This window comes from Coffea arabica, chromosome 10e, assembly GCF_036785885.1.
Source record: "Coffea arabica cultivar ET-39 chromosome 10e, Coffea Arabica ET-39 HiFi, whole genome shotgun sequence".
In the NCBI taxonomy this organism is placed as follows: domain Eukaryota; kingdom Viridiplantae; phylum Streptophyta; class Magnoliopsida; order Gentianales; family Rubiaceae; genus Coffea; species Coffea arabica.
The window spans coordinates 18,746,025-18,890,203 of NC_092328.1; the positions used below are offsets into that span (position 1 = coordinate 18,746,025).

The following is a 144,179-nucleotide window of genomic DNA, read 5'->3' on the forward strand; positions in this document are numbered from 1 at the left end:
GCCCTATTTTGATAGTATTGGAAATTGGTTTATGACTTGTAATTGAGTCTTATTGTGCTTATTTGAATATGTTAGGACGTGACGGTGGTGCAAGACGCTCTTAGGCGAAAGTGCATGAAATATCATTTGCTTGATTGGTGAGTGTACTACTCACTTGTTGTTTACAATGTGGCTTTGGTATATGTTAACTTGATGTCTTGAAGGCTTATTTGCTCCGTTGAAATTGATTAAGTGAGGGTGTACTTGATCGCCCTCACCCATTTGGTATCTCATATGACTGTCTACTGTTTTACTGTAATGATTGAATGATACACGAAATACTGAATTTGGTTCATGAATTTGGTGTCGCTTGGACGAGTATCCAACGACCATTACTGATACTATTGAGCTCAACCCCATTGGTAGTCGATTGAATCGAGCCGACGAGGGTTTGGTCGTGAAAATTGACGAGCCATGGGAACTGTTATATGGAATCTTGTAGTAGTGAGACTCTTGATTCCGGTATACTCGAGTATTACCAAATTTCTAATGTTTGGAGTTCGGGCCCGGTAGGGGTATGTTGGGTGGAAGGAATGGAAGTAAAGTGGTGCCTACGGTTGGTTACTCTTAGTTACTCTTAAACATTGACGGAGGATCAATGAGGTCCGATCAAGAATGCAAACGAGGAAAAGGGCTCTTGAGAGCCGTCCGTATCCTTTTACCCGTTTTGTTAATGTGTGATCTGGGTTTACTTCTTTATTGAACGTTTTATGCCTATATGAAATCGGTTGCTTGAGTGATAGTAACTCACTGGGCGTAAGCTCACTCTATTCCTTTTGTTTTCCTTACAGGAAATTGAGTACTTTTGGAAAGTCCATGAATGTTGGTTGCCGAGTTGTGCTTATGTAAATGAAATTTTGAATAGCTCCTTTTGAGCAAACTCTAAGTGCATTTTGGATCCAACCAAAACTGTTAAGTTGTAATTTACAAACCGTACTTGTATAAACTTGTTGGACAACTTGGGTATGTCCTTTTTGGTATGTAAATGCTAAATTTCAAGATGTATATGTTTGATTGATGTTTGGTCGGATTTTGACGTGTCGGTTACTATTCATGGCCGACCCCGTTTACGGTTTTTTTTTATTTGGTAATTTTGTCTTGTCTAAGCGCGCTTGTATGTTCTGAACGTTTTAGATCGCTTCAAATTGTCCCGTTAGTCCTGGCGAGAGCTGGGCAGGCAGTCCGCTAACCCCTTTGGTTCGCCCTAGGGGAAGGTGGGGCTGTCACAGGTGGTATCAGAGCCTAGGTTTGAATTTGCCTGGGTGTGTTAGAAAGGCTCGACTTGGGGATTATTTTGATTATGTTCCTTAAGGTTATTTACATTGATTTACTCTTTTGGTGTAGGATGGACGGACGGGGTGAGCCTAGTGATAGCCCTCCGGGCGAGCGACCTCGTGGAGCGCTCCCAGTGATCCCATACCAGATTCGGCCAAGAGGGGCCGTTGTGCGTTGGAGCCCGGCTAACCGCCTCCGACGTTGCGAGTGTCGACACACGTACGCCTACCCTAATGCCTTAGTGTTGGCCGTGGCTGAGGAGCGTAAGGAGTTGGCCGCAGATAATTCTAGGCTTGAGACTGAGGTGAGGCAGCTGAGGGCGGATAATGAGAAACAAGCCAAGCAAATCAAGGATTTAGAGTACGATGTGCTTGAGGTTGAGGATCGGGTGGATGACTTGTGCACTCAACTTAGGGAGACACGCGAGCGCGAGTCTAAGCGAGCTCGAAAGATGAAGGTTCGAGCCGCATCAATCCTAAACCTCTGTGCCGTCGTGGTCGAGGGAGTGAGCGACGAGGCGTCGTGCACCGGGTCCGGGGCGTCGGGTGAATCCACCCCATCGGGTGGGTCCACTAGCCCGACGACGGACTAGGTTGTGACTCCTAGGATCTTTTGGACTAGTTTTGTTTCTGTATATAGGACGGATGGGGAAAGAGCCTTAGCTAGCCGTTTTGTATGTCGGATTAGTTACATGTATATTCTTTTGATAAGGCCATTCCCTGGTGGATGTTCTATGTTTAGACTTGACTTGACTGTACTTGATTGACTGTACTTGGCTTGGCTGGTTGTTGATATGTGTGTTGTTTGACTTTGTTTGGAATGTATATATATGTTATTGTAAAAGCTTTTAGGATTTTATTTACATGCATTGTTATTTTATTGTTCTAGTACGTTTGTCTAGATCAAATAGATTTTATGGAAGGCACACGTAGTGGACGGGGGCGTGGGCGCGGGAATAGGCAACCTACGCCAGACCGGGGTGCTGGGAAAACCTTTTCTGGACCTAATCCTGAACCGAGGGCTGACCCCAACGTGTAGATTGCTGCCGCTATGCAGCAAATTACCAACTTGCTGGCACAAGTGGTGCAGCAATAAGGCCAAAACCCAAACCCTAATCCTGGAAACCCGGGCAACCACGTCGAAAGCGACGATAGGGCACTTGAGAGATTCCAGAAGTTCGCACCACCGAAATTTATTGGGGGACCCGACCCGGATGTGGCCGAAAGATGGCTTGAGAAAATGATAGACATTTTCGCTGCCCTGCACTATACCGAAGAACGGCAGGTGACTTTTGCCGTTTTCCAACTGGAAGGGGCGGCCCGTTCCTGGTGGAATGTCATTCGGCAAAAATGGGAACGGGAACAAACTCCCAGGACTTGGGTGAATTTTATGAGAGAGTTTAACGCCAAATTCTTCCCTCCTCTAGTTCAGGAGAGGAAGAAAGATGAGTTTATTCGACTCCGCCAAGGGGCTCAGTCTGTAGCGGAGTACGAAAGCCAGTTCACGCGCTTATCCAAGTTTGCCCCTGAGTTGATTATGACGGAGCAACGGCGGATCAAGCGTTTTATCCAGGGCCTGAACGTGGAGATTCAAAAGGAACTCGCGGTGGCCCAGATTAACGCTTTTAGCGAGGCCGTTGAGAAGGCCCAACAAGTAGAGAGTGCCAGGGTACAAGTACGGAACTTCCAGGCGAAGAAGCGGGGTTTTCCTGGAAGCAGCTCCGGGCAAGGGGATAAAGGTACCCCCTCCAAGTTCGGACGAGGAACTGGAGGTGGACGACAGACGGGTTCCGGCAGAGGGGTTCAGTCCAGGAGTGGCCCAACTGGGAGAGGCCAAGGCGGAAACTTCCACAAGAGTTCTGGTTCGGCGTCCCGCGGGCCTTGTGGGTATTGCGGAAAGCCGAATCACTCCGAAGATAATTGCTGGAAGAAAGAGGGCAAATGTCTGCGTTGCGGAAGCGCAGACCACCAGCTTGCTACCTGTCCAATTTTAAAGCAAGACGGAAAGGGAGCTCAACCCGTGCCAAAGACCAATACGGGACTGGTTAAGGGAGATGGGACGAAACCTAAGGTGCCAGCTCGAGTATATTCATTAGAACCCCAACAGGTCCCATATTCCTCAGAGGTCGTGGAAGGTACGATCCCTATTTTCCACCATTTTGCCAAAGTTTTAATTGATTCTGGTGCCACTTATTCCTTTGTTAACCCTGATTTCATGTGTGGCATCGATATATAAACCTGCTAGTTTACCATACGACCTAGAAGTTAGTACTCCTACGGGGAATTAACGTTTGGTTACTAGTATGGTTTATAGGGATTGTGAAGTGTGGGTAGGAGAGAAGAGATTGTTAGGGGACTTGATAAGCTTGGTCATTAAGGGGTTTGATGTGATTTTGGGTATGGACTGGCTAGCCAAGTATAATGTCCAACTGGATTGTAAAACGAAAGTGGTAGAATTCCGCATTCCGGGTGAGGCAACCTTAATGTTAGATATAAGGGGTAGGTTAGCCTCATCTGCTTGGATTTCGGGCATTCGGGTTAGGAAACTGCTAAGTAGAGGGGCGCAAGGATTTTTAGCCTTTCTGATTAACACCCTCACGGATAAGTTAAAAGTGGAGGACGTGGCCATAGTAAAGGAATTTCCGAATGTATTTCCTGATGAGTTAGTAGCCCTACCTCCGGAAAGAGAGATAGAATTCAAGATAGACCTGCTACCTGGAACCTCACCTATCTCAAAAACCCCATACCGAATGGCCCCTGCAGAGCTCAAGGAGCTAAAATTGCAATTACAAGACTCCTGGAGCGGGGATTCATTCAAGAGAGTGGGTCTCCTTGGGGAGCCCATGTACTGTTTATGAAGAAAAAGGACGATGGTTTAAGGATGTGTATCGATTATCGGGGCCTGAATAATATTACGGTTAAAAATAAGTATCCACTGCCCCACATAGATGAGTTGTTTGACCAGTTGCAGGGAGCGGGATCTCCACCAAGGGTATTACCAGTTATTAATTAGGAAGGAGGATATTCCGAAAACCGCTTTCAATTCAAGATATGGGCATTACGAATTCACAGTTATGCCATTCGGACTAACCAATGCTCCTGCCGCCTTCATGGATTTAATGCATAGGATTTTTAAGCCCTACCTGGATCGATTTGTCGTAGTCTTCATCGACGACATTCTGGTCTATTCCAAGACACGAGAAGAGCATGAGCAGCACTTGAGGGTTGTCTTACAAACCCTAAGAGACCATCAACTGTACGCCAAGTTCAGCAAGTACGAATTTTGGTTGGAGACAATTTCTTTTCTGGGACACGTAATTTCTCAAGAGGGTATTTCAGTTGACCCGGCGAAAGTGGAGGCTGTGTCTAATTGAAAAAGGCCAAAAAATCCCACCGAGGTCCGCAGCTTTCTAGGGCTGGCTGGATATTACCGACGTTTCATCAAGGATTTTTCCAAACTGGCCGGTCCCCTAACCGACTTGACGAAGAAACATGGTCGGTTCATTTGGAATGCCCGAAGTGAGACAAGTTTTCAAGAGCTAAAGAAAAGATTGACCATGGCTCCAGTTCTAGTCTTACCTAACGGAGGTGACGGGTTTGTCGTTTATACCGATGTGTCACGGGAAGGTCTAGGGTGTGTACTGATGCAGAACCGAAATGTGATATCTTTTGTCTCGAGAAAGTTAAAACCTCACGAGCAGAACTACCCAACCCACGATCTGGAGTTAGCCGCAGTTGTTTTTGCTCTGAAGAAATGGAGACACTACCTATATGGGGTTACCTTTGAGATTTACTCGGACCACAAGAGTCTTAGGTACCTCTTCTCACAAAAGGAATTGAACATGAGGCAACGACGGTGGATGGAATTTCTGGAGGATTACGACTATACCATCAACTACCATCCAGGAAAGGCGAACGTAGTGGCCGATGCTTTGAGTCGCAAGGCGCAAGTAGCAGGGTTAATGATTAAAGAGTGGAATTTGCTCGAGTCGGTTTGCGAGTGGAAACCCTACCTTGGGAATCATAAAGTGATTTTTGGTAACATTAAGGTAACCTCCACCCTCTTGGAGAGGATTAAAGAAGCTCAAAAGGAAGATTCACTGGTGTGAAAATGGGGAGAGAAAGTGGGAAAAGGAGAAACAACTGATTTCAATTTTAGTCCTGAGGGTATTTTAAAATACCGAAACCAAATAGTGGTACCGAAGGATGACACGTTGAAAACGGAGATTCTAGAGGAAGCCCATCGGTCCAAGTATACAATCCATTCGGGTAGTAGCAAGATGTATCAGGACTTGAAAGGAACCTATTGGTGGGATAATATGAAGAAGGAAATCGCTTTGTACGTGCAAAAATGCCTCATTTGCCAACAGGTTAAAGCGGAACATAAAAAATCATCGGGTTTGTTACAACCCTTGGAGATACCCGAGTGGAAGTGGGAAAACATTACAATGGACTTCATTTCAGATTTGCCGCGAACGCAGCGAGGACACGATGCCGTTTGGGTGATCGTCGATCGATTAACCAAGTCGGCCCATTTCTTGCCGGTAAACATGAAGTATTCCATGGATAAGTTGGCTCAACTGTACATGGACGAGATTGTAAAGCTGCATGGTGTTCCTGTGAGCATCGTCTCCGATAGGGATCCCCGGTTCGTATCCCGGTTTTGGCAGAAATTCCAAGAAACTCTAGGGACTAAACTCAATCTAAGCACCACCTATCACCCTCAGACGGATGGACAATCGGAGCGGACAATTCAAACTCTCGAGGACATGCTACAGACTTGCATTCTGGATTTTGGAGGCAACTGGGGTCAACACATGACTTTAGTAGAGTTTGCGTACAACAACAGCTACCATTCGTCGATTCAAATGGCTCCATACGAGGCACTATATGGACGAAAATGCCGATCACCGATCTACTGGGATGAAGTTGGCGAGAGAAAGGCATTAGATTCAACCACTATTCCTTGGATGGAGGAGGCGCGAGAAAAGGTCAAATTAAACGACAACGACTCCAAACTGCTCAAAGCTGACAAAAGAGCTACGCAGACAATCGAAGAAAAGACTTGGAGTTCGAGGTTGGAGACCATGTGTTTCTTCAAGTCACACCATTACGGAGCGTTACAGCAGGTAGAGGAAAGAAACTTAAACCGAGGTTCGTCGGACCTTACAAGATTCTCCAAAGAATAGGTACGGTAGCGTATCGGTTAGAACTGCCATCCAGTCTTTCTCGAATTCACAACGTTTTCCACGTTTCGATGCTCAAGAAGTACTATCCCGACCCATCCCATATCTTACAACCAGAGGAGATCGACGTAGACGAATCGCTTGCTTACGAAGAAAAACCTGTCCAAGTGCTTGACCGGAAAGTCAAAGAGCCAAGAAACAAGCAGATTCCGTTGGTTAAGATATTGTGGAGAAACCATGGGGTAGAGGAAGTTACCTGGGAAGTGGAAGAAGAAATACGAAAGAAATACCCTGAACTTTTCATGAGTTAAGGTGAGAAATTTCGAGGGCGAAATTCTTTTAAGGGGGAGAGAGTGTGAGAACCCGTAATTTTTCCCATTTTCTAGGTTTTATTCGGGTTACTGGCATGTTTTCTGCATTTTCTTTATTCAAAAAGTTTCTAGATAATTTTTATGAGTAAATATAGTTTTTAGGTGAGTTTTCTAGTATTGGTTAGTTTTTAAGAAATTAAGAGCGTATACCGAACGTGGGACCCACTAGGGCGAAAAGTTTGAAAAAATTCGGCCAGTTAGGTTAAGTTTTGGATACTGGATTTAATTTATCGGGTGTTAAGAGATAATTAGAGGTTACCAAGTGGATTGGTGTGAGAGGAACAAAGAGATAGAGATGCATTAAATAGGGTGACAAGTGTCACCATAAGACTAAGTCTTAAGTTATGACTACTATTCATTCTTTTACCATTTGACCAAATAAACCAACAAAAAATTACCAAAACTATCTTCAATTTCCAAGCTCTTGAAGCCGGCTCTCTCCAAGGAAGAAAGAAAGAAAAGCTCTCCAAATTCTTGAGTCAATCTTGCTCAAATCCAACAAACCCACCATTTAATCTTGCTTTTGATCCATAGAAACCCTTAAGTGAGTGATTGTGAGGTGTTTAGTGGAGTTGTTCGGAAGGCTAAGGGGATTAGTTGCTCCCTCTCTTGTATTACTAAGGTGAGTAGTGAAGGAACCCCTCTCCTCCATCTAATGATGTTTAATTCATGATTTGTGGTAGCCTAAGAGGGAATTTTGTGGATTATATCTTGATTTTGGTTGAATTTGGTGAGTTTTATAATTATTGATGATTTTTCTATTTTCATAAGATTATCATTGTGTGGCTATGTATGATGATTGGAAATGATATTGAAGGAAGCTAGAAGGTGGAAAGTGTGGTTAATTGCAGAAAATTTCTGTTTTGGAAGGAAATTTTGAAAGTTAGGGTTTCATTTTCTTACATTCTGCCCGGCACTGTACCTCATATTTAGAGGCCGAATTAGCCTTGGGTTAAAACATGAAAGTTGTAGGGAATGATAATTTAGAGATTCCTACAAAATTTCAGGTTAATCGGAGTATCGTAGCTTGTGAAAAGACAGAAATACCCCTGCTACCCTGTTTCTACCCGAATTTGATAATTGCGTCTGTAATTGGTTAATTTGGTTGGGATTGCTTCTGATTTGGTTGTTCATGTCTTCTTATGAATTGTAGCCTTGTATCTTAGCTTTCGGATGGCTTTGGAATCACTTGATTTGGACTTAGGTAACCTGACTTATGATGTTTGAACCAGAATGCGGTTTGTGAACCTATTTTTGCGGTTCTGGTGTAGTATATTGAGATTTTGACCTGGTTACATTCGGAACTGGACAGAGTACCCTTCTACAAAATTGTAACCCTATCTGTTAGCTTCGCAACGGTGTATCTTGTACCTCCATCCGATAATTGTAGTGCCAATGGTACCAAAACCGCAAAATAATGTCAAAAACTATTTTTTTTGGGTTCGAGCTTAATTCCATTTCCGGATTTTCCTGGTTTACTCTAGTGCTTATACATTCTTATGGAGCCCTATTTTGATAGTATTGGGAATTGGTTTATGACTTGTAATTGAGTCTTATTGTTCTTATTTGAATATGTTAGGACGTGACGGTGGTGCAAGACGCTCTTAGGCGGAAGTGCATGAAATATCATTTGCTTGATTGGTGAGTGTACTACTCACTTGTTGTTTACAACGTGGCTTTGGTATATGTGAACTTGATGCCTTGAAGGCTTATTTGCTCCGTTGACATTCATTAAGTGAGGGTGTACTTGATTGCCCTCACCCATTTGGTATCTCATATGACTGTCTACTGTTTTACTGTAATGATTGAATGATACATGAAATACTGAATTTGGTTCATGAATTTGGTGTCGCTTGGATGAGTATCCAACGACCATTACTGATACTACTGAGCTCAACCCCATTGGTAGTCGATTGAATCGAGCCGGCGAGGGCTTGGTCGTGAAAATTGACGAGCTACGGGGACTGTTATATGGAATCTTGTAGTAGTGAGACTCTTGATTCCGGTATACTCGAGTATTACCAAATTTCAACTGTTTGGAGTTCGGGCCCGGTAGGGGTATGTTGGGTGGAAGGAATGGAAGTAAAGTGGTGCCTACGGTTGGTTACTCTTAGTTACTCTTAAACATTGACGGAGGATCAATGAGGTCCGATCAAGAATGCAAACGAGGAAAAGGGCTCTTGAGAGCCGTCCGTATCCTTTTACCCGTTTTGTTAATGTGTGATCTGGGTTTACTTCTTTATTGAACGTTTTATGCCTATATGAAATCAGTTGCTTGAGTGATAGTAACTCACTGGGCGTAAGCTCACTCTATTCCTTTTGTTTTCCTTACAGGAAATTGAGTACTTTTGGAAAGTCCATGAATGTTGGTTGCCGAGTTGTGCTTATGTAAATGAAATTTTGAATAGCTCCTTTTGAGCAAACTCTAAGTGCATTTTGGATCCAACCAAAACTGTTAAGTTGTAATTTGCAAATCGTACTTGTATAAACTTGTTGGACAACTTGGGTATGTCCTTTTTAGTATGTAAATGCTAAATTTCAAGATGTATATGTTTGATTGATGTTTGGTCAGATTTTGACGTGTCAGTTACTATTCATGACCGACCCCGTTTACGGTTTTTTTTTTCTTTGGTAATTTTGTCTTGTCTAAGTGCTCTTGTATGTCCGGAACGTTTTAGATCACTTCAAATTGTCCCGTTAGTCCTGTCGAGAGTTGGGCAGGCAGTCCGCTAACCCCTTTGGTTCGCCCTAGGGAAAGGTGGGGCTGTCACAATGTGAGCGAAGATGCGGCTTCCCACGTTGGAGGCGAGGCAGGAGCTGAACCTGCCCAGGACGGGGGGTCAGCTAGTCCCGCAGCAGATTGGGTCTTCACTTCTAGGTTACGATTGTGGATGATTTTGACCATTGTGCATAGAAAATGATAAGGGATGTGGTGACTTGGTGGTTGTACAGTTCTCTTTTGACTGCGTATACTGGCTTGAGCATGATATGACTTGATGAACTGTGCCTGTACTATTGAGACTCGTACTTGATACTTTTGGTCTTGTTAGCTTGTAAATAACTGTTATGAGCCTTTAAATGTATAATACTTTGACTTTGACTTTTGACTTTGACTTGACTTTATTTCGAATTGGCATTTAACTGTTTTGTGCTTTCCCTTACTTATCGTGATTTGGACTTCATTTTTTTTTCTTTGACTTTCGATTATGAATGAGTATCTGTTATATACCCATACTTGCTTACCCCGTTAGTTATAATACTTGGGCCTAAACCAGTGAGTAATAATAGAGACTAGACAACAACGTGGTTGGGGCCGTGAGCGTGGATCCAGGCAGGTTCAGGACCAAGAGGAGGAACAAGGTTCTGTAGCAAACCAGAACCAGGGACCCAGAGGTGAAGGAGGGGACCAGGTGGATACAACTATCAATCGAATGACTGATTTACTGGCCCGTTTGGTTGACTAGCAAGGTCAAGTACTTGGTAACCAGCAAAGGGACCCCGAAGTAGGTGAAGATAGGGCCCTGTAACGGTTCCAAAAGTTCGTTCCTCCAAAATTTCTTGGGGGACCCGATACCGAAATTGCCGAGAACTGGTTTGAGCGAATGGAGGATATATTCGCTGCGTTACATTACACTGAAGAGAGACAAGTGACCTTCGCAGTTTTCCAGTTGGAAGGCGTAGCCCGTTCCTGGTGGAACGTAGTGAGGGCAAAGTGGGACAGAGAGCAAACCCCACGTACTTAGTTAAACTTTACTAGGGAATTCAATGAGAAGTTCTTTTCGCCCTTAATACAGGAGAAAAAAGAGGATGAATTTATCAAACTGCGCCAGAGTACTTCGAGTGTAGCAGAATATGAGACCCAGTTCACCCGACTTTCCAAATTTGCTCCAGAACTGGTGGTTAATGAACAAAAGCGCATAAGACGGTTTGTACAAGATTTGAATATGGAGATTCAAAAGGACTTAGCTGCAGCACAAATCGATACAGTCAAAGATGCCCTCGAGAAAGCTCAACGAGTGGAACAAGCCCGATTCTAAGTTCGGACCTTTCAAGCCAAGAAACGTGGCGCATCTAGCAGTGCTCCCGAGCGAGGCGATCAATATGTATCGCCTTCTAAGTTTGGGAGGGGTAGGGGATCGCTGGGACACCGAGAGGAACTCCATCTAGAGGGGGGCTCAAAGTGGAAGGGGCAACAAAGGACTGCCTCCCAAGAAGTTCTCGTACCCACTCCTCGCGCAAGCTGTGGATATTGTGGTAAGGCAAATCACACCGAGGACGCTTGCTAGTGAAAAATGAGGAAATATCTCCGTTGCGGAAGTTCTGAACATCAGCTTGCTACTTGTCCTGTTAAGAACCGTGAGGGGAATGAGGGTGTACAGCCAGAGAAATCAAACTCTAAGCAACCTACCGCTAGTGGAAGTAGATCCAAAACCTCTGCTAGGGTTTTTGCTTTGACCACCAGCGAGTTCCTGAATCGTCAGAAGTAGTGGAAGGTACGATCCCCGTATTCCACCGCTTAGCTAAGCTTTTAATTGACCCAGGGGCAGCCCATTCTTTTGTAAATCCTGCCTTTATGTGTGGTATTGATATAAGTCCTGTTAAATTGCCCTATGACTTGGGAGTTAGAACACCTACTAGGGATCAAAGCCTAATTACCAATATGGTCTATAAAAATTGTGAGATTTGGGTAAGAGAATGGAAGTTGGTGGTAGACCTGATAAGTCTAGATCTCAAGGGGTATGACGTGATTATAGGTATGGATTGGTTGGCCCGTTATAATAAGCAGTTGAATTGTAAAACTAAAGTGGTGGAGTTCTCTATATCCGGAAAGGCAACTCCAAGACTGGTTGTGAGAGGTAGATTAGTCTCGTCTGCACTTGTTTCAGGAATTCGAGCCAGGAAATTATTGAGTAAAGGGGCACAGGGTTACTTAGCTTTCTTAATTAATACTCCTGCAGATAAGGTGAAACTAGATGATGTGTTTGTAGTGAATGAATTTTCCGATGTCTTCCCTGACGAGTTGAAGTCGATGCCACCAGAGAGAGAAATAGAATTTAAGATCGATTTGGTGCCTGGAACCGCTCCTATTGCAAAAACACCATCCCGAATGGCCCCTGCCAAACTTATGGAACTAAAACTGCAATTACAGGACTTGTTAGAGCGAGGGTTTATTCGAGAAAGTGAATCACCTTGGGGAGCACCTGTCCTATTTGTTAAAAAGAAGAATGGTAGTTTGAGACTGTATATTAACTATCGTGGATTAAATGATGTTACGGTGAAAAATAAATATCATTTGCCGCACATTGATGAGTTGTTTGATCAGTTGCAAGGAGCGGTGATTTTCTCTAAGTTGGACTTGAGACAAGGTTATTATCAGTTACGAATTAAGCAGGAGGACATACCGAAAACTGCTTTTAATTCTAGATATGGGCATTTTGAGTTTGCAGTGATGCCTTTTGGTTTAACAAATGCCCTTGCCGCATTTATGGATTTGATGCATCGAGTCTTTAAACCCTACTTAGACCAATTTGTCGTGGTGTTCATAGATGATATCTTCGTGTATTCTAAGACTCGAGAGGATCACGAACGGCAGTTGAGGATAGTTTTGCAGACTTTAAGAGAACATCAGTTATATGCCAAGTTTAGCAAGTGTGAGTTTTGGTTGGAGCAAATTTCTTTTCTAGGGCATATAATATCTAAATATGGCATTTCTGTAGATCCAGTGAAAGTAGAAACCGTATCTGAGTGAAAACGGCCAGAAACTCCAACTGAGGTTCATAGTTTCTTAGGTTTAGTTGGGTATTACCGTCGGTTCATCAAACATTTCTCCAAATTGGTAGGACCTTTAACCGACTTGACGAAAAAGCATGATCAATTTGTCTGGAATTCTAAGTGTGAAGCTAGTTCCGAAAATTAAAGAAACGGTTAATGTCGGCACCCGTCTTAGCCTTGCCAAATGGGAAAGATAGTTTCACTGTATATACTGACGCCTCAAGAGAAGGATTGGGATGTGTTCTAATGCAAAATGGGACTGTAATTGCCTATGCATCTAGGAAGTTAAAACCCTATGAGCGAAATTACCCGACTCATGATTTGGAGTTGGCCGCTGTAGTTTTTGCCCTAAAGAAGTGGAGACATTACTTATATGGGGTGACTTTTGAAGTTTATACTAACTATAAGAGTTTGAAATGCCTATTCTCTCAGAAGGAGTTAAATTTGAGACAACGTCGGTTGGTAGAATATCTTGAGAATTATAACTATACAATCAACTACCACCCGGGGAAGGCCAATGTTGTAGCGGATGCTTTAAGTCGAAAAGTGCAAGTAGCTGGATTAATGGTTAAGGAGTGGAATTTGTTGGAAGAAGTGAGTGAATGGAACCCACGATTGGACCGGCATAGAGTGATTTTGGGCAATATTACGGTAAGATCTGATTTGTTGGACCGAATTAAAGAAACTCAGAAGAATGACCAGATGGTGCAAAAATGGGTAGAAAAAGTGCAAAAAGGGGAAATCTCAGACTTTAATGTGAGTTCCAAGGGTATCTTGAAATTTCATGATTGGATAGTGGTACCGCAAGATGAAGTGATAAAAAGGGATATTTTGGAAGAGACACATCGGTCTAAGTATACAGTACATCCTGGAAGCAGTAAGATGTACCAAGATTTGAGGAGATTGTATTGATGGGATAAAATGAAGAAGGAAATTGCTCAGTTCGTCCAAAAATGTTTGGTGTGCCAACAAGTGAAAGCTGAACATCAGAAACCCTCAGATCTTCTCCAGCCTCTTGAAATCCCTGAGTGGAAATGGGAACATATTACGATGGATTTTGTATCAGGGTTACCCCATACCCAAAAAAGTCACGACGCCGTTTGGGTAATAGTAGACAGGTTAACCAAGTCTGCTCATTTCTTACCTATAAATATGAGATACTCTTTGGAGAAATTGGCCCAACTGTACATGGACGAGATAGTGAGATTGCACAGGATCCCAGTGAGCATTGTTTCTGACAGAGATCCGCAGTTTGTGTCTCGTTTCTGGCAACAATTACAAGGAGCCTTGGGAACCAAGTTGAATTTTAGTACCACTTACCATCCCCAAACTGATGGACAGTCGGAGAAAACCATTCAAACACTTGAAGACATGTTGAGGACCTGTATTTTGGATTTTGGTGAAAGTTAGGGACAATACATGGCGTTAGTTGAATTTGCATACAATAATAGCTACCATTCTTCCATACAAATGGCACCGTATGAATCTCTGTGATACCCTGACTTTTAGGATATTACGGTTTCTTTATTTTATTTTTGTTTTAAGACATTGTTTTGTTTTAAAAATTAGAAACCCTACTTGTACTCAAAATCCTAGTTTTACTTGTGACTAACAGGTTTTCTTAAATCTCTCATATTTTAGTCGAAATCCTAATTTTAATCTATGGAATCGTAAAATTCCTTATATTTTTTTAAAATTCCCTTTAATTTGGAATTTATTACTTCACAATAACTTTAATACACATTCACTTCCCCAATAGCTACAAATAATCATAAAAACAAGGGTTTCCTTTTATTTTCATCGTTACGATAAACTAGGGTTTTTACGTCTTTTGTAGTGTGAGTAATCGGTACGGAGTGTGTATTCAATTTGGTGATTAAGAGTGAATTTTAGATGATATTAAATGGATGATTAGAAATAAGAATAATAAATTAGTGAATTATAAGTGAAAACCCTAGTACGTGCGAGTTAAGGAAAAACGGTGTGAACCGACGAGTATCGTTCACTACCGATTGAACACACCATTTGACCACCATTTTATCAAATTAATCTCATTGTTATTAGAGCCTAAATATTAGCTCTAAATCTGATCAAGGTGGCTGAAAATGTTGACTTCAAAAACCAAGAGAAAAGCAAAAAAAAATTAGATGTAAATTGGTGGTGACAAGTGGAAGCAATCCATGCATCTTTGACACAAACTAGGACTAAGCCTTATAACCTTTCTTGGCCTTCATTCCTCTTCATTTTCAGCTATGGTGGCCGAGATATTGAGGGAGAAAAACAAGAGGAGAGAACTTCATTTCATCTTGGGATTTTAGCTTAGTTTTAGTGAAAATCAAGAAACTAAACCGATTAATCCTTTCTTTGAGCACTTGGAAAGCTTGGTGTGCTAAAACTGTACAAGGAGAGGTGGTGGATATCTCTTACAAGCATCTTAGTGAGGTATATTGGCTGTCCATCATCTTTATTTCCTTTAATCTTGCTTAAGTTGCTACACAACTCATATTCTTGGTTAATTGATAGCTATGCAACTAGTTTTGATGATTATGAAGCATTTGTGAGTTAGGGTTTTGAATTGTTCAACTATATTTCTTCTTGTTTAGATAGAACTCTAATCTTTTGATGTATTTGGGATTGTATGGATAGTTGAGATAGAAATGAATGTATTTGTATGTCCCAAACTTGGGAACTGTTATTTCGTTTATTATTGAGGTTGCGCCCTATTTTATTTGATGTAAGTGAGTGAGTCCTGATGAGAGTTGGACAGGCGACTCATAAAACCCTATGGTACGCCCTAGGGGGAGGTGGGGCCGTCACAAACTCTTTATGGAAGGAAATGCCGATCACGAATATTCTGGGATGAAGTAGGGGAAAGAAGAGTTTTAGACCCAGTTACAGTACCATGGATCGAGGATGCGTATGAGAAGGTGAAAGTGATACGTCAGAGGCTTCAGATAGTGCAAAGTCGACAGAAGAGTTACGCCGATAATCGATGAAAGGATTTGGAGTTTGAAGTTGGAGACAAGGTATTTCTAAAGGTTACACCACTTCAAAGTCTCACGGCAGGAAAAGGAAAGAAGCTTCAACCGAGATACGTGAGACCATTCAAAATTCTTCAACGAGTTGGAAATGTGGCATATTGATTGGAGTTACCAACGAGTCTATCCAGGATTCATAACGTATTTCACGTTTCCATGTTGAAGAAGTATCAGCCAGACCCCACTCATGTACTGAAGCCAGAAGAAATTGACATTGACGAATCTCTGACATATGAAGAAATGCCGGTACAGATCTTAGATCGAAAAGTAAAGGAATTAAGGACTAAACTGATACCCTTGGTAAAGGTTTTGTGGAGATATCATGAAATAGAAGAAGCTACTTGGGAAGTGGAAGAGGACATTCGTGCAAAATATCCTGAGTTATTCAGTGATCAAGGTGAGAATTTTGAGGACGAAATTCTTTGAGGGGGAGAGAGTGTGAGAACCCTCACTTTAAAACACAATTTTCCTAAATTACATGCCTTGCCTTAAGATTTAAATCACTTATAACATGTCCTTGTATTGCATTTTACATGCATTATAACATTTCTTTACATTGCACTTTATTATTCTTATTTGGCTTGTAACTTTGCCTTAATTTGGTTTTATTTTATTTCACCACACATACTTTGACCAAGTGTCCTTTTATTAGTGGTAGGGACTTTACATAATAGTTTAGAGGTGTTAAATAGGTATTGGTACATTTGGAAGGGTAGAAACATCATTAGTCAAAGATTAAGGGATGAAGATTGGGCCAAGTGGCAAAACCCTAGCCATCCACCTTGTTTGACCAAAGGATTAGAGGAATTTTAAACCAACTTTTCTTCATTTTTTTCCTCCAAAAATTCGGCCATTTTGAAGCTTTTCAAGGAAGGAAGAAAACTCCATCTTCTTGCTATTCCAACCTTAGTTTGATCTTGAACAAAAATCATAAGACCAAGAGCTTGAGTTAGCGAGTGATTGGCCTTCAACCCTAGAGTGTGTTTTCAAACTTGAAGCTTTTGGTTTAGTGGTTGTTTTGGGTGACTCAAGCTTCTTACAAGAGAGGTATGTGATCCTTAATCTTTGGTTTTATGGTGTTATATCAAGTATTTAAAGCATTGAGGGCAAACTAGAGGTAGCATGGATGTTGTTTGTGGTGAAAACTCTTGAACTAAACAAGTGGTAGTAGGATTAGTTAGTTTGTCTACCATGTGTTTGATGAAATGTTTGAGCTTTGTTCATAGCTTTCCTTGATGTATTAATATGTTTTGGACCCTTTTTGAGTTAGAGATAACACTTGACATGATGTTTAAATTAACTACCATGTAAGGATGAAGGTTGGTGAGATAAAAGAACTAGTGGACTGTTTTGTCTTCCTTGGCTGACCGGCTTTGAAGTGGGAGGTTTTTTCTTGATTTTGTGGTTCTTTTGCACCATATTTAAGCCTAAGAATCTTGGCTAAACATTGGTTCATGGTTGGTGTGAATTAATATGGAATTTAAGCAAGTAAAGTGGTTGTTTGGACCATTAGTGGATTGTTTTGGTTCCTTTTAGTGACTAGACTATTATGGTTCTTTTAATCATTGTTGTGTATTGCATTTTTGAGCTCCAATGGTACTAGATAACTTGGTCCCCTGTATATGAACCATAGGATATTGAATTGGATGAATTTGAGCCAAAACAAGTGAAGTTAGCATCAAGAACTAGTGTAATTTTTCTAGGGTTTTAGGGCTGGGCAGGACTGGAAAATCAGCCAAATTGTTTGAGCTACTAGTACTGATAGAAGAAAAACTAGAGTGTGTATTTGGTACCGTTGGAAATCCCTGTCTGTCTACTTTCCAATGCTACTGACAGCACCTATTTCTGACCTTCCTACAATGAGATATAGTTGTTTTCCCGAGACTGCGCGGGTGCGACTGTTCTACCCGCGAAGAAAACTTTGAACTTGAATAAAACTTTTCTTTTGCTCAACTTTCTTGCACTTGTCAAACTTGTTTTCTCATGAACTTTTACTGCATTTTGGGCCTAACTTGCATGGTGAATTGAGTAGATTTTACCACTCACTTGGTCACCTAATGGGCTCACTCTTGGGTTGGAATTGAACCTAGTTTGTTAACGATTTCACTCGTTGCCCTAGGATTGGGAAACGGTGATGAACGTAACCGAGGGACTTGACGTTTGAACACTTCATTGCTTGACAGGTGAGTGTTCCATTACCTGTTAACTGTCTATATGAAATATCTGTGTACTTGATTGGTGACTGCTTGAGCCAAACATTGTTTTGATAAAAATTGAGGCGAGTGTGTACTTTATCACACTTGACCTCCCTCGATTCCACTGAGGCTCTGTATACTGCTATTATGAGATGTGATTTCTCTATATATGACTATGTTTGAGTTGATTTGGGTGACATCCTATCAACTACCGCCACTGTTTGGGTACCCAACCTCATAGGTGAGTCGGTCGTATCGAGCCAACAAGGACTTGGTCAAGAAGGCCGACAAACCTTAAGGACTGTTTACTGAAACTGGAAAACGGTATACTCGAATATTACCTACTTACTGTTTGAGGAGTTCAGACCCGGTAAGGGGGTTGACTGGTGGACGGGAATTGGAGAAAGTGGAGTTCTACGGACATTGTATTCTTGAAATGTAAACGTTGACGGAGAGTCAACGGATTCTTGTATGATCAAACTCAAGTGGATTTGGCTTTTGGAAGCCACCCATATCCTTGAATTGAACCGTGATTACATTGTTGTAGTACAATACTGTGTTTACTTGTTTACCTTACATCTTTATCTGACTATGTGCGTATCTATTTATTTGGAACCTCACTAAGCTTTAACTCACCCCACTCCCTTTGTTTTCCTTAACAGATGTGGGATGGACATAGGGGCAAGAGCTTTCAAAGCTTTATCTTTTGCTTGAACTTGTACTTCGAGTTGTAACCTTTTGCTTAGTTGACTTTACTTTTGACTCCTGTAAGTTTGAATTCATAAGTTCGACTTATGTTATGTAATTGTAGTGTGGAGTGGTAAGTTTGACTTTTAACTTGACATTCTAAGTTTGGAAAGTTGGCTTGACGATTTTATGCCATTAGGGTTTGTACGCTCATGATTTGAAGTTATTTCTCTGGTTGTCTTGAGTTGCTAGTTCTTTGATCGACCGAGTCCCGGCGAGAGTTGGACAAGCAATCCGTTGATACCCTAAGATTCGCCCTAGGGAGAGGTGAGGCTGTCACACAGGGCATCGCGCGAGGCCTATAAAACTAGAAAACGTAAAAATATAACTACACATAACTCAATACAGTGAAGGAGGAAAGATGGTCTGAGTGCAGGTGTAGACTGAAACAATAAAATTTTTATGGGCAAATTACACTTTATCCCCTGTGATTTAGTATTTTTGTACATAGCCCTCTATGGTTTTAAAAGTTATATATGACCCCCTCATAGTTTGAATTAAAGTATCAACGTGACGAAAATGGTCATCCATAACGGAACCTATGAAAATGTCGAAATTACCCTTGTTTAAAAATTCAAATGGCTGAAGTGATCAAAATATATAAACATAATATGCACGATACTCAAATCCCGTATGATTTCATATTTTACCATATAATCCCCTTATGGTTTAATGCTTTACTATATAACTCCCTTATGGTTTAATGCTTTGCTATATAACTCCCTGTGATTAATAAATAATTTTCAACTTTACATAGGGGTATTTTTGACATTTTAATTGACTCTGTTATGAATTGTAAAATTCCGTTACTTTGATACTTTGATTTAAACCATGAGGGGGTTATGTATAGTTTTTGAAACCATAGAAGCTATGTACAAAAATACTAAACCTTAGGGAGTAAAGTGTAATTTGCCCAATCTTTATTGACAAGTTAAACTAATTATGCTGTAATGATGCAAAGCTCGTTACTATCCTGGGAGATATTTTAATTCTTTAGTGCCCTCTTTGACCTATGCTCCTCAGTCTTGCAGAAATTATCTCATAGATTGTATAGATGTCAGCCTGAATTTGGATAATGATGTTTAAAGGAAGTCTAACTTCGCACTGTAGATGCCATGAGTGCAGGATCAATGGCTTCAAGAATTCCGCATAGATTGTGCAGATGTTTGCCTGGATTTGTCGAGGCCATTAGTAAAGGATCAATGACTTCAAGAATTACCAGCGACAATTGTCAGTCAGGCTTGCGGCCCTGATTGAAGTCACATCAGCTTGTCTTTATTTGAGCTATGCATTTCAAATTTTGATTTAAAAAATCACCTTTTTTTTTTTGTTTTAGAAAATCATGGCCCGAATCTGAGCCTCATCACATTAGGCAATTTAGGCCATTGAACATTTTCCACCATTGCACTAGCAATTAGAGTGAAATCAAAGTCCATTTGTACAAGATGATTACTCAATATCAAGAAACAGAAGTATCTATACATGCTTATTCATCATTCCAAGTTATTAAATTACCATAAGGAGTAACCAATCGCAATTTATTTTTTTAATTTTTTTAATTTTTTATGGGGAGCAAATGATATGAAGGAAATGCATCAAGTAATATCTTAAAGTAATACCACTGGAGTTGAAACTGGTCTACTAGAATCTCTGACAGTGGCCGGTCTATGGTGACTAAGCGGTTCCATAAACAAAACACAGCAATGTAGCACATTTGTACATCCTCATTCCAAAAGGACCATTGCAAACAATTAGTCTGGAAACCATGTCAATCAGTACAAAGTATGAACTTTTACTTACCAAAGAAGCTTAGAAAGAAAAGAAAAACACAAAGTAAACTAGGCAAGATCTTAGCTACCAGTATAGGTGCAATGTATCACGAATCAATTTACTTGGAGAGAGATGCAGTGCAAACTGACAAATTTCATCTAATAAATGTTCCAAATCAACTCAAACAAAAGCTGCAAAAAAAGCTCACTTCAAGATCAACTATATTATGAGGTACTGAAAACAAGATGAAATACAAAAAATGCTACTATATTGTACAAATCTAGCATCTGCATCCCCTGTTCTGCAAAATGGTCTTCCTGTTCGGCTCCTGCCACGCAGGAAAGAAACTGCAGACATTCTGCATGAACATGGTTGTGATTGTATACTTTGGTTGAAATCAGTAAGACCTGAAAATGCAACAGTTTAACCATGCAATTATTGATCTTAATCCAATATGGTAGTAGTCTGCTCTCATGATTCTCATATAATCACAACTTTACTGTTGACATAACTGAAATTTTGTATTGGTTTTGCAGAAAAAGTACTTTAGTGTTACCTCTGGAATACTAACTGCTGAATTGTGGAACCACATCAAGTAGCATTGTCTGCAATTCTTCCGCATCAGGCCTTTCGCGAGGAGAAATGCTTACACAAAGCATAGAGATCTTAAACATTGACCACATTTGTTGATGATTCTCTACAGATGTGCTTCTCACCCTAGGATCAAGAATTTCTTCCAATTGATCATGTTCAACTTTGTCCTTTACCCATTTCACCAACTCTATTCCTTCATTTACAGCTTGTTTGCCAGTTAACAACTCCAGCAAAATGGTTCCGAAGCTAAAGATATTGCCAGATTTGGTAACTCTCATAGTGAATGCATACTCTGCCATGTAGAAATGTAAAATACAGTAAAATAAGACAAAATATAGTAAGAAACTCATATGAGGATTACAAGATTAACATTACACTACGAGAATCTTGTTGGTTTAAATGATTGTGAAATTTGCAATTACTGCATGCTGACTGCCTGAATAACCTTTATTTGTAATCACTCACATTTTTGCATGTTAAGTTGTAGTTTGTTTGTATTCCCATCTGCTTTTACACATGCTTATCCTTCATGTCTTTCTAAGTTTTTAATCTGACATTGAAATATTCGCTTTGTGGTTATAGAAAATGAGATCTTTTCTTGACCTTTTTCCCTCAGGTATACAGTCAAAAATTTCCTTCTTAACAAACCAAATGGGAATAACATTACCTGGAGGGACATAACCCACTGCTCCAGCCACTACTGAAAGAGTCCCCAAGCTCTTTGAAGGATCAATAACTTTAGTGAGCTCAACATCTCCTATTAAGGGCTCTGAAAGTGATCTCATAAAGATACTTCTTGTCGAAAGACAAAGGAGCACAACTGGAGCAGAAGTAGAATCATAAAATCCATGTAGATGAGCGAGGCCTTTGGACACTGAAACAGCTATGTTGTAACGAATTTCCCAAGTTAGAACATTTTCATCACTTCCATGGAGAAGATCAAAGAGAGTTCCATGTTGAGGGCATTCATATATTAGAAGTGCACCTTTAACTGTCAAAGCATAAGCATCAGGAATCATGATGTTTGATTTGCTTAACTGATTGAGTAGCTTTACCTCCTGAGAAAATTTTTCTGGACTAACCAAACTGAGTGTCTTGCTAGTCCAATATAGCTTTTTTATGCAATAGTTCATGCCCCAAGGCATTGATGCCTGATAGTAGGTATAGAACTCGCTCTTCAACAAGATATTGGCCTGTCTGTGAACTTCTTTCATGGCTTTGGAGAAGTGAAAGCTAGGTTTGTGGATGCCATCATTGATGATCCACTCAAATTTAGTTCTATCCCAGGAATAATTGAGAGATGGAATAATCTTTACGATCATGAAGCTGAGAATAAAACCACTGACAAAAGCAACAGCAATCACCATCCCAATAGATAATCCCTTTGAATGTTTAGAACCAGCAGTTGCTGTTGAAACATGAGTTGCTTTGTTTAGACCCTTATTTCCATCTGTCACAACCGTAACATATTGTTTAAACTTCGGAATATCTCCAGAAAGTTGGTTGTTTGAAAGTACAAGTTGCGTTAAGCCTGCCATTTCAGTGAGGAAGTTCGGGATTACGCCTGAAAATTTGTTATTCGAAAGATCCAAAACCTCCAATGCGATCAATCCAGATAGCGACACGGGAATAGGCCCGCCAAAAAAATTGTTGCTGAGATTCAGAGCAATCTGCAATGATGATGGCATTGCTGGAACATCTCCACTGAGTTGGTTATTTCCAAGTTGAAGTTCGAATAGGAGATTCAGAGTGCGAATGGAAATGGGAATTGGACCACTCAGATTATTATGTCGCAAGTCCAAGTTCGTTAGACTTTGCAATTTGGAAATTGAAGCAGGAATTGAGCCACCAATTGAATTTGAACTGAAATTCATTCTCTGCAAACTGTGTAACTGTGTAAACTGATGAGGGATAACTCCAACCAACTTATTCTTCTGAAGGTATAAAACTTGAAGATTGGCAAGATTACCCAATTGTACAGGCAAGACCCCAGTCAGCCCATTCTGGGCTAAATTCAAAAGAGCTAAATTTCGGCATAATCCCAATTCAGGAGGTATTTCGCCTGTTAGACTGTTGTCCTCCAGCTCCAAATAGGTCAGTTTGGTAAGGCTTCCATATGATCGAAATGAGACTGTCCCATTTAATAAATTGCCTCCCAACCTCAACCTGAAGAGGCTCAAAGAGATCTCTGTTGGTATAGGCCCCTCTAACAAATTGGAAGACAAATCTACTGACTGCAAATTGGGTGTGTAAGCACAAATTTTGTTGCCTAAAATGAAAGACAAGAAAACTTGCACAAATATCAAATGTATTAAATTAAATAATAAGTAGGTTACAATCTCTGAAAATTCTTGAATCAAAGAAATTAATCCCCTGATTCTTCTCTTCGAATAGCTTCAATTGAAGGGCCAAACGGCTTGTTCTCCAATCGAAAGGGTGTTTCCTACAGTTTCGGCGTAGAAAACGATTGACTTGATGATGACGTTGAACACTTGGAACTCTCAAGTCTTCAACACCAATGGCAAGAGGATTTGTTTGACTTGATTTGGACTTGAATAGAAGGAAAAGCTCTTGAGAAAATTTGACAGAGTTTCTCCGAACGTTAAGGATTTTTTCTCTATCTCTTTGCCTTGAGAGAAGACCTCTATTTATAGCCAAAATATGTAGGCTAGGTCTTCAAGAAAGATCCTTAGAACCTCCCTGTATTTTGGATCACTTGTCCCTCAAGAAATCCATTTAACCTGGACTTAAATAATGGGCCCATCTAAATAGTCCACTATGAACTAATAAATTAATTAATTCACTCCAATTCAAATGGACTTTATAGATTTGATTTGATTTAATAGCCCATATAATATTGGCCTAACTTGACGGTCCAAAACATAATGGACTTCTATAATTTAATTTAATTTAGTCAAGATCGATTTAATTTAAATAAATCTTGACTAAAATGAATTAAATAAATTTTCTTTGTCTACAAATGCCCCCACTTCAAGGCTCAATTGAAGCTTGCTTGTCAAGGATTGTAATTGAGACTTGAAGTACTTGATTTTATTTTTTTTTATATATAAAAGAAAGCCAATTCATTTGCCAATTTGAGCTTGGATCAATACATGCAATTCAAGATCATATTTATGATCAAAAGTCCCCACGGACCATGTGTCATATGAGGTCTATGGCGAGGTGCAATGCATAGGATCATTCCCTATACCATCACAATGAATTTGTTGCTTCAATTGCAATTAGTCTCGGACATGTACTTGGGAATTGTCAAAACCAATTCCATTGCCCAAAAGATGCCCCATTGAATTTTATATCTCCAAAGGCTGCGTGAAACTGGTCATCAAGTTTATAGAAAATTGCTCAATCAATCATGAATTGCTCTACTTTCCCAAAGTCACACAATTGCTTATGACATTCGGCAATATGTTGAAGCAAGAGATGGAAACATCCAATTGGGGTATCACTGCTTCTGTTGCACTTGAAAATTTTCCTACGACTGGCACCGCTTAAACGTCTACAACAATTAGACATGGCCACCAAATCATTCGGTGGAAACTTCCCATTCAATATTTACTATAAAACTTTCACTTTGAGAACCGAAACTTGGTGCAAGGATTAGGCAATGTCTTCACACTTTTGCGCCCAAAATTATATGCAGCAGACTTACTAAATCGAACTGATAACTTCCAATTTGCCTTTCAAGTAATTGGAAGTTACTCGAAGTTAGCGGCTTCCAAATCCATGACATTGCTATAATCAGCCTTTGCAAATTCCAGCCGGCCATTGGTTTCTTTTTTTTTTTTGCAACCTGGCACCAGCTCAATGTAAAGGAGCAAGACCCATTGAATTTTATACTTCCAAATGCTACGAGAAACTGGTCACAAATATTTGGAACATTCTCAACTTAGGTAACCGCCAGCCAAACCTGCTAATTTTCACCACCTTGCATGAGGTTTCAAACCAGGGAACAAGATCGATGGCTGCCGAATCCTATTCCCAAGCAAATTGGAATTGATTCCTTAAACTTGATTTAAAGAAGTATAACTGCCGAAACTTGTAGCTTCCAAGTTTGCTTTCTAGTCTCACAATGCAGTTGAACACTTGTGAACCAAATTGATTCATGTATAGAATCATAATGCCGTGGCACCTTCAATCATTTCCAAATTGAGCACTGCCGAATTCATTGAGCACTTGTAATGAATTGGTAATTGGGCAAGTGCCTGCCGAATTCATTTGGAATTGAGCAAATTTCATTGAGCACTGCCGAATTCATTGAGCACTTGCAATGAATTGGCTAATTGCCAAAACCAACTATTGGACGGTGTAGAAGGTAGGTGATTTCTTTCCTTCTGACCTTTACTTTCACGTACCAATCAAAATAGGTCCACCGCCCAGAATCAAGCACCATGGGAGCAAATCGACAATTGCTAAAATCAACTTGTAAACCATTGGAAACTATCAACCGAATGACTTTTGGAAACTGAACCCAAGATGCTAAAATTGTAGTTGCATCATCGAAGTGGTTTGGTAATTATCAAACCAATGGTATTGTCTGCAAGATGGCTTCATTGATTTTTAGAATTCCAGATGTCCCAAGAGACTAATCGCGGACCCTTAGGCAACCGAGCTTCTTAGCAATGTGGTACTCTCCAAATTTTGACAGCTTCCTAATTCGAATACTGCCAAAATTTTCCATGCAACTTTATATAAGATATGAATTTCCTTGCTCCTATATGAGGAGACACAACCTGCACGACACAACTTGCAAAGTTTTCCAGCTTGCTTGGAGACCAAAATTTTCCAGCTTTCTTGGGGAATTTACAATTTGCGAAGTCTTCTAGCTTGTGCCGTTTCTAGCTTTCGTTTAGACTGAAATTTTCCAGCTTTCTTGGGGAATTACAATTTGCGAACTTCACCCCCAGGTAACTCGCAGGCTCGCCTAGAAACTTTCTTACTAGGAAATTGAATTTTCTCACATTGGTGCCGCTGCTGACTTTTAAAGTTCTTCTCCCTCTATTTTTTTTTTTTTTTTAACCGGTTGCCATTAAGAATTCAATCTTCTTGCACTAGCTGCTTGTTCAATTGACCCAATGAGACTTAGTGCACATGGGGACTGCCTGGCTTTGATTCATGCTTGACCCCCTGCCTCAAGTCAATTTCAGACTCCATTGTCATTTTGCATGTGAATTGGCATCATATGAAGATACGAAATTTATAAGCACCAATTCCTTTTTTTTTTTTTTTTTTTTTGGACTACTGCCGGGCAGAACCTGGCTCATCATAAACCTGCATATTACACGTTCTTTTGGTCCTTGAAATCCGTATTGCATGATCTTGCATTGAACAAATGGCATAGCCGCCTCAAGACCATTGGATACAGTAACTTGCCAAATGGTTTCTTCGTGCTATTATTCATTAATAATTGGTCCAATGCAAAATCACTCAAACTTCATTTGTTGCTTTGCATGCAAGCCACGGCACTTACGATCGGGCCAAGTCCATAGTTTTTTTTTTTTATGTCAATTTAATTGATAACTGACATGAAGTGTTCACCAACACATGCATTGCAACTTTCTTGGAAATGCGTCCCTCCCATGAGTTTTTTTTTTTTTTTTTTTTTTTTGCAACTTGTATTGACACCCACTGAAGCGAGTTGACGTTCCAATTGTGCTCGGCACTTCACAACTCGTGGAATTCAAAACACTAAGGTAGCTCACATGCCTCATGATTTTCACTTCTTGTCAATGCCGATTTTTTTTTTTTTTTTTTTTTTTTGCTATGAAAGAAGGATCCCCGACACATCCTGTATGGTGGACATTTAATTTGAAGAAGACGCAACCGCAAACTCCCACGAGAGCCATATTATGGCTTGAGGAGTATAAAGGAGATGGCGCAACCAAAATTTGAAGAAGGTGCAACCGCAAACTCCCACGAGAGCCATATTATGGCTTGAGAAGTATATAAAGGAGGTGCAACTCAGATTTGAAGAAGGCGCAACCGCAAACTCCCACGAGAGCCATATTATGGCTTGAGGAGTACAAAGGAGATGGCGCAACCAAAATTTGAAGAAGGTGCAACCGCAAACTCCCACGAGAGCCATATTATGGCTTGAGGAGTACAAAGGAGATGGCGCAACCAAAATTTGATGTCCACCTCAACAAGAGCTTACCAGCGCCCCAGAAATCTCTTTATTTATCCTATGCTAACGACTTAGTACTCCACTTACTATCTTTGATCGCGCCATCGTAACCCCCTTTTTTTTTATGCAGGTTAGCCTTGACGAAATGGCAATATTCAAAGAAGTTACCACTTCAAACGAGAGGTACCTCCTTATTGCCAATAGTCATGACGACTCTGATGACAAAGGAACGAAATTATTGGTGCATTCCCCTATACAAGGATCTTACTCGGGTAAGTGGCCTTCTCACCAGAACCCAGAGTTGAAGAATTGGTCATTCGAGCTTTCTCAAGATGATGGCACGAAAGTTCACTCCTGGAAATCCCTTATTCATGATAAGGAGCCAAGGACAACTCCTTTTCGAACCCTTGGCAGGCGGATCATAGATGGAGATGCACACTGGGGTCCTTCCTTGAGACTCAGTGGTGCATTCAGTTACATCGAGAATTATTGGGAGTGGTTGGAGGATATCCTCGGTAGGAGCAAACAAGTGCTCCGTGAAAATTGCTTGTTTGATGCCTTATATGTTTCGCTTTTCACATATGATAGGAACCTCCATGTACTTAGAGCATTCTGCGAGGCGTGGTGTCCAGACACTAATACCTTGCATACATCTGTTGGAGAACTGTCTATCTCACTTTGGGACTTGCACAAGTTAGGTGGAATTCCAATCATCGGGGGTATCTATGAAGAGGTAATCCCATGCGCGGAGGAGCTAACTGGGGTTAATGAAAAGAAATTAAGGCATATTCCACAAAGTTGTGAGTATCTGTTCGCAGCCTTACATCATCTCCAACGTGGGGAATCCAACAAAACTGGAGTTTCTGCTGACCAATGGATTAATTTCTGGTTTAAAGGCAAAACCAGGTACTCAAAGCCAAAGCAGAGAAGGATAAAGAGGGCATCTCGTGCTCAAGCAACCCAAAATCCGAATGGCGAAATTGGACAACCGCGCAAATTTTCAAGTCAAGACCATGGTGTATTTAATACCATTGGAGTTAAACTTCACTTGCGGGAAGAGAGTTATCTTGCAGCATTTATATCTTGCTGGCTCTGTGTCTTTGTTTTACCAGATGAGGACCTCCATTATATTAGACCATCTACTTTCAAAATGGCTAGTATGATGGTTGCCGGTCGTAAGACTTGCCTTGCTGTTCCTGTCCTGCTAAACATATACCGTGGGCTTGATAAAATTTCAAACTCAGCTACCCCAGGGTGTGCACGTGCGGCTTTTCCGGTGCACTATGTATATGCTTGGTTAGCGAGTTATTTCTCTACCCATTATTCAACTCCAAATACCATGCCTGGACCCACCATGACCAACTATTCTGGAGAGGGTGGCGCACGATACTTTGATGAAAATAGTGCTCGCGACCTCATTCATCAGGGAGATAAAGCGACTTGGGGAATCACTTCTCTTGTGAAAAATCGCAATGAACTCTTTATTGACGATGGCAAACTAGCAAATCTCGAACTAAGTTATTTTGTAAGCGCCTGCTCAAATTACTTAGTTTTGCATGCTGAAGGGGATTTCCTTGTTGAGCCATATAGTCCATATAGATTCGCGCGGCAATTCGGGTTTTATCAAGTTCCTCCACAGGAACTTGGAGCAGATGTGCGTTCCACAAATTATGACTTGAGTCGAATACTCTGGCACACTGCCATTCGCAGTAAAACAGAGTCAAAGATACTTTTTTCTAGCTATCCCTTGAATGCTAGCAAGCACACATCTTCAGGCTTTCAAACATGGTGGTCTACGGTGCATGATGATTACCTCTTCAAAGGGCGTGATACTTTGATTAAGAGTGTCCAATCAAGTGGGGAGCAGAAGAGGTCAAAAGGGAAGGAACTTGCAAACCTGAACAATCTCTCCAAAGTTGATAACAGTCTTGAGATGAAGCAAAAGACTGTGAGAAACGAGAAGGAAATTTTGAAGAGTTCAAACAACAGGGTTGCTACCCTTGAGGACCTTACCCCTAATGAACAATTTTCGAAAGGTACTTCATTTCGTCTTCCCTCAAAAATTGTGAAAGCCATTGATCATGATTCTTGCAATTCACATGAGAAGAAGAGGAGCGAGCCTTTTGATGAGGAGGATGAGCAATCCACTAGCACGGACCAACATTGGAAGCGCAAGAAGTCCAAGGTAATGACTTTCCCTTTGGATGATATTGGTTTAGACCCTAAAGAACGCTTTAAAGACATTCTGGATATATCTGTGCCTGGTATAAGCCGTGCCAATATTGTAAGGACCTTCCTTGCCTTCTTTAATTTAGCATTTAAAATTTGCTTGTTAATTTCATATTCATGATTTGTCTCATAACATTTTTCCTACAGTTGGATGATCAAGACTTGATCTTCATTGATGATGGAGAACCAAGCCAAGCATCAGTTGAAGGACCTACTGCATTTGAACTTTTGGCCAAACAAGTGGTCAGTTCTACCCAACAAAAGGGTGCTAGTGAGAATTCCAAAGAGGCAGTAGAGGATGGAAACGTGATTCAGCAAATCACACCACAGAAGGCGGAACATATGACTCCATCGGCCAAAAAGAAACTCAAAGTTTTCGATCCACCATCGTGGCCAAGGGTACCTCAAGTGTCTGAATTTTGCCCCCAAAGTGTGATCTCAACATGCCGTCGAGACTATATCCAAATGTTGTGGAATAACTTGAGGGTGATGATATCTCAAACAGCCTTGGAATGCATGCCTGCTCTTGAAATGAAAGCAAGCGAAATCATGGAGGAAATGCAAAGCTTCAATGACACGGATATCTCAAATTTGCAAGACCTTTTAAAGGCTTTCTTTGCAAATGCAACTCGTTACATCGCAGTGAAATCTTCCCTCTCAAATAAAATTCCGGTTGAATCATATAATGAGTTGCTTTCTACTGCCACCCAACATCTTAGAGATGCTCAGAGTAAGGAGAAACAACAAGCGAAAAAGATCTCAACGCACATGTTGAAACTTAAGGAGATTGATCGCGAGGAAGTCGAGTTGAGGAAGCGGCTTGAGTTCTTGGATACTCACAGGAAGGAGACACTTTCACGGCTACGAGAAGAGCAAGATGAGCTTACCCGAATGCAAGGCGTGATGGTCGACTTACAAAATGAAGTTCGAAAGATTGAGAATTCCCCGCCCCTACTTTCTGAGGAGAGTCAAACTTTTGACAAGATGCAAGCATTACTTGACAGCAACCGAAAGGAGCTGTCGTCATTTGAATTCTAGGAATAGTTGCAATCTTTTACTTTGTTTCAAATTTCATCTTTTGTTACCTGCTCAAAGTGTGTAGCTATGAGCACAAACATTTCATAATGAAGCTTGATCTCTTTTCTTTCACATTCTTGCAGACGTCCCCGTTTTTTCCTTATTCTTTCAATAGCCACCATTTTAAGCTATTAACTGCAATACAAACAATTCCATCTTTGCATAATTTTGATCACACTTGAAAAGGTAATTATCCAAATAATTTAGTAATCTGAATAATACACTTTCAAGTATATGTCACAAAATAATTCGAACTGTCTTAAAGAGAACCGCTCTTTTTTTTTTTTTTAACAAAAGAATCATCCGGACAAAGGATTTAGTTTTATATGATTGTAACTGAACTTAGAAGTTGCCCTCTAAACTGCCTACGTATCCCAACAGGGAATCAAGTCACACGTAGTTCCTACCATTCACAGTTTAAACTCTTGCGGGTCAGGAGTATCCTTTTGTTTACCACCTTAGATTTGGTGGAGTGTTTCAGCAGTTTAACCACGTGCTACACTATTGGTGGTTGTTGTCCACAGTTTTAGCTCATGCGGGTTTGGAGCAATATGCAGTTTAGACTCATGTGTCATGGAGTATTTTTTTTCTATGGCATGTATAACTTTATGAATTTTTCATTTATAGGACCAACTTTTACGCCATCTTTGTCCACCAGTTTGTACGCGCCATTCGTGTAGACTTCTCGAACAACGTATGGCCCATCCCATTTAGAGACGAATTTATCTTTAATGCGATGAGTCATAACTATTGGCCTTCGAACGGCGAGTACCATGTCCCCGACTTGAAAGGAGCGGGGCCGAACTTTCTTATTAAAAGCTCTAGAGAGACGGGCTTGATAGCATTCGAGATTTTGTTGGGTCTCCAATCTTTTTTCATCTAAAACTTCCAATTCTTCAAGGCGCAGGCGAACATTTTCTTCCTCCGTGAGCCCTTCTTGGATAGCAATTCTTAAAGAAGGAATTTGTTGCTCAAGAGGCAGGACAGCTTCTACACCATAGACTAAGGCATATGGTGTGGCTTGCGTTGGAGTTCGATACGTGGTACGATAAGCCCAAAGAGTTTCGCCTATCCTTTCGTGCCAATCCTTCTTTGATTTAGCCACCACTTTTTTCAACAAGTTACATAAAGTTTTGTTGAATGCCTCGGCAAGACCATTGGCGGGAGCATTATACACGGAGGACTTGCGTTGCTTGAGATGATATTTTTCACACAACTTATCCATCAAACTATTTGAGAAGGATTTTCCATTATCAATGATAATGTACCAGGGAACTCCATAAAGATAAATAATATTCACACGAATAAAATTCACCACATCTTCCTTTCTAACTTGCTTGAGGGGTATGACTTCAGCCCATTTAGAAAAGTAGTCGGTCGCAGCCAATATATATAAATGTTGACCGGACGACTTTGGTAATGGCCCCACAACATCAAGACCCCAAGCATCAAAAGGCCAAGAAGCAACGGTCGGGTGTAATGGCTCAGGTGGTTGATGAATGTAATTTGCATGAAATTGGCAAGCTTGACATCTTTGAGCATATTCTATGCAATCTTTGACCATAGTAGGCCAATAGTAGCCCATCCTTTTAATCCGAAAATGTAACTTGGGACCGGATTGATGAGCTCCACATATTCCAGAATGTGCCTCGTGCATCGCTCGATATGTCTCGTCTTCGCTCAGACAGCGCAACAGTACACCTTCAAATGATTTTCGGTACAGCGTATCCTTGTACAAGATAAAACGAGGGGCACGACGACGGATGTCTGTTCTCCTACGTAGCTCCTCAGGTAATTTTTGATACTTGAGATAATCAACGAGGGGTTGTCTCCAATCTTCTTTGTCAATTTCATAGGTTGAGACCACATGAGCGTCGCCTCCTTCAATATCTTCATCATCAATTAGTGATGGAACTATCCACTTTTGACATACACGAACTTGTATTTCATGATTCGGCATGGTAAGTGAAGAGGCTAGCGCAGCTAATGCATCAGCTTGCTTATTTTCCCTTCTAGGAACATGCTTAACACTTGCACCTCCAAGCCGCCTCATAAGTCGTGTTGCATATTTGTGATACGGAATTAACTCAGACTTTTTGACTTCATAACTTCCCAAGAGTTGGTTAACCACTAATTGAGAGTCACCATAGATTTGAATGTCCAACTGTTCCATGTCAACAGCTATTTCAAGTCCGAGTACGAGAGCTTGGTACTCAGCGACATTGTTTGAACAATGTTGACTTAGAGTAAAAGAGTATAACAATATCCCTCCATCAGGAGTCACAAATACAATCCCCGCTCCAGCCCCATGACGATGAGCCGCACCATCAAAATACATCTTCCATGGTGGGCGAATCTCAACAAGAAGTACATCCTCATCTGGTAGGTCATCACTTAACTCCCATTCAGCAGGTATTGGGTGATCAGCAAGAAAATTTGCCAGAACTTGTCCTTTCACAGCCTTTTGAGACACATAAATAATTTCAAACTGCTGTAGTTGAAGATACCATCTTGCTAGACGGTCGGATAGTACTGGTATGCTCATCACATATTTTATGGGATTCACCCTGGAAATGAGCCTCACGCTATGTGCTTGAAAGTAGTGTTTTAACTTCTGTATTGTAAAAATAAGGGCTAAACACAATTTTTCAATTGGCGAGTAATTTAGTTCGTTGGGGGTCATTATTCTGCTTAAATAATAAAGGGCAACCTCCTTTCCTTCATTATTTTCTTGAGCGAGCAATGCCCCCACCGACTGTTCTTGGGCAGCAATATAAAGGAGTAATGGCTTTCCATGAATAGGTGCAGCCAACACAGGTGTTTTCATAAGATAAGACTTAATGCTATTGAATGCATTACTACATGCCTCATCCCATTGAAATGACACATCTTTCTTCATCAAGAGACTAAATGGCTGACACCTTCCTGCTAAATTTGAGATAAATCTCCGCAGATAAGCTAATCGCCCTTGAAGACTTTTCAATTCATGAATGTCACGAGGTTCAGGCATCCTCAATATAGCATCAATTTTGGCCTGATCAATTTCAATACCTCGATGGCGAACCACAAAATCAAGAAATTTTCCCGACGTGACTCCAAATGCACACTTGAGAGGGTTCATTTTGAGTTGATACCTTCTCAATCGATCAAATACTTGTCTCAAGTCCTCCAAGTGATTACTTCTTTTCTTCGATTTAACAACTAAATCATCCACATAACACTCGATATTTTTATGAAGCATGTCGTCAAAGATACTTTGCATTGCTCTTTGATATGTGGCTCCAGCATTTTTGAGACCAAAGGGCATTACTTTATAACAATAAATACCCTTAGGAGTACGAAATGCAGTGAGCTCCTCATCCTCAGGTGCCAATCAAATTTGATTATATCTAGAAGAGCCATCCATAAACGACAGAACTTCATGCCCAGTAGTTGCATCAATCATGAGCTCAGTGATTGGTAAAGCGAAGTCATCTTTGGGACAAGCATTGTTAACATCCCTGAAATCGACACAGATGCGGATTTGTCCATTCTTCTTTCGCACAGGCACGATACTCGAAATCCATGTGAGATATTTAACTTCACGAATAAACCCGGCTTCAATGAGTTTATTGACTTCAATTTTGATCAACGGAATCAAATCGGGTCTAAATCACCGTTGTGCTTGCTTTACAGGTCGAACTCCCTTTTTAACAGCCAAATGGTGGACGGCCACTTTTGGGTCTAAACCCGGCATTTCTTTATAAGTCCATGCAAAAACATCTTGATACTCCCACAAGAATTCAATATATGCCTTCTCTTCGTCAGGACTCAATGAAGCACTTACATATATTGGACGTAGGTCCTCTGAAGTACCAAGATTGATTTCCTTTAGATCATCCACAATGGCCTTAACACCTTCCTCCAATTCAGGTGGAGCGTCTTCAGCATCTTCTTCTTCTTCAGGCGAGTCACCGTCAATTATGGTTATATGATTGCATGAAGCAACACTCTCTTCATCATCCTCTTTTGGTCTTGTGTACACCACGGTATGCTCCCTGACCCTCAATTCAGTCCCACACTTTATTACAAGGTCTGTGCATCTTCTCATTCTCGAAGGAATGATACTACCAAATTTATGAGGACAATTGGAAGGTTCTTCAAGATTTTGCAATGACTTTGCCATTTTTTCTTTACTCTTATGAGAGTTTTGAGGCTTTTGTCTTCTTTGTGGTCCTAATCTCTTAAAAACAGATACCCGTGGAGTTTCATTCTCCTTTTCATGAAAAGCTTAAAATTTATCAACTATTTGAGAAGACTCATCCTCCACAGCAATATATTGGCTACTAACTCTATTGATCTTGATGCGGATTGGTGTAGGAGAGGAGTAGCCAAGGCCAAATTTGGGATTTTCAACGGCGTATCCCTTTTCCTTCAACATCTTTTGGGTAGAATTCAACCCATGAATCATGTCACTAGTAGATTGACGAGATGGAATATTTAACACCGCAGATTCTTTGAGATCGTATCCAGCCTTAGCGAGAAGCTTATAAGCGATAGGATCAAAACCTTCAACGGTTCTTGACTTTGGTATGGTGTCTTGTTCAACTTCAGATTCTTTGCTTAAAAGGTTAGACCTTTTAAGTTGAGAAGATGACGTCTTTTTTGTATCAAGATGAGCTACCGGAAGAGTCAAATCTTTTAGAGTTTCATGCTGAATTGCAGGTGACTGTCCCTGTTCCATTCTTGATTTGGGAAGGCAACGAAAGACAACTGATTCATTGTTTGGCAATGAAACATCAGTTTCTTCATGAACTTTCTCTTTTGATTTCGAAATCATCACTTTCTCCCCTTTTGCATTTGGAGATTCGGGGTTCTGAATTTTATCCCCAGATAGAGGTTGCTCAGATTTATCCTTCGCAATGTGTTTCTTGACGTAAAATTTGGCATCAGCGATATACGCTTCCGCCTCAGTGAAAGGATTGTCATAGACTTTCACACTTCTTGCCACTCCATTTCGGCAGTATTTGAAACATTGATGAAGGGTTGAAGGTACAACTCCATTTTCATGAATCCAGGGCCTTCCCAACAGTATATTGTATGTTGTTTTAGCATCTATCACATACAACAGTACTCTGGACGTCATGTCATCAATGACTATCTCCAATTTTAGTGATCCAAGAGCTCTTTGCCCTCCTTGATTGAAGCCTTGAATCATCAGTCGGCTATTGGAAAGTTCATCAACCGGGATACCAAGCTCCTTCATAGTTTTTAAAGGGAGAATATTGACTGCGGAACCTCCATCTATCAACATTCTATTAACTTTTTGCTCCTTTGCATAACCAGTCACAAACAAAGGACGGTTATGCGGTGTTGACCCAAGCAACAAGTCTTCACTAGTAAAAGTGATGCTTGTGACGTTCACCTCTTCATTGCTGGTTGGCACACGACCTTCTTCATTGCCGGTGGACGCATGGTCTATCTCACAGAGAGATTCGCGAGTATTATTTTTTTGTTCCTCGATATGATCTACTCGCATTGTGTGACTTGCGACCACATCAACATAAAAGAATTCTTTTGGCAAAAACTCTTTTAAAGTGATAGGAGTTCGTGACTTTTGCTTGAAGATTTGACATTCTTGAAGATTACGACAGTCATTAGTTTTCTTTACGTCCTTCTCTTTTTCCTTCCAGATCACCATACTTCTTGTTAAGATCTTGCTCGCCTTACTAGACGGACAAGACTTTCGCCTCCTTCTTCGCGTGACTAGAGTCCACCCTTCATCATCCACATCAGACTGTCGCGCCTTTTCATCTTCATATACATGTTCCTGAAGAGTTGAAGGGGCACCTTCTTGTTTGATTTCTATAGGGTCAAGTGATCCAAATTGAATTATTGGCAATACAGGTACCATGACCCTTTTATCCTCCATGGACTGTGTCGCGCCCCACTTTTTGGTAAAAAATAAAATAATTGTTTTTTGTGAATTTATTGATTTGGGAAAAATGAATTTTGTTGATAAAAACAAAAATGGGTCTAAATGGGACTTTTGAAAATGCGACGATTTGACCCAAGAAAAATAGTTCAAAAAGGGTTTTTATATGAAAAATGGAGTCGCCACTTGGTATAGAGTTAGGGTGTACCAAGTCACCCAAAAAATGAATTTTTTAAAGAAAAAAGTAAGAAAACCCTTTTTAAACGACTCCTAGTCCACGTAAAACAAAGAAAAAGGTTTGGGAGTCACATTTGACGAAGGGGAAGGCAAGGATAAAAATCCAAGGCACCCCTTCGACCTAACCAAGGCTAGTTGCGCGATTTAACCCTTATTTTCCTATATTTTCTACCCAAAGTATGTATTGCAAATTGGATTTGACTAATGAATGAGAAATGCAATCCTAAATCTAAGAAATGTTTCTTATGAGGCTTTTGGTCCCATTCACACGAGTCGTGACGGCCAATAAGGAAAGTCCTCATAGAAAATCATGAATGATGCAAATGAGGACTCAAATGAGAGTGTAAGTGTGCAAAGTGTAGAAAAAAGTGCATGTGTGCAATTTAAAAGTGTTTGTGTGCAAATGAATAAAAATATAAATGCTCGTGTGCAAGTGAATAAAAATAGTAAATATATAAGTAAAATAGGTGCAATGTGTGAAGTGAAAAGTAAAGAAAGTGAATAAGTGTGTGAATATGACATGTGGATTTAAAATATATAATTAGTGAGGAAAATAGTGAGAAAATGATATGAAAATGCATGAACTTAGAGGAATGCATCAGGTCGGGTACGGGAATGACCTCTAGTTTTTGTGATTTTAATTTTCCCTTTGATTAGAAGGAAAAACTAGCGTGCTAAGGCTATTTTGAAGCCACACTCGCTCGTTTCCCTTACCCAAGGGGGTTTCTCAGGCAAATGGACCCTATAACTAGCATGAAATGCAAAGGCCTAAAATGAAAGGGAAAAGGTTAGAGGGACATGCCAAATGCCATAAAAACTAAAAAAAAATGCATGAAATGTAGTGGAGCATGCGAATGTGAACTAGCGAGGAGGGCCCCTAAGGATCTAGCGTTGGACTAGCCCATATCTAGGAATTCCTACTAGCGTTTGGACTAGAGGAATACGGGACAATGAACCACCACTAGCGTTGGACTAGTGTGGTGACGTACATTCCATTCACCATATTCATTGATAAATATAGAAAGCAAGTAGACATGCAAAATCATTTATAACACGTAGCACATAACACTTAGCATGCTCGACTAGATGCAATGTCCTAATAAAGCAATTAACACATAGCAACAAGAGTAAATAACCAAACTAATGAACCTATTTACATTCACTAACTAAAACAAAAGGGGAAGGGAAAAATGGACAAAATGCCCTATCTATTACAAGCCAAGAGGTGTACACATACCCCACGAATAAATAAAAGAAATACTTAAAATGAAAGGAATTAAAGCAAATTTAAGAAAGCCAAGTAGACATGTAATTCTCAATTAGCACATTTGATCACATAGGGAGAGACAAAATAAAAAGAAAGTTATACCTTCCCCGTTTGTGAAGCTAGTAAAAAGGAAAAGGTCCTAACTTTGGCTAAAACCATCAAACAAAGGATTAATGCACCAATTTAATAGTAAAATATGAACAAAATCAATTTGAATTCACCAAATCCTTCAAAAATAAAATAAAAAAAAAATCAAGGCGCCACAAATGACTATGAAATTTAACCATTAAAACCCTTCAAATAACCAAGCAAGTCCATATTCATCAAATGAAATTCCAGTTTGAAAGGAAAAGGAAACTTGAAGGATCAAATTGATTAATCTTTTCAATTGCTTGGGCCATAGTGCAACCAAAGGAAACTTAAGGGGTCAAAGTGAAATTTTAGAAAGATGATTTCATGCAATCTCATGCAAGCAAACGTAAGAAACTTCATTCTGCAACAATCATTCTTGCCGAAAATTTTCTGCAACTCAAAACACCATTTGCTACTTTCATTTCCGCAAAACACGTGTCAACCTCAACACAAACTTGATCACAAATCTTTCAACCAAACATCAAGAAAAACATTACAAACAACTTCAACATTCAATCAAACCAAAACATAACAGAAAAATCATGCAAATATCATGAAGAAAAATTCTGCAATTATTCTCTTATGCCTTGAAGCTTAACAACCTCGCATGACAGATTTAAAAGAAACTTTCAGACCGAATCCCAAACTCAAGTTCCTACTAACTTATCATGCATGCAAAAAACCAGAATGAAGAAGATTTTCATGCAAATAAGAATGCAAACCAAGCTCTCGGCAATAAAAGGATTCAGCATCTGAGGAAATTTTCTGCAACAAACTAGTTACTAACCTTCACTTTTCAAGCACCATTAAACAGCTTCAAACACATATTTTAACCAAAGTTCTCTTAATCAAACTTCCCAACACTTTAAACCAAACAATCGAAGCATGAACTTGACATTCAAATCAACAAAGATAGAGGAAGAAAACAGGCAAACATGGAAAATACTTCATGCAAGGCTAACGGATGCAATGGATACAACTACAACCACAAAATTTACTACACTCTCCATGTTCAAATGCCGAATTTTAAGCACAACTTGGATTGTACATTCTCCAATCCAAACAACTTCATTTGGACCAAACAACCAGAAAACTTAGCCACTTTATTTAAACAAAACAGAAAAACTTAGCAGGACATCAATGGTTCTATACTTCAGTAAGCAATGCTCTTGAACTTCAGTATTTGCATGGCATATGCATTCAAACATCTCAAATCAAAAAAACCTGTTTCAAAATCCTATCATGCGTACAAAGGGATGACCGAATCAGAAACAACAAGGACCTTCACGCAAGCCAAAAATGAGGACAAGACTCTCAGCCAAAGGGAAAAAAAATGCAGCAACCAAAAGGTCTTTGGCAATTTTAGCAACACCGACAATAAACATTGTTGCAACCATCAAAAAGCTTCAGCCCTGCTACCTCATTTCCAGCCCCAAAAGAAAGCTATGAAAACTAGTTCATTATACAAAAACTTCACCTAAACTCTAAACAAAACCAGAATTATTCTAACGTAGGAAAACAGAAAAAAAAGAAGAAAGGAAGCCTGGTCTATCACGGGTAAAGGAAGGAATGGCTCTTGCCGTGTCTTTCCTTTTGGGCAACGAGGGAAACAACGTATTCATGACATCTTAAACCAGCACCAAGTCATCACAGAACACCAAAAACAGAACACAGTTAATTAATCTCATGCAGGGCTTAATCATCCAGCATTTAGTTAGCTAAACACACAACCCAGTGAGAATCAAACACTTTCCAGCAAATCTCATTCTAAAATACCCATACAACTCCCAAAACAACTCCATCGGCTAAGCTGGAAAAGTGTTTAGCAGTCCAACAACTTCTAATAAAAAAAAATCCAGCCATGCAATCAGATTCCTGGCCATAAGGTTCACATGCAACACCAAATAAAAAGCTATCTACCAGATTGGGTCCAAAACTAAGCTCAGATCGTCACAAATTAACGAATTAAGGCTGCAAATTCCAGCTCAAGCTCACGGCAGTTCCAATTCCTTCTCAAACAGATTTTTCTATGATTTAAGCTATCATCTAACCACACAATCCCACATGCATGCTTATAGTCAGCTTCATCAACCCATAAACAACTCATCTAAGTTCAGAAATTACCTTAGCTTGAAGCCTAAAACACACGACTAGCAGCTGCAAATTCTTCCTTCTCGGTCAGTCCAGAAATTTCAGTCCGCCACTCTCCCTCTTCCTTGCTCAAACTTGCGGCTGGATTGAAGATAATATAGCTCTCGGTTTTCCACCTGCTCACGGCTAGAGTAAAGAGTGAGCAGCAGGTCTCCCTCTCTCTTCTTTTAGCTTACGGCCGAAAGGAAACAATGAGATGCTCCGCTCTCCCTCTCGGTCGTTAATTCCTATGTAGTTGCTCCCTCACAGCTCACGGCAGAATAAGGCAATGGAAATGTGGAACCAATGATCTCAAGGGTTGTGGTGATTAGTAGTTGATATAGTGGTGTGTGGTAGTGGAGAAAGAAACCGGCACTAAGGATAGAAAATACTAGAATGTGAAGTGGAAATGGATTCGGCAGAAATAGAATTGTGATTTTTTTGATTTTTTTTTTTTTTTTGAAATTAATTAAATAAAACTGATAATAAAAATAGATAACAAACAACAAAAACAACCAAAAAATTTAATTAACATTGGATAGAAACTAAATCTAAATAAACTAGAATCCACAAAGCACAATTTTCCATTTTTCATTAATTTCCTCTTTTCTTTTCTTTCTTTTTTCACAAATTTTACGTTAAAACTTAAAACTAAAACTAAAACTAAAACGTGAACAAAATTAATATGACAAATAATTAGCAAATAAAAGACAAATAAAAAGGTAACAACTAAAATGCAGACAATCTAAAACAAAATCATGAATTAGATGCAACATACAAATTATTTAAATATTTGGTGTCTACAGTTTGCCCCTCTTTGCTTGAGTTTTGAAAAAACTTGAGACAAAGAAGTAGACACCAAATACTTACCTGTGTTATTCGGCTGCAAAATGATTTGAACGGACAGGAATTTTAAAAACGGGACTGACCCGAACAAGGAATTTAAAACGGGACTGACCCGAACAAGGATTTAAAACGGGACTGGCCCGAACAGGAATTTAAAACGGGACTGGCCCGAACAGGAATTTAAAACGGGACTGGCCCGAACAGAAATTTAAAACGGGACTGGCCCGAACATGGATTTAAAACGGGACTGGCCCGAACAGAAATTTAAAACGGGACTGGCCCGAACAAGGATTTAAAACGGGACTGGCCCGAACAGGAATTTAAAACGGGACTGGCCCGAACAGAAATTTAAAACGGGACTGGCCCGAACAAGGATTTAAAACGGGACTGGCCCGAACAGGAATTTAAAACGGGACTGGTCCGAACAGAAATTTAAAACGGGACTGGCCCGAACAAGGATTTAAAACGGGACTAACGGGACTGGCCCGAACAAGGATTTAAAACGGGACTGGCCCGAACAAGGATTTAAAACGGGACTGGCCCGAACAGAAATTTAAAACGGGACTGGCCCGAACAAGGATTTAAAACGGGACTGGCCCGAACAGAAATTTAAAACGGGACTGGCCCGAACAAGGACTGACCCGAACAGGAATTTAAAACGGGACTGGCCCGAACAGGAATTTAAAACGGGACTGACCCGAACAAGGATTTAAAACGGGACTGGCCCGAACAAGGATTTAAAACGGGACTGGCCCGAACAGAAATTTAAAACGGGACTGGCCCGAACAAGGATTTAAAACGGGACTGGCCCGAACAGGAATTTAAAACGGGACTGGCCCGAACAGGAATTTAAAACGGGACTGGCCCGAACAGGAATTTAAAACGGGGCTGGCCCGAACAAGGATTTAAAACGGGACTGGCCCGAACAAGGAATTTAAAACGGGACTGACCCGAACAGGAATTTAAAACGAGACTTCACTGGGGAAGTTTAAACAATGAATTGAGTTTTTTTTTTTTTTTTTTTTTTTTTACCTGAGAATAGTTCAACTTTTGTACCAAGAGGGAAATTTGGATTTCTGTGACTGAAACGATAGCTGATGCTGTTTCTTATGATCGAGTCTTGCAAATAACATCGATCCTTGTTTACTGGGAAGCTTTGTCTGACATCGGTTTAGGTGCCAAAAAGAGAGTGGCTGCTTTTGTTTGTAAATGCCACATTCCTGCAAGAAAAAAAAAAAAAAAAAAATAATGGGCTTGCCACCATTATTTGATCCGGTTTGCCTTGAGAATCGTGTAAACATGAGTCTTGTGATGCTTTTATTTCGGCTCGGCGGCGTCTGCCTTAAACCTTTCAATTTCTGAGACTGATAAAATGCAGATTTACCACGTCACCCAATCCAGGTGGTAGCTTTGTTGTATGTTACTCCCTGTAACTGATGATTGAATCTCCTATTTTTGCACAAACCTCAGGGTTTATCATTCATTTGAATTTAATGGTAAAAGAATGATGCATGAAAATTAGTCATATAAAAATCAATGTATATGCAAGATGATTTCCTATGTTAGGCAAAGATGAGCATGCAAAAGAATGTAGACAATCATAAGCATTCATACACAAATAATTTGAGAATAACCAAGAGGTTTATAAAGATACATTTTGCAAATTTAACCAACGAATATCATATTCAAAACTTTGGATATTTTCTCTTCGGAATCCGATATTGGCAGAAGTATCACAAATATGAGGAAAACCCCAAATGAACCAGGTCACCGGCTGTTCCTTCTTGAGCTTGTCTGTTGAGAAAACCTACCTTGGCGCCCTTTCGGGTTTTCACCAAGGTTGCCCCCACCCTTTTTGTTGTTTTTTTTTTCCTTTTCTCTTTTTCTCTTTTTTTTTTTTTTTTTCTTCTTTTTTTTTTTTTTTTTCTTCTTCTTTTTTTTTTTCTTTTTTTTTTTTCGAGGCGCCCTTTCGGGTTTTCACCTAGAGAACCATGAAATATCTCGACCATTATCGACTCAGAAATATGAAATATAAATTGAAGATTTCTGGCATCAGTAGAATGCATTTCCCTTGTGAGATTATGCGAAAGCATTATAGACATCACCTGCCAGTTGATTAACAAATTTTCTAATAGAAATGCAGCAAGTGACGAAAGCCAGGACTTTGGGCTTTGTAATGAGGTCCGGTGGGGTGCTTTGAAAAAGGTTGAAGGTTGAAAGCAGATTTGATACGAGGGGTGAAATAACTTGAGATTGCACTATCCGAAAACAACTCCAAAACTGAGGAAAATTTGCCCCAGTTTGATCAGCTTTTTTCTCTTTTTACATTTTTCATTGCATTTTCCTCACTTTTGCATTTTTCTTTGAAAACTAAATTTGCCCCAGTGTAGGGTTTTTTTTTTTTTTTTTTTTTTTTTTTTTTTTCCGAAACAAATTTGCCCCAGTGTGGGGTTTGCAATTCTCAAGGGTTATCAAACGAAATTTGTCAATTCTGATGGCTCAAAGGGGACAAGTAGAGATAAAATATTTTTTTAGTGTAAAAAAAAAATGGCCTGACTTGCATTTCGCCATTTGCATGAATTTCTAAAGAAAATTTGCATGATCAAATGAAAAACTTTTTGCACATATCTGAGTTGATGGGTTGAGGAAAAACCCGTCCATCCATTTCCGCCAAAATAAGAGCTCCGCCAGGTAATACCTTTTGGATAATGAACGGCCCTTGCCAATTTGGAGCGAACTTGCCTTTAGCTTCATCTTGCATTGACAAAATTCGCTTCAGTACCTTATCACCTTCTTCAAATGCCCGCCGATGGACTTTTTTGTTGTAAGCTCGGGCCACACGTTTTTGATAGCACTGACCATGACAGATAGCATTGAATCGTTTTTCATCTATCAAAGTCAATTGCTCATGACGCTGCTTGATCCAATCGGCCTCCTCTAATTTAGCTTCCGTAAGGATCCGTAGCGACGGAATTTCAACCTCAGCTGGTAACACAGCTTCCATTCCATACATGAGTGAATACGGCGTTGCCCCAGTTGATGTCCGGATAGAAGTCCGATACGCCATTAATGCATAAGGCAACTTTTCATGCCAATCGCGATGCTTTTCTATCATTTTGCGGAGAATTTTCTTCAAATTCTTATTTGCGACTTCTACAGCTCCATTCATCTGAGGCCTATAAATGGCAGAATTGCGGTGTTTGATTTTGAACTGCTCACATAATCCATCTACCATGTCATTGTTCAGATTCTTGGCATTGTCCGTGATAAGTGTTTCGGGTACCCCAAAGCGACAGATGATGTGATCTCTCAAGAAATTGGCTACTACCTTCTTCGTGACATGTTTGAATGACTCCGCTTCAACCCATTTGGTAAAGTACTCAATTGCCACCAATATAAATCGATGTCCATTTGAAGCAGGAGGATCGATTGTACCAATCATGTCCATACCCCACATTGAACAAGGCCACGGGGCGGTCATGCTATGCAACTCAGTGGGTGGAGCGCGTATAATGTCACCGTGCATTTGACATTTTATACATCTCCGGACAAAGTCTATACAATCATGCTCCATAGTAAGCCAAAAGTATCCGGTTCTCATGATTTTCTTTGCTAGCAAATGGCCATTCATGTGAGGTCCACAAACGCCACTATGCACTTCTTTCATCATATATTGAGCTTCATCTTCATCAATGCACCTTAAAAGGTTCAAATCCAAAGTTCTTTTGTACAACACTTCTCCATTTAAGAAAAATTTTGAAGCCATTCTACGCAGAAAATTCTTGTCTTTTGTACCAGCATGCAGAGGGTAAGACCCAGTTTTGAGAAACTCTTTAAGATCATTAAACCAAGGAATAGTATCCGAGGACTCGTCTGCAACCCAGCAGTGGGCAGGCTTGTCTTGAAGTTGAACTTGGATTGGTTCGATCTTCAATTCATCAGGATACTGGATCATAGAAGCTAAGGTAGCCAAAGCATCGGCGAATGCATTCCTGGCTCTCGGGAGATGTCTAAACTCCAAATTTTGAAACTGCTTGGCCAAAGTGAGCAGACTACAATGGTAGGGTAGGATTTTCGAATCTTTGGTTATCCACTGTTTCAAGGTTTGATGCACGAGCAAATCTGAATCACTGAAAGCTATCAATTCTTTGATTTCTATTTCCAACGCCATTTTGAGACCAAAAATGCAAGCTTCATATTCAGCCATGTTATTCGTGCAAGCGAATTGCAATTTGGCAGCGGCAGGGTAGTGCTTCCCTTCGGGTGACACCAAAACAGCTCCAATTCCAGCTCCGAGAGAATTCGAAGCTCCATCGAAGAAAAGCCTCCATTCAGGACTTTGTTCACTTATATCATCTGCAGCGCCTACAAATAGGACCCTCTCGTCAGGGAAATAAGTACGGAGTGGTTGATAATCATCATCCCTTGGATTTTCCGCCAAATGATCAGCTATAGCTTGCCCCTTGACCGCCTTTTGTGAGGTGAAAACAATGTCGAACTCTGATAGAATTATCTGCCATTTGGCCAGGCGTCCGGTTAACATCGGCTTCTCCAAAAGATACTTCAAAGGATCAGATCGGGAAATAAGATAAGTGGTATGGCTCAACAGGTAGTGTCTCAACTTTTGGGCTGCCCAGGCCAATGCACAGCAGCTTTTCTCAATGAATGAATAATTAGCCTCGTACTGCGTGAACTTCTTGCTTAGATAGTAAATGGCTTGTTCTTTCCTTCCGGATTCATCGTGCTGACCTAGAACACACCCTACTGCTCCATCGAGTACAGATAAATACATAATCAAAGGTCGGCCCGGTTTGGGCGGCACTAAGACTGGTGGATGCAACAAATAATCTTTAATCTTGTCGAAAGCCTGTTGACACTCCTCATTCCAATACAACGGCACATTCTTTCTCAATAATTTGAACAACGGCTCACATGTGGCAGTTAGTTGGCCGATGAACCTCCCAATGAAATTGATCTTCCCTAAGAAGCTTTTCACGTCCTTCTGAGTTTTCGGCACTGGCATATCTCGAATTGCTTTGATTTTCGCCGGATCTATTTCTATGCCCTTCTTGCTAACAATGAATCCCAACAGCTTACCCGCAGGTGCTCCGAAGGCGCATTTTGCAGGATTTAGCTTCAAATTGTACTTCCGTAACCTCTCGAATAATTTCTTCAGATCAACCAAGTGGTCCTCTGCCCTTTTGGACTTGATTATAATATCATCCACGTAGACCTCCATCTCCCGGTGGATCATATCATGAAATAGGGTTGTCATGGTCCTCTGATATGTTGCTCCAGCATTCTTTAAACCGAAAGGCATGACTCGGTAGCAAAAGGTACCCCAAGGGGTAATGAAAGCAGTTTTCTCACTATCCTCTTCTGCCATCAAAATTTGGTGGTAGCCAGCAAAACAATCGCAAAAGGATTCAATCTCATGTCCGGCAGTATTGTCTAAGAGAATGTGAATGTTTGGTAGAGGGAAATCATCTTTAGGACTGGCTTTATTAAGGTCTCTATAGTCAACACAAACTCTCACCTCTCCACTCTTTTTTGGAACAGGGACTGGGTTTGAAAGCCAAATTGGGTAATGGGAAACAATGATAATGTTGGTTTTGAGTTGTTTTTCAATTTGCTCTTTTATTTTGAGGCTCATATCTGGTTTGAATTTTCGGGGTTTTTGCTTTACGGGTGGAAAAGAAGGGTCTGTGGGTAACCTATGCACTACCACGTCAGTTGAAATGCCAGTCACATCATCATAGGACCACGCAAATACATCCTGGAACATGGTTAAGAATTCAAGCATCTCATTTTTCTGCCTTTCATTCAAATGAATACTTATTTGCACCTCCTTAACCTCATCCTCAGTGCCAATGTTAACCTTTTCTGTTTCTTCCAGGTTCGGTTTTGGTTTTTCCTCATATTGTTCAAAGTCCTTTGCAAAAGAATCGAATACCTCCTCATTATCACTCTCGCTTTGGAGTTCGGATTCACAGACCTCCAAGTCGTGAGTGATATAGAGATTGCCATTATCGTATTCCAGAACTGTGATATCCAAAGGGTCAAATAATTTTATTTTTGGCCATCTGAAAGAATTAACGAATGTGGGATAATAAGCAAATAAGCATACAACCAACAAATGAACAAGCAATATGAATTTAAACACAACACAACATAACAAGAACAAACTTGTGCATTTTCATAAAGACCTTTGATTTGAAAGCAAATTGAAATGAAAACTTAACAATATTTACATGCGCAAATGTTAGTCAAAAAGTAAAATTGTTTTCATTGGCTATTTACAGATGCAAAAGTATTTTCATGAATTCACATGAATGATAAACCCCTTTCATTTTACCGAAACTCCTTCCGAACGGGCAGGGACTCGGCTGTCCAATTGGGAATTGATCCTTCGGGGATGTCAGGAAATTCAGCTTCGCTCGGAACAATATCTTCAAATGTTGCCCCAACGAACAATTGGACCAAACTTGCTTCAATTTCGTCAACTGGGTTGATTTCTGACATGATCACCTCGGCTGGTCGTGGGAAAGTATATTGCAGGGGTGGAATGTCAAGAGCCCTTTGCCTTCCTTCCTTCTCCGCTTTCTTGCGCTCCTTCATCTCTCTAATGTCCTTAGCAGTTGGTCGGAAACCCAAACCAAACGAATCATTTTTCTCCACAATCTCCACTGGCTTTAAAATTCCTTGCAGATCTCGTCCCAGTCCTTTGTCAAATTCATAGCCTCCACGGATCATCTCCTTAGCCATCATGACACTGGCTCTTGATAGAGCTTGCTCCTCCTTTGTTATCCAACTGACGGAGACAATATCAGATGTGCTATGAGGGGTCACTGTGGAGCTTCGGCTACCCTCTTCTTTGGACTCGGAATCGGTGATTACAAGGCAATCCTCTTCGGCAAATATAGTTATCAGCTTGTCATTTACTACAAATTTCAGCAATTGATGCAATGAAGAAGGCACCGCCCCAGACTTGTGAATCCATGGCCTGCCAAGCAAAACGTTGTAAACACTAGAAAAGTGCATGACTTGGCAGGTTATTTGAAACTGCGCGGGTCCCATCTCAACTACTAAATCAATTTCTCCTATTGGCTCTCTTTGCGCTCCATCAAAACCTCGGACTATGGTCCCTGAAGGCTTCAGCTTGACGTCTTGCAATCCTAGCTTTTCCAAGGTGCTCCAGGGACATATATTAAGAGCGGATCCATTGTCAATTAATACCTTCGGCAGCATTTTTCCGTTGCACCTCACAACTATGTACAGGGCCTTGTTATGTCCAATGCCTTCCGACGGCAATTCCTCGTTGGAGAAAGTAATTTGCTTGGTGAAGAGTACATTCCCAACTACGTGTGAGAAATTATCAACTGAAATGTCTCTAGGAATTTGAGCTTTAGTCAGTACTTCGAGCAATGCATCCCTATGCACATCTGATGAAAAAAGTAGATCCAACATGGATATTTGAGCGGGCGACTTGCTAAGCTTCTCGATCACATTGTATTCGCTTCTTTGGAGCCTTTTAAGGAAATCTAAGGCTTCTCTCTCGGTAATTGTTGGTTTGGCGGGTGGCTCAGAGTTATTTGCTTGAATCGGAATGGTTGCTTCAAACGGGCTTGCAATTTTCCCCGATCTTGTGACCACTGATACTTCCTTCTTTGCAATTAACCTTTCCCCAATCTGTACGTCAGGTTCATCATAGTTCCATGGTACTTGTTGCAGGCTCAAGACAGGCTCCTGCTTCGGGAATTCAATAACCACCGGCTCTAAAGACTCACTCTCAGCTGGCGTGAGATCCAAGATAAAGGGTTTCTCGTCCTCTTCAAATGGCAGTTCTATGACAAAAGGTTGGTCTGTGACCCCAAACACTTCAGCTTCCCTTGCCAATTCTTTGACTGGTTCCACATACTCCGTATCATCCAGAATAACCCCAATGATATTGGCATGTTCCGGTAAAGGGTTCCTATTTACGTTCGGCCCTTGCGCCTCCCTTTTCCGGATTACAATCTCCCCGGCTTCAACCATATCTTGGATTTTATGCTTAAGCGCTTTGCAATCAAAGGTGGCATGTCCGGGGGCCCCAGAATGATAAGCACAGACAGCTTGTGGATTATACCACGCGGGCATGCCATATGGGTAGGTAGGAGGGGGTACTGTACCAATTTTCCCGGCGGCCTTCAACTGGTCATACAATTGGTCCAAAGGCCTGCCTAAATTGGTAAATGTACGGCTAGGGGGTCGGTTGTAAGGTTCAGGAGGTTGAGGATGGTTGTAAACAGGTCTATTTGGTGGAGGAAAACTTGGGTTATATGGAGGGCGAGGTCGGTTTTGGGGTGGATTTGGTTGGGAAATTTGAAAAGGGGCTGAAGGTGGGTTTGGATAGCTTGGGCGAGGTCGAGGGTGGTGGATGTTGGTAGTATATACAGGGTACTGGTTCGAATAGTAATGATAAGGTGGTTGGTAAGTTGGATTGTGTTGATATCGGGGTCTAGGCGAAGGGTTTTGGTTCCAAATAAAGGTTGCGTCCCCCTCCTTCTTTTTGAATGACGGTTTCTTCACATTGCTTCCCTGCCCTTGTAAAGCATCCAACTGAGATTTAAGGGCGGAGACATTGACAATCTTCCCAGTTCTCACAAAGTCATCAAACTCCTCAAGTTTATTTACAATTGCAGCAAACGAACATCCAGTCATACGGAAAATCTCTTCGAAGTACGGCGGATCATGGGCTTTTATGAAAGTACGTATGATTTCATCCTCGGTCATTGGTGGCTCGACCTTTGCAGCTATTTTCCTCCACCTCTTAGCATAAGTCTTGTGATCCTCGGAGGGTTTCCTTTTTGTTCCTTCCAACGTGGTTCTGGTCGGTGCAAGCTCGCAGTTATATTCATATTGTCTGATAAAGGCATTGGACAGATCGAGCCAGGTCTTCACGTCTTCAAGCTTCAGGTTAGAATACCAGTCCAGCGCATCCCCTTCCAGACTCTCAGGGAACAACCTTAAAGGCAAATTCTCATCGTCCACGGGCTTTCCCAATTTATTGGCAAATAGTCGGAGATGTGTCTTGGGATTACCCGTTCCATCATATTTGTTGAATTTAGGGGTTTTGAACCCCTCAGGCAACTGCACGTTCGGAAAAAGGCACAATTCATCATAATCCAGGACTCCCTGCTTATGCAACCCCTGGCTCTTCCTTATAAATTCATCGAAACGATCTAAACGTTTGAGCAACTTCATATCAATTGGAGCAGAAGATTCCCCCATTTCAGGCTTATTTTGGAAAGCGCGCTCCGGTATCACGGGTTCTGCGGTGGTTTGATAAAAAGCTGGTGGGTTCTGATGCATGTTTGGGTCGCTTTGAGGCTGAAATCCTTGACCATAAGGAGGGTAGAAAGGCGGATTTTGAGTAAAAGCATATTGCGGGTTAAAAGTTCCCTCACAGGTGGTTTGAAATGGAGGAATAACAAATGGTAACGTGGTCTGGCTGGGAGGAATAACAAATGGTTCAGATTGTGGTTGTGTGGCGGGCACAGGCTCAGGTTGCACTCCGCTACTAACGAGTTCGTCGATTAACCTCTTTTGAGCGGCCATTTCGGATGCCATTTCCCCAAATTTTGCGAGTAATTCAGTCAACTGAACCCCAGGACTTGCAGCTTCCGGCTGGGTAGTGGCAACGGCCTTATCGGATGATTCAGGTTGAGTACTCATGTCTACACGATTCCTTTGGGCCTTACTTCGGGATCGCGTAATAATGGGACTTTTCCGAAAAGCTATTTTGAAATTTACCTGAGAATGCAAAAGACTTCTTTAAATAAACCAATCGTTACTGAATTTCTGCAATTTATTCAAAAGAGAAAAAGAAAAGGAAAAAGACATGAGTTAGTAACTATTTGAACAATTTGGATGCATGTCCTATTTGGGGAACCCTTTTTGTGCCAAGGGTAGGCCTAGCATGATGCAACACCTTCGAAATGAGACCCGTAATACAAACCTGTTTTTGACAATAATCCAAAATGAAAGCAAAAGAAAAATCCTTTTCATTGATAAACTTGCCAATATTTACATCATATCACGAAGACGATTCCGTACAAGATTTCCAAAACTTCTGAACCTATCTAATACAGAGTCCTTTGTTTCCCTAGCATATGGAATTCTAACACATTCAGTTTGGTCATATAATTCTGCACATTTCCTTTTCAGCTCTTGACGCCTTCCTCGTTCATTTTCATACAATCGCTTGTTTTGCTCGGCCATCCCTTTGTATGCTTCGACAGACTTACTTAACTGCAGAATTTCCTTATCCTTTGCTTCGATAATGGCTTTCAACTTTTTCACCTCCTCAGATGGCTCATCTTGTGTTTCTTGTGCAACGGATCCTCTTACCCAGTCTTCGTATTGCGGAGTGGTCAGTCCCCTTTGTTTGAGTTCCGGAACGTACTTGATGCGTTTGTCGTCAGACAACGTCTCCCAGGCCTCATTAAGAAGGATCTTCATCGGAATTTCTCTCGGACATATCCCTTTGTCGAAAATGATTGTGAATGTAGTCAATTCAACTGCAGATGGCACATCTTGAACTCGCCCTAATTGTCGGAGGAACCTTCTTGGATTGTATGCCATGATACCCTGAGTACCCAATAAAGGAACAAGCTCGGATGCCTTGGTGCGAAGAACTGGCTTGACACAATTGGTCCAATCCAATACCCATCTCACATTTTGATTAGTCACATTTGTCAAAAAGTGCACAAACTCGGATGCATTACATGGCAAACTACTGCTATTGATCCTCTTGTGATGTGTGATTACCCAGTTATATCCGGCCATTGGTAGACTCTCGGGAATAGACGGTCGTCTCATGAAATGCTCCATCCCCCACACATGTAAAATCAAATTTGAACCACAAAAGAACTTTTCCCCTCTCTGACAGGTAGTGCAAGCTATGAAGATGTCGGCCAAAATAGTTGGAACAATGGAACACTGTTTATCTTTTATTCCTAGAAACAAGTCGTACAATATTTTAGTGAACTTGAAGGCTATCTTTTTGTCTTTCCTAGGGAAAAAGTAGGTTCCAGCCATGACTAATCCATATACCCAAACTCTCTTTCGTTCCCATATTTCTTCGGACGTAAACGAAAAATCCCCTCGATGCCTCTCAAAACCATCTCTTAATGCGAATCGATCAAATAAGAACTTCGCCTCTATATTTTGGTCTGCCCCTTGCAGTACTGATTCCTTTAATCCAGTGAAACGGCAAAATTCATCTTTGTTAGATACTAACGGAAATATCACGGCAGTTCCTTGGATCGGCAAATTCAGAAGTCCGGCAACTTCCTCAATCGTTATGGTCATCTCCCTTTTCCCAAGTCTAAAAGCAGAACAAGTGGGGTCCCAGAGATGCACCAAAGCCTCTACCAAATACCCATCGGACTTAATGTCCTTGAAATCCCCAATGCGTCCTAATCGATCGGCTATTTGGTTAATCTCATTGGGTGAAAGTAATGTGGGCCATCTTTGTACCTCCGGCGGCACTACTAACATCTGTTGCACTCGGCGAGGATTATCCATCTAGAAACCAAAACCGGGGTCAGATACCTTACCTACAGGTCCCATTTCTCTGGTTAACAGGAATTTAAACGTGCAAATCCCAAAAAATTGGGTTAAATACCCATGGGATTTAGGTTGGCTTGTCCCTAATGTGGGATTCCCTAAGTGGCATTCCCTTTCTAAGGTTTATGCATGATGTCATTCTTATCAAAGCAGGGAAACATGCAATTTGAGATGAAACGTGACCTAAGGAGCCCTTTGTTCGCCAGGGTGAGCCTAAAATGGCATGACATTATTAATTTATGAACATAATATACCAAAACTTTTAAACGTGCAATATCCTATTTACACGGGTAGGCCCTAAAAGAAGGTCATGCCAGACCTCTTATTTGCTAGGGTTGTGAATGCAAAAACAAGAAACAAGGAAAGTTAGTTCCACATATAATCACATAACACGTTGGACAATTAAATGATAAAAAACAGGAAAAGTAAATAAGGAAAAGGATGGGATCCCTCCCCTCGTGAATGGTGTCCCTAATAGGGTAAGGCAGACTCTACCCTAGATGAACTATATGGATGCATGAGGTTGGGGTTCACTAATGCATCTAACTCGATAAACTCAGGTCCCCAAGCCTTCAGAATTAGGGCCAAGGGTCATCAATTCCATGGCCCTTTGTCGGTGGCTCGAGCGATTCCCCAAACACCGCTACGCACACGTCGTGTCACGGCCGCATGTTTGAGTGAATCTATAAAAAACCTCAACCTTCGACTAAAAACTAAGGATATTAACCCAAAGTTTAAAGCGGAAGAGTGAGTGACCCATTGGATCGTGCTACGCACACATCGTGTCACGATCACACATCCAAGTGGGTCTCCTAATCCTAATAGGGTAGAGTGGCGTGACAAGCCACTAAAAAGAAAAATAAAGGGGGATGAATAGTAAAGCGTATGCGCGTATGATAGTGCACGTTTTGGAGGGGAGGGATCGAGAACCAATGTGTGGCTCTAAGGGTGACACACACCCCCCCCAAAATGCAAATGCAAAGCGCGAGATAAAGCAAGTACAATCATACATCCAATCATCCAATCATACATACGTGAGTGAGGGAGTAGTTTGATATGCGCGTACGTGGCAAAAAGTCCTAGAAAGGGAAAATGCAATCCTAATATCCAAATGCTATACATAAAAAGGGTAGAAAAAAGGAAAAGAATGGCTAAATCAAATGCTTGGACCCACTTAGGAAGTCCCCAGTGGAGTCGCCAACTGTCGCGCCCCACTTTTTGGTAAAAAATAAAATAATTGTTTTTTGTGAATTTATTGATTTGGGAAAAATGAATTTTGTTGATAAAAACAAAAATGGGTCTAAATGGGACTTTTGAAAATGCGACGATTTGACCCAAGAAAAATAGTTCAAAAAGGGTTTTTATATGAAAAATGGAGTCGCCACTTGGTATAGAGTTAGGGTGTACCAAGTCACCCAAAAAATGAATTTTTTAAAGAAAAAAGTAAGAAAACCCTTTTTAAACGACTCCTAGTCCACGTAAAACAAAGAAAAAGGTTTGGGAGTCACATTTGACGAAGGGGAAGGCAAGGATAAAAATCCAAGGCACCCCTTCGACCTAACCAAGGCTAGTTGCGCGATTTAACCCTTATTTTCCTATATTTTCTACCCAAAGTATGTATTGCAAATTGGATTTGACTAATGAATGAGAAATGCAATCCTAAATCTAAGAAATGTTTCTTATGAGGCTTTTGGTCCCATTCACACGAGTCGTGACGGCCAATAAGGAAAGTCCTCATAGAAAATCATGAATGATGCAAATGAGGACTCAAATGAGAGTGTAAGTGTGCAAAGTGTAGAAAAAAGTGCATGTGTGCAATTTAAAAGTGTTTGTGTGCAAATGAATAAAAATATAAATGCTCGTGTGCAAGTGAATAAAAATAGTAAATATATAAGTAAAATAGGTGCAATGTGTGAAGTGAAAAGTAAAGAAAGTGAATAAGTGTGTGAATATGACATGTGGATTTAAAATATATAATTAGTGAGGAAAATAGTGAGAAAATGATATGAAAATGCATGAACTTAGAGGAATGCATCAGGTCGGGTACGGGAATGACCTCTAGTTTTTGTGATTTTAATTTTCCCTTTGATTAGAAGGAAAAACTAGCGTGCTAAGGCTATTTTGAAGCCACACTCGCTCGTTTCCCTTACCCAAGGGGGTTTCTCAGGCAAATGGACCCTATAACTAGCATGAAATGCAAAGGCCTAAAATGAAAGGGAAAAGGTTAGAGGGACATGCCAAATGCCATAAAAACTAAAAAAAAATGCATGAAATGTAGTGGAGCATGCGAATGTGAACTAGCGAGGAGGGCCCCTAAGGATCTAGCGTTGGACTAGCCCATATCTAGGAATTCCTACTAGCGTTTGGACTAGAGGAATACGGGACAATGAACCACCACTAGCGTTGGACTAGTGTGGTGACGTACATTCCATTCACCATATTCATTGATAAATATAGAAAGCAAGTAGACATGCAAAATCATTTATAACACGTAGCACATAACACTTAGCATGCTCGACTAGATGCAATGTCCTAATAAAGCAATTAACACATAGCAACAAGAGTAAATAACCAAACTAATGAACCTATTTACATTCACTAACTAAAACAAAAGGGGAAGGGAAAAATGGACAAAATGCCCTATCTATTACAAGCCAAGAGGTGTACACATACCCCACGAATAAATAAAAGAAATACTTAAAATGAAAGGAATTAAAGCAAATTTAAGAAAGCCAAGTAGACATGTAATTCTCAATTAGCACATTTGATCACATAGGGAGAGACAAAATAAAAAGAAAGTTATACCTTCCCCGTTTGTGAAGCTAGTAAAAAGGAAAAGGTCCTAACTTTGGCTAAAACCATCAAACAAAGGATTAATGCACCAATTTAATAGTAAAATATGAACAAAATCAATTTGAATTCACCAAATCCTTCAAAAATAAAATAAAAAAAAAATCAAGGCGCCACAAATGACTATGAAATTTAACCATTAAAACCCTTCAAATAACCAAGCAAGTCCATATTCATCAAATGAAATTCCAGTTTGAAAGGAAAAGGAAACTTGAAGGATCAAATTGATTAATCTTTTCAATTGCTTGGGCCATAGTGCAACCAAAGGAAACTTAAGGGGTCAAAGTGAAATTTTAGAAAGATGATTTCATGCAATCTCATGCAAGCAAACGTAAGAAACTTCATTCTGCAACAATCATTCTTGCCGAAAATTTTCTGCAACTCAAAACACCATTTGCTACTTTCATTTCCGCAAAACACGTGTCAACCTCAACACAAACTTGATCACAAATCTTTCAACCAAACATCAAGAAAAACATTACAAACAACTTCAACATTCAATCAAACCAAAACATAACAGAAAAATCATGCAAATATCATGAAGAAAAATTCTGCAATTATTCTCTTATGCCTTGAAGCTTAACAACCTCGCATGACAGATTTAAAAGAAACTTTCAGACCGAATCCCAAACTCAAGTTCCTACTAACTTATCATGCATGCAAAAAACCAGAATGAAGAAGATTTTCATGCAAATAAGAATGCAAACCAAGCTCTCGGCAATAAAAGGATTCAGCATCTGAGGAAATTTTCTGCAACAAACTAGTTACTAACCTTCACTTTTCAAGCACCATTAAACAGCTTCAAACACATATTTTAACCAAAGTTCTCTTAATCAAACTTCCCAACACTTTAAACCAAACAATCGAAGCATGAACTTGACATTCAAATCAACAAAGATAGAGGAAGAAAACAGGCAAACATGGAAAATACTTCATGCAAGGCTAACGGATGCAATGGATACAACTACAACCACAAAATTTACTACACTCTCCATGTTCAAATGCCGAATTTTAAGCACAACTTGGATTGTACATTCTCCAATCCAAACAACTTCATTTGGACCAAACAACCAGAAAACTTAGCCACTTTATTTAAACAAAACAGAAAAACTTAGCAGGACATCAATGGTTCTATACTTCAGTAAGCAATGCTCTTGAACTTCAGTATTTGCATGGCATATGCATTCAAACATCTCAAATCAAAAAAACCTGTTTCAAAATCCTATCATGCGTACAAAGGGATGACCGAATCAGAAACAACAAGGACCTTCACGCAAGCCAAAAATGAGGACAAGACTCTCAGCCAAAGGGAAAAAAAATGCAGCAACCAAAAGGTCTTTGGCAATTTTAGCAACACCGACAATAAACATTGTTGCAACCATCAAAAAGCTTCAGCCCTGCTACCTCATTTCCAGCCCCAAAAGAAAGTTATGAAAACTAGTTCATTATACAAAAACTTCACCTAAACTCTAAACAAAACCAGAATTATTCTAACGTAGGAAAACAGAAAAAAAAGAAGAAAGGAAGCCTGGTCTATCACGGGTAAAGGAAGGAATGGCTCTTGCCGTGTCTTTCCTTTTGGGCAACGAGGGAAACAACGTATTCATGACATCTTAAACCAGCACCAAGTCATCACAGAACACCAAAAACAGAACACAGTTAATTAATCTCATGCAGGGCTTAATCATCCAGCATTTAGTTAGCTAAACACACAACCCAGTGAGAATCAAACACTTTCCAGCAAATCTCATTCTAAAATACCCATACAACTCCCAAAACAACTCCATCGGCTAAGCTGGAAAAGTGTTTAGCAGTCCAACAACTTCTAATAAAAAAAAATCCAGCCATGCAATCAGATTCCTGGCCATAAGGTTCACATGCAACACCAAATAAAAAGCTATCTACCAGATTGGGTCCAAAACTAAGCTCAGATCGTCACAAATTAACGAATTAAGGCTGCAAATTCCAGCTCAAGCTCACGGCAGTTCCAATTCCTTCTCAAACAGATTTTTCTATGATTTAAGCTATCATCTAACCACACAATCCCACATGCATGCTTATAGTCAGCTTCATCAACCCATAAACAACTCATCTAAGTTCAGAAATTACCTTAGCTTGAAGCCTAAAACACACGACTAGCAGCTGCAAATTCTTCCTTCTCGGTCAGTCCAGAAATTTCAGTCCGCCACTCTCCCTCTTCCTTGCTCAAACTTGCGGCTGGATTGAAGATAATATAGCTCTCGGTTTTCCACCTGCTCACGGCTAGAGTAAAGAGTGAGCAGCAGGTCTCCCTCTCTCTTCTTTTAGCTTACGGCCGAAAGGAAACAATGAGATGCTCCGCTCTCCCTCTCGGTCGTTAATTCCTATGTAGTTGCTCCCTCACAGCTCACGGCAGAATAAGGCAATGGAAATGTGGAACCAATGATCTCAAGGGTTGTGGTGATTAGTAGTTGATATAGTGGTGTGTGGTAGTGGAGAAAGAAACCGGCACTAAGGATAGAAAATACTAGAATGTGAAGTGGAAATGGATTCGGCAGAAATAGAATTGTGATTTTTTTGATTTTTTTTTTTTTTTTTGAAATTAATTAAATAAAACTGATAATAAAAATAGATAACAAACAACAAAAACAACCAAAAAATTTAATTAACATTGGATAGAAACTAAATCTAAATAAACTAGAATCCACAAAGCACAATTTTCCATTTTTCATTAATTTCCTCTTTTCTTTTCTTTCTTTTTTCACAAATTTTACGTTAAAACTTAAAACTAAAACTAAAACTAAAACGTGAACAAAATTAATATGACAAATAATTAGCAAATAAAAGACAAATAAAAAGGTAACAACTAAAATGCAGACAATCTAAAACAAAATCATGAATTAGATGCAACATACAAATTATTTAAATATTTGGTGTCTACAGACTGCAGGGAATCAATGGACGTTTGATTTACACTCGCCTTGTCTTCTTCAAGGAGAATTTTTCCTTGTCTCGCCAACTCCATTACTTTGTCTTTGAAGAGAAAGTATTTTTGAATGGGATGCCCAACCAATCGATGATACTTACAGTAGTTTGGATCGTCAGTGTTCCTGGCCTCATCAGGTCGCTTCATCTCAGGAAGCGTGATCAAGTTTATATTTAACAGATCATCAAACATACCAGGGACATCAGAATCAAGGAAAGGGTACTCTTTGTCTTGCATCTCCTTGAGAGTCGGCTTCCTCTTTCCTTGCTCTTGATGTGCATTGCTCTTCCTGTCTTCTCTCCTGGCCGTTTTGGAAACGACCTTAAAAGGTGTTATACTTGTAGCCATAGCCTCCTTCTTTTCATTTTTGAATGGTGGCTTGCCCCCTTTCCTCGCTTCTTGTTTCTCTTTAGCCTTGTGAGGGTCAGGGACTGGCGGTTCTTGTCCATCAAGATTAATTTCCAATTTGTGGGCTTTTGTGGACAATTCGTCAAATGTTTCTGGTTGTACACATTGTAAGATGTATCTGAGTCCCCAGTGCATACCTTGAATACACATCTCGATCGCGAAAGATTCAGAAATTCGATCTTTGCAATTTAAGCTTAGATTCCTCCAACGGTCGATGAAATCAATGACAGGTTCATTCTTCCATTGACGTGTATTAGAGAGTTCAGTCATACTGACAGTTCTCTTTGTGCTATAGAAGCGACTAAGAAATTCATGCTCTAACTGCTCCCAACTGTCAATAGTTCCAGACTCTAGATCTGTATACCAATCAAAGGCATTTCCCTTCAACGAGCGAACAAACTGCTTAACGAGCAAGTCACCATCAGTGCCCGCATTGTTGCAAGTTTCCACGAAGTGTGCAATATGTTGCTTTGGGTTGCCCTTGCCATCAAATTGTTGGAATTTTGGAGGTTGATATCCTACAGGCATCTTCAAACCTTCCACTCTAGCAGTGTAAGGTTTAGTATAACCGCTATATGACTTGACACTTCCACCAATCTTGTCCTTGATTGTGCCTTCGATAAATTCCTTCAAATTATCAACATGAATGGTGCCATCAGGGGAGATTGAAAATTCCTTCGCGACTTGTGACTTCGCATCCTCTTTTTCCTTCTCCCTTGATGACGAGTCCCTTTCATCTTGCACTTTGAATTTCTGTTTGGACATATTAAGGCTATTTTCACCTATATTTTCCATCATATCCATTAATTTGACTATCTTGGCATCTTGACTTTGAGCATGCACTACTAGCCCTTCGACAATTTTGGTTAGATTCGAGATCTGGTCTTCCACAGTTGTGGTATTGGTCATCATGACGGGCATCACCACAGAGGCAGCCGAATCACTTGGGCTATCAATGGATTCATCATGGGCTCCTTTCTTGTTGGGAAGCACGTTCTCCTTAGCCCTTTCTGCTAACTTCTTGGCCTTATTTCTTGTCAGAGGTGCAGTATACTGCGTCCCTTGAGTGGTTGAGACATCAGCAACTAAGCCTTCAAGAGAAAAGTTCACCTTCTTGAACTCCATCGAATTTTGAAACTGGTAAGTTGTTGGAAGAAAAGAGATGAGAGGCAAAAATTGTCCCACCGGGCGTGCCAGAAATTTGTAAGCACAAATTTTGTTGCCTAAAATGAAAGACAAGAAAACTTGCACAAATATCAAATGTATTAAATTAAATAATAAGTAGGTTACAATCTCTGAAAATTCTTGAATCAAAGAAATTAATCCCCTGATTCTTCTCTTCGAATAGCTTCAATTGAAGGGCCAAACGGCTTGTTCTCCAATCGAAAGGGTGTTTCCTACAGTTTCGGCGTAGAAAACGATTGACTTGATGATGACGTTGAACACTTGGAACTCTTAAGTCTTCAACACCAATGGCAAGAGGATTTGTTTGACTTGATTTGGACTTGAATAGAAGGAAAAGCTTTTGAGAAAATTTGACAGAGTTTCTCCGAACGTTAAGGATTTTTTCTCTATCTCTTTGCCTTGAGAGAAGACCTCTATTTATAGCCAAAATATGTAGGCTAGGTCTTCAAGAAAGATCCTTAGAACCTCCCTGTATTTTGGATCACTTGTCCCTCAAGAAATCCATTTAACCTGGACTTAAATAATGGGCCCATCTAAATAGTCCACTGTGAACTAATAAATTAATTAATTCACTCCAATTCAAATGGACTTTATAGATTTGATTTGATTTAATAGCCCATATAATATTGGCCCAACTTGACGGTCCAAAACATAATGGACTTCTATAATTTAATTTAATTTAGTCAAGATCGATTTAATTTAAATAAATCTTGACTAAAATGAATTAAATAAATTTTCTTTGTCTACAGGGTGGGGATAAAAGGTCTTGGGGAATGGTTCCACTTAGCCTGTTGAAACTGAGGTCCAAATTCCTGAGATACGTAGTAATCCCAGAAGGAATATTTCCAACAAAATTATTCTGGTTCACAGCAAATCGGAACAGTGTTTGAATATTTACAAGGAGCTTGGGAATTTCACCTCTCAAATTGTTTGCTGAGAGAACCAATATTTGGAGCTTGGAAAGCTCTCCAAATATCTCAGGGATTGATCCTGAAAGTTCATTGTGACTAAGATCAATCAGAGATAAATTACCATATTTCACTAGCCCTACCGGGATTTCACCTTGAAAACCATTAGTAGATAGCTGAAGTTCTTGTAAAAGATTGTTTTTCCCAAGATTGGTTGGTAGAGGACCAGTGAATTTGTTGTAGCTCAGGTTCAAACTCTTCAGAGAATCCAACCCATCGAATTGCAAATTGATGTTCCCCATCAGAAAATTACGAGACAAGTCCAAGACCTCTAACTTTTGAAAACCATTAAAAGTAGGCAAAGAACCACCCAATTCGTTCCTACTAATATTCAGCAGTTTCAAACCACTGATCCCACCACAGGAAGAGATAAACACATCTCGGATTGAGCTCAAATGATTATTAGAGATGTCAAGAGATTCTAAGCTATCAATCTGGCAAATAACAGGCAGAATTTCTGAGCTAGATATTGAAAACAATGGTAAAGAAAGTTCAGTTACAGAGGAGTTGCTTGAACTGCATGAAACTCCCACCCATGAACATGGATTAGAGTCTTTTTTCGCATTCCTCCATCGAAATGATGAATTCCCACTATTATTCTGAAGCATCTCATAAAGATTAGTCATGGTGGCAATTTGCTTTGAAGGTAGCTGAGAGAACACTGAGTAAATGAACAAAAAGAAGAAAAAAATTGTTGAGGAGATGTCAACATACTTACTCATTTTGGGCAGAAATCTTTGGCTAACTTAGACTTAGGTTTTGGAGTATTTCACACCTGAATCTCAAGTATTAATTGTGAATATGCATATATCCAGGTATGTGCATGTACTTGTCATTCCATGTGTGAGGCAAACCAATGTGTGGAAAAATGTTCTTGACATTATGGAAGTTATTTAAGTTGACTGGACTTAGAGATCGGATTGGCCGTGACGCACCGGGCAGCAAACAGCCAGTTCTGGCAAAATTTCTTCAAGTCAAGTCAAAAAATAAGGTAGGCAATTCATATGGTGTCAGAAATTCCATTTCCATAAATTGTGGACCACTTTTTACCTTTTAGGAGCAAGTTTTGAGATAGTTCTGATGTAGGGCTAATAGCTCCAAGAAGTGGAATGAAATGTCTTGAACAAGCAGTAACAGCTAAGATGGATTTTGACAGAGGAGGTGAAAGCTTTTAAATTGTCTTTCCCTATAGTATGTTTAGCAGTTTCAACTAACTGATCTTTTCCAAAGAACATATAGATATAACCATATGATCGTCGCCCTTCAACTATTGCTGAATCCACTTTTTAGGTGGAGCTTAACTGCTCGTACATGAGTGCCAGAGACTTGATTGCTATTGCTAACAGGTTTCTGACAAGAGAAGTAGCTCTCTCAAAGGAATTCTTGTTATCAAGTCCAAGCTTCAAACTGTGTTTGTAAATCAAACATACCCCAAAAAAAAACAAAGTAACGTGCAAACAGAAAGTAAAGAGAAATTGATGAAGCTGCTGAAAATGCTTTTCTTCCTTTCTTTCTCCAAAATTTTCTTAGATTACTGTCACTTGGTCTCAATCTGTCAACAAACGATGCTAATTCAGTTTTACCTGTATCAAAATTCATATGTCCAGCTATAAAGTTGAAGGTTTAAAAAAAAAAAGGTTGAATGTTTATGGCAAAGGAAAACAAATTATCAAATATCACTGAAGCCAAATGGTTGCCTGTGTCTCAACACTTTTGCTGTCATAGACCAATGCAAAGTAATCGTTGCGAGCCGTGGTCGCTACTCGCTAATTAACTAACAGCTGGAGCATTTTTAACGGCTTTTAAAGTATCTAGATGTCTATCGAAGGATTCATCTTATATATAAAGAAGACAAAAAAAAATTGAAGAAAGCAAGACTGCTGGTTGGAAAATTTCAACTTATTTTACTTTAAGTAGGAATAACTCCAGTCTTCACGCTTCCAGTCCCTAATAAATGTGATGTGTAGATTGTAGACCAAGACACCAATGTCATTTCGATTGATCAACCATTAACTTCTATTCTACCACTGTTGGGATTAAATGCCAAAGACTCAAGTCTTCCAAGAATTTTATCACAGGAGACTTAAATGTGAAGAATACACAGATTGTCAGATTTAAAGATGCAAATATATGTAAACATGTAACTATACAAGACTCGTTAAAGCGAAGGAGGAAAGATGATCTAGAGTGGAGCCGAGGAGGTGCAGGCTCAAAACCAAGTCTTTCTTGATAGGTTAAACTCATGGTGCTGAAATGATGCGAAACTCACGCGTTTTTCGCCTTTTTGGCGTTTTTGGAGTGATTTGTAGTTCTTAGTGCCTTCTTTGACCTGTGCTCCTTAGTAATTTGCATAGGGACGGAACCAGAAACTTCACTTTGAGGAACAACTTTCATAGACATGAAAGCGTTACAGTTTAAAAAAAAAAAAAAACTTCAAAAAATTTCCGAAGTTTGAAGGGGAAATAACATAATTTTCAAGAACGTAGGGGCTTAACTAGAGGTGGGCACGGGTCGGGTACCCGTTCCAAACATGATTTGACTGATTCGACCCTAACCTATCGGATCACTATTTTTTTTAACCTAATCCGCTCCGCTTGTTTTCGGATACCCGATCCTCGGGTATTCGAAAAAAAGGGACGGATCATAGGTATCCGCCCTATAATTCATGTTTACTAATATTCATTTTTCAAGCACAACAAATATCACCTTCCAATAAATTACTAAAGCAGAATAAGAAAACATAGAGAATAAGTGACAAATTCAGCTTCGACATAAATAGAAAACAGAAAAGGAAGTGCCAACCACACCAACTTCAGCAACTCTCGGTTCTAGAAACAAATTCCCCCAACCTAACAACTTTCACAGGCCTACTAAAATTCAAGAAATCATAGGCTAAAAGAGATGCTACATGCTGATGCGAATAACTACAGAAGTACACACCAGTAAACTTTGATTATTTAAGAAGCATCAGCAACGTCAATAAGTGCGAGTTCTGCACTTTCCAACTCCACCTTTCTGTCACCTAGCGAAGATGCTATTCCCTCCCCCTCCTTATTTTTCTGATTTAATCCATTAAAAAATCCATATCTCCTATCAAGAATCTGGGCAGTGGGCATCACAGATTCACCGAAATACTAGGGTTCACTTACGAGGTTGAGAGCTTGCATTGAAGGTCCGGCGTTCTGCAGCTTCTGCTTGAGGCTTGCTTTGAGGAGCACCAGCAAATCAGAAATGGGTTGTGATTCTCTCATGATTCCAAGACAATTGTATATTTGTAGCACAAAGTGGTGAAAATTGAAGAGAAATTTGGAATTGTTGTGATGAAAATTGAAGAGAAGAAGAGGAGATATTCGGCTGAAGACTGAAGATAGAGAGAAACTTGGAAAGTGGAAAACTGAATGTCGATAAAATTTCTTTAGGGTAAATGATTTAAGGAAATTATAAAATTGCCCCTATATTTTTTAATAGTTATATAATATACCCCAGTTCGGGTACCTGCGAATTTTTATTTTTATAACCCGTATCCGTATCCGAATTTTACAGGTACCCGACCCTTCTCCGCTAATAGAAATCGGGTCAGTTATCTTAATTTTCGGTGCGAGACGAATCGAATTGCTCGAATTTTCGAGTTGACGGGTTTTTTTGTCCACCCCTAGTTGTGACTGCTCTCTGCCCCTTTTGATTCCGTCCTTGGTCTCATGGAAGTCACCTGATAGATTATGTAGATGTACAGCTAATTATGCCCTGAATTTGGACAATGATATTAAAAGGACAATTAACTTCGCACCGTGGATGGTGGATGCCATTAGTATGGGTTTGTTTAAATTGCAAGATTTTCAAATAAAAATTTCAGATTTTGTTTTGCTTGTATCATACACATAATTTTTAACCACCTTTTAATTTCACATACATTACATCACAAAAAGTGCTACAGTAATTATTTCAAATAAATATTTTAAATAAATTCATATCCAAACAAACCCAATTATTTTAGGAATTGCCAATGTGGATGTATAGCTCCTCGATTTGGACAATAATGTTGAAAGAAAGTTTAATTCGGAATTGTGAATAATCACTCTAGATTGGTTCAATGGTGAGAAGAAAACTTTTAGAATCCTTTAGATTGCTAAATTCAGGGTTTCAATTTTGAATTTGATGGTTGGGGTGAAAAATGTTTGGGGAGGAAATAATAAACCTTTTTTTTTAAAATAATGGCCCAAATTTAGGCCACATCAAGTTGGCCCAATTTGACCAATTGCTTTGGCAATCATATTGAAATTACGTCGATATTCGTTATTCAAATTATTAAATCAATCATAAAGACAAAAATAATTTTTTTTTTGTTGAGCAAATGAATGAACGAAATGCGTTAATATTTTAAATTAATATCATTCAGTTTGCAATATTTAATTTAGCTTATAAACGCATAAGTTAGGTAATTATGAGATCACTAATTTGACTCTCGATCTTTCTACTTTTCCCCCTTTCGCATTACAAGGTTTGAAAGTCTATTTTTGAAGCAAAGAAAGTAATACCACTCAACCTCTTGCAAAGTTTAAAGCAATGTGCATTCTCCCAAGCGATGATAACCCAGATATTCTTTGCTAGAAACCAGATTCAAAAGGGAAATTCCTACCAATGTCAGCATATAAAATCACGTGGAAAGAAAAGGAGCCAAGGCCTGGAGATGCAGGATGGGATACGATTTGGAAAATTAGGGTCCTCAAAGGTGGCAATTCCTGCTATGGACAATTCGGCAACGAAGACATTTGGCAACGGATGACTTGTGCCAGATTTGTAACAAATGCTCGTGCAGTCAGGGATTCCGACTGAATCAGGGCATTGTGGATACTGGTGGTAATTCAGAATAAATGGGAGTACCTTTTCAGTAAATCGTCATTTGAATTGTTTGATTGCAATCTGAACCAGGATGGAATTGGAATTGGGGGTAAACTGAAAGTTACTTTTCCAACAGATTATACATTTTGCATGGAGAGCAAGAAATACAGTGAAGGCGGTAACCGTTGCTACATCCTTGCCTAAGTACTCTATTAGCAATGGCAGATCAAACAAAGAGTGTACTTCTTTAAGGCTCATGTTGAACTCCAACGCAGGAATGTTTTCATCAGATGAAGTCCACCCCCGGAAGGTACACTGTTAAAGACAATGTTGGCAGCGCATCTGGGAGTAATCCAGGAATGGCAGGAATAAGGAGGGCTGATAAGTGATGACAGGGGAAGATGGAAGAGAGGCTCTCAAAGAATATTGGCAAGGGAGCAATTATTGAAGTTGGCATGGGAGTAGGGATTCAGGAAAGTCATCTTACAGAATGATTCCAAGGTGCGGTTAGCTTCGATTGAAAAGGTAGATTTTACTTCACCGCACTATAACTTAGCAAAGCAAATCAAAGAATGTATGAGAAAGAATGGTCGTGCAACCTCCAACAGAGGGAAGACAACTGGAGTGCTTACTGGCAGACTAAGGCAGGAATACAAAACCAATATGATCAAGGTTTATTAAATGAAGGGCCCTTAAAGAAATTTTAGAGGCTGATGTAATCAGGGTAGCCACCCCACGTTTTATTTCTGCTAAGGGGACTAGGTAAGCTGACTCGTTTGTTCCATAAACAAAAGACAGCAATGTAGCTAACTTGAACATCCTCATTCCCAAAGGACCAGTGCAGAAATTAAACTACAAACCATATCAATCAGTAAAAACTCTGAACCTTTTAACTTATACCAGAGAAGCATAACAAGAAAGAGAAACACGAGTAAACTAGGAGAGATGTAAGCTATCATTCATTTTAGGTGCGATATACATCAGGAATCTCCAAACAAAACATATACAAAAAGCTTCAACCAACCCCTACCAACTCCCCCCCCCCCCCCCAAAAAAAAGAAAAGAAGAAGAGAGAGAGAGATAACACCTAGGCGCCATCCTCTATTCTGGAAATCATTTGCTGTGCCAACAGTTTATCGATGATCATTTTAAGTGCAGAGGCACTCACCCGACATTTATCGTCGGAAAAGCACGATCTTCCTTCTTCAGCTGCTTTGCATAGCTGAGGATCCAGTGGAACCTTTCCAAGAAAAGGGATGCCCATCTCACTGCACATTCTACCAGCTCCTCCAGCACTACTATCGAATATTTCAGTGTAAGCGACAACATCCAGCATTTCTGGGGCTTTCTCCTTCATATATGATAGGATCCACTCAGTCATATCCTTTTGTTCACCTGTTTCTGTTGTCCTCATGAATCTGAACACCGACAATGGTTGACACAGACCACTCATGTTTTCAACAACACCAAGAACCTTTAGGCCGACTTTCTTGCAGAAACTCACTTCTTTTCTGACGTCTATTAGAGATACCTGTTGTGGAGTAGTGACTACAATAGCACCATCTATTCCAGTCGCTTGAAGAAATTGAACAATTGAGATGTGCTCATCCGAGGTTCCAGGTGGAGCATCAATCACAAGAAAATCAAGCTCCCCCCAATAAACGTCCTTTAAGAACTGCTTGATTAGGCCATTCTTGCGGGGACCTCTCCATATGACGGCCTCATCTGGGTTGGGAAGCATAAATCCAATTGACATGACCCCAAGGTTAGACTCAACATAAACAGGAGACCATCCAAGATTACTTTGGTGAATCTCTTGTCCTTCAAGGCCAAGCATCTTTGGGATGCTTGGTCCACAAATATCTATATCAAGTAGACCCACTTGAAAATCCATAGCTGCTAGTGAATAAGAAAGTTGAGCTGAGAATGTACTCTTGCCCACACCACCCTTGCCAGATAAAACCAGTATCTTGTGCTTTACAGTAGCCATTCGCTCTACTATGGTAACCAAATCTGCAACAGAAATCAAGAAGAAATAAACCAGTAAATAAATGTTCCTTGCCTCATAAGAGCAATGATCGAGCAGAACTATACAAAAGCTGCAGGAAACTAGGAAAGGCAAGCTTGAAAAATTTTCTGCCATACAGCACTCAGATGAAAAATGATTCATATGAACCTCTAATGAAAATTGAGATCCAGTTAAAAATGAGATCCACATTTTCCAGAAGCTAGTACATGGCAGAAATATCTGTTTTAGATGATGCTTGCATCAGAAGAAAAAATTGGAAGCATGCCAATTTCCTACCAGTAAAACTTGACAGTTTCAATTTATCTCAAGACCACCCAACTCCTGGTTTCTCAAACTTTTCATTAATTGTTGGTACTTCATGCCAACAGAAGAAAATGCATCAAGTCATCAATATTTTCAACCCTCAAAAGCAGTAAAATACACAGACTCATGCAAATATAGTAAAATAAGAGTTCACATTGATCCATTTTGAAAAAGGGGGGGGGGACCCACACTAACTGCGAGCTCAGCACAGCCAAGAATACATCAGCTAATGTTGGAGTTCAACCTTAGACGGAATCATGAACCCAAGAACTTAATTACCAGAACACAAAATAACAAGACAGTAGTTAAAGTACTTTAGAAGAAAATATTCTTTTCTTGACTCCAAATGCCTCAATTTAATAACTATTCATTTCCAGTGACAAACTACAGATAATTTCACTAAAATCTCAATTCCAATGTCCCTAGTTTGATGATTGAATATGTTCCATTCTCATGCAATTCATCATTACTACCACCTAAGGCAAGTTTTCCGCAAGAAGCAGTTGGAATTCAACATGTCAGGTTATAAAAATTTTGCCCTGACATTTTTTCCCATTAGTAGACATGCCCATTTTCACAGGTGGAGAATCAAGTTGAGCATATCACAATCTCACATATTTAAGGATCTAGCTATTTGAAAGCTAGATATCATGCATTCTGAAGGATTAACAAAAAGCATAAATTCATTGGCAATAACAGCAGTTTTATGAAAACACTTAAAAGAATCAAGATGCAATATGAAAGAGAGAGAAGATTCAACACCAATTAGAAGTATTTATAAGAAAAGCAGCTGGAGTGGCGAAAGCTATTGCAAATGAATATGATTAACAAAAGCATGGCACATCCCATTGACTTTGGTTACTGCCTTCTGTTTTATATCAGTTCATTCTTTTGGGGGGAGTGCAGCAAGTAAAATCTTCAACTTAAGCAATACAAGAAAACTTTACAGGAGGTCCAGAATGTGTGAACGCTACGTGTGAGACACACACCACTACCTAATGGCTTCCTTTTTCTCAGAAACAATCGCAACAGATAAATCCGGCATAGTATGTTCAGTTTTGACATATGACAAATTCCTATCTAAAGCGTCTTTCCATCAAGTTAACAACACACAGTCATGAGCTGCAAAACTGTTTATGACATATGAAAACACCATTCAAGTAGCACCAATCAGAACAAGTACAGTACTGAATTGTTTCTTTTTTTTTTAAAAAAAAAAAGCAAATTAAAAACCACAAGATCATGTGGCTAACATCAAGTGATCCAGATTGGGCTTCATCTAGCCTACCTGTAGTATTCGAGAAATTCAAGTTAGTTAAGTTACCTAACAGCATTTAACTCCAATACTATATCTCACTTACTTTGAGAGTGTGATCTTGAATACGTTCTAGGGATGCTTGGCTTAACTGAACACATCAAGCTAATCTTGAATACATTCTAGGGATGCTTGGCTTAACTGAACATATCGAGCTATCAGTCAAGCTCTAGTACAGCGTTGGAGAAATGTTATTAGAACGATTCAATCCCATTTTGCTAAACTTTACCCAACATTTGTCTGCCAATATTAACAGAGGTAGCCGCAAAAACATATTTCAGTAAAAACTACCCGTGTACAAACTACTCAAATTATTCTAAATTGGAAATTTGGCTTTTCAACAACCAAATCCCGTTTAATCCTCTGCTTATTCTCACCATCTTCTGAAATTTAAGAGGTTTAACAGTACATGACATATCAAATAAAAATTTTACATTTTTTATGCCTCCCCTCCTTGCAACCATTCAAAAATCAATAACAATAATTTAATTTGAGTTAAACACCTTCTCCCTCCCCGCCGCGGCCCTTCCCCATCAAAACAAAAACTAAAAAAAATAACAGATATTTTTGCTAAAAAAAAAAAAGGACCTGGGTCGGGGCCTTTAGGAGCAGTAGCACAGGCTTCTTGATTAGGGCATCCTTTACATGCATCAGATTTTCCCGCTGACTCCGATTGGGTCCCTGGACAATCTGAAAACCCAAAACAAAATTTAAACAAAAAAAGAATAATTTATTGGGTAGTCGAAAACAAAATAAAAATCAACTTTACTGGTAAAATTGAAAAGGAAAAAAGTGAATACAGTGTTAAAATTTCTTTACATACGTTCATTTGCATTTTCTGGGACGTCTTTGTAGTCTCCGTTCTCCATTTTTCTTGCCTCCGCCAGGTAAAAGTAGAGAAATCCCCAAGTTTTCTTGCTTCTGACACAATGAAATGCAGTGAGAGACGCTGTTTTAGGCCCTTCGATTAAGCTGCACACAGCAGAATTCGGATTTAAAAGAGACGGTTTCAAGTTTCAAAGCAAAATTAGCCGACCTTCTGAACCGCCAGTAAAGTCAGCTGGGTATTTGAACCGGGCTGGACCGCCAGTAAAATCAACCCGGTATATGATGCAGCCAACCGATATTTAATCTGAGCAAACTACTCAAACCCGGAAATTGTTCCGGGTATCTAAGCAACCGGTTGGTGAACAAAATTCGCATTTATAAATGTTGAATTTGTAAACCAACGCAAATTTAGTGTTTAAAAACCTTTGATGTGAAATTATTTCTTCAAATATTCAACTGCCTTTTGAAACTCCTATAAAATTTGACCGAGTTTCTTTTATAAAAATACATGAACATATAGGATCATTAATATAGCCTTTTTTTAATCAAATATTCACTAATGAGATTATACCACATGCGTTCACATTATTTGAATCCATACAAAAACCGTTGCAATTTGATAGAATAAATTTTTCTAGGATTTAATTTACATGTTTTATGGATGCAGGAATGCTAAATCCTTTAGGAATCCAATGTTCCATAGATATCATTATCTAATGTTCCATAGAAATAAGTTGTGACTACATCACATATATCAAGTTTTTGATACACTACTAAATTTACAAGATATCTCAATATAATTCCATTGATTACTAGTGAATATGTCTCATCATAATCAAGGCCTAATCTTTATGAAAATTCTTGGGTTACAAGTCTTGCATTTTATCTCACAACTTTATTTTTCTCATTTATTTTTTTTCACAAATATCCATTTATATCTCACCGATTTTAAACCTTCAAGTATTTGGACGATAGGTCCAAAAACTTTTCTTTTAACTAATGAATCTAATTCAGATTAAATTGCATCTATTCAATTTTGTCGAACATTTCTACACCGACATTCGTCAACCAATTTAGGTTCATGATCCTCATCTTCTTCCATAATATTAAGTGCTACATTATATTCAAAAATATTATCAACAATTATTTCTTTTTGGTTTCAACTTTTTCTCGTAGTAACAAAATTAATTGAACTTTTTACAATTTCATCATCTTCAAGAGTGACCTCTTCAAGAGGTTGAATTTTATCACTATTAGTATTTTGGAGTGTTTGATCAATTCTTGATTCTTTAATTTTATTATCATTATTCAATCCTTTTTTCTTGCAAGAATTTTTATCATTGGAATCTAGGTGTTTGCCATCCTTCAAGCATGTTTTACACTCATTAGCACTTGTAATTTATACTTTTGGGATATCAATTTAAATTAAAGCATTTTTTACAATAATATATGATTTAATAATTCTTTTGGTGTCACTAATTGCATCAGTAAGTGATTCACAATTGTTTGCAAATATATATGTACACGATTAAAATTTCAAGTCTGCAAAAAACAAGAAATATACATGACAAATATGTAATATATAAATTTGGAATAATTGTGAGTACAATCTCTGGGATTTTTTCAAACTTCTGGAGAGTTTCCCTTGATTCTTGTCCTCAAACGCCGATCCAAGGGCTTCACAGCTTGCTTTGGACCAACCACCGACTCCTTCAAATCTTGATATGGAAGATTTGAAGGACTTGAAAGATATTTGAAAACTCAAGTCTTGATATATGGGAGACTTGGAGAGCTTGAAGACCCCAACCTTCGTAGCTTGGAGTTTCAATACTTGAGCGTATGAGATGCCTCTGAATGTGTCTCTGTGTCCTTGATTTGGTTGAGAGACCCCTATTTATAACTGTAGCAAGAGGTAGAGGTTGAAGACCTGTGTACCACTTTACTTGTCTTGCAAGACGTGCAGTCATATTAGGACTGTGCTAGTCAAATATTATCTCTTCATTTTATATTTATTAATAATGAGATAAGTAATTCCTCGATTGGCCAAACTCGTGGGGACACGTGACGTGGCGCCGTTTGACTAGTCAAGCTATCACAGTATATAAGAAATATATGTGGATTAAACAACTCTAAATATTATCTCTTTAACACGAAATAAATATTTAGATATTTATCCAAAAATTTCGAGTCACGTAGATATAATTTGGTTAGTAGAGACATCCTCGCAATTTCAATTGATTGGAACGTCCCAACTTGACACGTGGCAAAATATAATTGGTCATTTAATAACCAATTTTTCCCAAGTGTACGTGACATATGGCAATATCCGATTGGATAGAAATAAGCCATAAAAATAATTTATAGACCAATGGTAATTTTTAGAATTTAATTAAAATTCCATTGTCTACAAATGCCCCCTCAAAACTTGTTTGTGAAAACGGAGTATTTGAACGAGCAAGTTTTGACATCTTTAATTTAAATACAATCAAAACAATATTGATTTCCAACCAAAGTCCACAGGTGAATTTGCATACGCCTTTAATTAATGGTGCGGAGTGGTGATTGAAAGTATTATCACTTTGAATTCCCGAGACCGGATTGCCCCATATTGAAGCCTTACAAGTCCGTGAATAGACTTTACTTAAAGCTTTGCAATGTCATGGTTTTTGAATTGGTTATAGGATGGCCATGCAAAGGACTTTTCAATTCGTCACTGCTAGACATTAAATGCATGCATAGCTTGGTGGGGCCAATGGTTTAAATTTTCAAGACCAAAACCTTTCCATGCAATATCTATACCATGGCTATATCACAAATCCAATGAAGTAGCTATCCTGCCGTATGCAATAGCTTGATAAGGCCAATGACTCCAATTTCCAATATGATTCTCCCGTGGCCCACGAGTCCTTTCTTATACCAACCACGATTGCTCAATCCCTAAGCCAAATTAGAATTCTTTGCCATAGCAGATTACTTAGCCGGCGTAGTCCACAAGACCTTTGACAAATCGGTTTCGGATCAATAAAGTCGATTCCAAAAAGAACTCAATTTTCTTACAGATTCGTATGGAAGAAACTTTCTTCTTGGCTCAGATTCACACCAAACCTTCCCCTATAAATAGCCACGTCTGGTCACAACTTTTGAACGAGTTTATTTTTTTTTCTTCAGCTATATCATCAAGCGGCCGCTGCTTCAAGGGACAACCATCATCCATTGGTTATACTCCAATAAGTACTTTCTTTTCGTTTGTCAGGTACTTCAAGTTTTTTTTTTACTCGCAACATTTAATTGTTACAAGGAGTTTCGGTCAAGGCTCTTACGTGTTTCATCGTTTGATGCTTTGAACATGATCAGCACTTGGAACTTATTTGTCTACTCAACATGTGCTTTTGACGTGTATCCCCAACACATTACAAGACAGTTTGGCCTTTTGATTTATCTACTAAAATAACGCCAAGCATGATATTTGAGCTATTCCTCATGGCTGAAAATTTAATCTCAATTTTCGTACCAATTTTTTTGCGTCTCAAATATTCCTATCATATATGATTTCGATCTAAATTTTGTCAACTTGCTTCTTCGTAGATAACCAAAGCTATGCTTGACGAGGGGTCCGAAACAATTCCGGAGACTTGAGAAAAGGCAATCAACTTGGTAATTTAATTACCAAAAATTTATAAGGATTTCCCTTCATCATCTAATATTTTCTTTTACAAAATTTCAGCAAGCATGCAAATCAAGGACTACGCCACGCCATTGCCCCATATCTCATTGACGGGTGAACGGGGAGGATCTCAAACGAAAAGTTTGTCATTGTATGTGAACAAGCCAGCGATCGGCAACTTTGCTGAGCCTTTTATGCCCCTTGAATGATGCTTTCATCTCGAAGATTGGACTAGCAAGTGGACTAAGGAAGTGGTGGCACCATCGACTTTCTCCACTACGTCGAGGGAAGAAGAAGTGATTGTATTAAACTCGTCACTCCACAATGGAGATCCAGAAATAGCCAAATTCACGCTTCTGTTCGTAGGATTCAATATTGACAACACTACAGGGAAGATCCCTTCGTCCTTCTTTGGCGAGGCGTGCTTCACCTCTCATTATTGGGAGTGGGTCGAGGACATCCTTGGGAGATATAAAGAGGTGCTCACACGTGCCGGCATATTTGAAGCTGTCTATGCGTCGCGATTCTCTTACGATCGCTGTGAAAATATCTTGCGAGCCTTCTTCAAATAGTGGTGTCCCTCGACAAATACACTCCATACGCCCGTTGGGGAGCTATCCATTACACTTTGGGACCTTTATCTACTTGGTGGCCTTTCGATCGATGGCTCGTTCTTTGATGAAGTTGTTCCTTCAGCACATGAACTTCTCACTCGTGATAAAGAAGGGAAGCCACTTCTCCCCGAGAGCTGCAGGTATCTCTTTTCGGCTTACTACCACCTCTAGACGAATGACCAAGGAGTATGGATGAAAGACTGGATTCGCTTCTGGTTCACAGGAGAAGCTAGGTATAGGGCTCCTCCGAACAGGGCGAATAGAAGAAAGACCGCATCTAAACCAAAGATGACCTATAACCCTTCTGGAAGTGTAGAGACTCATGATCTTGCCGATACCAAGGATTTCGACGTCCCTTTTGATGCATTGAACATCCCAGGGTCTTTGAGAAAGGAAACTTATATTGCGGCATTCATAGCGTGTCGGATTTGCAAGTTCTTTTTGCCAAGCAAAAAGGTCGACCGTATTCGTCCAAGTGTCTTCAAGGTTGCATGCTTAATGGTCATAGGGAAAAGATTTTGCCTTGCAATTCCCGTTCTTGCGAGCATATATCATGGGTTGAGGGAGATCGTCCACGCCCCTAACCTTGGAGAATGTGGGGTAACTTTTCTAATCCATTACGTCTATGCTTGGATTGGCCAATACTTCGATGTATATTATGAAAACAATCAAGTGAGTAGCCACCACGCGCGCATGACAAGATTTAGCGGTGAGAAAATGGCAATATTTTATGGCAAATCAGAAGCTGAGGAAATCTTCAAAGAAGTGAATCCTTTGATGCTTCCCAAATTGTGTTAGACTGAGAATGAAGAAAATGTGTTGATCGACGATGGATCCTTATCATCAAGGCTCACGAGCTACTTTATCAGTCAACGCTCTTACCACTTAACTCTACGCAAGGATAATACCTTTATTATCGAAAAATATAATCCTTGTAGGTTTAGCAGACAATTCGGCTTCTGTCAGGACATTTCCAACAACTTGAAAGAGATCACTCACACTTATACTTTGGATGAGGCTATTCAACTATGAAATTTCTCAGTTCGCACGCAGACGCGATCTCGGATGACTATACCCACGCACAGAAAGCATCTATTGATCACAAAAGACTATGACGCCTGGTAAGGTTACCTCAGCAATCATCGAAGAAGAGTAAGACTACCTCCGCCAATGAGTCAGTGCATTATAATGGAGCTATAGAGATTGTAACGGGTCTTATCTCATCCACCTTGCGGAAGAACAAAATTACTAGCAGTCCCTTGAAAAACATTGTCACAAAAAATAAGTCTTCCAAGAACTCTCGACAGGCCATCAAAGAGGCGCAACCAGTGATTCCAACAAAGAAGACGCCGTCCAAAGTTTCAAAATCCGTATCCGTGACTCACATAGAAGAAGATGTCGAAATTGAAACGGTGGACGATCGTGATTCTATCGAGGCTATAGAAAAGGAAGGGACTCAAGTTCAGGGCATCGGATCTACCCAAGAAGGAACCTATTTGTTGGCGAGCGGTAGTAGTAGTCAAGACCGTCATTGGAACCGATAAAAAAAGAGGACATCTTCTGATTTGCAGAAGGTTTCCTTTACACCATCGTTGGTTGGAGTGTCGCCACTTAAGATAATCATCTCTCCATTTTTTTCTTTTACTTTTTTTTTGTAACCCTTATTTTTAACTCTCGTAATATTCTCCTTTTTTTTTCAGCCCCCCATTTCTTGAATTTCACCAAGAAGATGTTGGTAACAATTCACCACCCGAACTCGAAACTGATGGTATAGTTTCAAACAACAAAAGTGACGAAATAGCTATCAGTACTCCAAAACAATTTGCCCTCAATGGAGGTACCTCATACGTAAGAAGGAGTTAACTAGTTCGTACGAGATCCGAAAGAGACCTAAACCAGCACTGGTTTCAGAATTTCACGGGCAAAAATTGATCCAAGCGCACGAAGGAAATACTTGCAGAGTTTGTGGATGGATTTTCATGGGCAGATTCTTGACACTCCTATTGAGCAGATCTCTTTTTTAAAAGAGTGCGCAGAGAAAATCATTGCGAAAATCACAAGAACGGATCCTACCAATGGTCTCCCTTTAAAGGACTACTTGATAGAATTGTTTGCCAAGATGGAGGCATATGATGTTTTGGCATCTTCATCGTGGGAAAAGATGAGCAAAGAAACACATGCAGAACTCCTTTCCAAAATGACCGCCCAACTCGGGAGAGCTAAGGCGAATGAAGAAGAACTAACTCGTTATCTGTAAAGTCTTGAAGAAAATTTGCAGTCCATTGAAGACAGGAAGAAAGTTCTGCAATAGGAACTTATCAATTTGGAGAAATAAGATCTGGAAATCAGCTCAACTATCGATCAAAAGGATGAAAGAGCACATGATGAGCTCTCTTCTATTGAAAGTACTAGCATCTTGACTGACGACGCAGTGAAGGAACTTGAAGACATGAAATCTGCACTTGAATCATGCAAAATAGCTGTAGTGGATTACAAATTTGATATTTAGATTTTTCACCATGTCTTTTTTCGAATCCCTCTTTTTTTCATTTTTTTCCCATGTAATTAATTTTTTTTATGAATAATAAAATGTTTTTCGCTCTTTATCTCTTATTATTTTTCTTTTTTTGTAAGAGAAAAGAACTTTCGAATTTAGCATTTTATTTTCAAGGGGAAAGAAGAGAGATTTTTTATTTCAAGAGAAAAAAAAGTTTGGTTTAGGAGGTGTAACTAAACTTAGAAGTCACCCTCTAAATTGCCTACGTATCCCAAAAGGGAATCAAGTCACGCGTAATTCCTGCCGTTCACATTTTAATCTCATGTGGGTCAGGAGCATCTATTTGTTTACCACCTTAGACTTGGTGGAGTGTTTCAACAGTTTAACCACATACTACACTATTGGTGGTTGCCATCCACAGTTTTATCTCATGCGGACCAGGAGCATCTATTTGTTTACCACCTTAAACTTGGTGGAGTGTTTCAGCAGTTTAACCACATATTACACTATTGGTGGTTGCCATCCACAGTTTAGTTCATGCGGGTCAGGAGCATCTATTTGTTTACCACCTTAGACTTGGTGGAATGTTTCAACAGTTTAACCACATACTACACTATTGGTGGTTGCCATCCACAGTTTTAGCTCATGCGGGCCAGGAGCATCGCGTGGTTCCGATTACGTATAGTACCTTTTTAGGTATTTGCCATTGATGGGGTCAACTCTTAATCCATCCTCAGCAACCAACTTGTATGAGCCATTTATATACACTTCTCGAACAACATATGGACCATCCATTTAGGAGTAAACTTTCTTTGTCCACAATGAGTGAGAATGATCGGTCTTCGAATAGCGAGTACTAACTCTCCAATTTGGAAAGAGCGTGGCCGGACATGCTTATTGAATGCTCTTGAAAGGCGGGCTTGATAGCACTCAATTCGTTGTTAAGTTTCCAATCTCTTTTCATCGAGTGCTTCTAACTCTTCAAGGCGAAGACGAACATTATCTTTTTCATTGAACCCTTCTTGAATCGCAATTCTTAGCGAAGGTATTTGACACTCAAGTGGAAGAACAGTTTCAACAACGTAAACAAGCGCGTATGGGGTTGCTTGCGTGGGAGTTCAAAAAGTAATTCTGTATGCCCAAAGTGCTTCTCCAATTTGAAGATGCCAATCCCTTTTCGATTTATCCACGATTTTCTTCAACAGATTATACAAGGTCTTGTTGAATGCTTCAGCGAGTCTATTTGCAACAGCATAGTATATGGAAGAATTATATTGTTTAAAATGAAACTTTTCGCAAAGCTTATTCATTACTACATTGCAAAAAGATTTACCATTATTAGTGATAATATAATGTGGGACTCCATACCGATAAATGATGTGCAAAAAAATGAAATCTACTACATTCTCCTTTTTGACCTCTCTTAGAGGAACTGTTTCAACCCACTTTGAGAAGTAATCTGTCGCCGCCAAAATAAACATGTGTCCGCTAGAAGATTTTGGAAGCAGTCCAACTATATCCAAACCCCAAGTATCGAACGGCCAAGAAGCCATAGTTGGGTGCAACGGTTCAGGAGGTTGATGGATGAAATTGCCATGGAATTGACAACTTTGACATCTTCTAGCAAAGTCGATGCAGTCCTTCACCATCGTTGGCCAGTAGTATCCCATTCTTTTAATGCGAAGTGTAACTTCGGGCCAGATCGATGAACACCACATATTCCAGAGTGAGTCTCTTCCATTGCCTGCATGGCCTCATCTTCTCCAAGACATCGTAGAAACACTCCATCAAATGATCTTCGGTAAAGCGTCCCTTTGTAGTAAATGAAGCGTGGCGCTCGACGACATATATCAATCCTTTTCTTGGGATCTTCTGGTAACTTTTCATAATTAAGGTAATCAATGATGAGGTGACGACAATCCTCCCTTTCAATCTCATGGACAAAAATATGATAAATATTTTCTTCCCCACCTTTATCTTCTTCATCGAACATCGGAGGTATGACCCAATTTTGACATATTGAAATTTGATTTCGATGAGAAGATAGAGTGATCATGGACGCTAACTTTGCCAAAAAGTCAGCTTGTTGGTTGAAATTTCTAGGGATATGTTCTATAGTGACATTATCTAAATATCCCATGAGTTGTCTTGCATACTTATAATATGGGATCAATTCAGGTTTCTTGATATCATAAATGCTAAGAAATTGATTTACCACTAATTTTGAATCACCATAAATTTTAAGATGCAATCGTTTCATGTCTATAGCCGTTTCAAAACCGAGAATTAACGCCTGATATTCGGCCATATTATTTGAACACCGACGTGTTAAAGTGAAAGAATACGACAATATATCTGCTTCAGGAGTATAAAAGATAACTCCAGCACCAACTCCATCGCGGTGAGCAGCTCCATCGAAATACATAGACCACGAAAATTCGACCATAAACACTTCTTCATCAGGGAGTTCATCAGTCAACTCCCACTCGGCAAGCATGGGATGATCGGCTAGAAAGTCTGCCAATATTTGTCCTTTTACAGCCTTCGCAGGTACATAAATAATTTCGAATTGTTGAAACTGAAGGTACCATCTCGCAAGCCGGTCAGACAGTACAGGTTTTGCCATGACATACTTAATGGGGTTAGACTTGGATATGAGTCGGACAGTGTGTGCTTGAAAAAAATGTTTCAATTCTGGATGGCAAATATAAGCACCAAACACAACTTCGCGACGGGTGAATAATTCAACTCATTAGATGTTATCATCTGACTCAAATAATACAGCGCATTCTCCTTAATTTCATCATTTTCTTGAGCAAGTAAGGCTCCAACCGACTGTTCTTGAGCAGAAATATAGAGGATCAATGGTTTACCTGAAATTGGTGCAGGTAACACAGGAGGATTCATGAGGTACATTTTAATACTTGTAAAAACATTTCTACAAACTTTATCCCACACGAAGGGTACCCCTTTTTTCATCAGTCGACTAAAAGGTTGGCATCGTCCAACCAAATTAGAGATAAACCTCCGGATGTAAGCCAACTTTCCTTGAAGGTTCTTCAATTCATGGATATTTCGCGGTTCAGACATGTTCACAATGGCATCAATTTTAGATCGATCGACCTCTATTTCTCGCTGATGAATGATGAAAACGAGAAACTTGCCAGAAGTGATTCCGAATGCGCACTTCAAAGGATTCATTTTTAGTTGGTATCTTTGAAAGCGTTGAAAAACTTTTCGAAGGTCTTGAATATGATCTTCTCATTTCTTTGATTTTACCACAAGATCATCAACGTAACACTCCATATTTTTATGGAGCATATCATCAAAAATTCTTTGCATTGCCCTTTAATATGTTGCTCCAGCATTTTTCAAGCCAAACGGCATCACCTTGTAGCAATAAATTCCCTTGGGAGTGCGAAAGGCAGTGACCTCCTCATCTTTGGCTGCTATGCGTATTTGATTGTAGCAAGAAGATCCATCGAGAAAAGATAGTGTTTCATGTCCTGTTGTAGCATCTACTATCAATTCTGTGATGGGGAGTGGAAAATCATTTTTAGGACAAGTTTCATTTAAGTCTCGAAAATCAACACAAATTCGAATTTGCCCATTCTTCTTCCTCACAGGGACAATGCTTGAAATCCATGTTGGATATTTCATTTCCCGTATGAATCCAGTCTCAATCAATCTATTTATCTCATTTTCTATCAGAAGAATCAATTCGAGCGAAAGTGCCTTTGAGTTTACTTGACAGGTTTTGTTCCTCGCTTGACAGACAAATTATGAACGGCGATCCTTGGATCTAAACCGGACATTTCTGAGTAATTCCAGACAAAGACATCCCTGAACTCGAGCAGCAAATCAACATACTCTTTCTCTTCTTCGGGAGTCATACAAGAGCTTATGTAAATTGGGCGAGGATCGTCATTTGTGCCAAGGTTAATCTCCTTTAGCATATCGACTGTATTTTTTACTCCTTGTTCAAGTTCAGGGGGAGCGTCATCCGCATCTTCTTCTTCTTTTTCAGGATCACTGATCGTAATATGATGACAGGAAGCCATACTTTCTTGACCATGTTCTTAAAAAATGGTTTCAATTCTTACATTGAATAAGTCTCCATAGTGCATGAAGAAATTGGAGACTTACTTTCTTAGTCCGTTCTTCTTTATTGGAGTAAGGATTTCTTCCTTGGCAACTTGGTACTCTTGCTTTTTACTGCCTAATCTCTCATAGACGGGAGGTTTCAAATTTTTCGTCTGCCGGCCAAGTCTGTCAAACACAGAAGTACGCTTTGACTTATTTCCCAATCTATCGAACACAAATCTCTTTCGGTTTGTGACCTCCATTTCTTCGTTCATGTAGTTACAACTTGCCCTTTTGATCATTATACCCACAGGAGAGGACGGTTGATAACCAAGACCCATCGATGAATTTTCAACGTTATAGCCTCTTTCTTTCAACATTTTTTGTGTAGGCGTCAATCCGTGAGTCTTCTCGCCAGTCACTTCAGGAGGGAGTTTGCCTAATGCATTTTTCTCATTTGGGTTATAACTTGCCTTAGCAAGAAGTCTATATACATTTGGATCAAAATCTTCTTGAGTCCGATTAGTTGGTAATGAGTAATGTTCCACTGCCGGTTCTTCTTTGGGACGGACAAACCCTTGCAACCTTGCTTTCTCACTTTTAACAGGCTCTATTTTGGTGAGTGGAATATTTAATATGTTATTCCTGATAAAAGAAGACTGCCCTTCTTCTTTCTTTGATCTTGGAATATAACGCAAAATGGGTACTTTGGAATCTTGACCTTCTTCCCTTGCTGACTCTTTTTTTTTTGCTTCTTTTTTAAGATAAAATTTGACGTCAGTAAAGTGAGTCTCGATCTCAGTGAAAGGTTTATCATTGGCAGCAACTTTCTTAACTATACCGTCTCGACAATACTTGAAACATTGATGAAGAGTAGACGATATAATTTCATTCTCATGAATCCAAGGTCTTCCCAAGAGCATGTTATAAGAGGTTTTGGCGTCAATAATATGGAATAACGCACTTGAAGACAACTCACCAATGAGCAATTCAAGCCTTATGAGGCCAATTGCTCTTTGTCTCTCTTGGTTAAATCCTTGGATCATGAGGCGGTTCTGGAAGAGTTTATCGCTTGAGATTCCTAGTTCTTTCATAGCACGTATGGACATGATATTGACAGCAGATCCCTCATCAATGAGTATCCGATTCATCTTCTGTTCTCGGACATATGCACTAACAAACAAAGGTCGATTGTGGATTTTGAATTCAACAGTTATATCGTCATCATAAAAAATGATAGTCGTTGCACAATCCACTGGTGGTTTATCATCGATTTTGAGTTTTTTTCTCAAATTCAGTGCCAACTTATACATAAGTTGTGTAATTTATGGACCTTATGAATGTTTATTTTATTCATAATCTTCTTTGTTACTTCTTCTTAAAGAAAATTATGAATAAAATAAACATTCATAAGGTCCATAAATTACACAACTTATACATAAAATTATATAAAATATGTAAAAATAACTAAAGCATCTTTTGGATTGCTATTATTTATGTTTATTTGGAATAGGAGAAAAAAAAAGGTGTTTGGATAGTTGTGATACAAAACCTATTATTCGACAGATTCCTTTACTTTTGGAATTTGTTGTGGCATGGTCAGACCCGCACATGTCCTAGCATGGTCATTCATATAAAATGTAAGGCGGCACGTGGAAGAGTTGATGGATGATCGAGATTAAATAACCGTTACATAACTCAGAATAGGAGACTCATGAATGTTTAATAAAAAACACACACCCAACCGCCACAAGCCCCCATTTACTCATCTTTCTTCCACTTTCGACAGCAAGCCCTCTTCTTCTTTAAATCTATTGTTTGTTTGAAATAGATCGTGCTTGCTATAGCACGGAGATTACTGAGTTCTAAGTAGGGTATAGATTGATGGTCTTTTTTTACATATTAGAGCACAAATCTCACCTAGAATTCACCTCCGCCATCACAACTGTTTGGATTGAAAACTTTTGGTCATCGATATAGGTATGACCAGTACACCGATAGTTTTACATCAATCAAACTACTTGTGATTGCATGACCCATCTAGATTGAGCTCTCATTCTCATTGAAGAAGAAATTTTGGGCAGTTTTGTTTACTAGGCATACAAAATCAATGGCCTTTGTTTGCTATCCAAAATTAAAGATGGGTCTGGACTTCGTGATTCCCAGGCCAATTAATTTTTCAACGACATTCATATCATCCGAAGCATAAGAAGTGATATGTTCAAAATTGGAATAATTGCACACTCCTCTATTTAAGAGTGTCAAAACACCATGCATAATCCAAAACAGATTTAGATCCATTAGGAAGAATTTAAGCTTGTAGGATGTGGTACACAACCATGCATGAATCCCCATTCTCTCGTATATTTTGTATTTTCATACCCTATAGTTATATTTTGCACATTTTGTTTGTTACTATAAGTTTGGTCTAATTTTTCCCGTTCCAATCATACCAAATGTGATTTGGTTGTAATTCATGCATGGTAGACCTATCAGTTAGCGGTGTCTACCTACTACTTGCATGCTTTAGTGGACCAATAAAGGATGTTCCTGCACTTGGTTAAGGCAGCTTCCTAGTGCTTTCTAGAATGTGAATACTATGGTGAAATATGCTTTTACTAGCATGCTACCTCTAGTTACTGTAGAGATAGGAAACTTAAAGAATACGAATATTTTAAGTTGGAGCTTGTCACTTATGGTAGTACAATGATTTTGATTAATTTTCCCCTTTTAGTTGACATTTACATTCAATCACAATCAAAAAATCTGACATTTTAAGTGTGTTTTATTAATTAGTTTCAGTGTGTTTTATTAGTTGTATAGCTAATGAACTAAGTTTTTAGTGAAAATATGCATTTTATAGTTTAAATGTCATAAATTGCATTTCTATGGATTTTAATGGTGAAAATTTTATGTTTTTGTAGGTTCAATGATTCAATCGTCAAATGGCATGAATTGAGAAGATAATTGGATGATTTAAAGTGATTTAAAAAAGACATGAAGTGCAAAATACTCAAAGGACGAAATGCAAGTTTTTCAGCTTTGACACCTCATGGTATTTCCGCTATATTTTGAGCTACAAGTATTGGATTGAGGTGATTCTTATACCATTTTGAAACTAAGAGATATATCTACATTTGGTATGGAGGCATAAAAGTCCAATTTAGTCGCTTTCATTGTCAAAATGTCAAAAAATAGAAGTGCAATTTTGTTGTCGAAAGGTGAAATAGAGTTTTGACTAGTAGACGGTATTTTGGCCTTTTCTTGGTCCACAGAACTCCAAATTGGATGATCTTGAGGCATTGGAAAGCTAATTCAAAGACTAGAATTTTGATGTTTTGCACAAGAGCTATTTCAGCCTCTATAATCAAGAAAATATCAGTGGAAATTAGTCCAAAAATAGAGTAAGGATGAAATCTGCACAGAATGAGCAAACCTGCAAAAAGAACAAAACGGGGGTACAAAACACAACCTAGGGCGCGTTTTCTTGCCCACATTTTAGTGGATTTCGACTGTAACTTGTGCTTTGTTCACACAACCTTTTTGACCAACTTTTCTGCAAAGATTCCGGCTGGAAGTGAGCAGATCAGCATGGAAACTTTGAGAAGCAACCTTTGAGAGTTTCAAGAGTCAAAAATGCCAACTAGAAACAACTCATCTTGAACTTGAATCTCTCTATAAATAGCAGCCTTGGAGGACATTTTCACAATTTTGGAAGGCTTGAGAAACTCCACAAAAATGTAGTCTTTACTAGAATTTCCTTAGTTCATTAGTTAGGGTAGATTAGTATAATTGTAGAGTTTATCCTTCTTGTATTTTTAGTTAGATTTGGATGAAGATTTGAAGAGCAAAGATGGAGAGGTTGAAGCTCGTGTGACAAGGGTGACCTCTATCCTATCACTTTCTTTTTGGTATTTAAGTTCATATTTAACTATAATACAAGTTTGGATCTTGTTCTTCTTGTTTAGTTAAAGTTTATGCCTAGAGTTATGGATAAACTTTCTAATGTGTGTTATTATTATTTATGAATGACTTGAACTTTCTTGTTTTAATTCTTGTGCAAATGCCATGGTTATGTGAATTATGTGTTGCATGTTTTCTTGGCCTCACTGAGCATCAGGTCACCCCATTAACTTTGTTTTCCTTAACAGGGCTTGGAATGGAAAGAATTTTTGGAGAAGCCGGTTTGATTACTTTTGATTAGTATTTTGGGTGGTATTTGATTAGCTGATTTCTAGTGATTGTACTTTTGGGGAAAGTGATGTACTTTTGAGAACTTGTGTTGTAAGATTTGAATATTTATTTAAGGAAGCGACTTTTCTTCGTTTCGACTTTTATTATTTGGTTGTTATCCTTAAGTTTGAATTGAATTGTATCGAGTCCTGGTGAGAGTTGGGCAGGCGTTTCGCGGATATCCTTGGGTTCGCCCTTGGGAGAAGTGGGGACGTCACAAATGCTGGATAAATAAAAACTTAAGCAAGACACGTAAGGGTCCCAGTAATAGGGCAAAACCTCATTTGAGTAAAAGATGAAGACGTAAGATTACAACTATGATGATTTCATGATTACTTGCCAACAAAATGCAATCCCTTCTTCTTTGTCTTCAAATTTATGTATAGCTAACGAAAAAAAATACTTTATGTTCATTTAAACAACCCATATAAATATGTGTGTACATCGAAAAGGAATTTATATCCATCTTTTTTTTATTTAGTTGTCACTTTAAAATTCTTCTTGATTAGTTTCTTGATTTTGAGCAAAGGGGATGAGGGCACCGCTGAAATATACATATATATTTGTTATGTTAATGCGACAGGTAACAAGTTTTTGGCCTTACAAGATATGTTATCAATCCTGGGTTATCTTAAGAAATGTCATTGAAATTCTTCATTACACACTTGAAATTCTGCCTATGTATTGGCCTGGGGGGATGCAATACTACTGTCTTAAAATCTGCCTAAGACTTAATTTAATTTGCTCTTTAGTTTCAAGCATTGTTTGATTGCCTTTTAATATAAACAACTTCTCATGATGCTTGATTCGTTCTTGCTTTTATCCTTTTTACTTGACTTGTGGGTAGACCAACAAGAACTTTGCTAAATTCAATATGCCCCTTTACTGTGGCCTGTACGAGTGGTTTACCACTATCATGCTAACTGAGAGAACCACAGGAATTCGAGCACAGTCAACTAGCCAGCCAGTTGTTCTCAAATAGCACCCTATTGACCAGGCTACCTCTAGGAGGAGTCAAAAAAGCAATGGCAAAGCCTTATCTTCATCCCAGCGTCCCTCTAGCAACTATCCTTGGGAAGGAGAGGATGTGTACTGTGCCCCACAAATCCCAGGAGCGGTAATTAATAGCCAACTAGCAAGCGGTTTGACGAACTTCGACGAGTGGGAGAGTTCCAAAGGTACCAAATCAACTAGATCCTCTATGGATAGGATCGAAGATGCATTAAGCAAGATTAGCAACCTCTCTGAGATGGTTCTCGTCAACTAATAATGCCAGATGGACAAAGAACAAATGTACAAAGTTGAGCATTGTCAAAATATTGTCCAGGCCATGGAAATCCCAACGATTGGAAGCTAGAAATAAATTCCTATCATGCTAAAGATTTTAACATAGGCCAATGCATTCTCTTCCTTTGGTACGATGAAGCTAAACAGTATGCATATGAGGAAAAATGGCGAGACCTAAATACTAGTGAGCATCAAGCATCATGTGGCCCTTAGACTATTGGGGGTTCAGTTGTCAGGATTTGATGTTACTATTGGCTGGTGTTCTTCTTTTTTTCCTACTGACTATACTTATACTTTATGGGAAATGGGAGGAGCATTTTCCTACTTCTGCTCCTGCCTCACCCAACTATTAATTATTAGCTATTCATTTAAGTATAATGACTTGTTGATGTAATTGTTTAACCACCCCAATTTTGGGGTGTAGGAAGACTGACATGTGAGTTTGCTACTTAGCCCAAGGTGAATGCTATAAGATTGAAATTTGTTTAGTTGGTAAGATTGTTGCATAATATATGTCGCAGTTGGCACTAGATTTTTTGTTCCTTTTTCCCATTTGGTTGAAGACTTTTGGTTTTCCTTTTTTTTTAAAAAAATTTTTTTTGTGTCAGGTGTCCCCTTGATTAGAATAGGTCCTCATACACCTCAATTCTTAGTTTTTTTTCCAACAAATGACAACAGATTTCATTAATATTTACACTTGATAATACAAGTATTAGTTACAAAAAGGGGATACTGCTCTCATTTCTTTCATCCCTAACTCAATCAGCCATATTGGGAAGTCATTTTCCCATTCAATGCAATGCACCAGTTTAACTGCAAAATGAGCTAGTGCATGACTGATTTCATTTGCTGCTCTAGAAATAAACACAAAAGAGCACCTGTCAAAGCCTGTTCTAAGATCCTGTACATCCTCTAGAATAGTTGCAATGCTGTACTCATAGTCACTGCATCTGTTAATTTGCTCAACCACTGATTTGCAGTCTGAATGTACAATAATTTTCTTCCATCCAGCTTGCTTGGCCATCAGTAGAGCATTTCGTACTGCGAGTGCTGCTTCAGTGCTCGCTGTTCCTTTCCTCTGGTGTACAATTCCTTTGGCTCTCATTATCTTTCCTTTCCAATTTCTTGCAATGATCCCTTGTCCAGTCTTGATCCTTTTTGCAGAGATGGCTGCATCCGTATAAAAACATACCACATCTTCCCTTAATTGCTCGTTTCTTGCTTGTTGTCCACTCATATTCTGGGTTGTGCTGCTCTCCTGGTCTGATTCCCTTGCTTGCTCAAACTCCAACCACTCCTTTTGTGCTTTTTATACAGTTCTGTGGGGTTCCTGATTAGCACTATAAAAAATTCTCTTGTTTCTGGCTTTCCAGATGTGCCAGAATATGTTAATGGTGAGATTAACTCTATCCTGACCTTGTTCCATCGAGAGTGATTGCATAGCTTTCTCCCACCATAGCCATAAGTTATGTTGTTCCTCCTTTAGTCCATCCCACCTTACTGGAGCCATACGCCATACCTCTGCTGCATTTTCACAAAAAAAGAGCAAGTGTTCGATTGTTTCCACCTCTTCCCCACAACAACTACACCTTCCCTCTCCTTTCCCCATCATTTTGTACATAATATCGTTTGTAGGTAGGCAGTTTTGTAAGCATTTCTACATAAAATGTTTCAACTTTGCCTTTACATTCAGGTGCCACAATTTCTTCCATATACTATGCTTTCTTATTTCCCAGCTAGACTCTGCATCTTGTCCTTTCTTCCTGCATTGTTTTCCTTCTACCTGTCTAGCTATTGCATACCCCGTCATTGCTGTGTATGTTCCAGACTTGGAGAAACACCATATCAACTTGTCCTGTCTCCTCCCAATACTCGTGGGGATGCTTTTTTCAGCTCAGCATCCTTGTCACAAAACCACTTCTGGAGAAGATTCGTGTTCCATTTCCTCTCTTCTATCAGCTCACTCACCCATTCTAGCTGGCAGTCCTCAGGTTTTGATATGCTCACCTGGCCTTGGTCTGAACAAGAAATTCACTTATCTCTCCATATACTTACTGATTTTCCATCACCAATTCTTTTGCATAGTCCCGTCAGTAGCAATATTTTTGCACTATAAATACTCTTCCAACTCCATGAAGCTGTGTTTGAGGGACTTTGTTCCATCCAATTTGGGTCCTTCATGTATTTTGCCTTCATTACCTTGCTTACTAGCAAATTTGGAGATGTTAGGAATCTCCGAATTTGTTTACCCAGCAAGGCAGTGTTGAATGCCTCTAAGCCTCTAAAACCTATTCCCCCTTTCCCCTTGACTTCTGATAATTTCTTCCAACTTGTCCAGTGTACACATGTCCCTTCCTCTCCTTTTCCCCACCAAAACCTTGCTATTCTTGCTGAGATTTCTCTGCACAAGCCTCTAGGGAGTCTAAAGCATGCCATAACATACGTTGGCATAGCCATAATAATAGATTTGATGAGAACTTCTTTTCCTCCTTGACTTAACAACTTTTGTTTCCAACCTTGCAATTTGTTATTGATCTTACTCTTCACAAAACCAAACACCTGTGTTTTCGATCTTCCAATTGCATTGGTAGCCCCAGGTAAGTACAATTCCTTGCCTCTTTCATATTGTCAAGGCCCTCACTGACCTCTTCCTTCATTTGTTCAATGGTGTTCTTACTATATAAAATAGCTGATTTGTCAAAATTCACCACTTGGCCTGAGGCTTTTCCATAGCTTTCCAGTATGCTTTTCATTTTCCTTACCTCCTGTTTGCTTGCCTTACAACACAGCAACGAGTCATCTGCAAAAAATAAATGTGAAATGGAAGGACTGTCCCTACAAATTTTGATTCCTGTTAGCTCCCTCTCAATTACAGCTTTGTGGAGCAGACAAGACAGTCCTTCTGCACAGATAATGAACAAGTAAGGTGATAATGGATCCCCTTGCCTAATCCCTCTACTTGGTTGTATATGTCCTACTTTTTGTCCATTTAAGTTGAAGGAGTAAGAAACTGTGGACAAACAGATCATGATCCATTTAACAAAAATTGGATAGAACCCCATTTTCATCATAAGTCTACCCACAAATTTTCATTCAACTCTATCGTAAGCTTTGGACATATCCAACTTAACAGCCATGAAACCTATACTTCCCTTTCTCCTATTTTTCAAAAAATGAAGTATTTCATGAGCAACTATGACATTATCAAGAATCTGTCTGCTAGGTATGAATGCAGATTGAGGGTTGCTAATAAGTGATGTAGCACCTTTTTCAATCTATTTGCAATGATTTTGGAAATAATCTTTTACAGGACAGTGCACAAACTTATAGGTCTGTAGTTCACCACTGATACAGGAGACTAAGTTTTTGGGATTAACGAAATGATAGTTTCATTGACCACTTTAAGGAGGTAACCAGTATGGAAAAAGCTGTTAATGGCAGACACTAAATCCTCCTTAATAATAAACCAGTAGTACTGAAAATATAGGGGAGACATACCATCCGTCCCTGGTGCTTTATTAGGATGCATGGAGAACAAAGCTTGTCTGATCTCCTTCTCATCCACTAGTCTAATCAGCTACTCATTCATCTGGCTAGAAATAGTGCTTAGTATCTCTGTTAGTATGTCCTCAAAGTTGTCCGGATGCGTAGTAGAGAAAAGGTCCTTGTAACACTCACTAAGTTCCTCCTCCATCTCTTTTTCATCCTTGCACCAGGTTCCATCATTTCTCTGTAAAGTACTTATTGTGTTCCTTCTCATTTTTGCCATCACAGATGCATGGAAGTAAGCTGTATTTCTGTCACCTTCTTTTAACCATTTACTCCTTGTCTTTTGACTCCAATACAGTTCTTCCTCCTTGTATGCCTTGCTCAGTTGGGATTTTAGCTCTACAATTCGACCACTCTTCCCTACCTCATTCCTAGCTTTCTCTAATTTCAGCTTCTCTTTTAGCTCATGTACTCTTACCTTGGAATTTCCTTCCACTGTTTTCCTCCATTCCAAGATAGTAATTCTACACTCTTTTAATTTCCTGGTTATTTTGAACATTCTGGAACCAGAGATATCTTTACTCCAGGCCTCTTTGATCACATTCTTTGTTTCTGGATCCTTTGTCCATCTTTGGTCAAAGTAGAACCTCCTTCTTCTCTTGGTGTTGTCAGGGTTCGTGTCTATCAACAGCATGAGATGATCCAAAGCTTCGGTTTCTACGTGTGTACACCTTGCCTTTTCATACTTATTCATCCACTCAGTACTACATAGACACCTATCCAATCTCTCCTTAACTTCACCATCCCCCTCCCAACTATTCCTCCATGTCCATGGTACCCCTTGATATCCTAAATCCATCAGATCATTTTCTCTTATAAACCTGTTAAATTCCCTAAAGCTTCCTTCAGCTCTCTCTTGGCCTCCCCACTTTTCCTCATTTGTTCGCAGGTCATTGAAGTCACCCACTATTACCCAAGCCTCTCCCCAGTCCTTTTTCCTTTCCTCTATATATTTCCATTGTTCCTTTCTAGTGTTACCATCAGTGCTTGCGTATACACACACTAGCCACCAGTGCCTTGTAGTTTCTTTGTCTACAATACATGCGCTGATGTACCAGTCAGTGCTACACACTTGCTCTATCAATACCTTATTGTTCCAGAAAAACGCAAGTCCCCTTACTCTTCCTATGGCATTAACGAAATGGCCGTTGTCAAACCTGATCCTCCTTTGTACCTTTCTCATAAACTTTTCCTGATTCTTTGTTTCGCATAAAAAAACCACATTAGGAGAGTGGAAGTTTAATACTTCTTTCAGCTGGGGAATTGTCAAGAGGCCTCCTGCACCTCGACAATTCCACACCACTGCCTTTATTTACCCCTTGGAGGCACATGGGGGTTAGCCTCCAGTTCCCCAGTTATTTTGGCACTTAGAAGATCTAGTTTCATGAATTTTACTTTTGGCAACACTTCATCATCCTCCTCCATAGGTTGTACTCCTTGTAGCAGCTCCTCACCTTTCCGTTTTCCCCCCAGTTCCCTTCTCCCCTTCGTGTTAGTGGTTGTTGTGAGAGATGTCCTACTTGGCCTTCCCCTTCTCTTGAAATGACTTTTTGCTTCTTTTTTCTTTATTGCATCGACCATATTTTCATGTTGTCTCATGTCGATTGCTTCTAAACCTTCACATGTTTCAGACACTATCCTCTTTTGCTCATTTCCTTCCCCATTGCTTTCCACCACCATAATTTCATTTCCCACATGCTGTTCAAGCCTACTTCCATTATGCCTTTCCTCGTGCACCCTTTCCTCATCTCTTGCTTTTTCTGTTGCCCCGAGGGAAAAACATTATCCCCTTTTTTGTTCTCCAGCTCCTCATCCTTCTGGTCCTTTAATATTTCAGCCCACCTCTCCTCGTTTTCCTTCCTCATCTTGCATTCATGATCTCTCTTTTCCTTTCCCTCCAGTATCGCCTCATTTCTTCTAATAGCTATTATGCTATCTTTTTCTCAGTTACCTCGACTGGTTCCTGGATATTTCTGTCCTCATTTCCCATTGTTCTTCCTTCTATCCCCTTCCCTGGTTCCTCTTGTCCTTTTAGAGGTGAGACCATTATATTTCCAGCTCTCATCCATGTCTAGGCCTGTCAACGGTCCGGGTCTAGATCCGGATTCGACCCGGATCCGTCAAATTTTTACGGGTCCGGGTAGGGATATAATTCCGTTACCCAGACCCGAATCCGAATTCGTTTTGTGAAACAAAAAACGGGTCGAATACAGAATACATTATTCCGGTCTGTATTTGACTCATATCCGGATATAAAATAGATATATATATATACCAATAATATATCCCAAATTTATACCCCAAATTTACTTCTATACTCCAAAGGCCCAAACAACTAAATATTATCCACGGATATGCAGAGCCTTTGGCATATACAACACCTGTTGCAAAAGCATGAATTTGAATCTTACAAAAAGTATTTATCAATGCTAAACATTATATCTAGAAGATGTTAATTAACACATGCAATATAGCCCAGCTAAGACTTTAACCAAGTGACAACATTGAAATAATACTTGTTGGACAAAATTAAATTGACCTTTCTTAATAAAAAAAAGTAGTACTTTTTCTAATTTTGTTGTAAAACAGGTTTCAGCTATTTTTTCGGGTAGACCTGGACCCGGATCCAGATTCGAGTAGATCCGTCAGATCCGGGTCCGAAACATAGAGTAAAAGACCCGTCGGGTAAACGGGCCGGATACGTAACCGGTATAGTAGTAACGGATCCGAGTCCGGAATAATGAATTCCGGCTCGGATTCGACCCGTTGACAGGTCTATCCATGTCCCATACTGATCAACTTGCTGCATTGTTCCCTTCCTCCCCTCCACATTGCATGTTTTGTCACTATACCCAATTATTCCACAACTATAGCAAAAGTCAGGACAACGTTCATACCTGAATTCTACCCACACTGCTTGCCCATTGCCTTTTATTTTTGTTTCTCTGATCAGTGGTTGTGTGACATCAACCTCTGCCATTATCTTCACGTGTCTTCCTTCCTTCCCTCCATTGGTAGGGATGATCACCTCCTTAACCGATTTGAAGATCGAACCTAGTTTAAAGCCCACCGCTCTGCTCATCCAATGAACCGGTAGATTCCAAAGTTGCACCCACAGGAATGCATGTTGGAAGAAAGTTTTGCCCTTCTCACATCCCAATTCCCATTCCCTAACCACTAGCACCTGGTTATCCTGTGAGAACCCGTGGATTTTCTTATTTTCTAGACTTTATTTTATTTAATTGCATGCCTTTTCTATATATTTTCTTTATTAGGAAAATTTTCTAGATAATTTTTATGAGTAAATATAGTTCTAAAATTATTTTTCTAGTATTCGTTAGTTTTTGAGAAATTAAGAGCGTATACCGGTTGTAGGACCCACTAGTGCGGTAAGTTTGATAAAATGCGACCAATTAGGTTAAGTTATATAGACAGAGACTATATTACATGGTATTATGAGCCAATTAGAGGATGCATAGAGGGATTAACCTTGGAAGACAAAAGGATAAGCTCAAACACAAAGGGGTAACAAGTGTCACCTTGTGACTTGAGGATGGTTTGACCAACTTTCTTACTTTACCATTTAACCAAAAAATTGACTAAAAGCATCTTCATTTTTTCCTCCCCTTGGCCGAACTTCTTGAGCAAAGAAAGAGAAAAAAAAAATCTCCAACTTCCTTCTTCTTAATCTTGCCCAATCTCACAACTTAACCGTTTATACTCCAAAACTCTCCATAAAATCCCTTTGCTAAGTGGTATTGAAGTAGTTGGTGGAGTGATTTGGCAAGAGGAAGTGCTAAGTTACTATCTTTCTTAAGTTGTAAGATGAGTTGTGAAGAAATCCTCTCTTTGTTCTTAATAGTGGTAAATTAGTGGCATTGGTGGCTAAATAAGATGATTTATGGTGTGTTTATGGTTGGAAGTGAAGCTTTGATGAATTTTATATTTATTCTTGATTTTTCTATTATTATATGTTTTATATTGTGTGGCCATGGATGATGGCTTGGGATAGTCTAGAATGAAACTATAGTGCGTAAATTGTAGCTAAATGCGGAAAATTTTTATGTTGTGCGGAAAATTCCAGATTAGGGTTTCAATTTCCCCTATTCTGCCTGGTACTGTTACCCCTAGTTAGAGGCCGAATTAGCCTTAGTATAAAACATCAAAGTTGTATAGAATGATGTTTTATATTTTCCTAAAAAATTTCAGCCCAATTGGAGCAACGTAGCCTGTGAAAAGACTGAAATACCCCTGCTGCCCTGTTTCTGTCCGAAACTGATAATCTGCTTCTGTAATTGGTTAGTTTGACCAGGAATACTACTGATTTGGTTGTCGATGTCTTCTTAAGAATTATATCCTTGTATATTATCTTTCAAATGGCTTTGGAATTACCTGAATCAGAGTTGTGTGTGCTGAGATATAATTGAATGAATCAGGACTGCTAGTTGAATTTCACTGTGAGCTTCGAACTGGAAAATCTGGGGAAGTTTTGGTAACTTTGACCTAGTTAAGATGAGAACTGGACTAAGTAGTCTTCATCAAAGTTATAGCCCTCTATCTTACCTTCGAAACGGTATAACTTGCACTTTAATCCAATAAGCGTAGTTTCGGTTATGTCCGATACGGTAAATAGCGGTGAATCTGCCTTTTTGGTTCCTTAGCTTAAAGCTTATTTCCGGTCATTTTCCTAGTTAAATCTTGTACTTGGATGACTTTGAGCCTATTGAATGGCTGTTGTGATGAATTTATATTGTGTACGACTTTGGGATTGATTGAGGAAAATAATGAAGCCATAAGTGGCTGGAAAATAGGTAAATACAAAGGGCGTGCTGCCCAAATTTACACTCGAGAATTAGGTAATGATTTGAGAGCAAATACCATATGAACCATCTAGGATATTTGCGTCCTCTTTTATCGAGGTATATAAGGTCGAATCTGGCCGAAACTTGTACACTTGGAAAAAATGAAATTTACGACTAATAGAAATACGTTTTCTTCGTTTCTTCGATTCAAATGGATATTTCAAAGTTTTACGAGCGAGCATGAGTTTTCCAAATATTTCACTCATGTCCTTTGGTTTAAATGTACTCTTTTCACTTCCAAAATCATATGTCCAAAATACTAGTAGTATTTGAATTGTCTTCGATTCACCTAACTTTTGCTGGAGGAACTGTAATATTTTCTCTTGATTAACCTTAGGGTTCATCGGTGATTGAAAGTGTTACCCGGAAAGATATTCTAGACGTTATTTCGCCTTAATAGGTGAGTGTACCACTCCCCTGAATTGTTGTTTGATTGGTTCATCTATACTTGAAATGTGTGACATGGATAACTATGAACTCTGTTATTCTGAATGAGACGAGGGTGTACTTTATCACACTCGTTCTCTTGCCTGAACTGAATGAACTGGAATCTCTTACCTGTACTTGTTATGAACTTGAACTTGTTACTTGTGCTTGTTATGAGATCGTTTGGAAGTGTGTCCAACGATTTTCCTGTTAACTTGAGCTCAACCTCATGGGGAGTTAATTAAATCGAGCCAGCAAGGGCTTGGTCGAGGTAATTGACAATCCATGGATGCCTGTTCCTGGGGAATCTTTGGGTATTAAGACTCTTGATTCCGGTATACTCGAGTATTACCATTCCTGTTCCTGTTTGGCGTTCGGGCCCGGTAAGAGGTATGTTTGGTGAACGGGATTTTGGCGTTAAAGTGGTGTTCTACGGGACTGGTTCCTTCCTTTGAACGTTGACGGAGGGTCAACGAGGCTGGATCAAGTATTGCAACGGGGATTTGGCTCCTGAGAGCCACCTGTATCCTTTACATTGTGGTGTTCTTTCATCTCTTGTATTTGATGTGAATATGTGCCTTAAAAGTGATTTTTCATGAGTTCTACTGTTCCTACCGTTTATACTTTTGGTACCTCATTGAGCTTTTAGTTCACCCCATCCCGTTATCCTTGTTTTCCTTACAAGGAACCATCTTTTGGACCAATGATCATTTTGAAGAATGAATTGAGCTTGTATAAACACCCTTTTGTATAGCTTCGTGGAAGTTGGAAATCCTAAATGTATCTTAATACAATATTTCCTTTTGGTTTGTAAACTTACTACTATGTATATTTTGAAATGTTTCCTCATGTTTATGTGACATATATTTGGGCATGTACATTCTCTCATGTTAAACAAAGTGTACTAGTACTGGGATGGATTGTGTCGGCGCAGCGGCTCTTCCATTTCGTTTTGATTTTCGTGGAAACGCTGTACCAAAGATTGATTGTATCTTTTACTTTGGCTCATTTGGTTCTGAATGTTACCTTTTTGAAGTTCTTTTGAGCGTTTGGAAGGGTTTATGTCTGTTCCGAATCCGTAGTCCCGGCGAGAGTTGGGCAGGCGGTCCGTCAAACCCTTTGGTTCGCCTTAGGGTGAGGTGGGGCTGTCATATATCCATTATCCATGGCCCTCCTGTCACTATCTTTTTCTTATCCTCTGGTTGTTCCAGATGAAATTGAAACAGATTAGGGCCTAAATCAGTTACCTTCATCCTTCTGTGGTAGCCCCAAGCGAGGTGAGTGAAGTTCTTGACCCCTGTGAAGTTGGCTATTTTGTCTCCTATTAGCTTTCCAATCAAACTACCGTGACATCCCAATACTTCTTCTGCAATATCCTCACCACTTAGGTCCACACCCTCTGACTCTAGTTCTGACAGCTCAAACCTTTGGAAAGCTCTTGCTAAATCCTCTGCCATCTCTATGGGTTTAAACCAGTGATACCAACCACTATTTCTTGCACCTAGAAAAACGCAACTGAGAAAAACCAGTGTTAATCACAAAAAGTGAGAAAAACAAACAATATTCTCTGTGACTCCTACTAAGAGACCATGGAAGTAAGTACGTGAGGCACTAAAAGACTAAGAAAAGAAAAAATAAGGAAACGACGATCCAGCTTCCGACACAGATTAATGCTCCATTAATTTGTCTAAATGGATCATGCTTTGTCCGACACAATTACTCCCCCACCCTAGCGGACCACTCAGATTTGTCCCCTCACAGGATTGTTGAATCTGCCCTGATTTCTGGGTTGGTGCCAAAAGCTACAGTATTTGGGAATTGTGTTTGAAAGTTCAAGCTTTTGAAAAAGGTTGAAACTTTGGATGCTTTTTTTTCCTCCCACTCTCCTACACTGAGGAGGGAATCTCTAAAAGTTAGAAATTGGGAGAGGAGACTATAAATTGGGCCAATTTTACCCTTTGTTACACAAATTGGCATCTTTTGATCTGGCAGCCTCAGATACGAGGGATTTAATGTATTAATTTAGTGATCAACTATAGGATATGATTCCATAGTCCAATAGCCAACAAAATTTGGTCCATGGACATACTTCTCTAGTAGCTTGGCATCCTAAAATCCAGGAACACCTAGATAAACGTAAATATATTAGTTTGAAACCTCAATCTTTGTCAACTAGTCTAATGAGACTGGAATGGAGGATTTTGAGTTGGATAAATTTTTCCAATAGCTCCTGAATTTGAATTTTTCTTCGACTTTGTCCCTTGGCTATCCAGTACTGGAATTTTCATTCACTTTGCTTCTCTTAGTCACTTCCGCTCTCTTTGTAGACGCATATCTTTTCTTGAAACCTTCATTTTAAATTCAAGGAAATATATGTGGGGCCTTCATTTTAACTATGGTATCTGGAGCTTTCTATAGTCAGCGACTTTCAAATTCATAGTCCTCAGACCCATTATCTTTTAAAATTATATTTTAACCCTAAAATTTTTCTAATTTAAGCAATTAGAACCTGATAACTTGTTAACTTCTCAATTATGATTATTTTTTATTTAATTGCTAGTTATGCTTCTCAAGAATGCAATTAACTTGTTATTTTCAATGCCTTTAAATTCTTTTGCATGTTTAGTTTGGATTTAATTCATTTTTTATTTTTTAAAAATATTTCAAAGATAATGGTACCTTTTTTGAGTGTTAATTGTTTTTTCAAATATGCTCTTTATTCATAGTGGCAGAATCTTACAACCCATAGCAAGGAGCACTGCTCTCATACATCAATTCATCAGCCCTTGCCAGTCCTAGTTCGAACAGATGGCACACCTAGTCTATCCAACCGGACTGCCCCTCGAGCCACCGAAGGTAGATTGTCTAACGTGTCATAAAGGCGCATGGGCTCCTGAGGATGAGACACCCCCACATTAGCCAAGATGTCTGCCACCTTATTCGATTCCCGATATTAACTCGCCATTTCAAATGGGATGTACTTCATAATCTCTTTAACTCTTAGAATATATGTTCTTATATGCTTCTATATGTTTATATGCTTTACATGTTTCTTGTGCTATTTATTTTATTTAATTTGGTTTATTTATTATTTTTATATTTATTTATTTATTTCAAAATTTCTTATTATTTGGAGGGTGCTTGAATACACAAAATGTATTAAATAGGTTATATTATATGCTCTTTTATTAGAAACAATCATAATTAGGTTTCATTTTCTCTTTAAGTATAATAGATATGTCAGATAGATCTATTTTCTTATCTTTCCCCCTTTAGATTATTGTTAGGGGCCCCAAATAAATAGGGTTTGCATGTCTTGTGTGACTTATGTGCATATGTATTTACTCACTTTCTTGAAACTTTTGTATCTAGATACCATGCTTATGTGTTATGTGCTCTATGTGCCTTTATGTGTTATTTGCTTTAATTCATGGTTTATTGTTGTTATTATTATTATTGTTGTTGTTGTTGTTGTTGTTATTTTTGTTGTTGTTATTATTATTATTATTATTATTATTATTATTATTATTATTATTATTATTATTATTATTATTATTATTATTATTATTATTATTATTATTATTATTATTATTATTATTATTATTATTATTATTATTATTATTATTATTATTATTATTATTATTATTATTATTATTATTATTATTATTATTATTATTATTATTATTATTATTATTATTATTATTATTATTATTATTATTATTATTATTATTATTATTATTATTATTATTATTATTATTATTATTATTATTATTATTATTATTATTATTATTATTATTATTATTATTATTATTATTATTATTATTATTATTATTATTATTATTATTATTATTATTATTATTATTATTATTATTATTATTATTATTATTATTATTATTATTATTATTATTATTATTATTATTATTATTATTATTATTATTATTATTATTATTATTATTATTATTATTATTATTATTATTATTATTATTATTATTATTATTATTATTATTATTATTATTATTATTATTATTATTATTATTATTATTATTATTATTATTATTATTATTATTATTATTATTATTATTATTATTATTATTATTATTATTATTATTATTATTATTATTATTATTATTATTATTATTATTATTATTATTATTATTATTATTATTATTATTATTATTATTATTATTATTATTATTATTATTATTATTATTATTATTATTATTATTATTATTATTATTATTATTATTATTATTATTATTATTATTATTATTATTATTATTATTATTATTATTATTATTATTATTATTATTATTATTATTATTATTATTATTATTATTATTATTATTATTATTATTATTATTATTATTATTATTATTATTATTATTATTATTATTATTATTATTATTATGGCAGCACTACACTAATTCAATGTTAGTTGTGGTCATTTCGCTACTTTTTTACTAGTTCAATACTAGTGAGAACTTGTAAAATTGGGTTAGACCAATGCTAGAGCCTTAGATCCTTTGAATGTTATATTCATACATCATGTGCTATTTACTCCATTTTCATGCATATTTTTCATATTTTTAGCATCTTTTCTCATTTGTTTGTTGTTCTCCCTTATATTATTTCCTTATCTCATATGTGTTTAAACCATTTCATTTAAATTTGTATTTCATGTAGGAATTAAAAAATTAGATAGTTCATTTGCTTATTTATATTAGAGAAGTCATCCTTAAGTATGAAAATGGACAATTATAGTTCTTTAGCCTTAACACCCAATTAATTCTCTACAAAAAGGAAACTTTTGTCACGAGTCCTAGTCCCCCTGATACGACCATTCTATTCCACATGCAATCCGTAGCACACAAGCTCCGGACCTAGAATTCATTAGTATCAAGGTTTGTAAACGGACAGTGGAAACTAAATTCGTGCAGGGACAACTGAAGAACGAATCTAGTTGGGTAGACAATGCCACAACCTAGTGCGATTCTAGGTTGATAAGTTGGTGATCACCTTAGTGAATCCTCTCTAAGATGTTCAAGTTAGCTTTCGTGAGCAAGGGAATTGTTCACTCAAGAAACGATGGAAATTTCTCAAAAGTCGTTCTACCTAGAAACAAATGATGGAACAAGTATACAAAAACTTCCATGAGTCGGGCCAACAACCAATTAATTGCCTAAACTAGCTCGGTCCATAACCAACATGGTAAACTGATTGTAATTAGACTAATATACTCCTAAACATAACTACTTAAGGCCCAAATTATCAAAACAGAACACTTTAAACAAATGATTAAACATCATGGACTTGGACTTGGATCAACATCACGGACCCTTGCACAGCTTCATGGCTGAACCCCTCAATGGGCGAATAGTCTTGCTCTTGATCTTGTATTGCTCGCATCAAGACTTGAAGAGACTCTTTGAACCGTTTAGCCCTAACTCTTGTCACCGGACCCTTAGGCACCTTCACTGGGTCAACGCTTGTAGGCTCTAAGTTTGGATCTGCATCACCCCCATACCTATTATATTGCAATCCCTATTTTTGGTCACTTTTTTTTTTTTTTTTTTTTTAATCAAAACCTTTATTAATGGTAAGAAAATTACAATGGAGAGGAGCTAAAACGCCCTGTCATGAAAAACAGTCCTACATAGTAAACTAAGGCTTCCATTGCCGGCGAATGTAAGGATAGCTAACTCTGTCTAACTGAAGAAGCCCACGAATGTCCCTTGGAAAAGAGGTAGCACAGTAGGATGAGGACGCACGGGACGTGCTGGCTAATTTGGCAAGCGAGTCCGCCACAGCATTGAGCTCTCTGTAGCAATGATGCAAGACCGAGGTGAAGTCCTCAAGTAGATGTCGAATGTGGCAAACCACCCCCCAAATCCTCCACGGACACTTCATCTCACGTCATACTACCTTGAGGAGAGTCAGCGAGTCAATTTCAATCTCAACGTAGGGGAAGCCATGAGATTTGCAAAGCTGTAACCCTTCGAGGAGAGCCATTGCTTCAGCACTCATATTGGTCTGCCAACCATAGAAAGTGGAAAAACCATAGAGTAGCCTCCCCTCGCTATCCCGGATGAGGCCTCCTCCCCCCGCATCTCCCGGGTTCCCAAGAGAAGAACCATCAACATTTAACTTCACGTAGCCCATGGGAGGGACCATCCAACGGATTATACGGAGCCGAGCCCTGGGTGGCTGCTTAAGGAAAGGTACAAGGCCTTGAGTCCAGCAGCGTTTATCTTCAGGAGTAGAACATGTGAAAGGAGTGGCCCTTGCTATGAGCTGGAGCTCCTTAACAATGTGATTGAATATGACATGCACTGGAGTAACAACCCCCTCAAAGTAAGCCAGATTGCGAAATTTCCACAGTGCCCAACAGATGAGTGCAGGTAATAAACGATAGCAATTCGCGACAAAGCCATTGCCAGATGAGTGCATCCACCAGTTCTGAAGTTGCATAAGAATCTCGTCCGCTCTATCCGTTCGAAAGTGCAGCAGGAGCCCCAGGCGATGCCAAACAGCAGTTGCGACTTCACAAGTGAGAAATACATGCTCCAGTGTTTCCACATGATTGCAGAAAACACACTTAGAGGGTAGGTGAAAGCCAAATTTACTGAGAATATCCGGGAGGGGAAGAAGCGCGTTCAGCAAACGCCACATGAATATCGAGATCTTGCGAGGCAGGCGTTGATCCCAAATGAGTGTACGGGAGAGTAAAGAGGCCCCCTGATGGCGCCTTCTCAACACAGCAGATTTGATAGAGAACTCGCCATTCGGGTTAGGCTGCCAAATAAGGAAATCCTTTTCATTAGAGAGAAAAGGAGGGAAGGACCGAATCTGCTGAATCTCCACGCTGGATAACGCACCTTCAATAGGCGCCAAGTCCCAACCCCCTTCGCTGATACACTCTCGGATCGTGAGGGAAGGACTGGGAAGGTTAACCTTTCCGACAGCCAAAGCCCCTGAGCCGAGCCAATTGTCGAACCAGAAAGAACAGGTCCCCCCAGCAATCATCCATTGAGAGTTCTCCTCCACAAAGGCCCGGCAGCGCAACATACGCTTCCAGGTGGCCGACCCATTGGTGGTCTCCTGAATCTGCGTGATGTGCCCTTCACTCTTCCCATATTTCGCTAGCAGAAAACGAGACCAAAGAGTGGAAGATGTACGAAATCTCCACCAGAGTTTGCAAGCAAAACCCGCTGCAATTTCTTCCAGTGACTGAAAACCTAGACCATCCTCCTCAACTGGCTTGCACAGATCCCTCCATCGACGCCAATGTCGCTTCTCTTTCCCAGCTGCTTCGCCCCAGAAAAAGGAAGCCATAAGCTGTTCTATCTGCCTCAACACGCTCTTCGGAAGCTCTAAGACTGCCATGGCATACTTTGGGATAGCTGAAAGGACGTGCTTGATGAGTATAGCCCGGCCACCAGGCGATAAAAGTTTAGTCTTCCATCCAGCTAACTTCAGCCTCAGTTTATCAATCAAGTGCTGAAAATGCCTCCTTGCCGGCCGTCCTTTCGAGATCATACATCCCAGGTATCTGATGGGTAATTTACAATGCTTAAAGCCAAGCCAAGTGGTTATGGATCGCAGCCTTGCTGCTGAACATTTAGAAGAGGTAAGGAAAGAGCTCTTGGATTTATTCACTCGTTGGCCTGTCCCCTCCTGATAGATGGCGAGAAAATCGAGCATTTCTTTAATATCCGACCTGAGCCCCCGCATGAACACTAACACATCATCCGCAAAGCTAAGGTGGGTGATGGAGAAACAGCCTCTTGAGAGAGCGAAAGGGGAGATCTTGGTCGAGGCGAGCAGCTCATTTAGCCCTCGGCTAAGGCTATCAGCAACCAGCAGAAATAAATAAGGAGAAAGGGGGTCTCCTTGTTTAACCCCCCGCCCACTTTGGAAGAATCCATAGGTTCGACCATTAACGAGAACCGAGAACCAAGCTCCTTTTAGGTTATTCATGACCAAGGTAATGAACCAATGACTAAATCCAAACTTCTGCAGCAATTTGGAGAGAAAATGCCAAGAAACACTGTCAAAAGCTTTCATGATATCTAATTTGAGGACCAGGTTATGACCTCGTACTTTCTTGTCAAGGGACTCTAGTATTTCCTTCGCCAGAAGAATATTGTCCGAAATTTCCCTCCCCTTAACAAAGGCCGATTGTTCTGGAGATATCAGACCATCCATAAGGGGCTGCAACCGCTCAGTCAAGATCCGCGTGAAAATTTTGTTCAAGAAGGTACAAAGGCTAATAGGTCTAAATTCTGCAAAGGTTTTCGGTCTATCAGTTTTTGGAATGAGCACAATTAAAGTGCTCCCGATGGCCTTAGAAAGTGGAACACCACAGAAGAATTCCTGCACTGCTTGCAATAGGTCCCGAGCAATAATGTCCCAGCAAGACACATAGAAAAACCCCGAGAAGCCATCGACGCCAGCCGCGCTGTGACTATCCAACCCAAAAACTGCTCTCTTAACTTCTTCCATAGATACCGGACGCGTTAGCTCCTCATTCTGTTGTTGTGTCACTATAGACGGAATCGATGCTAACAGCCGGGTCACGGATGCTTCATTGTTAGCCCCGTCTGATCCGGAGAGGAGCTGCTGGAAAAAACTAGCTGCTCCCTGTCCAATGTCGTCATTTGTCTCAAGCAAATGCCCCTGGCTGTCCTGAATCTGGTGGATGGTTAGCCGCGACCGCTTGTTAAGAAGGGAAGCGTGGAAGAATTTTGTGTTAGCATCCCCCTCCTTTAGCCACCGAACCCGAGCTTTCTGCTTCCAGTAAGTTTCCTCATCCGCAAGACATCGCAGCAGTGCAGCTTGCGCACTGCTCCACTGAGATCTTAGCACATCCGAATCCTCTCCCTCCATTTGGATCTCACATTCCTTGACCTTTGCTTCAGCCTTCTTTAGATTTGCAAATATGTCCCCAAACGTGGTTTTGTTCCACTCCTTAAGCACCTGTTTCAGACGCTTAAGTTTGGAGGAGAAGGCAAACATGCCATAGCCTTGCACCTCCTGCTCCCAGCTAGCTCGGACAACTTCAAGAAAGGTCGGGTGACGCACCCACATCTGTTGAAATTTAAAAGCTGATGGCTGAGGGGTACCCTGATGATTGTTCATGCGCAAGAGCAAGGGCGAATGATCAGAGCCAGTGCGACTTAAATGCTGCACAGAACCACAGGGGTACGCTTGCTGCCAATCAGTGTTTGCCAAAATTCTGTCAAGTCTCTTCCAGACCCGCCTACCCCTCCGGATGCCAGACCATGTGAAGCGGCTCCCAAAGGCAGGCAAGGTATTTAGACCACAGTCCGCAATAGTGTCTGCAAACTCCGAAACTGCTTGTAAATCTTGCTGGGCAGGGCCAAGATATTCATCTAAGGAAACAATAGCATTAAAATCTCCTCCAACTAGCCAAGGCTCACCACCCACTCGACGAGAGATTGAAATTAAGTCTTGCCATAGGGGTCTCCGTTCCACTGTGGTGCATTTTGCGTAGACAAAGGTTCCAAAGACTACACGAGTCCAGGTCTCATGTGTAATGGCTAAATGCAAAAGCTGGTCGGAGCTAACCTGAACATCCACCGCAACCCCTTCTCTCCACAGAATCCAAATCTTATTGGTTGGGTTACATAATCCCAGCTTAAACTTAAATTTTTGAATCAAACTTTGCAATTGTGAAGCATCAATCATTGGTTCGAGGAGAACCAAGAAGGAAATATTGTGAGCATGTACTAAAGAAAATAGCCGTCGACAAGAGGCTCGGCCGGCAACTCCTCGAATGTTCCATATGAGGAAGCTAAACATTTAATGGGTAGAGGGGAAATCCATGATGGCCTTAGAGGCCTGACGAGTGACTATGGTGCGGGGAAGCGAAAGGAACCTCTTTTTCTTTGTATTTTTCCCCTGCGGCAACGCCGAGCCTCCCAGAGAAGGGACTTTAGCATCCATACGCCTTTTGAATTGGTGGAAACTCTCACAGAGTTGAGCTCGGGGCATAGAATCCCGCTGTTGGTCCTCAGAATCCGAGAGCGAAGTCGGCCACTGGATTAAATCTCGTTCTGTTACAAGCTCACAATCATCCAGCAGCCTCGACGCCAGGTTGTTGGCTTCAGGGATGACCACTTGTAGCTGAGTGGCCGGTTCAGGGGGTTTCGGTTCCCTTGTGGCAGAATGACCATGAGATACAACCTGGCTCGGGGTCCCCTCTGAAGGGGCGGGATTAGTCGTGTCCTGATTTTGCACTACCCGTTGTTTGTGCATTTTGTCACAGCCAAGCAGATTAGGGTTCTTTATCAGGGAAATTTCTGGTTTCTGGCGAGGCTCATTGGTTGCCATTGGCTGCTGCATATCAGGGTGGCTCGTCTCAGGGTTCTTGGGTAACCAGACTTGCGCGTGATGATCCGACCCCTGACTAGCAGCAGTCGGCGCCGGGTTGCTGATCTTGCATACGTCTGCAGTATGGCCAAGTTTATGACAGCAGCGGCAATAGTCAGGCACGTTTTCGTATTCAATTTTCTGCCAGAATCCAAAAGATCCGTTAACAATCCAGACGCGATTCGGGAGATCCTTAAGAAGATCTATTTCGACACAAAGTCTTGCTACGTTAGGCCTTGTAATGGCGGCTGTGGAAGCATCAAGCCGAAGAGGCTCTCCCACAAGTCTGCTAATGGAGAAAAGAGGGCCCTTGGCGAAAAAATGGACAGGAAGATTGGGTAGCCGAATCCAAATGGGGACGATGGAAGGTTCTGAGTCTACCGAGAAGGAGGGAGTCCACTTCAGTACTCGCATTCCAAAACCCTGAAAGGACCAAAAACGACGAAGCCAACATCTATGGTAGTCTTCTTCATGTTCAAACCTGATGAGAACGTGGCGTGGATCCAGCAGGCCAAGAGTGAACGTCCCTTTGTAGCCAATGGTTAAAAATTCCTTCCGTAGAGCCTCCATGGAAGGCCGTCCCTTGGAGAACTTACCTACCAGGGCAAAACGGAAAGGGGAAGCCAACGATTGAATTTCATCAATGGTGAAAGTTACCGCAGGTTCTCCACGATACACTTCTCTCGGTTTCAAGAATTGTGAGGATGGCAACGGGTTTGAGGAGGAGGCAAGGATATCGGCAAAGGAACGCTTGGATGGCGTGGGGTGCCCCTCACCCATGGGATGAAGGGCAGCCATGGATGGAGCTAGACTAGGGCTGGCGGCAACCCTAGCAAAAAACCTAAGGATAGAGCGGACGAAAAAAAAGCAAAAAACACCTACTCAAACTTAACCATGTGTATGTGAAACAATCTTGATATGGTACTTTCTTAGAAAACCACCTTCCTAGATAGGCAATTCCATGATGATGGCATTTAATATTATGGATTGGCTTTGGCACACTAGAATAAGAGCCTCCAGTAATTGCTTTTTAGCCATTTTATCAAAGTTGGTAAAATTCCTTACATAAAAATACTAAGTCAATATATTTTCAAGTTATTTCTTAATGTGAGGACTCATGTTTATATCTCTAAAAAGGTTATTTTTATGATTTATCACCCAAGTATTAGTTAGTTATACTATCGTTACGAGAATTTCTTAGAAACTGCACTTTCTCGCGCACAAGTCGGAAGTTCGCGTTTTCGCGCGTGTGACTAATTGAGGGACTTTGGACTTTTATTCTTAGACTATTAAGAGTGTATAATAATAGTGTTAATGGAAGTGCATTAGAGGTTTAGTGCATAAGTGAAACAAACCCGAGAGAAAACGGGCACGAAACGGGCGCGTGCGCGCACTATTGGAGGGTTGACTTTTGGAGTAATTTTGGCCACAAACTCTTAGGCTTCCCAAGGAAGCCTCACCCATCAGCAACGTTTCTTTGCTTTCTCTTCTAGCTGCCGAACCTCCCAAGGAAGAAGAAGACCAAAAAGCTTCATCATTTCACTTCACAATCTTGCACCAAATCACTTCAAATTTCTACCACAAACTCAAAACCACTTAGAGATCATCTTGGACTAGGAAAAGAGCTTCATTCTCACGGTTTTTGTGATACCCCGACTTTTAGGAGAATGTTTTGTTTCGTCTCAAAGAGGATATTATGGTTTCTTTATTTTATTTTTATTTTAAGACATTGTTTTGTTTTAAAGACTAGAAACTTGTACTCAAAACCCTAGTTTTACTTGTGACTAATAGGTTTTCTTAAATCTTTCATATTTTAATCGAAACCCTAATTTTAATCGATGGAGTTGTAAAATCCCTCATATTTTTCTTAAAATTCCCTTTTATTTGGAATCCATTACCTTATAATAGCTATACTACACATTTACATCCCCAATGGTTGGAATAAAGAATAGAATTAAGAGTTTTCCCTTTTCATTCATCGTTAGGGTAAACTAAGATTTTTACGCCTTTTCATAGTATGATTATTCGGTACGGAGTGTGGATTAAATTTAGTGATTAAGAGTGAGTTTTAGATGATATTACGTGTGTGATGAGAAGTGATAATAATAAGTTAGTGAATTATAAGTTAAAACCCTAGTATACGCGATTTAAGAAAAATCGGCTGAGCCAACGGGTATCGTTCACTACTGATTGAACACACCACTTGGCCACCACTTTCCTACCATAAAATATCATTGATATTAGTGCAAAATATCAGCTCCTTACTCAGCTCTTGATGGCCGAAATTATTGACTAGAAAAACAAGGGAAAAAGAAAAAATTTGAAAGTTCATCTTATGGCGACAAGTGGCGATCATCCTAAGGTTGTTGACCAACCAATTTCTTCTATATTTATCACCAAAAATCACTTAAATGGCTATTCATTTCAGCCGTGAGCTTTGAGGGAGAAAACAAGAGAAAGAAAACTCTATTTCCATCTTGAGCTTAGCTTGTTTGAGTGAGAAATCAAGAAATCTAAACCGATTAACTTCTAAATTGGGGCTTAGGAAGCTTGGGGAGCTAAAATTTTTCAAGGAGAGGTGAAGGATATCTCTTGCAAGCATTTTATTGAGGTAGTATGGCTGCTCATCCTATTTCTTTCCCTTAATCTTGCTTAAGTTATGTAGCAACTTGTATTCTTGGCTTGTGATACCTACTTAAGTGATTTTGATGATTGTGGTTGTGGATTTGTGAGTTAGGGTTTTGAATTGTTCACTTATATTTATTGTTGTTTAGATGGTATATGGGGTATATAATCTTGTATAGGAAGTTGTAGTAGTGGTTCAAGCTAGAAATGTGAAGTTTACACTTTGAATTCACTAAATTCCAGGTTTGAGTTTTTAGATTGCCCTGTTCTGACCGGTTCCATTCGGCCATGATGGAGGCCGAATTAGGCTTAGCTCAAAACATGAAAGTTGTAGAAAATGGTGTTATATAGTTTTCTGTAAAATTTCAGCTCAATAGGAGCACTGTACCATGTGAAATGATAGAAATACCCCTGACTGTCAAATGCCCTGTTTTGTGGACAGTTTTCTGTCTTCTTTGAGATTGCACGATTTGACCTTGAAAATGCACGAACTAGTTGTTGATGTCTTCATGAGACTTGTAGTTCTATGTCTTAGCTTCGAAACGGTATAACGTTTACCCCAAACTGATAGGCGTAGCTTTAGTTGTGACCAAAACGTCAAAAGACGTCAAATCTGCCATTTAGCTATTTGCCTTTAAACTTGATTTCCGGTTGCCTTGTTAAGACTTGTGTTGTAATTGGATTATTTTGAGCCTAGTTGAAGGGCTATTGTGGTAACATTACCTATGTATGACATTGGGGCTGATTTGAGGAAAATAATGAGGCCATAAATGGCTGGAAAATAGGTAAACACAAGGGGCATGCCGCCCAAATTTTCACTAGAGGTATAAACCAGCCTTCAGAGTTTTGGTTCTGTAATCTACAAATGTGACCTAGATCCACTAAAAACTGGGTTGAGTTGTCTTCATGAAAGCTGTAACCCTTTTCTTAGCTTCGAGACGCTACCTAGTACACCTTGATCCGATAACCACAACTCTAGTTATGGTCAAAACCGTGTAACCCGTTTTTATACCGTTTTCATTTCCGCGCACGCGCGCATGCACTTCTTTGCCGTTTTCACCGCTTTGATCATTTTAGTCCTTATTTCCATTTGTGATGGTTGATTAACTGATAGTTGAGTATAATCTTCTGTCACAAACAGTGACGAACCGGACGGAGTCGGTGGACCCATATAAAGTGCATTGATTTGCGTGCTAACTATTTTAAGTGAGTAATTGGGTTGGTTTATATGATAAATTGTCAAAGTACCTTGTATATGTTAAATGGGTACTTGGACGAGGGTGTACTTTATCTCACTCGACCTAAGCCCATCCTTTGTTCTTGATTTAATATGTGAGAATACATGCCTTGTGTTGAGTATCACCCTTTTGCTGTGTACTGTTGGGGTGATTACATGATTTAAGTTGAACCTCTTGTGCTGTGTGTTGTTGGGGTGAGTATTTTGTTATATACTTTGTTGAGAGATATCATCTATTGGGAGATTGTATATCTCAGGGCTTGGTTCCAGGCCGGTTCCAAGGGTAGACGGACTATTCGAACCAGCCGGGGTTTGGTCGAAATTAGTTCCATGCTAACCTTGGGATTTCGTTCTTTGTTAAAGCTTTGATTAAAGCTAAGTGATTTTGTTTCGCTCGAGCTGATGTGTGCTGTTGACTGGCCAGCGGGGGTTGATAAAGTGAACGGGGACAGTAAGTGGAGTCTACGGACCATGAGTATTTTGGTTGACGGAGTGTCAACAGCCGTTCAAGCTCGGGGAAATGAACTGGATTTGAAGCCACCCGTATCCTACCATTGTGATATTACATTTCTGTCTACTGATGTGAAATATCTTGGTTTACATGTTTATTTGAATGTGATTTTACATTTTTACCCCTGATTATTCACTAAGCATATAGCTTACCCCATTCCATTTGTTTTCCTTAGTAGGGGCCAACGCGGGGATCTCTCGGGAAGGTGTATAGACTTTTGGTTTAAAGAATAACTGATGTTGCCCTAGTACTTGTTATAAGTGGACTAGTAAGATGTATATATTTGTTGTGGTGGTTATAGTTAGTAACTTTTTTAGAATTTACTTTCTGGTACTAGTAGTATGTATGGCTTGATGTAATAGTTTATATAACTTTTGAAGATGTAATAGTGTATATAGAACTTTCTTTTAGCGTGAAATTTATTTTATCATTTTTTGGAATCGAGTCTTGGCGCGAACTAGGCAGGCGATCCGCTAAACCCTTTGGTATGCCTCTGGGTACGGTGGGGTCGTCATAGTTTTCTTGGATCTCATAGTGACTGAAATTTCTGCTCTAGCAACATCTAGGAGGTAATGATCATTCAACCTTTAAATCTTAGTTCTAGGGAGTTAAATTTCACTTGGAAGCTTGTAGCTTCATGTGGGCAGCTTTGGATGGTTGAAAATCATGTGAGTGGACTCTATGAAATCCCACAATGGACTTGATGATCTGATTTGATGAGTTTGGATGTTATTTGTGTTGATTAAGTGTTAATCTAGTAGAGATAAGTGGAAAAAGTGAAAAGAAGATCAAAGGAAAGTTGAAAACTAGAAGGGCCGCTTCTGCCCTGTTCTTGCCGCACCCCTTGGTGCGATTTTTTGTGGTCAAATTGCCTTGATTTTGATGTAGATATGTTGTATGGGTTGTGTGGAAAGTTTCCACCAAAAAACATTTGATTTGGTTGGCTAAAAGTTGAATTTTCGAAATGCTTTCAAAACTGGAAAATGTGTACAGAGGTGCTCTGGCAGCGAATTTTGAACAATCATAACTCTTTGCTCCGTTGTTGAAATCGAGTGTTGTTTGTGGTATTAGAAACTAGACACTTCCAGTTTTCTAACGGAATAAAATGCATCCCCTGATTCGACTTGAGTGAACCGTACCAGCTCTTCAAAGTTACCTGTCCTGTTTTGTTACTCGGCTAGAGAGTCAATGAGGTGCTGGGACTTGTTGCTTAAATTTGAGCTAGCTATGGACAGAATTTTAAAACGATTTCTTCTGATGAATTGTAGCCCTATGCATGTAGTTTCCAACACCACTAACTATGTTTAATTCCAAGTTTAATTGAGTGAATTATGGCCTAATTACAGACCTGCACCAGAGAAAGAAAACCCTAATTTTGGGCTAGCCAATGGCATATTTCAAATTGGGACTTGTTATTTTGAAACTTTTGGCGTCAATCACCTACCAAATGTATGTTGGATGTTTCTTAGACCTTTTCTTCATAAATGAACCATGTTTGAGAAGATTTGATTGGCCAAACGTTTGAAAACGGGAAACGGAATCTTGAAGACAGATTTATCTTCGGATTCCCTTGAACTTTGATAGTTTAGTTAACTACCTTCCCTTGTGAATTTTCAAGTGAAATTTGGTACAGGGGTAGTCCTCATATGGGAATTGAATTGTACTAACTTTGGTGTCATTCCAAAACTGTTTTGGCGTACGAATAGGTTACCAAAGTTAAACTTCCAAATCTGGAAAATTGCCTAACAGTCTCGATTTTTGGCCAACTTTGATCTGCTATATCTTGGCGCTCAAAACTCCGATTCGTGTGCTGTTTGTTGTGATTTAAAATTTGATTGTGACTCAAATTGAGTTCCAAATTTTATAGGCTAGTTCTGTGACACCCCGAATATTAGGAAGTTGTTTGTAAAGAAGATACTAAAGTGTATTTCTTTGGGTTTGATTTAAAACCTTATTTTGTTTTAAAAGATTAGAAACCCTAATATTTTAATCAAAAACCCTAGTTTACTTGTGACTAACCGGATTTCTTAAATCCCTTATATTTTAATTGAAACCCTAATTTTAATCACTGGAATTGTAAAATTCCTCACGTTTTTCTTAAAAATGCCCTTTATTTGGAAATTATTTATTTATTATAGCCCTACTACCCAGTCATTCCACAATAAGTGTAAATGAACCTAGAAAGTAGGGTTTCACTTTTCGGTTTCAAGATTGGAGCAAATTAGGGTTTTCGCGATTTTTCGCAGGATGATTTTCGGTACGGAGCAAGGATCAAATTTGGTGATTAAAAGTGACTTTTAGGTGAGAAATAATATGTGATTAGGAGTAATGATAAAAAGTTAGTGAATAGGAAGTAAAAACCCTAGTACGTGTAATTTAAGAAAAAACGGTGCGAACCGACGGGTATCGATCACTACCGATTGAACCCACCACTTGACCACCACTTTCTTACTACCACATACCCTTGATATTTTTACAAAATATCCCCCCTCATCCTCAGCCATGTGACCAAAATATGTGGCCCAAAATGCAAGGGAAAGAAAGAGAAATTTGCATGGCTTTGGTGGTGACAAGTGTCACCACCCTATGGCTCTTTGATTAATTTTTTTCCTTGTTCTTTTATCCTTCATTTTAGCTCATTTTCCTTCATTTCTTTCTGTTTTGGTCAAGCTTAAGAGAGAGAGAAAGAGAGATCAAGAGTTTCACCATTTCATCTTGATTTGCACCATCCAAGTGAGGAACCAAAATTCTAAACCGATTAAAGTGTGAGTTGTGACCTTGGGAAGCTAGGGGAAACAAAAATTCCAAGAGGAGGTGAAGTATTACTCTTGCAAGCTTCTTTTGTTGAGGTATAAGGTCTAACCCATAGCTTTGGTTCTTTTATTTTTGATTAAGATGTTATATAATTCATGTTTTGGTTAGATTAGTTGTGATACAAGTTGTTGGGATGATTTTTAAGGTGATATATGTAAGTTAGGGTTTGATGATTTCTGCCTATACTTGCTATATGGATGATATATGTTGTATCTAAACTTATATAGGAGGTTGTGGTGGTGGATTGAGGCAAGAAATGAAGAAAGTTTCATTGAATCCCAAAATTCTCAGATTTCTGGAAAATTTCAGCCTTGTTCTGTCCGGTTTTATTGAACCATGTTAGAGGCCGAATTAGGCTTGACATAAAACATGAAAGTTGTAGAGAATGGTATTTTATAGGGGCATACAAAATTTCAGCTCAATCAGAGTAACGTAGCCTGTGAAAAGACCAAAATACCCTCACTATTTTAGGATGTTTCCAGTGTTCCGTTTTAGTCAGTTCATCCAGTTTATCATGTTTATTCACTAGGATCCGTGCTGATTTAGCCATTTTCCAAAACATGAAAGTTTTAGTACTCTGGCTTAGCTTTTAAACGCCTCAAAGAACACCTTAAACGGACCTTGGTAACCTGAGATATGACCATTCTAGTGCAGTGCGGTTAATTAGCTGTATAGTTGGAAGTTGGCTCTGTAAATTGGGAATTTGACCAGGTTACACTGGAAATTTGACCAAGTGATCTTCATGAAAGTTGTAGGCCTTCGTCTTAGCTTCCAAATGGTATAATTTTCACACCAATCTGATAAGCGTAGCCTCACATGTGTTCTTTCCGCAAAAACCCGTCAAATCTGTCTTTTGTAAACTTCATTTCCGCATTTGTTATTAGTTGATTTAAGTCCTTGTATTGTCTTAAGCCTATTGAATGGCTATTGAACTTGGATTGTTGTGTGTATACCTTTGGGTTGATGAGAAAAATAATGAAGCCATAAATGGCTGGAAATAGGAAAACACAAAGGGCATGCTGCCCAAATTTACGTTCGAGGACTAGAGAAAAATACTTGCAACTTGAGTAAGGACTTGGCTGAATTTATACCCTTGAGAAATAAAATCATGACTGCTCGGAGTACGTTTTCTTTGTCACTTCGACTTAAATGGAGATTTCAAAGTTTTACGAGCAAGCATAAGTTTTACAAATATTTTACTCATAGCCTTTGGTTTAAATGTACTCTTTTCACTTCCAAAACTATACTTATACCTTGTACTAGTAGTTATTCAGATTTTCTTTGGTTCACTTAAACTTTGGAGGGGTTTAATTGTAATATTTTCTCTTGGCTATTATTAGGGTTTCTTGGCGATTGAGAGTGTTATCCGGGAGGATACTTTGGGCATTATTTTGCTTAAATAGGTGAGTGTTCCTTGTTTGCTATATTTTTCTTGACTTCATGACTTGTGTTCTTGTTTGATAATGTGTTAAGTGCTTTCAAGGATTTCCAAAATGAGTTTTCTAGGCGAGCGTGTACTTTACCGCGCTCGACCTAAAATGAAACATGAAATTTTCAATGATTAAATGTTGAAATACTAGTTGCACATGAATGTAAGCCTTTTTGGCTGAATTGGGCCCTTGCCCTTGTTGCCGATCGACTCGAGCCATAAGCGGACTCGGTCGGGCGATTTGGTGACCTGAGTGAATGTTTGGTATACTCGAGTATTACCTTGTAGGTTGGTGGAGCCTGGCCAATTTCCAGGAAGGGGGTGAATGAAACGAAAGAACAAACGAGGGTTTACTTTCAAAAACGCAGTTTCAAAAGAATGGAGGAATAAGGGGAAATGCCAGGAGAACGAACAAACGAACGAATTTATGGCTCCTTGTGAGCCCGTATCCTTTTAATGTATGTGTTAATATCGCTTTCCATGGTAAATGTTTCTTGAATTATTGATGCCCTATGTTTAATGTATTGGATTGATTATTTGATTATGTATTCGGAACCTCACTAAGCTTTTAGCTCATCCCTTTAGTTTTGTTTTCTTTAACAGGGGAAGGCACGCAAGGATGAGAGCTTGGTATAGACTAGCTTGGTCTAGCTCTTTGTTTTTGTAATGGTTCTCGCCCTAGTGCTTGGCACGGGCTGGTTGTATGGTGAAGTGAGAACCTTTGTACATTTGATGGTTGTACTTCCTTCCGAGATAGCAATGTACATATAAGTTTCACTTAAGTTTTGGATCCTTGTTTTGCTCTTTCTTGTGGTTGTATTTCGGATTTGATTAAGGAACGACTGAGTCCCGGCGAGAGTTGGGCAGGCAGTCCGCCGAACCCTTTGGTTCGCCTTAGGGGGAGGTGGGGCTGTCACAAGTTCGCATTCTGTGAATTTTACCGAATTTCCAAAGTTTGTCAAAAACCAACCCCGAATCTGTCCGGGGAGTCCAAATCAGCAACTTGAGGCCGAAATTCGAGTATATTCCATTTTGAATCATGAAAAAGTGTCTTCTAGGAACTTTTAGTACTCTATAAGTAGTTTCCAACAGTACCAAGTTTTCCAATTTTGGACCTGCCGAGAGTGAGATATGATTTTTAAAAGATCGCACCTCAAATCTGAAATTTCTGAACTTAAAGGAAATCGAGTTTTAGAACTCTCCATTTTCCTTCGATATTACTTGATCGTTTTACATTTGATTTTAAAGATGAAAATCAGATTTCCTTGTACTATTAAAATCCAACTTTTGAGTCTCGATTTACGAGTAATTAAGGCTCATTTTCATGACATTCTCTAAGATTGTAAATGAGTGCAATCTTTCTTGATATTTAGGGGTTTTAAATTATAGTGTGTAATGGTTAATTGTTAATTACTCAGGCACTCAAGAGGATCCCACGGTGGACCCCTGAACCCTCAAGTGGGCATTACTTCCTTGTTTTTGATTGGTGAGTGTCAAATGCATGAATAGTTGAAATTATGTGAATTTACCAGTTATGAATAGAATGGCTTTAACTGTTGAGTCGAGTGTGTACTTTATCGCACTCGTTCTCATTTAAATGAACCATGATTGAATTGATTGAAAATGATTGAATCAATTGAAATGAAATGAATGATTGAATGAAATGAAATGGTATGCTATGACTGCATACATCGTTGGAGTGAATCTCCTCGACTCATAAATGTTAAATGGGGAATGCCCAAACCCATAGGCCGACCTTGGGACTCGAGCCGGCATGGGCATGGTCGGGAACCTTGGTGAGCCATGGGAATGAAATGATAAGTTTGATCTATTGGAGAGATCTTGCTTGGCCTACTCGTGCAGTAGCGTCTTTATCGACGTTCGGGCCCGGTGGGGGGTTGTAAGGTGGAAGGACTTGTGAAGTAAAGTGGAGTCTACGGATTGAAAATACTGATCCAGTTAACGGAGAGTCACCACGGGAAGGTATACGATTGTGATCTGGCAAAACAAGTGGAACTTAGCTCCTGAGAGCTACCATATCCTTGAATTGTTAATTACCCGAATATTATTATTTTTCTTGTTAAATGAGATTGTTATTTGGACAACGTGCTTGCATGTTTGTTTCTTGGTCTCACGAGCAATCGCTCACCCCGTAGATTTGTTTTCCTTAATAGGAATGGACATGGAGTGAAACTCGGAGAAAACCTCTGGATGTACTTTTGTATTAGGATTTTAAATGTAATTGACTAGAAATTGTGGCTGTTGTATATTTTGGGAATTGATGTATCTTTTGGTAACCTAATGTAAGAATTGGATAACTGATGTATCTTGAACTCGTGGTGTGAGACTTGGATATTCGATTATGGAAGCGACTTTTCTTTATTAGGCTTGTATTAATTGTCATGTATCGTTAAACTTGAATCGAATTGTCTTAAATCCTGGGGAGAGCTGGACAGGTACCCCACGGATACCCTTTGGTTCGCCTTGGGGAGAAGTGGGGGCGTCACAGTTAGTATCAGAGTTTAGGCTTCAGATCTTTGTAGTGTATCCTAAGCTTAAAAGTTTAGGATGTCGGACTGTGGAACTGGTTAGGAAGTTAAGTGACCGCTTGTGGGGACGAAAATTAGAACTTAGGTTTGAATTAATGGACAATTGGGAGTCTCGACCTTGTAAGAGATATGTGGGATAGTATGAGATGACCAAATCTAGTTCATTCAGTATACTTGGACTCATTTAAGTTTTTAATTTTAATTGTAAGTTATGGAAGGTAACGGTGGTATTGAACCGTCTCGGGGACGCCTTCCGGTGATCCGTTATTGAGAAAGGCCTAGGAAAAATTCATTGGAGATATAATCCAATTTGCTGAACTAGGACCCCATGTGATTGTTAGGGGACTTACTCGTACCCAAATAACAGAGTGTTACGGGGGTCAATGATTGGAGATGGCTATCCGAGGAAACAGGGGTAGTTCGAGAGGATACTCGAGAACTAAGGGTAATTGTGGATGCCTAGATTACTAGAATTCCTGAAGTAGAGACAGAGGTACTTGAGGAGCAAGGAAAAGACAAAGGCTCCTAGTGAGCAGCTTCAAGGAGCTAAGAACCGGCTTGTTAGGGTAGTACACGAAATTAGAGACCGGACGGATAAGTCGGTGGCTGGGTGTATTACCTTGGTTGGACAAGTGAAGAATGACAAGATACTCAATAAGGGACATGAGATTAAAACTCCTAGTGCAGAAAATGAAAATGATCCTACTGAAGTAGCAGAGACTTCTGACTCCACCAATCACTAAGCTAGTGACTTAGTCTACTTTAACGGCTTTGTCAAAGATAGACGGGGTGGTATTCGCATAAAGGGCATTGCAATTTGTATTTTGTTTCACTATGTTTCCTATCTTTTTTAAACAATTAAACGTTACTCATGAGATGCTTGACTTTATTGCTTTATGACTTCAAATCTATGACTTTATTGCTTTATGACTTCATATTTGGTTGGCATGACTAAAGTGTCACTTTTCAAACTTCGTTTATGTGCACTCATTTTATGTCATGCCTTTTTAAATGTTAAATTTATGAGTGGCCAAAAAAGTGGAAAGGGACCGCGGGCGAGGGGTTGAGCAACCCCAAACTCAAAGGAATGGTTAGAGAACGACTGCTGGACCGAACCAAAATCCTAGAAATGAAGGAAAACAATCACGTAGCTACTGCTATTGACCATACGATTGATATCCTAGCACGGTTGGTTGAGCACCAAAGCTCTAGACCAATAAGCCAACCTAAGAATCAAGAGAGGTGTGAAAATGGAATGATTCTCGAAGTTCGTCTATCTAAGTTTCACGAAAAATCTAACGTCGAAATAGTAAGATTGATTTGAAGGTATACAATAAGGCACTAATGAGAGCAAGAGGTTATGATTTCTTCTCGAACAATTTTGTAGATAAGCATTGGAAAGTGAACAAAGACATGAAATTTTTATATTAAGGAATAAGGTCCCCGTATCTTGTTGTGCTTGTAAGTAATGATAGTAATCTCGTGGAGACTTAAGAGCTCGCCCGTATTAAGCATAGAATAGTTAAGATTTATATTCCGGAGTAACCTATAAGCAAAAGAATGAAAGAGTAATATGACTCAAGCTTCCATTATGAATAGCTACTCATTTTGATCATTTGATTTGCCTGGCATGCTAGCATTTGACTTAAGCCAACTAGTAAGATGACAACTTCGGAAAAGATGCGTAAGGAAATGGACATTCTTCGAAATGAGCTAGAATTTCAAAGGAAATTGACTGACTACTGGGAAGGACGGTGGAAACAAGAATATGCAGAGAAAACTGAGTTGCTACGCAAGAACGTAGAACTGGAGAAGAAATACAAAGGAAAACCTCAAATTGGTCAAGCCGTCACTTCTCAGGGAAATTGTGGATACTGTGGCAAGATTAACCACACTGAGACCGAGTGCTGGAAAAAAGCAAGGAAAGTGTTTCAGGTGCGGTAGTATCGAGCATAAGTTTTCGAATTGCCCTAGAGCTCCTAACCAGAGGAAATATTCAGCGGCCAGGTAGATCTGCCACAAAGTAATCGAGTGCCAGGAGGGGGTCTAAGCGCTGGAAGTTTTACGAGTGGGGGTAGTTAACTCCACTCGAGGGATAGAGGTTATAGTTTTACCCTAGACTAGACAGGCACTTCTGGAGACTCAATCTTTTGCATAAGGGAAAGTCTTTTGTTATTTTGTATCTTGGCAACTTGACACGTTTTTGCTATAATCTTGTTGTTTCTCCTTTTCCTTTTGAAATGATTTGATAAACCTCTTCCAACTGGATGTAACATTTATGATCCTTATGACATATAAAAATTTACTTCGCTTCTAATTGATTTTGTGACTTACATGTATATTTAAACTTTGCCCCATATTTTTAGGTTTATAATAAGACACAAACGGTATTGGACATGGTCGAGATTGTACTTGAAAATGGACAACCCCGAGGTCTTAGAGGTGACCAGGGATCGGAACCAAAAATCGAGAGCTTAGGGTTGGAGTTGAGATCCAATGGTTGATCGCCAATTTGAGATATTAAAATTGGGAGATTTGAGTTGGTGAAAGAAAATATTTAATAGATTTAACGAGCCTAATGATTAAGGGACATGATATAATAATTGGGATGGAAGTTTGAGACTATATATATAGACTACCGAGACTTGAACGATGTGACCATTAAGAACGAATATTCTGTTGCCTCACATAAACGAGAATTTTGATCAATGACAATGGTCCGTGGTATTATTCCAGTTGAATTTAAAGTAGAGCTATTACTGGTTGAGGATCCTAGAAACTGATGTGTTTAAGACCACTCCCAATTCCAGATGGGGACACTTTGAATTTTTAGTTACGCTCTTTGGATTGACTAATGCACTAGCAGCAATTATGGCCTTAATACATCGGGGTTTTAAATCGTATTTGGATTAATCTGTGGTGGTATTTATTGATGATATATCGGTACACTGTAAGGTTTGATGAGACCGTGAAAAACACCTGATGATAGTTTTACAAACTCTGAAAGAACGCCAACTTTCGTTAAGTTCAATAAATGTGAGTTCGATTGGAAGAAGTAGCCTTTCTAGGTTATACAATATCTAAGGAAGGAATTGTTATTGATTCAGGTAAAGTGAAAGCTGTTTAAAGAGGAGAAATTTGGAGTTCTTAGAGTTAGTCAAATATTACCTTTGGTTTACCAAGGATTTTTCTAAGAGTGCAAGACTTGGCAAGTTATTTGGGATTCTAAATGTGAGGAAGAATTTTAAAAGTGAAAAGTGTTTAACCGATGCACCTGTGTTAGCCTTACCGAGCGGAGGAGATAGTTTTGTGATTTATACAGATATTTCAAAAGATGATTTAAAATGTATATTAATAATACATGATGAGGTGATTGTATATGCCTCTGGAAAGTTAAAATAGTAAGAGAGAAAGAGGCCAACTCATGATTTGGAGTTAGTGGCTATAATATTTGCATTAAAGAAGTAAAGACATTACCTATATGAGGTAGACATGAAACTGATCAAGTTGCCATATGACTTGGAAGTTAAAATGCCTATTGGGGAAAGTCAAGGTTTGATTGCTAGTGGGATGAATAGAAATTGTGAAGTATGGGTTGGAAAATGTAAGTTAGTGATTGATGTAGTAGGCTTAACCATTAAGGGAATGATATTGTTGTAGATGTGAATTTCGACGGCGAAATTCTTTTTAAGAAGGGGAGGATGTGAGGACCCAAAAATTTTCTTATTTTTATCGAATATTATTGGTTTATTTAAATATTTATTCACTCATTTTCTCCGAATTATTTATTTCAACCATTTTAAATCCATTTATAGGGAACAACGCCTCTTTATGTTTTTAAAGCGTTTTGTTGAAAAATTTACTTTTTGAAAACTCGTTTAGTTAGGAACAATGAGTACACGTGTCTCGAGGCGATATTCTATCCGAGAGTGCAATTACCTTGAGGAATTAATTACCAATAGTAGATTAAGAAAAGTTAATTGAGGATGTAGACACCAAATTTTTTAAATAATTTTTTATCCTATTTTTATTTTTGTTTTAGTAATAATTCTTTTCTATTTTTATTTGTTAATTTCATGATGTTAGTTTTTAGACTTTTAGCATTTGTATAGCAATTTAGATTACTATTATTATCTATCATTTTATTTTTGTATTCGTTTTTGCCCTTTTGGCTGTTTATCTTTATTTTTAAGACTTTTAGCATGAAATTTGTCAAAAGAGAAAATTATTCACAAAAAAAAAATTAATGTTTTATTTCTTTTTTACTGTTTATTAATTGAAAAAAAGAGAGAGGGAAAATCATTAAGCAAACATAGGAAAAATCTCAGCCTTTTGTTTTATCTTTTGGTCCTAGTTTTTGTTCATTTTTATTCAAGTTTTTATTTAAATTGTTATTTTTGGTTATTGGTGTTTAAATGATTCATGAAAAAATGAAAAAAAAGAGTTCATGCACCCGAGCTACACAGGATCCGTGCCCATTTCTTCATATAACATTTCAAGCAGAAAATGAGAAACGGAAAATTATCAGGAAGCCACCGCAACTCCTTGTTCTTTTTTATTCACCATCGGATGATCCACAAAAAACTAATGACTTGGCTTCCATCAGAACCCTTTAGAGGAGGGTTTAGTGTTTTTGTTTGTTATAAAAGGAGGAAGCCGAGAGTTTGGACGAAAGGAGATTAAAAAGACCAGAGAGAGCTAGAAAGGTTGACGGCGGGATAGCTGAGAGAGAAACAGAGAAAAGGGTTGGCGGCTGGAGAGGAAGAAACCGAGGGAGAGCTGAGGGTTTTTCGTGGGGAGAATAGGAAAAAAAACAGAAGAGGACGGGAGAACAAAAAAGAATGAGAGAGGCGGCTAAGCAAAAAACGGAGGAGCTTGGGGAGACTTGAAGAAAGAAAAGACCAGACAGCGATAGGGAAGGGGAGAGAGAGCTGGGGTTTGAGAGAAGAGAAGGAAAATAGAGGAAAGAGGCGGCTAGGGTTTTTGGGGCAAGAAAGCTTTGGGAAAGAAAAGAAAAACGCAGAGCGACAGCAGCATCAGAGGACATCTACCCAAGACCGAAACTTCCGTCGGCTCCAAGTGAAAAGAGAAGATCGCTATGTTGGGGAAGGATGCTAGTGTGACTGTGGAACCCGACTGACCTAGATTTCTTTGCCAAGCTCTGCGAAAAGAGGGGCATCGAGGATCATATCGTCGAAATTGGTTTTGGTGGTGGCGCTGCCGTTTCTGTTTCTGCTTTCCTTCTACGGCCGTTGCACCTGTAGCTGAGGGTACAGGTTTAAGGGCAGTAGAACAGGTAACTTTCCACCCTGTTTTCTTGTTCATTTCTATCGTTAAACGGAACCCAACCTGCTAAGCTGAAACTTGTTTTTTGGTTCATTTGCTTGGTCTCTGCCAAATTAATAGGCACCAACCTTGCGTCTGATTTGGTTAAAACTGGAGCTTCGATTTGGTTGAAGTGTTGGTTTGGTTTGTTGTTTGGGGTTTGTTTGCTTATTGATTGATGAGCTTGCTAATTTTGGTTTTAAAAGTGAAAAACCTATCCGATGTTGAATGCTGTGAAAATGACAATGAATGTGTGCATGTGTTTGACTTGAAATGTTCGGCTCCTCCTCATTTCATAGTTTGGACTTTGATGGATCTGGTTTCATCATTGTCTCATGGCCAAAGGGGAGGATAGGATGTACAAAAATGAATTCTTTTTCCATTTTTCTTCGTTACTTTCTTCTTGCTGCCTTTTCCATTCATTTTCGTTTCTTGCACTTGTTTCTTTAGGACTCGTTTCTTTTTTTTCTCAAAGGAGGGGAAGCATTGTTGTTTAATGTTTTATACCAGGATAAGAATGATTTAACATGGGTTTCGCTCCTTCAAAATGATGTTTTGGTCTCATGGTTCGGCAAACCCATTTTATGATACTTGCTATGCTTGATGCCAGCTCACTTTCGCAGATTGTATGATGTTTGTTGGGGGTCTTGGGATAGATAAATTTTGTCGAAAATTGTTGAGAAAAATGGGATGAAGTTTAGTGGTATTTGGTTGGACGAATTTATGGTTTGTTCTTGTGAGTTCGCAAGTGATTTGATGCTAGAGAGAGTTGCATGTTCCGTTTTCTGTTCTGAAGTTTCTTCCTTTGCTTGCTCGGATGTTGAGGTTGTGTGTTTGGATGCATATATTCCGTGTATTTTGGGCCTAAATTTTGACAAAACATAAGCATGCTCTTGTTGGAGATGAACTCAAGAAGAGTTGCAGAAAGCTTTTCTTTTTGTATCAGTTTGGTTTGCGCTTAAGCTTGCGCATGAAATCTGTTGCAACGAGCTAAGCTCGAAGTTCTTGTGAGGACCCGAAAATTTTACTTATTTTATTTATTTTATTGGCTCAAATAAGTATTTACTCATCCGATTTCTCCGATTATTATTTTCTAACCTTTTTAGGCCTAATTAAATGTATCCATAGCTTAGCTATATTTTTAAAGCGATTCGTTTCGAAATTTAATTTCTGAAGGCTCGTTAGGTGAAAATAGTAAATACGCGACTGGAGTAAATAATCGATTCGAGAAATTACATATATTTTGAATTTATTTTATTTTCTTGAGTTATTAAAACAAAAAAATAATAATAATAAATTATGTGAAAAATAATATAATTGTGCCAAATATTAAATTAATTGGTTTTGTTACACTAAATTAATATTTCTAGAGTTAGATTAATATTATTGCCTTAAAATAAATTCTTTAAATTCCGATAGCTAAGTTTAATCGTTAATAATGTTAAGGGTTAATAGGAACCTTAGTATTAAAATGCAGTCGATAAATTGTAGACAAAATCGTTACAAGAACACTAAGTATACTTATGACGTTAAAATTTCGATAATCGAACTCCTGCGAGATTAGTGTATCATTAGGTGTTTAAACTACATTTGGGGTAAACTTTAGAAGTTGGTTAAAATTAAGGATTTAAGTGGAAAAGTTGGAAGAGACGTGAAAAGACTAAAATAGCCTCCACACTCTCGGAAAACTACCATGCAACCACAAAACCACTCTCGGCCAACCATAAAAGACAACATTTCCATTCCTGCCGAATGCAATTTCTTTCTCCTCTCAACAATCAACCCTTCTCCATCCGCAAATCCTCTCCATTAGCTCACCTCAAACACAACCACTTCACTTCATACCCTTACCTCGTGATCATCGATTGAGAGGGAGAGAGCTGCAGCCTGCAACCGAGAGAAAAGAAAAGAAAGGAAGCGTGCGAGCTGCGAGTTGTGACGGCCCCACCTCCCCCTAAGGCGAACCAGAGGGTTCGGCGGGCCGCCTGCCCAGCTCTCGCCGGGACTCAAAATTTCAAAACAATAAAATTAGATAAACCCACAAGCATACTATTCACAAAATGTCTAACGCCAAAAGAGTTCTATTTACATCTTCAAAAGTATCGAGTCAAACCACTCTAATACATTAAAATAACAACCAGCAGAAGGTAGACCCTATGGAGGGTCCTTATACAAACCACCAAAACTAAAACAAAAATCCTACTTGTCCAACTATTACATGCACATCTAACTATATTAGTGTGTGTGACAAAAGTCCCCGCGTCGGCCCCTGCTAAGGAAAATAAAAGGAATGGGGTAAGCTATATGCTTAGTAAGTAAACAGGGGCAAAAGCGTAAATTTAACGTAACAACAGTTACATAGTAAGAGTAAAGCAAAAGCAGAAAAGTAACATCACATAATAAGGATACAGGTGGCTCCAAAGCCAGATCGTTTGCCATGTGTGACCTCCTGCCGACATTCCGTCGACCTCAAATAATGGTCCGTAGAACTTCACTTGTACCCCCACCGTACACCTTATCACCCTCTCTGGCCAGGCACCTCACAAACTTGCTCGAGCGAACGAAATTGAGCTTGGTTCACAAGCTCGGGTCACAAACTTGGTCCACATAATCGGTGAACCGGATTCACAAACTTGGTGACCTCAAACCAAGTTGGACTAACTTCGACCAAGCCCTAACCGGCTCGAATAGTCCATCTAGGTCATGAGATCGGGCCCCAAACTCACAAACTTCACAAAATTTATGCAAAAGTCACCCCGAGCCACAAGCTCAAGGGGTTTAGTTCCAAAATGATTCATATACATATGTCATGTACAAATATATACGCAAATTAGGGTTTAGGTCGAGTGCGATAAAGTACACTCTCGCCTAGGTACCCTTTTCATACATATTGAAACACATAAGCAACTAACACGTAAGATCGGCCTGAATACTTACACAACGAACAAAAGAGCAAAAGTACGAAATTCGTGCCGCAAGGAGTAGCTAGTAGGCCCCACCGGCTCCACCTAGCTCACCAACGTCTGCAATTGAAGATTGTGTCACAATATATTACAAACGGCTACTAACATATTTAAAACAAGCAAAATGGCAAAATTGGCACATGCAAGTGCGGAAACGGCACACGGAAACGGGAATGGCGGCCTAGCCATTTTGCCGTCAAAACTGTTTTGAGTCTAATTGAAGCTATGAGTGTCGGATCAAGGTACATGAGGTACCGTTGCGAAGCTAAGAGAAAAGTCTATACCTTTCATGAAGACCCCTAACTCCGGATCTGAACAGAGATGGGTCGAAAGTGCAGAAAACCGTTCCAGGAATTCGCACTCCAAAGTAACGGACAGGGTATATTTGCTGGACTATAACCCCCAGCTCACAAATCCAAATCAGGAAATTCAAAAGGCATTAGAAAGCTGAGACATAAGGCTAAAACTTTGATGTTTTGGCCAAGACCTGAATCCACTCAGAACAGAACGAAATTTGAGTGTCAAAGTACCCGTCAGAACTGTCCAGATTCAAAGGCAGTTCTGACGATTGATCTTGTTTGGGTCATAACGGAAGCTACGGAACTCAGATTTCGACACACTTTATACCGTTTCGAAGCCAAAACCAAGATCTACATTTATTATGAAGGAGTCACCACCCAGATCGTATGGTATCAAAACCGGAAAAGTCACGGGCAGAAGCTAAACTAAAAACGCACAGAACCTGATGTTCAAAACAGGCTTGAGTATTTCATCTATAACTCATGATACACTAATCCGTTTGACCTGAAATTTTACAGGCATATTCAGGACTTAAGAGGCTACAATGTTGAAGAAGGCCACTCAGTCCAATTTCGAGTGTAACTACGTCAAAAATGTAACATACTACACCAGAATCGCAAAACAGGTTCACAAACCGTAGTCTAGTACAAACATCATAAAACAGCCTACATAAGTCCAAATCCCGAAATTCCAAGGCCATACGAAAGCTTAGAAACAGGGCTACATTTCATTAGAAGACCAGAACAACCAATTCTGAATCAATTCCAGCCAAAACAACCAATTACAGGCGCAATTCTTACATTCAGGTAAAACCAGAACAGCAATAGTAATTTCGACTTTTCTCACTCTTCACTACTCCGATTGACCTGAAATTTTGGAGAAACCTCTAAAATATTATTCCCTACAACTTTCATGTTTTAAGCCAAGGCCAATTCGGCCTCTATCTAGGACCTAAAAATTCGGACAGAATGCTCCCATAAGAACCCTAGGTTTTTTCAATTTTCTTCCAAAACAGAAATTGGTTGCAATCTTCCACTTTTTCCACCTTCTAGAATCATTATATACCATTTCCAATCATCATACAAGGCCACACCCTCAAATTCATATATAAACAGAAAAATCACCAATAAATGGAAAACTTCACCACTTCATCCAAAATCAAGAAATAAACCACAAAATTCAACATTTTAACTACCACTAAGCACAAATTAAGCTTCATTAGGTGAAGGAGAAGGTTCATTCACTACTCACCTAGTAAAACAAGAGAGGGAGAGTTGCTTGACACCTTAGCTTCCCAAAACACTTCACCAAACAACTCACTAACACCTAATGAAGAGGTTTTATGGAGTAGAAACAAGTTTAAGTGATTGTTTTGGAGAATTTGAGCTAGATGGAAGCCAAAACTTTGAAGAGTTTTCTTTCTTCCTTTGCTAGAGAAGGCCAGCCAAGATGGAGAAGAAAAGAGTGAATTTTTGGTAATTTTTGAGATATTTTAACCAAATGGTAAGACAAGGAATAGTAGTCTTACTTAAGGACTAATCCAAGGGTGACACTTGTCACCTTCATTAATGCAAGTCATCACTTTGTTCCCTCTCACTCTAATCCATAAAGTATCCTCAAATTATCTCTTAACATCCGGTAAATTAAATCCAGTATCCAAAACTTAACCTCGTTGGCCGAATTTTTCCGAACTTTTCGCACTAGTGGGTCCCACGTCCGATATACGCTCTTAATTTCTCAAAACCTATTCGATACTAGAAAAATCATCTAAAAACTATATCTACTCCTTAAAAATATCTAGAAATGTTTCCTACTCACGAAAATGCAGAAAACAAGCCATGAAAAATGCGAAAACCTAGAAAATGCAAATTACGGGTTCTCACACGAGTCTTCTGTTCTGTCCGTGAGCTTGAGGGAAGAGACAGTGCGTGAGCTACTGCTGCACTCTCCACCTTCACTTCAACCAGCTGCAATCCATCTCCAACCGCAACACCACCACACCTGCAACCACCGGCAACCAAGACAGCAGCCAATCATCCATCGCGTGCGTGAGTTAGCCGTGAGGAGAGTAAGACAACTTCAGCTTCTGCCGCGTGAGTAAGCTTCCAGTAGAGGTAATCTCTAGACTGAAACCAAGAGATTATAGGTAGATTAAGCTGTATATGGACTTGCATGTGAGGTTGGATTGTCCGGATGAGGAAATCAAAGAAAAGGAAAATCTGATTTTTGATGAAAATAGTTTTGCCGAGAAGCTGAAACAGAAATGCAGCTTTAATCTTGTTTCTTTGGAGTAATCTGAGCTTTTAAATGTTGTTAACTAACTAAGAACTAGGTGATTAAGTCTTGCATGAAGTTAGTTAGTTCGGATTAAGCTAGAAAAGAAGAGATGAAACAGAATCGGCTTGCCTGCAAGCTCATCCGAGAGTGGCCGAACAACTTGCTGGTTGATTGATGAACTTTTGGTAACAACCGAGCTGAATCTGGACTGGAAATGCTAGCTAATTAGTTCAGTAGTTGTGCATGTGAGATTTAAGTGCCAAATACAAGGTTTTAACCGAAGGAAAATTTTGTTTATGACTGAGTAAATGCTGGAAAATTTACGTGACTTGCCAAGGGAGTGAAACCAGAATTTGCAGTTGTTTCTGGAATTTTTTCATTAGCAAACAATGTTTAGAAATGCATGAAATATATGTGTCTTAAGTCTTGTAAGATATTCAGTTGTAAAGTACTTGATCCGTTGGATGAATTGACCAAAAATGTTGAAACATAGCTGCTGCAATTTTTTCCAGCTTAGCCGATGGTGGCTCTTTTGAGTTTTAATGGAAACTTGGTGAGTGGGCTCTATGAATTCCCACAATGACTTGGATGATCTGATTAGCTAGTCAAGTATTTGCATGTCGGATTTGAGTACTTAATACCATGATCTGACCGAGGAAAAAAATTGGTTCTATGACCAACTAGCTGCTGGAAATTCTGTTTAGCCGAGGACAGATTTATTGTGGTGGAATTATTTGCCAAAATCACATGCTATTTGTTTTATTTCATGTCGGAAAATTTTGATGGTGGGCTCTATGAACTCCCACCCTTGGATTGATGATGGATATAATGCTAGTTAGTGTTTAAATAGGTAGATTAATGATACCTAGCTAGTCTAGACTCCAAGAGATGCATAGTTCAAAAATGTTCAGATTTGCCCTGTTTTAATCTCACCCCTTTTTGCAAAATTTTGAGGGTTTCATGACTTGTATATCACGTTGATATGTTGAATATATGGTGTACAAAGTTTCATTGAAAAATATTGAGGTTTGGTTGGTCAAATAAATTGATTTCACAAAGCTAGTAAATCTGGAACTATTTCCGAAATGCTTTGACCAGCTTTCGTATTTCGGCCATAATTTTGAGCTCCGATGTCGAAATCGAGTACCGTCAGTGGCATTTGAAACTAGACATTCCAACCTTTCCGACGATATAAAATACACGTTCTGGTTCCATGTACGTGAGCCAAACCGACCATTTTAAGTCGGCTGTTCTGTTTCTCTGTTTTACAAGAACAAAATGCTGAGGCTGCAACTTGTGGCTCGAATTCGAGCTAGTTGTGTGCTGAATTTCAAAATGATTTCTTCTGTGAAATTATAGCTCTATGAATGTGCTTTCTAACGCCTTAAACCATGCCAAATTCTGAGTTAATTTGAGTGATCTGTGATCAAATTATGAAACCTGCTCTGTCCTTGAAAACCCTGATTTTTAGATAGATTTGATGCAAGGTTTGGCAAAGACTTGCTAACTGAATATTTTGATGCTAAACACTTACCAAATGTACCATGAATGTTCTTTAGATTTTGCCTATACAAATGAACCATGTTGAGAGGATTTTCTCTTGGTCAAAAGTTTGGAAAAGGAAATTTTCATACACAAAGCAGCCTTGCCTTAAAATTTTGGAAACTTGAGTGATTTTGTTAAGTGACTTACCGTGCATATTTTTCTATGAAATTTGACAGAGAAATAGCCCTTATATGGTAGTATTATACTGCTAATTATGGTGTTATTTTGAGACCGTTTCATGACTCAAATAAATTACCAAAGTTTATGACTTGAGTTTGAAAACCCTTGTTTAACAAGAAAATTTTAGTAACTTTGAGCTACCGTATCTTGGTGCTCAAAACTCTGTTTCTCATTCTGTCTGTTTTTTTATACTCTTGGTTTACAACACTAATTAATTTACAAATTTCAAAGGCTAGTTCCAATCAAGTGAATTTTACCGAGTTTTCAAAGTTGGCCAAAAACCAACTTAAATCTGCCTTATGAACCAAAACAGAGATTTTGAGCTTATTTTTGAATGCTTTCCATGCGGAATCTTAGAAAAGAGTATTCTAGGAACTTTTAGTACTTTGGAAGAGGTTTCCATTGGTACCAATCTTTCTAATTTTTGACATGTAGAATGTGAGATACGATTTTTCAAAGTATCGTATCAAAACTGAAAATTTTCCGAATTCCACGGAAGGGAGTTTTTCAAGTACTCCTTATTCCTTCGATATTATTCAAATGTTTTATCCTTGATTTTCATGATGTAGACTTAATTTCTCTTGTATCTTAAAATCCCGCTTGAGAGTCTCGATTTAGGATAATTAAGGCTTGTTTCACGAGATTTTTGCTAAAATTGTACTATGATACGATCTTCATCAATTGTAGGGATTGTAAATGATAGACTATTACCATTTGTTCAGGCGCATACGAGGACCTTCAAGAGGATCCGACAGAGGACGCTTGAACTTCAAATTGAACCTATTGCTCTTGTTGTTAGGTGAGTGTTCCATATAGGAATACGTAGTTGAATAAGTCTAGGACATGCTCATTTCATGATTATTAAGTGTTAAGTTTTTACCATACTCATGTCTATATAAATAATGAATACTTGCATTGTATACCAACAGGAATTGGTTAAATGATTAACCATATCAAATGACTATATGAACTCAATACATGTTTAATTTGCTAGATTACTTGCTTAACCTACTTGGTTTTGTAAAATGAGTATCCCTGCTTGTTCTATGCTTATTTGGTTAAAGTGCTTTCTTGACTCGATATGTGATAACTTGGAAAACGATTTTTGATCCATCGAAATGAGCAGTGTGTACTTTATCACACTAGCCTTTCGAGTGGTGACTTGTGTGAAATGTTTTCGTGAATATCTTACGTGTTGTGACGTCGTTGGGTGAATCCCTCGACCAATTTACGTGTTGTGAATCTCCTCGACTCTCGCGTGCTAAAAATAAGATAACGGCCAATGATGGCCTATTAATATGGCAAATGCCTGTCAAATAACCGTCACTACTCAACCGTTAACCGTGAACCGTTTACCAACCCACATGACTATTCGATATCCGTAAATTACATGCTTCCATGAAATCAATTTGTATTGCTTACGTGCTAAGTATCCACTTGATTACTTGATTATCATGAATAACATGTTATATGAAGTTGTTCATCATTGATAGACGAGTGTGTACTTTACCTCACTCGACCTACTCAAATGATGAATTTTACCTTTTGTCGAATTACTTGGTTACCTGTGCATGCTGTAAGCTCTAAGCTGAACTTGGGCCCTGCCTCGGTTACTGACCTACTCGAGCCAGGACTGGGCTCGGTCGGGTAGGTTGGAACCCTGGACAACCGTTTCGGTATACTCGAGTACTACCACTGGAGGGATAAGGTGATGGCCAGTCAAACCGAGGGGATCCGGAAGTCATAAGGTGCAGATGACCGATGAAGTTCCACTGGAACACCGTATCCTACAGTATATGCTTACCTTGTATCATGATAATTGTTTCATGCTAAAATGCCAACATGAAATCATGAACTATACATGCTAAATGTCTCATACCATGATAAATGTCTCAAATTACCGTATAATGATTATCACCTCATGATAACATGCCATTGTGTAACGTTGAACCATGCATAAGATATGCCCGACTTTCTTGATTTGTTTGAATTGTTAGAGTGTCTTGGAACCTCACTGGGCTGTGTAGCTCACCCCACGCCATTTATTGTTCCTGACAGGTCCTAGCAAATGGGGCGATCTGAAACCTAGTTGTATTTTCTTATGAATGTAATTGAATCTTATAACTTCGCTTTGCGGTTTGTAATGTATAATTATATTTACGTCATAGATCGGATTGGGAATATGTTAAGTTTAGGCGACTTTTTGTCTTGGATTGCCACTTGAAGCTGGAAAAGTGTAAAACCTAGACTTGTTATGTGGCTTATATGAATTTGTTATTTGGGATTGTCGGATTTTATTCAGTGGTTTGTAATGCGTAAGGTTTAAGAATCGACGATTAGCTATCCTATAATACTGTTATCTCTGAAGTTAATGTGGTTTTAGTAAATGGTTTATTTGGAGAGAAACGATGTTGTAATAGTCTAGGTTATACTTTGGAAGGATTTGACTAGTTTGCTTGCATGAGTCCTGGCAAGAGCTAGGCAGACGGCCCGCCAACCCTCTGGTTCGCCTTAGGGGGAAGTGGGGTCGCCACAGTTCTCAGCTGGTTGCAGCAGCATTTTTGCAGCAGCCCTCTCTGAGTTGTTCAATTGCTGGGGTTTGTTCACTATTTTTGGGTTATGTTTGTTTGAGCAGTGGATAAGGATTGAAGTGGTTCTTTGCAAAGGTTAAAATGTTTCCTCGCCCATTGCTTGTGTCCTCCTCTGCTTCGCGCATTCCTCTCTTGTTGGCAAAAATGGTGTAGTTTAGATCATTCTCTTGATATCAGCTACTGGTTAGTTCATGCTAAAAGGATACGTAAGAAATCATGTTGTTTGATTCAAGTTGAGTTGTTGAATCCTTTGGGTTACTCTGTACAAGTACATCTCGGCTGAATGAGCTAAAAATCGCAGAAGAAAGCTTCCTTAGTTTGCCGAAAGTTTGTTGCAGAAATTTTAAGCCTCTACGTAGGTTGCATGAAAACTTTCCTAAGACTTCATTTCAGCCCCTTAGCTCCTGTCTATGCTATAAAGGCTCAATTATGTTCTAATTTCTTGCAATTAGGTCCTAGAGTAGTTGCAATTTGAACCATTACTTGACCCTTTCTTTGCTCTTGGACCCTGAATTTCCCAAAATGTGTTAATTGGGCTTGAGTGATTGGTTAATATTTGCAATTGGGTCCTTGGTAGTTTTTCTATTTTTGAAATATGATCAGTAATTTACTTTCCTTGGAAATTATGCATTATTTGATTTCATTTAAGTTGCAATTGGGAGGGATTTGGTGATTTTGTTTATACTTTACTATTTAATTGGTGCCTTGACCCTTTTATTGTTTTGAAGCTATTTTTCCTTCATTTGATTACCATTGCAAGGGAGGTACACTCTATCCCTTATTTCATTTTATTTAACCCTATGTGTTTATGTGATTTATGTGCTTAATTGCATGCCTTTTGAATGTTTTCATTTTATTTATTTATTTATTTATCCACTTTATTTGTTTTAGTTTTGTATAGGGCTTTACTTGTTTTATTTGCCTTATGTGTGTTTTGCATGTCTATGTGCTATGTGTTACCACTTTCTTAGGGTCCTGCATGTAGATATCATGCTCATGTGTTATGTGCTATCTGTGATTTATGTGTTTACATGCTTTTATTAGGTCCTACATGATTTATTTGATTGTAACCGATGTGTGACGTCACCACACTAGTCCAGTGCTAGTTGTGGTCAATTTCTCGAATCCACACTAGTCCAATGCTAGTCGTGGCTCTTTGTTCCATTTTCTCACTAGTCCAATGCTAGTGAGAATTCATAGACATGGGTTAGTCCAATGCTAGACCCTTAGGAGCCCATTCGCGCGTTAGATCATGATTGTATGATAAAATCACTTCATCTCATGCATATTTTTCACTTTCTATGGTCTTTTATCATTTTTTGCATGATATCCCTCCTTATACGTATATCCCTTATCCCTAATTTCCCTATATATATACCCCTATGTATGATACATAACATTAGAATTGCATTTCATTTTAGAATTAGGATTAGGGTAGTGCATTTGCTTGATTAGATTAGGGAAAACCCTTAAATATGGGATACTGACGAGTTTGGCTTTTTAGCTTTAGCACGCTCGTATTCCCTCTATTAAAGGGAAAATTGAGTCACGAACATTAGTCCCCCCGTACCCGACATGATGCACTCCTTTAAGACATGTATATTTCTATAATTATTTTATCCCTTTTCTTTTCTTAGAGTCTCATACTTTGCATTATTCGTGACCTCTCCAAAGAGTCATTGTTGGGCGTCACAATCAATGTGATTGGCACCACTCAAGCTTTAAAGAGAAATTTTGCCCCCGATACCCTCCTAGGTCTAGGGTTGCATTCATATAGCACGTCCAAATGTGATAAATCTTTGGTTAAAATAAGAAAATCCTTGACTAAATCACGCAACTAGCCTTGGCTAGGTCGAAAGGGTGCCTCAGATTTTTATCCTTGCCTTCCCTTTCTTCAAATGTGACTCCCGAACCTTTTTCTTTGATTTACGTAGATTTGGAGTCGTTTAAAAAGGATTTTTTCATTTTTTTTCTTTAAAATTTCATTTTTAGGTGACTTGGTACACCTTAACTCTATACCAAGTGGCGACTCCATTTTTCATTCAATAAACCCTTTTTAAACTATATTTTGGGTCAAATCGTCGCATTTTCATGTCCTATTTAGACCCGTATTTTTCTTCATTTTCTTTGTAAATCAAAAATCATTTTCCAAATCAAAATTCACTTTTTAAACCATTTATTTATTTTATTAAAAATGAGGCGCGACAGAGGAATTAGAGGTGAATGAGTTCTAATTAAGCGTATACCGCTCGCGCATCGATAGTTTTCCGAAAGACGCGCTGATACAAATTTATTGGAGATTTGAGGAATTAATACTAGACTCATGTGAATACTCATGTTTATATCTCTAAAATGGTTATTTTTATGATTTATCACCCAAGTATTAGTTAGTTATACTATCGTTATGAGAATTTCTTGGAAACTACACTTTCTCACGCACTAGTCGGAAGTTCGCATTTTTGCGCGCGTTACTAATTGAGGGACTTTGGACTTTTATTCTTAGACTATTAAGAGTGCATAATAATAGTGTTAATGGAAGTGCACAAGGGAAACAAACCCAAGAGGAAACGGGCGCGCGCACTATTGGAGGGTTGACTTTTGGAGTAATTTTGGCCACAAACTCATAGGCTTCCCAAGGAAGCGTCACCCATCAACAACGTTTCTTTCCTTTCTCTTCTAGCTACCGAACCTCCCAAGGAAGAAGAAGACCAAAAAGCTTGATCATTTCGCTTCACAATCTTGCACCAAATCACTTCAAATTTCTACCACAAACTCAAAACCACTTGGAGATCATCTTGGACTAGGAAAGGAGTTTCATTCTCACGGTTTTCTTGGAGCTTAAAGTTACCGAAATTTCTGCTCTAGCAACATCTAGGAGGTAATGATCATCCAACCTTTAAATCTTAGTTCTAGGGAGTTAAATTTCACTTGGAAGCTTGTAGCTTCATGTGGGTAGCTTTGGATGGTTGAAAATCATGTGAGTGGGCTCTATGAAATCCCACAATGGACTTGATGATCTGATTTGATGAGTTTGGATGTTATTTGTGTTGATTAAGTGTTAATCTAGTAGAGATAAGTGGAAAAAGTGAAAAGAAGATCAAAGGAAAGTTGAAAACTAGAAGGGCCGATTCTACCCTGTTCTTGCCGCACCCCTTGGTGTGATTTTTTGTGGTCAAATTGCCTTGATTTTGATGTAGATATGTTTTTTGGGTTGTGTGGAAAGTTTCCACTAAAAATCATTTGATTTGGTTGGCTAAAAGTTGAATTTTCAAAATGGTTTCAAAACTGTAAAACGTGTACAGAGGTGCTCTGGCAGCGAACTTTGAACAATCATAAATCTTTGCTCCGACGTCGAAATCGAGTGCCATTTTTGACATTAGAAACTAGACACTTCTAGTTTTCTAACGGTATAAAATGCATCCCCAGATTCAACTTGAGTGAACCGTACCAGCTCTTCAAAGTTACCTGTCCTGTTTTGTTACTCTGCTAGAGAGTCAATGAGGTGATGGGACTTGTTGCTTAAATTTGAGGTAGCTATGGATAGAATTTTAAAACGATTTCTTCTGATGAATTGTAGCCCAGTGAATATGGTTTCCAACACGATCAACCATGTTTAATTCCAAGTTGAATTGAGTGAATTATGGCCTAATTACAGACCTGCAGTAGAGAAAGAAAACCCTAATTTTGGGCTAGCCATTGGCTTATTTCGAATTGGGACTTGTTATTTTGAAACTTTTGGTGTCAATCACCTACCAAATATATTTTGGATGTTTATTAGACCTTTTCTTCATAAATGAACCATGTTTGGCCAAACGTTTGAAAACGGAAAACGGAAGCTTGAAGATAGATTTGTCTTCGGATTCCCTTGAATTTTGGTAGTTTAGTTAACTACCTTCCCTTGTGAATTTTTAAGTAAAATTTGGTAGAGGGGTAGTCCTCATATGGGAGTTGAATTGTCCCAATTTTGGTGTTGTTCCAAAACTGTTTTGACGTACGAATAAGTTACCAAAGTTAAACTTTCAAATCTGGAAAATTGCCTAACAGTCTCGATTTTTGGCCAACTTTGATCTGCTATATCTTGGCGCTCAAAACTCCGATTCGTGTGCTATTTGTTGTGATTTAAACTTTGATTGTAACTCTAATTGAGTTCCAAATTTTACAGACTAGTTCGCATTCTGTGAATTTTGCCGAATTTCCAAAGTTTGTCAAAAATCAACCCCAAATCTGTCCGGGGAGTTCAAATCAGCAACTTGAGGCCGAAATTCGAGTATATTTCATTTTGAATCATGGAAAAGTGTCTTCTAGGAACTTTTAGTACTCTATAAGTAGTTTCCAACGGTACCAAGTTTTCCAATTTTGGACCTACCGAGAGTGAGATATGATTTTTCAAAGATTGCACCTCAAATCTGAAATTTCTGAACTTAAAGGAAATCGAGATTTAGAACTCTCCATTTTCCTTCGATATTACTTGATCGTTTTACATTTGATTTCAAAGATGAAAATTAGATTTTCTTGTACTATTTAAACCCCACTTTTTGTGACGACCCCACCTCCCCCTAAGGCGTACCAAAGGGTTTGGCGGACCGCCTGCCCAACTCTCGCCAGGACTCACTCACGCACTCACCCATAGCTCAAGCAAAACAACGTGCATCCAAAGAAAATGAATAACATATCCATTTTAACTTAATATATACATTGCTGCTCAAATCCAGATACAAAGTGTTTATATTTCGAGTACAATCAACCCTAGTCGGGTACTAGCGTGAGTACAAGAGCAAAACTCAAAACAACTAGACTACGCTAGTCTGTAAATGTCTCATGCCTCGCTCGTACCCCCTGTAAGGAAAACAAATAGCGTGGAATGAGCTAAAAGCCCAGTGAGATTCCAAATAGCAAATTGACCATTATTTATAAGTACAAGTTTTCGATATAGCAAAGTAACGAGCATGAAGAGTTCATAAAAGTGAGTAATAACACTTCAAGTAGCAATCTCAAAATGAGCGAGTGTAAATGTTTTTCAGAATAATCAATAATCCAATAAGCAATAATCATTCCAAAACATAAGGATACGGATGGCTCTCAGGAGGCAACTTCCCATTTCATCATCAGGAGCTTGATCACATAATAGTTGACACTCCGTCAACTTTCAAGTAAAGGAACCAATCTAGTAGAACACCACTTAAACGACTTTCCGTCCACCATTCAAACCCCCAGCTGGGCCCAAAATCCTCAAGAAACACGAGTGGTAATACTCGAGTATACCGATTAGTCGAGGAGATATCACTCCACTCGACAAAACAAGAGATCCAGGGTTCGTTACCCAATCGACCAAGCCCTTGCCGGCTCGACTTAAGTAACTCGCCGCAGGGTTTCTGGAATTCCAGGAAGTGCGCGCATCATAAACAAGTATATCAAGTCAATTGCAACAATAAACACGTATATATCACATAAGGGCAAGTGCGATAAAGTGCACTCTTGCCCTAACAATTCACGTATATAACATGTAATCATATTGGTCACGTATCAAGTTCAAGTATCAAGTTCAATTCGGTATTTGAAAGCACTCACCAAAAGATATAGTGCCTCTAGTAATCACATCTGGGTGGTATTCCGGGTTTGGAGTCCAAATCTGCGATAAAACTTGGCTTAAGAACTTTGAAAATCGACTAAGATTCGGAACTTAGACGTTTCGTTCAATAAAAATCAAGAAATTGAAATTCACTCGGATAGTAATCGTGAAACACTTGCTCGCTTTTTAAACAGTAAAACTTTGTAACATTTATACTTGAAATTGTCATGCGAGTTGAAAATACAAGGAAAACATACTTCGAGCAATCATTATTTCATTTCTCAAGGGTACAAGTTCGGCCAAGTCCTTACTTATATACCTCGGAACAAGAAGACTCAAGTACCCTAGATGGTTCAAGTAGTAATCACTCTTAACCCTTACTCAAGTTCCAAGTATAGTTCTCTAGTCCTCGAGCATAAATTTGGGCAGCATGCCCTTTGTGTTTACCTAATTTCCAGCCATTATGGCTTCATTCTTTTACTCAATCCAACCCAAAGTTATCCATAACACAATTTCAGTTCAATAGCCATTCCATAGGCTCAAAACAATACAAGAACAAAAATTAAGCTAATATCAAGTGCGGAAATGAAGTTACAAAAGACAGATTTGACGGGTTTTTGCGGAACGGGTACATCCGAGGCTATGCTTATCGGATTGAGTTGCAACTTATACCATTTCGAAGCTAAGGCGAAGGCCTACAGTTTTCATGAAGAGCACTTAATCTAATTTCCAGTGTAACCTAATCAAATTCCCAATTCACATAACCTAATTCTAACTAATCGGCTATTTAACTGTAATGCCTTCAAATGACCATATCTCAGTCTACCAAGGTCCGTTTAAGGCGTTCTTGGAGGCGTTAAAAAGCTAAGACAGTGTAATAAAACTTTCATGTTTTGGAAAATGGCTAAATCCGAACGGATTATAGTGAATAAACACAGCCAAAAAGACTGAACTGTCTACGCGGAGCACTGGAATGTAATCTAGGGCAGCGAGGGTATTTTGGTCTTTTCATAGGTTACGTTGCTCCGATTGAGCTGAAATTTTGTAGGAACCTATAAAATACCATTCTCTACAACTTTTATGTTTTATTCCAAGCCTAATTCTGCCTGTAAGATGGTGAAATAACACCGGACAGAATAGAGCTGAAATTTTCCAGAAATCTGGAATTTTGGGATTCAATGCAACCTTTCTTGATTTCTTGCTCCAATCATCACCACAACCACTTATATAAGCTTAAATACAACATATATCATCCATATAACAAGTATATGCAGCAAATACCTCAAACCCTAACTCACATATATCACTTTTAAATCATCATAACAACTTGTTTCACTACTAATCCAACCACAACATGAATTATACAACAACTTAAACCAAAATAAAAGAACCAAAGCCATGGTTTAGCCTTATACCTCAACAAATGAAGCTTGTAAGAGTGATACTTCACCTCCTCCTGGAATTCTTGGTTCCCCTAGCTTCTCAAGCTCACAACTCCCACTTTAATCGGTTTAGAATTTTGGTTCCTCACTTGGATGGTACAAATCAAGAAGAAGGAAGTTTGTTTCTTGCTCTCTTTCTCTCCCTCTTAAGCTCGGCCAAAACCAGAAAAGAAATGAAGGAAATGAAGGATAAATGGCAAGAAAAAAAATAAGCAAAGAGCCATAGGGTGGTGACACTTGGCACCACCAAAGCCATGCAAATTTCTCTCACTTTCCCTTGCATTTTTGGCCACCAATTTCGGTCAAATCCAGCTGGAATTGAGGGGATATTTTGCTCAAGTATTAATGAACTCATGTGGTAAGAAGTGGTGTGTTCAATCGGTAACGCGCGGTACCCGTCGGTTCGCGCCGTTTTTCTTTAAAACACACGTACTAGGATTTTTACTTCTTATTCACTAACCTTATATCATTGCTCCTAATCACATATTATTTCTCACCTAAAAGTCACTTTTAATCACCAAATTTGATACTTGCTCCGTACCGAAAAATCATCCTACGAAAAATCGCGAAAACCCTAATTTGCTCCAATCTTGAAACCGAAAAGTGAAACCCTACTTTCTAGGTTCATTTGCACTTATTGTGGAATGACTGGGTGGTAGGGCTTTAATAAATGAATAATTTCCAAATAAAAGGAAATTTTTAAGAAAAACATGAGGAATTTTACAATTCCAGTGATTAAAATTAGGGTTTCAATTAAAATATGAGAGATTTAAGAAAACCGGTTAGTCACAAGTAACTAGGGTTTTTGATTAAAATATTAGGGTTTCTAATCTTTTAAAACAAAATAAGGTTTTAAACCAAACCCAAAGAAATGCACTTTAGTATCTTCTTTACAAACAACCTCCTAATATTCGGGGTGTCACACTTTTGAGTCTCGATTTACGAGTAATTAAGGCTCATTTTCATGATATTCTCTAAGATTGTAAATGAGGGCAATCTTTCTTGATAATTAGGGGTTTTAAACGATAGTGTGTAATGGTTAATTGTTAATTACTCAGGCACTCAAGAGGATCCCACGGTGGACGCCTGAACCCTCAAGTGGGCATTACTTCCTTGTTTTTTATTGGTGAGTGTCAAGTGCATGAATAGTTAAAATTATTTGAATTTACCAGTTATGAATAGAATGGCTTTAACTGTTGAGTCGAGTGTGTACTTTATCGCACTCGTTCTCATTTAACCATGATTGAATTGATTGAAAATGACTGAATCAATTGAAATGAAATGAATGATTGAATGCATTGAATGATTGAATGAAATGAAATGGTATGCTATGACTGCATACGTCGTTGGAGTGAATCTCCTCGACTCATAAATGTTAAATGGGGGACGCCCAAACCCATAGGCCGACCTTGGGATTCGAGCCGGCATGGGCATGGTCGGGAACCTTGGTGAGTCATGGGAATGAAATGATAAGTTTGATCTATTGGAGAGATCTTGCTTGGCCTACTCGTGCAGTAGCGCCTTTATCGACGTTCGGGCCTGGCGGGGGGTTGTAAGGTGGAAGGACTTGTGAAGTAAAGTGGAGTCTACGGATTAGAAATACCGACCCGGTTGACGGAGAGTCACCACGGGAAGGTATACGATTGAGATCTGGCAAAGCAAGTGGAACTTAGTTCCAGAGAACTACCATATCCTTGAATAGTTTCTGTTTATATTTCACTTGAATTGTTAATTACCCGAATATTATTGTTTTTCTTGTTAAATGGGATTGTTATTTGGACAACGTGCTTGCATATGTGTTTCTTGGCCTCACGAGCAATCGCTCACCCCGTAGATTTGTTTTCCTTAACAGGAATGGACATGGAGTGAAACTCGGAGAAACCCTCTGGATGTAGTTTTGTATTAAGATTTTAAATGTAATTGACTAGACATTGTGGCTATTGTATATTTTGGGAATTGATATATCTTTTGGTAATCTAATGTAAGAATTGGATAACTGATGTATCTTGAACTCGTGGGGTGAGGTTTGGATATTCGATTATGGAAGCGAATTTTCTTTATTAGGTTGTATTAATTGTCATGTATCGTTAAGCTTGAATCGAATTGTCTTGAGTCCTAACGTGAGTTGGGCAGGCGCCCCGCGGATACCCTTTGGTTCGCCTTGGGGAGAAGTGGGGGCATCACAAATTGGCCATTCAAACTTGTTAGTTTGTCTTAAAAGACCAAGCATGATAGGCTTTCCCTTTTATTTTTATTGTTCACATCTTATCCAACTTTATCAAGTCTCTAAATCAGTATATGCAACATCATTAGTTGTCATGGCTTTAACTGTTGAGTCGAGTGTGTAGTTTATCGCACTCGTTCTCATTTCAATGAACCATGATTGAATTGATTGAAAATGATTGAATCAATTGAAATGAAATGCATGATTGAATGAAATGAAATGGTATGCTATGACTGCATACGTCGTTGGAGTGAATCTCCTCGACTCATAAATGTTAAATAGGGGACACCCAAACCCATAGGCTGACCTAGGGACTCGAGCCGGCATGGGCATGGTCGGGAATCTTGGTGAGCCATGGGAATGAAAAGATAAGCTTGATCTATTGGAGAGATCTTGCTTGGCCTACTCGTGCAGTAGCGCCTTTATCGACGTTCGGGCCCGGTGGGGGGTTGTAAGGTGGAAGGACTTGTGAAGTAAAGTGGAGTCTACGGATTGGAAATACCGATCCAGTTGACGGAGAGTCACCACGGGAAGGTATACGATTGAGATCTGGCAAAGCAAGTGGAACTTTGCTCCTGAGAGCTACCATATCCTTGAATTGTTTCTGTTTATATTTCACTTGAGTTGTTAATTACCCGAATATTATTGTTTTTCTTGTTAAATGGAATTGTTATTTGGACAACGTACTTGCATGTTTGTTTCTTGGTCTCGCGAGCAATCGCTAAACCCGTAGATTTGTTTTCCTTAATAGGAATGGAAATGGAGTGAAACTCGGAGAAAATCTCTGGATATACTTTTGTATTAGGGTTTTAAATGTAATTGACTAGAAATTGTGGCTGTTGTGTATTTTGGGAATTGATGTATCTTTTGGTAACCTAATGTAAGAATTGGATAACTGATGTATCTTGAACTCGTGGTGTGAGACTTGGATATTCGATTATGGAAACGACTTTTCTTTATTAGGCTTGTATTAATTGTCATGTATCGTTAAACTTGAATCGAATTGTCTTGAGTCCTGGCGAGAGCTGGACAGGCACCCCGCGGATACCCTTCGGTTCGCCTTGGAGAGAAGTGGGGGCGTCACAGTTAGTATCAGAGTTTAGGTTTCAGATCTTTGTAGTGTATCCTAAATTTAAAAGTTAAGGATGCCGGACTGTGGAACTGGTTAGGAAGTTAAGTGACCGCTTGTGGGGACGAAAATTAGAACCTAGGTTTGAATTAATGGACAATTGGGAGTCTCGACCTTGTAAGAGATATGTGGGATAGTATGAGATGACCAAATCTAGTTTATTCAATATATTTGGACTCATTTAAGTTTTTAATTTTAATTTTAAGTTACGGAAGGTAACGGTGGTATTGAACCGTCTCGGGGACGCCTTACGGTAATCCGTTATTGAGAAAGGCCTAGGAAAAATTCATTGGAGATATAATCCAACTTACTGAACTAGGACCCCATGTGATTGCTAGGGGACTTACTCGTACCCAAATAATAGAATGTTACGGGGGTCAATGATTGGAGATGGCTATCCGAGGAAACAGGGGTAGTTCGAGAGGATACTCGAGAACTGAGGGTAATTGTGGATGCCTAGATTACTAGAATTCTTGAAATAGAGACAGAGGTACTTGAGGAGCAAGGAAAAGACAAAGGCTCCTAGTGAGCAGCTTCAAGGAGCTAAGAACCGGCTTGCTAGGGTAGTACACGAAATTAGAGACCGTACGAATAAGTCGATGGCTGGGTGTATTACCTTGGTTGAACAAGTGAAGAATGACAAGATACTCAATAAGGGACATGAGATTAAAACTACTAGTGCAGAAAATGAAAATGATCCTACTGAAATAGCAGAGACTTCTGGCTCCACCAATCACTAAGCTAGTGACTCAGTCTACTTTAACGGCTTTGTCAAAGATAGACGGGGTGGTGCTCGCTTAAAGGGCATTGCAATTTGTATTTTGTTTCACTATGTTTCCTATCTTTTTTAAACAATTAAACGTTACTCATGAGATGCTTGACTTTATTGCTTTATGACTTCAAATCTATGACTTTATTGCTTTATGACTTCATATTTGGTTGACATGATCAAAGTGTCACTTTTCAAACTTCGTTTATGTGCACTCATTTTATGTCATGCCTTTTTAAATGTTAAATTTATGAGCGGCCAAAAAATTGAAAAGGGACCGAGGGCGAGGGGTTAAGTAACCCCAAGCTCAAGGGAATGGTTAGAGAACGACTGCTGGACCGAACCAAAATCCAAGAAACGAAGGAAAACAATCACGTAGCTACTGCTATTGACCATACGATTGATGTTCTAGCACGGTTGGTTGAGCACCAAAACTCTAGACCAATAAGCCAACCTAAGAATCAAGAGAGGTGTGAAAATGGAATGATTCTCGAAGTTCGCCTATCTAAGTTTCACGAAAAATCTAACGTCGAAATAGTAAGATTGATTTGAAAGTATACAATAAGGCACTAATGAGAGTAAGAGGTTATGATTTCTTCTCGAACAATTTTGTAGATAAGCATTGGAAAGTGAACTAAGACATGGAATTGTTATATTAAGGAATAAGGTTCCCGTATCTTGTTGTGCTTGTAAGTAATGATAGTAATCTCGTGGAGACTTAAGAGCTCGCCCGTATTAAGCATAGAATAGTTAAGATTTATATTCCGGGGTAACCAATAAGCAAAAGAATGAAAGAGTAATATGACTCGAGCTTCCATTATGAATAGCTACTC

At 39.1% G+C, this 144,179-nt stretch overlaps 5 protein-coding genes across 5 annotated transcripts; all 5 read right to left on the reverse strand.

Moving 5' to 3' along the window:
• Positions 1-20,958: 20,958 nt before the first annotated feature.
• LOC113711364 (uncharacterized) lies at positions 20,959-61,668 on the reverse strand. Its single transcript, XM_072067047.1, has 3 exons — positions 60,726-61,668; positions 21,654-23,255; positions 20,959-21,278 (listed from the first exon to the last, which is right to left on the reverse strand). The coding sequence occupies exons 1-3, from the start codon at positions 61,666-61,668 to the stop codon at positions 20,959-20,961; spliced, it is 2,865 nt and encodes a 954-aa protein (XP_071923148.1).
• A 4,920-nt stretch (positions 61,669-66,588) lies between these two features.
• On the reverse strand, positions 66,589-70,427 carry LOC113712976 (cytosolic Fe-S cluster assembly factor NBP35). Its single transcript, XM_027236660.2, has 3 exons — positions 70,256-70,427; positions 70,021-70,122; positions 66,589-67,798 (listed from the first exon to the last, which is right to left on the reverse strand). Exons 1-3 carry the CDS (start codon positions 70,299-70,301, stop codon positions 66,873-66,875), a joined length of 1,074 nt encoding a protein of 357 aa, XP_027092461.1. The 5' UTR covers positions 70,302-70,427; the 3' UTR covers positions 66,589-66,872.
• An 8,250-nt stretch (positions 70,428-78,677) lies between these two features.
• Positions 78,678-79,661, reverse strand: LOC140015149 (uncharacterized). Its single transcript, XM_072067048.1, has one exon. The coding sequence runs from the start codon at positions 79,659-79,661 to the stop codon at positions 78,678-78,680; it is 984 nt and encodes a 327-aa protein (XP_071923149.1).
• A 1,117-nt stretch (positions 79,662-80,778) lies between these two features.
• On the reverse strand, positions 80,779-82,431 carry LOC140015150 (uncharacterized). The gene is made up of 2 exons (XM_072067049.1): positions 81,182-82,431; positions 80,779-81,067 (listed from the first exon to the last, which is right to left on the reverse strand). Exons 1-2 carry the CDS (start codon positions 82,429-82,431, stop codon positions 80,779-80,781), a joined length of 1,539 nt encoding a protein of 512 aa, XP_071923150.1.
• Positions 82,432-90,215: 7,784 nt separating this feature from the next.
• LOC140015151 (uncharacterized) lies at positions 90,216-91,370 on the reverse strand. Its single transcript, XM_072067050.1, has one exon. It carries the CDS (start codon positions 91,368-91,370, stop codon positions 90,216-90,218), a length of 1,155 nt encoding a protein of 384 aa, XP_071923151.1.
• Between the last annotated feature and the right edge of the window lie 52,809 nt (positions 91,371-144,179).

What these genes read in the sequence shown, in the direction of transcription:
- LOC113711364 (XM_072067047.1), bottom strand. Translation starts at nt 61,668, where the DNA reads ATGAGTAAGTATGTTGACATCTCCTCAACAATTTTTTTCTTCTTTTTG. An exon ending in AGACCTTTTATCCCCACCCT is followed by an intron (nt 23,256 to 60,725) that starts GTAGACAAAGAA and finishes CTTTCATTTTAG; the next exon opens with GCAACAAAATTTGTGCTTAC. An exon ending in AGTGGGTTATGTCCCTCCAG is followed by an intron (nt 21,279 to 21,653) that starts GTAATGTTATTC and finishes TCTACATGGCAG; the next exon opens with AGTATGCATTCACTATGAGA.
- LOC140015150 (XM_072067049.1), bottom strand. Translation starts at nt 82,431, where the DNA reads ATGTATAAGTTGGCACTGAATTTGAGAAAAAAACTCAAAATCGATGAT. An exon ending in AAGAAGAACGGACTAAGAAA is followed by an intron (nt 81,068 to 81,181) that starts GTAAGTCTCCAA and finishes TATTACGATCAG; the next exon opens with TGATCCTGAAAAAGAAGAAG.
- LOC140015151 (XM_072067050.1), bottom strand. Translation starts at nt 91,370, where the DNA reads ATGAGAAAGGTACAAAGGAGGATCAGGTTTGACAACGGCCATTTCGTT.
- LOC113712976 (XM_027236660.2), bottom strand. Translation starts at nt 70,301, where the DNA reads ATGGAGAACGGAGACTACAAAGACGTCCCAGAAAATGCAAATGAAC. An exon ending in CCCAGAAAATGCAAATGAAC is followed by an intron (nt 70,123 to 70,255) that starts GTATGTAAAGAA and finishes TTGGGTTTTCAG; the next exon opens with ATTGTCCAGGGACCCAATCG. An exon ending in TCCTAAAGGCCCCGACCCAG is followed by an intron (nt 67,799 to 70,020) that starts GTCCTTTTTTTT and finishes TTTCTGTTGCAG; the next exon opens with ATTTGGTTACCATAGTAGAG.
- LOC140015149 (XM_072067048.1), bottom strand. Translation starts at nt 79,661, where the DNA reads ATGGCAAAACCTGTACTGTCTGACCGGCTTGCGAGATGGTACCTTCAG.